This window comes from Schistocerca nitens, chromosome 7 (genome assembly GCF_023898315.1).
Source record: "Schistocerca nitens isolate TAMUIC-IGC-003100 chromosome 7, iqSchNite1.1, whole genome shotgun sequence".
NCBI classification, from domain to species: domain Eukaryota; kingdom Metazoa; phylum Arthropoda; class Insecta; order Orthoptera; family Acrididae; genus Schistocerca; species Schistocerca nitens.
The window spans coordinates 441,795,496-441,939,674 of NC_064620.1; positions in this window are offsets into that span (position 1 = coordinate 441,795,496).

The following is a 144,179-nucleotide window of genomic DNA, read 5'->3' on the forward strand; positions in this document are numbered from 1 at the left end:
TCGAGTATGTTAGTAATTTACTTCATTTTTCAAACGCTGGTATCGATCAGAAAGTTCTTGCAATCTGACAGCGTCAAAAAATTCAAATGGCTCTGAGCACTATGGGACTTAACTTCTGCGGTCGTCAGTCCCCTAGAAGTTAGAACTATTTAAACCGAACTAACCTAAAGACAGCAGACAAAACCATGCCCGAGGCAGGATTCGAACCTGCGACCGTAGCGGTCTCGCGGTTCCAGACTGTAGCGCCTAGAACCGCTCGGCCACCCCTACCGGCCTGACAGTGTCATTAATATCATTAAATGCAATCGTTTTCAGTCTTTTGAAGAAGGGCCTATTGTGTTTCTGAGGGAATAATATTGGACCGACAAGGGGCCCCTTCTCTAAATGTTGCTACTGCCTATGCAGTGCTTCACAAAACAGTGTCTCATAATTTTATAGTATTTTAAGGAGCTCAGAGCGGAATTGTATAACAGAAGAATGTGTTATTGAATACAGTAATACCGCACAAGACACATGGTCCGTTTTTATATGGAAGTTATAAACTGCCTACAAACGTTGCCAATTTGTAGTTGGCAGCTATAACATGTCAGCTGACGTTACTGTAGCAACAAAAACCTATGCAGGAACAAAAGCTTACATCTACGACACACGTTAATCTTGCTGTTACTGGAAGAAATGAAAAGTTGATCTTGCTGCCGGCCAGAGTGGCCGAGCGGTACTAGGCGCTACAATCTGGAACCGCGCGACCGCTACGGCGCAGGTTCGAATCCTGCCCGGGCATGGATGTGTGTGATGTCCTTAGTTTAGTTAGGTTTAAGTAGTTCTATGTTCTAGGAGACTGATGACCTCAGCAGTTAAGTCCCATAGTGCTCAGAGCCATTTGAATTTTGAATTTGCTGTTGAATACGTATGACTGGCTGGATGTCTTGGTGAACGGTAATGCTATCAATGTACCTCACACACCTGAATACATCTACTTTCAGTTCATTGTTAGCTACAGAGGTAGTCGACACTGCAGGATGCACATTGATGGAAATGAATTTTGGCATCGCATCTTTGCCAAAGAAAATAGACTCGTTAGGTTTCCTGATGAAGTAATTCCAGCAGGGATGGCAAAACAACAAATAGAGTATCTTTTGAAAAACATCAGAACCTATTGCTAAGAGAAATCGGAAGACATTCCCTGTCCTAAAGTACAACCTGAACCTGAACCATGATCCCAGTTCACTGACAATGAGGATTCTGAGGAGGAACCTGGCCAGCCACATGTTCCAGAACCAAAGGGGATGAGGAGAAAATCTTGTTCGCGAACGAACTTGAACCCCTTCAGATGCAATTGTTTTAGAAGCAGGAAGTCCAATCCTCAGGCCCCTGTAAAATATGAGCGCTCGGTAATCTATTTTTGGGCCTTTTGTGAATTTAAAATTTCAGATGGACTTGGGCCCATTAAATGTTTCAGAATCAAGATTTACTGTAAAATATATCATACCTCATCGAAAAAATCAATACATTGCAAAAAAAAAAAATCGAAAAAACTGTATAGTGTACTCAAATTTTTTTGAAATACACTACTGGAAAATGAAAAAAGAACACATTGATGCAAGTGAATAAGACCTGACTTGCACGGGACACTATGAGAGGGCAGTGCATGCGATGATCAAACGCGCCACAATGCGGGCACACCAGGAACTGCTTTCTCGGCCGTGGAATGTCGCACAAGCTGCTCAGCGGTTAATCACCGCCAGAGCCAGTGGCAGCCAGTTTGCCGTGGTATGCGGGGCTCTTTTGTGCCTTCAACGTTCTCAGCATGCCGCGACGGCGAGTACGTAACTAACGGAGTTTTAGCCAGGTCGTATAGTGGGTCTGCGGGAGGCCGGATGGGCATACCACAAAACTGCGCAACACGTGGGGCGATAGGTCTCCGCGGTGCATCGATGTTGTCGCCAGTGGCCAACAGAAGGTGCACGTGCCCGTCGACCTGGGTCCGGAGAGCGGCGACGAACAGATGCACGCCGAGACCGTCGCATCTTACGAAGTGCCATACATAACCGCAACGTCACTTCACAACAAACTAGGGACTCTGTTGCTTCGGGGGTATCATCGAGAACCATTCGCAACTGTTTCCGTGAAGAAGGGTTACGATCCCGCGTGCCGTTAGGGCGTCTTCAGCTCGCGCCCCAACATCGCTCAGCCCGAGTCCAGTGGTGTCACGATTGGCATTTATGGAATGACGAATGGAGACGTGTCGTCTTCAGTGATAGTCTCTTCTGCCTTGGTGCCAATGACGGTCGAACTAGTGTGTGTGGCGTCGTGCAGGGGAGCGCCAAAATTTGGAGTGTGTACGACACAAGCGCACGGGACCAATACCCGGAATTATGGTGTGGGGAGCCATATCCTACAATGGCTGTTCTCTATTGGTGATAGTAGAGGGAATATTGAACAGTGAACGGCACACTGAGACCATTATTCAACCTGTCTTGCTACCGCTCATGCACCAAAAAGGCGACATGATTTTACAACAGGACAATGCACGTCCACATGTCTCCCGTGCCACCCAACGTGCTCTTCATGGTGTACGCCAACTACCGTGGCCAGCACGATCCCCAGATCTGTCCCCCAGTGAGCATGTTTGGGACCGGATGAAACGTCATCTTGCGTGGTCTGCACGACCGGCACGGGATCTGGCTCACATGAGGCACCAGGTTAACACTGCATGGGAGGCCGTTCCTCAAGACTACATTCGACACTTCTACGATCGTCTTCATGGGAGAATTGCAGCCTGCAGTGCTGCGAAAGAAGGGAATACACAGTACTAGCGCTGACGTTGCGCACGCTCTGTTGATTTTACTGACGTGGGATATAGCTCTGTCTTTGTGATCGTGTGTTGCATACGTCCCCAAGAGTGCGTCAATAAAATTTCCCTCTGCTGGGTCGACGAATTCATGGCGTTCTTTATTTTCCAGGAGTGCATGTCAGATTAAAAAATGACAATAGATTGTAACTAAAAACACATGTTTTCATCACCAATATTGAACCTTAAATTTAGAGATAGAAATCTATTTTTTTATCAGAATTGTATTGTTGAGAAATTAATGTTGAGAGTAGAAGACTTTTTTTTTTAGTCTTCAGTCTTTTAATTGGTTTGATGCGGCCCGCCACGAATACCTCTCATGTCCCAACCACTTCGTCTCAGTGTGGCACTTTCAACCTACGTCCTAATTATTTGCTGCATGTATTCCAATTTCTGTACCCTGATGTCGTAACAGATGTCCTATCATCCTGTCCCTTCTCCTTGTCTGTGTTTTCCACATATTCCTTTCCTCTCCGATTCTGCGCAGAACCTCCTCATTCCTTACCTTATCAGTCCACCTAATTTTCAACATTCGTCTGAAGCACCACATCCCAAACCCTTCGATTCTTTGCTGTTCCCCTTTTCCCACAGTCCATGTTTGACTCACATACAATGCTGTGCTCCAGACGTACATTCTCAGAATTTTGTTCCTCAAATTAAGGCCTATATTTGATACTAGTAGACTTCTCTTGACCAGGAATGCACTTTTTTCCACTCCTAATCTGCTTTGGAAGTCCTTCTTACTCCGTCCGGTATTGGTTATTTTGCTGCCTAGGTAGTAGAAATCCTTAACGTTACGCCGTCTGGCGACACCACAGTGGTGTCGTGGGCGAAGTAGTCGTGAACGGTCAGCGACACCACAGTGGTGCCGTGTGCATAGTATCGCGCAGTGGCCGGCGACAACACAGTAGTATCATTTCCATTCTCTTGGTGCTTTATTTAGATAACAGTAAGTTACACACGTCAACAAGTTTTTTGCTTTTGTAAGTACTTGTACCCTTTCATCATAGCAGACGAAAGAAACAAGAGGATTATTTACGATGAATGGCGGATGTCTTGTCTCCATTGCGGACGACTTGGCTGATTGGGAAGAAGACATTGGATATAAAAAAATGAAAGTTAAGCAGAATCGCAGGATGATAGTAAAATACGTCCAAGAAGACAGTGCACAGTTGTCAGAGGCCGGCCAGAATGGCCGAGCGGTTCTAGGCGGTTCAGTTTGGAACCGCGCGACCGCTACGGTCGCAGGTTCGAATCCTGCCTCGGGCATGGATGTGTGTGATGTCCTTAGGTTAGTTAGGTTTAAGTAGTTCTAAGTTCTAGGGGACTGATGACTTCCGATGTTAAGTCCCATAGTGCTCAGAGCCATTTGAACAGTTGTCAGAGTTTGATTTACTGAGCACAAATAATAAATTTGAAGGATCCCCGGGTCCAAACATATTTCCCAAAGATACACAGAGCGTCGAAGATATCGTAGACTTATATATTGGGAACGATCTATTTGAATATATTAGCACCGAAACCAACAAGTGCTACAGTCAAATTTGCAATAGAAGGAAACTGGATTAAAAGGCCACATTTGTCGACGTTACGGGACCCGACCTCAGAAAATCATTTGGGCTTGATATCCTTATTGAAACTGTAAAAAAAAAAAAAAAAAAAAAAAAAAGGATCTATGATTATTGGTCAACGAAGCCGTTCATAGACACACCGATACTTTGCAAAACGATTTCCCACAACCGATTCAGAGCAATATCATAACTTTTAACTTCTACATTATTCAGACAACAACAATAAACCGGATTATGCCGACCAGCTTATCAAAGTGCAATTCGTAATTGACTATTTTATCAAAAAGTTTAAAGAAACGTTCAATCCAAGTCAAAACATCTCAGTTGATGAAGGAATGATACCGTGGTGTGGACGCTTAAATTTTAAAGTTTAAAATCCGTCGAAAATTACGAAATACGACATACCCATTCGGGTGCTGTGTGATTCGAGTACGGGATACATTTCCTCATTCAAGGTATATTCCGGCGCTGGACAGCCTTTAGCAAAAACAGTGATGGAACTACTGACACCTTGTGATGGAAAGTGGCATCACCTCTGCATGGATGATTATTATAACAGTGTAGAACTTGCAGAGTAGTTACTTGAAAAGAAAATTCGAATTTGTGGAACTATACGGCAGAATAGAGGACTTCCGGAAAATTAAAGCGCGCCAAAGTCAATGTGTTTGAAGCTTGTCATCAACGGAAAGGTGGCAAACGGCTAGCGGCAAGCTAAGGGAGCCGCGCGGGATTAGCCGAGCGGTCTTAGGCGCTGCAGTCATGGACTGTGCGGCTGGTCCCGGCGGAGGTTCGAGTCCTCCCTCGGGCATTGGTGTGTGTGTGTATGTTTATGCTTAGGATAATTTAGGTTAAGTAGTGTGTAAGCTTAGGGACTGATGACCTTAGCAGTTAAGTCCCATAAGATTTCACACACATTTGAACATTTTGTACAAGCCAAGCAATCCGATCTAGCGCTGCCGGCGCGAAGCGAATAAATCTGAAGTTGCAGATGGCAAAGTGTTAAGTTCATCTACCTAATGACCATCAATCCTGATGTTAAGTTTCTCGCTGTTGTCATTTATGCTACTTCTCATTACTTTCGTCTTTCTTCGATTTACTCTAACCCATATTCCTTTCAGCAGATCATATAACTCTTTTTCATTTTGACTCAGGATAGCAATGTCATCAGCTAATCATATTATTGATATCCTTTCACGTTGAATTTTAATTCCACTCCTGAGCCTTTCTATTATTTCCATAATTGCTTCTTCGCTATACAGATTGGACAGTAGGAGCGAAACACTACATCGCTGTCTTACACCCTTTTTAATCCAATCGCTTCGTTCTTGATCGTCCACTCTTATTATTCCGTTCAAAAATGGTTCAAATGGCTCTACGCATTATGTGACTTAACATCTGAGGTCATCAGTCCCCTAGACCTAGAACTACTTAAACCTAACTAACGTAAGGACATCACACACATCCATGCCGAAGGCAGAATTCGAATCTGCGACCGTAGCAGCAGCGCGGTTCCGGACCTATGCGCCTAGAACCGCTCGATCACAGCGGCCGCCTATTATTCCGTATTGGCTCTTGTATTATGGATATCGTATATTACCCGTCTCTAAGCATAGTTTACCCCTGTTTTTCTCAGAATTTCGAATATATTCGTTTTACATTGTCGAACTTTTTTTTCCAGGTCGTCAAATTCTATGAACGTGCCTCAATTTTTCTTTAGTCTTGCTTCCGTTATGAAACGCAACGTCAAAACTGCCTCTCTTGCACCTCTACCTTTCCTAAGGCCAAACTGATTGTCATCTAACAAACCCAGAATTTTCTTTTGTGTAACAATGATATAGAAGAATTGAAAAGAAAGCCGAAAAGAAATGAAAAAAGTATAAGTTACTGTGGTGTGCGTACTGTAAGACCTTCGGTACACACACCATCAGATTATTTGACCTGTCGTTCTAACGAAGTAGGCGAGTGTCAGCAGTATGTCTCGTAGTCTAATCGTGGCGTGTTTATCTACTGCCGTTAGGTCAGACGATAGAAATGCCACTTGCACGCTTAGAGTAGCAGATTGACGGTGACCTACTTTAAACAGAACTGGATTAATTTTCACACACATTTATTAAAATAATAAAAATCGTAGACATTACGTAACTTGATTCTGGATGCTGTTTGCAATTGACAATCTGAAGTTCTTTTGGTCTTGGTACGTTAATCTTATTCTCACATATCTCTGATACTTGACAAAGTGTCTATACATTTATCTTCATGGTTATGTACAGGAATATGATAATCTTATTAGGCGCAGATTGAAACTTAACTATATACTGGTACAGACTAATGCAGACTGGTAGAGACTAATGCAGACTAATGCAGACTTATGCAGACTGACTAATAGGAGTTTTTTTTTTCTTTATTGATTTTCAATTCCCCCCGAAGGGGGCGGGCTGGCAGCAGCTTACTACGCTGCTCTACAGCCTACAGACTTTTTTTAAATAAAGGAAGAAGAAAGAAACAAGGTAAAACAGGCGATAAAATGGTGATTTAAAGTGTGAAATGGCGTAAAAATGCGGAAAGTTAAAACAGATAGCAAAAGGGGTTGGCAATGTAGATAAAATACACAGGAATCAGAAAAGGAACATAGTAGACACACAATTAAAAAACACGGCGACAGTCTGGTTTCTGTTCACAAGAGATAAAAGGCACACCCAGCGACAGTATGATGGCCGTTCGCAACAAGTCCCAAAAAACACAACACGGAACACTCACTGTAAAACACGCACTGTAGAACACTCACTGGAGAACACTGCACGAAAGTGGCAGCACAAAGATGACACTCCCGAGCCAAAGGCAGATTGGGGGGGGGGGGGGGGGGACCTGCAGGAGGGGGAAAAACAAGGAGGGAGGAGAGGAAAAAAACCAAAAGGGGGGGGGGGAACCAAGGAGGGAGAAGACTAATAAAGGGGGAGAAGGGGGAGAGGGAATGAGAGGAGGGAAATGTAAGAGGATGCGGGGGAGAGAAGGGGGCAAAGAGAGGGGAGGTGGGGAAGAAAGAGGATGGAAGGGGGGGAGAGGGAGCCCGGGAAGAGGACAGAGGAAAGGAGGGGGAGTGAGGATCAGAGTTGATAGGAGGGATAAATGGATGGAGAGAGGGCATCATCCGGGAGGGAAGCCACCTTGGGAAAGGAGATGTAGGGTGTAGAGATGGAGGGTAGGGGGGACACAACGGTGAAGACGTGGCAGGGGGCGGGGATCGGAGAGGAGAGGAGCAACCAGGGGGTGAGGGGGTTCAAGACGACGGGAGGTGTAGAGGATGCGGATATGTTCGAGGAATAGGAGCAGATGGGGGAAAGGAATGAGATCATATAGGATCCGCATGGGGGACGGGAGGCGTATACGGAAGGCGAGGCGGAGTGCATGACGCTCAAGGATCTGGAGGGACTTATAGAATTTGGGGGGCGCAGATATCCAGGCAGGACTGGCATAACAGAGGATGGGACGGATTAAGGATTTGTAGGTGTGGAGGATGGTAGAGGGGTGCAACCCCCATGTCCGGCCGGAGAGGAGTTTGAGAAGTCGGAGGCGGTTGTGGGCTTTGGATTGGATGGAGCGGAGATGAGGGATCCAGGTGAGGTGACGGTCAATGGTGAGGCCAAGGTAGGTGAGGGTGGGGGTGAGGCGGACAGGACGGGCACAGACAGTAAGGGAGAAATCCAGGAGCCGGAAGGAGCGGGTGGAACGACCTACGATGATTGCCTGGGTCTTGGAAGGGTTGAGTTTCAGGAGCCACTGGTTACACCATGCAGTAAAAAGGTCAAGGTGATTCTGGAGAAGGCGTTGGGACCGTTGGAGGGTAGGAGCGAGGGCGAGGAATGCGGTGTCATCAGCATATTGCAAGAGGTGTACTGGAGGGGGGGGTTACTAATAGGAGGTCTGTACACTCGTTATAATACCTCGAGCGTTCAGGTATCACTGCGCGAGTGTGATCCACGAGGAGAAAAGGTTCTACGTTAGGAGGAATCTCATTGGCTGCGTTACATATTAATACACGGATCGGCGGAAACAGAATTTGGTCCGTCTTTATGGCAGCGCCATCTCGTAGAGCGGAGACGGACGAGCGCTGCGCCTGGGCTGTTGTGGTTAGCGGGGCGCGCTCTAGTGGGGAAGTTGTGTACGCGCTGGCTACGCGGAACTATGTACACAACAGTTACAATAGCTAAAAACCCATAATTTTCGAAAACAGGCCCCTTCTCGCTTTCAGTCTCACAATTACCACCTGGCTGATACACTGGTATTTCCGTCACATTGTTATGAGCCACCAATGGCGGTGGTCCAGATATTGGGTACGGTGAGCGCGCCACGTCATTCGCAATAAGTCGGTAGCGGACTATAGCAACAGAGCGCGAGACGTCGCAGGCAGCCAGTCGGCGAGGGGTCGCCATTGACGGTCGGGCCCGGCGCGGAGCGGCCATTAATGCCATTCAATTAGGCGGAAGCCGGGGCACGGTGTGCAGCGGCGCGCCGTCCTGCTGCCGCTGCCGGTCGCCGGCTGATTGCCTCGACCCCGACCCGGGCGCCGGCGCCGGCGCTGCCTGGCCTGGCATGGCGGGCTGCGACCTGCCGGCGCGCCTAACGAGCTGCGACGCGGGGGCGGCCCTTTTCAATTCCGTCTCAATGAAAACGGCGCCGGGTCGTTACGGCGAACGGCGTCTTGTCGCCGGCTACCTGTAACTTCCTCCACTTGTTATGGAGCCCTGTTTAGAGGCACGGGAGCTGGCGCTGCTGAATTCAAAGTATTGTGCGCGAAACAACGCAGAAATACGTGTAAATATTTCTGTCTCTTCTGCATCTCTTTATGTACAGGGTGGTCCATTGATAGTGGCCGGGCCAAATATCTCACGAAATAAGCATCAAACGAAGAAACTACAAAGAGCGAAACTTGCCTAGTTTGAAGGGGGAAACCAGATGGTGCTATGGTTGGCCCGCTAGATGGCGCTGCCATATGTCAAACGGATATCAACTGCGTTTTTTTAAGGGGGGGTAGGACGTCAAACGGGCCGACTTTGAGCGGGAGAGTCACCACAGAACATTTTAATTTCCACTGTCTATAATTTTACAACTAAATTCATAAAACTTTGTCAGCACGACCAGGAAGGATTCAGGATTCACATTAGTAGAAGCGGAAGTTCAAAAAAATAACAAAATAATTTTTTTACATGTGAAATTTCATCATTTTTTCACTTACTATTGTCTGCATTTGTTGCTATAGGTACACTTTTCTTCATAAGTAAGAGAGACTGTTCGATGAATTTTGCACAGCATACAAACTGTGGTGTCACCGCCAGACACCACACTTGCTAAGTGGTAGCCTTTAAATCGGCCGCGGTCCGTTAGTATACGTCGGACCCGCGTGTCGCCACTATCAGTGATTGCAGACCGAGCGCTGCCACACGGCAGGTCTAGAGAGACTTCCTAGCACTCGCCCCAGTTGTACAGCCGACTTTGCTAGCGATGGTTCACTGACAAATTACGCTCTCATTTGCCGAGACGATAGTTAGCATAGCCTTCAGCTACGTCATTTGATACGACCTAGCAAGGCTCCATTACCAGTTACTATTGATGCTGTAAAACATGTACCGTCAAGAGCGATGTTCACCAATTATGGATTAAAGTTAAGTATTCCAGAAGCTACGTACGTTTTTTGCTAGTCTCAATTCCTTGTCCTGTTCCAGACCTCACGCCAGCCTGCGTGAGCTTAAACGCGTGCCTTTCGGCTTCCTCCTAGTGGGTTGGCTGTCTTGCCAATCGACAACACGAACCATACTTACAGGTGTCTCAAACTCTAGAATCTATTTAATTTATGAAAAAATGAATGAGCTGTTACGTTTTAAACTTTATGTTTAGAAAAAAATCAAATTTTGTAGTTAATTATCTCAATTTTTACCACAGTTTTTAGTAGATTTGGAAAATTCTAGAGTTTCATACACCTGAAAAAATGGTTTGTATGGTGTGCAAAATTTATCAAAGAATCTCTCTTACTTATGAAGAAAACTGTACCTATAGCAACAAATGCAGCCAACAGTAAGTGAAGAAATGATAAAATTTCATATCTAAAAAATATTTATTTTGTTATGTTTTTGCACTTCCACTGCTATGAGTGTTAATCCTGAATCCTTCCTGGTCATGCTGACAAAGTTTTATGAATTTATTTGTAAAAGTATAGACAGTAGAAAATGAAATGTCCTGTGGTGCCTCTCCTGCTCCAAGTCGGCCCGTTTGACGCCCTACCCCCGTTAAATAGCAACCCCCATTTTTTATTACGTATTCATGTAGTACGTAAAGAAATATGAATGTTATAGTTGGACCACTTTTTTCGCTTTGTGATAGATGGAGCTGTAATAGGCACAAACGTATAAGTACGTGGTATCACGTAACATTCGGCCAGTGCGGAGGGTATTTGCTTCGTGATACATTACCCGTGTTAAAATGGGCCGTTTACCAATTGTGGAAAAGGTCGACATCGTGTTGATGTATGGCTATTGTGAGCAAAATGCTCAACGGGCGTGTGCTATCTATGCTGCTCGGTATCCTGGACGACATCATCCAAGTGTCCGAACCGTTCGCCGGATAGTTACGTTATTTCAGGAAACAGGATGTGTTCAGCCACATGTCAAACGTCAACCACGACCTGCAACAAATGATGATGCCCAAGTAGGTGTTTTAGCTGCTGTCGCCGCTAATCCGCACATCAGTAGCAGACAAATTGCGCGAAAATCGGGAATCTCAAAAACGTCGGTGTTTAGAATGCTACATCAACATCGATTGCACCGGTACCATGTTTCTATGCACCAGGAATTGCATGGCAACGACTTTGAACGTCGTGTACAGTTCGGCCACTGGGCACGAGAGAAATCACGGGACGATTACAGATTTTTTGCACGCGTTCTATTTAGCGGCGAAGCGTCATTCACCAACTACGGTAACGTAAACCGGCATAATATGCACTATTGGGCAACGGAAAATCCACGATGCCTGCGACAAGTAGAACATCAGCGACCTTGGCAGGTTAATGTATGGTGCGGCATTATGGGAGGAAGGATAATTGGCCCCCATTTTATCGATGGCAGTCTAAATGGTGCAACGTGTGCTGATTTCCTACGTAATGTTCTACCGATGTTACTACAAGATGATTCACTGCATGACAGAATGGCGATGTACTTGCAACATGATGGATGTCCGGCACATAGCTCGCGTGTGGTTGAAGCGGTATTGAACAGCATATTTCATGACAGGTGGATTGGTCGTCGAAGCATAGTACCATGGCCCGCACATTCACCGTATCTGACGTCCCCGGATTTTTTTCTATGGGGAAAGTTGAACGACATTTACTATCGTGATCCACCGACAACGCCTGACAACATGCGTCAGCGCATTGTCAATGCATGTGCGAACATTACGGAAGGCTAACTACTCGCTGTTGAGAGGATTGTTGTTACACGTATTGCCAAATGCATTGAGGTTTACGGACATCATTTTGAGCATTTATTGCATTAACGTGGTATTTACAGGTAATCACGCTGTAACAGCATGCGTTCTCAGAAATGATAAGTGCACAAAGGTACTTGTATCACATTGGAACAACCGAAATAAAGTGTTCAAACGTACCTACGTTCTGTATTTTAATTTAAAAAACCTACCTGTTAGTAACTGTTCGTCTAAAATTGTGAGCCATATGTTTCTGACTATTACAGTATCGACTATCACAAAGCAAACAAGTGGTCCAACTAAAACATTCATATTTGTTTACGTACTACACGAATATGTAATAAAAAATGGGGGTTCCTATTTTAAAAAAAAACGCAGTTGACATCCGTTTGACCTATGGCACCGCAATCTGGCGGGCCAACCATAGCGCCATCTGGTTTCCGCCTTCAAGCTAGACAAGTTTCGTACTTGTAGTTTTTTTCGTTAGGCGCTTATTTCGTGAGATATTTGGCCTGGTCACGATCAATGGACCACCGTGTATATCTGCGTTAGCCCAAGTGGTGTAACTCCGCTATGATAGTATCGGTATGCATGGGACAGTTTGCCTACCTAATCTGTTAAAAAACTCCGCTCATAAAAACGAGGTATTCCGGTGCTCATAGCTCGAGTTCTTTTGCTGTTAAAAAGATAGGATCAAGTGTAGATGCTCCAGTATTTAATTTTCTATGACCTGGAAAAAGCCTTTGATTCAACACCTAGATCGGCCGTGTGCAAGATGTGGACGTCGTGAACACTATGTGCAAATGGTTCAAGCTCTTAACGATAGTACGTCTGAGCGCGTTCTTCACGCCAACTGTGCATCGCATTCGTTTTCAATCACTCAGCGTTTGAAAGAAAGCTGTGTGCTTGCTCCAACACTCTTTGCACTGTGCATGGCTGCCGTGCTATATGGATCATCTGATAACAGCCAAGGCATGGAGATTAAACTTTGTTTCGATGGAGGTCTCTTCAATCTGGCAAGAGTTCGTTCACAAAGACGCACAAAAGTCACCCGTGCGACAGAACCTCACTATGGCGATGACACGGCATCTCCTGCTCCAACAACGGCAGAGTTACAACAGTGAGCCAAGTGCTTAAACCTGCATGCGATCGCTTTGGTCTTATCATCAAAGTGGAAAAAACAAAGACACTCACACGACCTGCCTCGGTAATAACTCTCCCTGAGTTCGAGATCTCCATCCTTGACACAGCACTGGTGCAGGTTCAGCACTTTTCATATCTTGGAAGCAGCTTGTCTAAACGATATACTTGCGAACAAGATGTTGAGAAAGGAATTGTGGATGCCAAAGCAGCATTTGGACGATTAATACACAGAGTCTTCACGAATAAATGCCTAAAGCTGCACACCAGGCTCATGGTGTCTAGAGCTGTTGTCCTTTCCACGCTCCTGCAGGACTGTGAAACTTCGACATACTGTCGCCTTGCTGCAGGAAACTTGGGCGCTTCCACTAGTCACAAATGAGATACGTCTTGAACATTAAGCCGGAGGACCATGCGATCCACACTGCTGTTCTCGAGAAAGCTAAACAGCACTGAGCGACCCCTATCGCTCATCGCATGGGTGATACGAGGCTTCCCCGCCAAATCATTTATGGTGAGCTCTGCACTGCGCCTCTCAAGGAGTTTAAGGACCATCTAAAACGCACCACGCTAACGACTTGCATAAACGTACAAACATGGAAAGAATGTGCTGTGGACCGCTGACTTTGGAGGGAAACAGCATTCATCGCTATCAACTTATTTGAAGGAGAACACCATAGACATGTAGAGGCCAAGCGACAAGCAAGAAAGCTCCGTCAATTACACCCCCGCCACCTTCGAGCCACTCAGTACGATTCTTGTGGACGTCGGTTTTATGTGAGGATTGGCCTGTTCAGTCATCGGAAACATATCCACGAGTTGAGTTGAAACGCTCGTTCTCTGCAGGAAGGAGCTGTGGGTACTCGGAATCGAGTTGCAGCCGACGTCGACGGCGGTAGGTTCAAGCGTTTTAGATACCCCTTGGTTCATTCTTAATTTGTGTGCTCAACAGAAAGGTCATGTGTCACAAACCTGTAGTAAGGGATCAAAGTATGAAAGCAAATACGTCGGTTCTTTTTGCATTTTATTTGGTGTATGTCGAGCTTGAGTTACTTATAGAGGCATCATTAGTTCATGGGTGTTTCCTCGGTAAATCCCAAAGAAGAGTTTCTCCAGAATATTTTCGCAGTCACCAGCTGACCAAAGCTGAGCCTAAGGTTGCAAGACATATATTCACAGAAAATGGTTGAAATTTATACGACATATTTCTAAGATCCCGATCTCGGACAGCCATGAAACATTTTGCGATATCGTGGTCCTTTTCCAAGATACAGAGTTTCAAACATACCCCACTTCCACACGTAAAATCCAGTAATATGAGGCGAAATCTAAATAATACATAACCGCAGAAAATTGCTCAAATTTTAATGGTATCTTCTCCAGGCATTTATGTAGAGGAGCTATCGGGCCGTTTTAAAAAATCTTTCTCCGTTTGAGAGAAACACCCCAAAAACTTGCTATTTGAGTACCAAAACCCAACCGCTGATTCCGAGATGGCTATGCACAACAAATGACTGTAATTTTTACCATGTATTCCTAAGACCGTAATGTCAAACACCATCCAAAATTTTCTTCATAGTCTTACCCGTTTACGAGACAGACAGATTGAAAGTTACTCCTCTAGTATACATAAAATACGCACGTAAAATCCAGTGTGAGTCGAAAACATAGTTTATAAAGCGACTTAACATTCAGAAATATGCTGTAAAGTGTCTTCGTTATCAACTGGGAACCTCATGTTGTTGTACTGAAGCACATACTTTTTTTTGGGCTTAAAATAGGGTTGAGGTATAAAATAAATTTCGTCTTATTTCGGTTTCACACGAATAAACTCTCTAAATTTTGCTAACCAATACATTTCTTTTTATATGAATTACTCGTACATGCCCTGCTGCAGCAAGGAAAAGAAGACAAAAAAAAACGGAAAAATGTTCTAATCGGGGCACAAAAAATGCGAATATGTTCCTGTTTATTTAAAAGAATCTGACTGAGAAATGGGGTTCCAGCTGCCTCATTCTACCCTTCTCAGCAGATTTCAAAATTTTTCGAGAAATTTTGGCATGAGGACATATTCGCGGTTTTTTTATAATGGAGAGAGATGAGACGGAGGAGGAATAAATACAGGAAGATACTGGACAGTGGTAGTTTTATGGAAAGAGCGAAGGAGACAATGGCAGTGTGAGAGAAAGAGAGGGAGAAACTGGCAGTGGAACACAGTTCACAGTGACAGAACAGTGCTAGGGAAAGAGTGAAGGAGACATTGCCAGGGGGGAGGGTGCGGGGGGAGCAATAAGCGGCTCAAGGCGATGGACAAGCGGGTGTGTTTGAGTTAAGTTAGAGCAGCTTGTGGGAGTTTGATGTTAGTTGCATGGCAAAAAAAGCACGAATATGTTCACATGCCAATATTTTTGGGAAATTTTTTAAATGAGCTGTGGAAGGTAGAATGAAACAGCTCGTACCCCAATTTTCAGTCAGAATATTTTAAATGAACAGAAAATATTTACATTTTTTGTTCTCCGATAGGAGCATTTTTCTGCTGGTGTTTAGCAGATTCGTAATCATATTCCTCAAGTAACATTATGCTAACATAACAAATACTGTAATTCCTAACTGGTATAACAACCACGATGGCTGCAGCACAAGTTTCTACTACAAGTAAAGACATTTGTCTGTTGATAGGTGTCGGCCGGGGTGGCAGAGCGGTTATAGGCGCTACAGTCGGGAACCGCGAGACCGCAACGGTCGCAGGTGCAAATTCTGCCTCGGGCATGGATGTGTGTGATGTCCTTAGGGTAATTAGGTTTAAGTAGTTCTAAGTTCTAGGGGACTGATGATCTTTGAAGTTAAGTCCCACAGTGCTCAGAGCCATTTGAAATTTGATGGTAGGTGAAGTACTTGCACTTGGGTATTATACCCATGTGCCTATTATTGTTTTGACGTTCCTCAATTTTTTGTCGTTGTCCGATTTTTTTCTAACATTTCAGAGCAAGCACGAAGAAAAGCATATGAATATTTCTGGAAAGTAGGATCTTTCACTGCCCAAAAAGACTTGTTGAACTCTCTTGTAAAACAGAATACGTCACAACGTCACATCGACCAACAAACGGCACTAAAAATTGAAAGTGAACCGTACAACTATCGTCTTCCGAGTGAGCATTGAAGACGGAAGTGAAACAGTATTTAAAAAATGCTTCTTGGAAACATTCAAAATCTCCGATGGCAGAATGACCCCCAGGTGAAGATAAATGAGGCAAAAACAAAAAAAAAATTTTAGAAAACTAAACGGTAATTGTAATTGAACACATAGCTTCTTTCCAATCTCATCAGTGGCATGATACTAGAACCACCTACCCAACCACGAAAATGCTTACCACAAGAGTTCAATGTTATATTGTTATATTTGTTGGAATTCAAGGAAAAGGGCCAGTTTCTGAAGAAATTTATCGTATTGTTATTGGTCAGTTTTTTTCCAAAACAGCCCCACAGCCTAATTAATAACCCATTATTCAAATTAGACTGCCAAGTCAGTTCCAATTGCAAACGACGCATAAAAGTACGCGTGTAACTGAAACAAACGTCAATGATTGTGAAGTATTTCTTCATTTCATTGATATATGGTGATGGACGCCATGTGTAATTTTTCTGTGAGCTGAGTATGGTTACTGACTGTGAAAACGGAAGGGGATGGTAAAACTGTTTTTTGCTGAAAGACAAAGTCCCACACAGGTGTACATTGGGCAACGGATGCTGTTTGTAACAGAGCTGGGGACCCCGGTGGCTGTCACAGCGGGGAACAGGAGGCCAAACTTAGCAAACTGTAAACTCGCATTGTGGGAAACAGAGAAAAGAACGCCTTATAAATAATGATACAGATCTGCAAGGGAATGGGAAGTTGAGACGCTTCAGAGCGACAGAAATCTGCTGGACTCAAAGCAGGTCAGCAGTAATTGAAAAGTAAATCTTGTAAGAAAGCCCAGGATTGGTTTACCGAAACAATTTTGATAGCATGAGTGCCCACATGCAGCCACTATCATTTTCCAGAACGTGAAATGAACGTAATAGTAAAGGAGAATTTTTTTCTGTCCCATTGTAAGAGAGAAATGTATTTTGCTAGTTAATTAACGCTAATATTTTTATGAATTTTTGATTGGACAGGACTCTTAAGACCACAGCGACTGACTAACGAAGATCTGTTGCTGCCAGAGACATCAAAATTTTTTGAAGAAGAAGATATGCACACTTTATCTTAGAGTTCCAGGGAGGGAACACTCGGTCTGCGTCTGCACTTCCGGCAGGCAACACTTTGGCTGATTGACGTTTTGAGATGCTGTCTCAGCGCCCATCACAGATTCTGGGGCTGAACGTGTAACTTTCAGCTACCTCTGCAGCCATTCTCCGCATCTGAGATTTAGAATGATGGTAACTGTGACCAGCATAAGCGCACCTCATGACGAAGTAGACACAAATTTATTTCGAGTTAGGGTCTTGCTTTTATGGAGTAACACACGCACTCAGCTAGTGAACTCAGCATGCACTTGGGCAAAGGAACTGGTGATCAAATGTCCTTTCTCGGTCTGTATTTTAATCTGTTAACTAATTCAGGATTCACTGGCAACATGAGTTTACATAGCTAACTTACGTCATTATTATCATTTCCTTTCAAAATCCACCCGCTTTTACCAAGGTATCATCACGTATGTTCACTAATCCATTTGAACCACTATGCACTTAATAATTCCTTGTATTAGCTACTCAATGTTGGGAGTCACGTCCATGCCTTTCAGCTATCAGCAGGTTATTATTGTGACCTTTTTTTCCATTCTCTGGATAGATGAAACCCTACTCAGTACACTACCGTTCGTTAATTTCAATACACCCAATAAATGATATCTAGTTCTCTGTAGATAAGGTTTAATACCGTGGGTACGGTTGTGGGAGCAAAAGAATAGTTCAAAAGTTGTATATATGTCATGATTTTTGTGGGTGGACATCGAGATACAATAGTATGTAACAAACAATTTTGTGTACATGAACGTTATGTTCCTATCTGATATGTTTGTTTACTTATTTGCCGGCGGACGCCGCATTTGGTGCACCTGTGTCGTTCCTTGTTGTGATGTGACGTCCGCAGCGAACGACAAGCATTGCCACAATACATAATATGTGGTTCCTGCACTTCAGTTCCTTCGTGACATTGAAGTGAGCACATCGCTAATATGGCTCCACGAGTGGAGATATCCATAGGAAAACATGCTGCAATTGTAGTACTTCGGCAAGCAGGTTTATCGGTTCGCCAAATTGCGAAACAGTGTAGTGTGTCTCTAGGGCGAGTGCAATGCACCCTTCACCGCCAGAAGACAACAGGTAGCAATAAGGACATACTACTACCAGGACGACCTCGTAAAACAACTAAAAGTGATGATAAATATATCAGAATTACTAGTAAGAGAAATAGATTCAAAACAGCGCCCCAATTTCGTGCACAAGTGGTCGAAACGAAAACGACAACAATATCTGTTGAAACAGTAAAAAGGAGACTGACTGAAGCCGGCTTGAAAGGATGTGTTACAGCAAGAAAACCCCTTCTAAGGCCCATAAATAAACAGAAGAGACTTCAATGGGCTACAAAACATTGTAATTGGACATCGGAAGAGTGGAAGAGGGTGTTATTTACTGATGAATAGAAATTAGACATTTTTGTAACCATAAGGAGAATATTTGTTCGCCGATTTGTAGGGGAAAGGGTAGCCCATCAGTGTGTTGTACCTACAGTTAAACACGGTGGAGGTTCTATTATGGTTTGGGGATGTTTTGCCGGTGATAAAGTTGGCGACACTGTGATAATAGAAGGATGTATTGATCGGAAGCAGTACCACGGCATACTTCAGTATCATGCAATACGAAGTGGCTTGCGCTTAATAGGGAAAGGGTTCACCTTACAACGGGATAATTACTCAAAACATCGGTCGGCATACTGTACGAACTACATTGCATCAAACGAAAAACAGAAAGTACTGAATGATATGGCATGGCCATCCCAAAGCCCCGATTGTAATCCCATTGAAATGGTCTGGCATGAAGTGGACAGACGTACAAGGAAAGTTAATATATCCACGAAGGAACATCTCTGGAACATTGTTAAGGATGTGTGGAATCATATAGGTTCACAATACCTACAAAAACTCATTGACCGCATGTCTCGAGTGTGTGAGGTAGTCATTAAATCCAAAGGAGGATACTTTGATGAAAGTAAAATATAATGATTGTGATTGTATTATATATGTGGAAGTTAATATAATTATATTTTGTGAGAAATAACGTTTGAGTTGTGTAGCAAATCTGAAATAGCAGGCTGTATTGAAATCAATGAGCGATAGTATATGTGTATATGAGATATGGCACCTATATTTCGTGTTTGACTGGGTTCAAATGGTTCAAATGGCTCTGAGCACTATGGGACTTAACAGCGATGGTCATCAGTTCCCTCGAACTTAGAACTACTTAAACCTAACTAACCTAAGGACATCACACAACACCCAGTCATCACGAGGCAGAGAAAATCCCTGGCTCCGCCGGGAATCGAACCCGGGAACCTGGGCGCGGGAAGCGAGAACGCTACCGCACGACCACGAGCTGCGTACGTTTGACTGGGCCAACCCTGTTTAGTTCAGATGTCTCATATAATTATCCATTGCGCAAGTTTTGATTATTATTCACATGACGTGATGCGGAGTTATCTCTTCATGATGATGGCGTTCAGTATTACCAGAGTATGCTGAAATTTCACCCGTAACCTCATAGCTTTTCGAGTTCAACTTGTATTTCCGTTCTTCTCGCAAGGACACCTGTGTACAAAGTGATAATTTTGTTAAGAAACTCAAGCGTTCACCAGATGAACAGGAGAACGTACAGCCCTAACAGGATCTCGAATTGCATCTAGGGAAAGGTGCAAATGCTGAAGAGTCAATGACGATGGGCACAGAAACGTCAGTTTCTGATAGCTTTTGCCCAAAAAGATCAAAGAATGACGCCCTCTGAAAAATATGTTGCACTGCACATTGAAACCTGAAAGGGATGGATGGGGAAACTGAAAATACGCATAACATTAATGAAACTATTTTCGAGCGAAAAGAATAACATTGTCATCATGAGACAATAGCCCATCCAAAGCGGCCATTCCTATCTCCCAGACGGCTGTGCTTTTGCATCAAGAGTAAACTGTAACAAGACATAACAGATATTTTCTCACAGTAATTGCTACAATGCTATTTGATATTCAAGGAAAACCTAATCCTTTTCATATCAGTTTATTGACAAACAACCGCTTCTTCACTTTTGAAAACCTATCGAAGTCAGTAATAAAAAGGGAAATTGAAGCGGAACATCACATTGATTTTTTGCACCATCTCATCAGTCTTCCACTTCTCTTCGTCATGAACATTTGTTCTGCCTCCACGAACCTCCCTATGATTTAAACTCACTCGTGCTGGTCATAACATCTTCGTTGATTCGCGAAAATATTTCGATAGGCGTTATTCCTTCCGCGAGTGGGAAGCGTGTCGCAGCACTTGTCTCGCATTTGGGGGGATTTCGTACCGACATCTTTCATGCAGCTGGACACTACAAAGTGAGTTTACTTAGCGTTGTGTTTCTGCGATGCTCTCTGTAGTTAGGAGATTCCCCTGTGCCACACACTGCTGCGAATCCCCAAAAAACAATAAACACAGCTCATATGTCACAGTACACCTATTTTCTGAACATATCTCGTATAAGTATCTACAGGGTGGAAAAAATTAAACCTGTCAAGAAAATATTTACAACAATGTTTTCTGGTGTTAAAGCCCTTTTCCGATAGTTACGGTTTTTATTTCGCACAGTTTTGTTGCAGGTTGCACCAAAACACTTCCAGTATTAAACTCTTGCACAAACCATTCTGCACACGTTTCCCATGATCTTCGTATAGTACTCGACCATGAACATGCGCTGTTTTATCGTCAGCATCATTTTCTGGTACATTCAACTGGTCACTAAACACGTCGGCTCCTCCCACTTACTCAAACGCACTACACAGTGGATTACTCGGGACAGAACATGCGGCATATGCGCATGTGCCGACATGTGATAGCAGCTCACGTGGTGCATCGAAATCACGGCTTTAACCATTTACCATGATGGATGGTTCTCCGTTCCTTAATAAGGGTCATTTCCGCATCAGTCTTACAGATGTTTTCCAGCCCAGTTTCATTTTACCGACCCTGCAGAAGTAACACTCATAAGTGGCTTGACATGGGACCATCATGTAAAGTCTGTATTATGAAAGAAAATGCAGTGCATTGGTGAAGGAAACTGCAGACAAGACACTAGTGCCACTCATTCTTCAGTTTTGTTCCAGTGTGCGGAGTAGATGTTATGTAGGCACAACAGACACTGAACGAATTCAGAGAAGGTTGTTCTGCTATGAGCGGTCGGTATCAACCTTACAGACTCTAAGAGAGATGTAGGGTGAATTTAAACCGGAATCTCTCTCATTAAACCCTGGTAGGCAGATTTAGAGGACCAGCATTCGAAGCAGAGTGTGCGACTATTATGCTTCTACGATCGTATATCTAGCACAGGACACTGACAATAAGGTAAGAGAGATAAAGGCATGTACAGATATAGTGATTTTTCCTCGCTCAGTTCTCGAACGAAGTAGGGTAGAAAGTTGACGGTATCAGTCTGCTGTAACAACCGGCAAGTACTGTACAGCGGCTTGTGGAATACTCACGAGCCTCTTAAAGTCCAAGTAGTGTAACATTATTTTTGTTTTGAGAAATTTAACTTTTTACTAGGTTCTTACAAGAAATTCGACAGCACATTTTTATTACTTTTTCGTCACATATGTTATCACGGAGCTATATTCAAACTAATACTAACAACTTTAATAAATCTTACCCAGTTTTGTAGACATGCTACAAGCCTCCAAATGAGGTTACACGCCTTGTGATACAGATGGTTCCGGATTTTATCTACTATAAAAATATAAATTGCTGTAAAAAGCAGCGTATTTACACAATTTTGCATATTTTTAGTTACTCATCAGCAAGTGCATCATTTCCATTCAATGGCCCCATGTCTTCATTGTTATCATAAGAAAGTAGGGGCTGAAGGTAATACCGATGAAGGGGTAGGCTGAAGGGCGAAAGGTGTTTCATGCTTTATAACATCCTGTTGTCCCGTGCACAACTTCCCCAGAGGAATGACAGATAAAGTGGGCATCCCTTTCTAGATCCTGACTTGACGTAGTAGATGTGATATTCCGTGTCTGTTGAAAGAGATTCCTTGAAAAAGATTGTAAATGATCTATTGTTTAATATCGAATACACAGCATGGTAAACCGGTTAATGTTGGTGATTTTAACTACTGCTAGTAGTGCTAAAAATAAATAAATTATTATTATTATTGTAATAATGAATGTTGGTCTATTATATAGTTTTTCTAAAGATATTGTTATGAGATGGTGCAAAAAATCAAGGAAGCTTTCGTGAAGACCACGACTGTCAGTGATGAAATTTCTGAGATGTTCCACAACTTTCTTACACGTGGCACTCATAGAAACGCTGATAAACCGGAAACTGTGCGCAAGATGGATCTCAAAACAGAAAAACGGGGACGAAAGCGCCCGCGAGTATCTTGAGCGACAGGAAAGGGAAGGTGAGGATTTTCTGAGCTTTAGTGTCGCTGGATATGAAAACTTGGTGTTTCATTACGTGTTTGAGATCAAGAAAGTCGTAAAAGTGACCTCACACCAATTCCTCATCTGTCCATTGTTTCGGTCAAAACAATCATGGCCTTTATGCTTCGAGATCGAAAAGGCGCCATTTGGTCGAATTTCGACCTCAGGAGGAGCCCATCAACGAACAAGTATGTTATGAGACCCTAAAAAAAACTCAAAAGGGCGTCAAAATAAAAGGAGGGGAATGATGACTAGGGGCGTCAGCTTGTTGCGCCACAAAGCCAGTCCTCAGACAGCCATAGCCACCTAGGCGCTCTTGTACTCGAGTGAACGGTATGTTTTGCGCCAGCCCCCATATTCTCCAGGCCGGGCGTCTTTAGAGTATCGTCTTTTAACCTCCCTGAGAGAACGCATGAGTGGAATTAAATTTTCAACCGTTGAGCAGGTACAGAAAGAGGTTCTGAAGTGGGGGAAGTAGACGGCGGGAGAGTTCTATGAGTAGAGTCTGAAGAAGCTTGTGCCACAGTTCACCAAATACATTGAATCGTATGGAGATTATCTGGAAAAATAGTCAGTAAAAATATAAAAATATTCCTGTTATTTCTTTCAAGAACACTTTCTCTAAAAAACAGAAATAAATATTTAGTAGAGGTAGGTGCGTAAATGTGGAAACCCAGTTTATTTTGTTGTATAAAAGAAATGTTTACTTTCCTTTGAGCTTCAAAAATTAGCCAAAGCTAATTCATAATGTTTTAGCAATGAATGTAATATTATGAACCAGAAAAACTAAATATATTAAAAATTATAAAACATATTCTGCTTGCACAACAACTCATTAATTTTTCAAGAAGTGCGGGTAATGTGGAAACGCCTTAAAATTGTGGGAAACTGACTACTTCAAACAAAAACTATTAAAAATGTTAGAAACTGTTTTATTTTATGTAAAATTTAAATCACACAAAAATATTTTTAAACGCAAGTTTAATAGAAAAAGGCTTCATAAGCAAAGTTCACTTGCAAAAATCGCATATGTAAATATCTCCTTCATTTCCGGCACACAAAGAGTGACTCCATTCCTCACACACTACACACGTCTTTGGAAAATGCGCCTCCACAAAAAATAAAAATGGCACCTCCTTCAGTAGGTTTTTCTTCCCCAACTGGGAGATCCAAATCTGACTTGCCTGAAGAGACAGTTGGTGCATTGGGCTCTTCATCTGAATCCTCAGATAACGTTTTTTGTAAGGTTTTCTAGGAGGAGCTTCAAGTTTTGTCTTGCTTATGGCAGGTGCCGTAAGTAGCTTCTGTTTACCTTCAGTAAGGAGTCTTCAAGGCCTGTTTTATAAGGCAAAGATTTCAAAACAGCTGATGAACCTCTTTTGGAAACCTTCCTCTTTAAAGGAGGCTTTGGCATGATATCTTGTGGTGACACACACGTGTTTGATGAGGTATTTGACAACGATGTTGACCATCTGCTTTCTCTTTGGCCATCTTCAGCCGGGCTGCCGGTTGCGACATGTCTGAATGCGTTCTGAGTGTCTTTTTGTCTGCGGTCATTACTTCCACATGGAGATGCTGGATTCTCATAAGTTTGTCTCAGACTTATGGCCTCATCTAAAGCTGATGTAGCAGCTAGAAAGTAGATTTCTGCAAAAACAGTACTGTCACATGGGAAAATTCCAGTCTCCAAAAATCCTTTTTCAGCAATAGAGCCAGTCTGGCACTTTAGGTACACTTTCCCAAACAACTCAGATATGTCATATGGATCTAAGAGCCGGCTGCTGTGCCTCAGCCATTGGCGAATATACTCAGCGAATAGGTTTTTGGAGTGCCCATAAAGGTCTTATCAAGTGGCTGAGTTTTATGAGAGGTGTGAGGCGAGATGCTCATGATTGTAACATGGTTCTCCCTTGCACGTTCTATAACTTGAAGGTTTCTGGAATGGCTGTTATGCCCATCACGAATTAACAACACAGGAGATTCTTTTGGTGTATGTGCCTTAGAAATGAAGTGGTCAAACCATTCAGAGAAGAGCTCAGTTTGAATACAGCCTGAAGGATGGCATTTACCAACTGTTCCAGGTGGTGCTCCTTTCTATAGAGTACCAGTCCAGTTCTTCCTGGGGAAGGTCTTCATTGATGGTACGAAAGTACCGCCAGCACTCGTACAGCATATGACAGCTACCAGGGATCCTCGCTCTGCAGATGTGAGGGCACCTACTTGACGTTTACCTACCAGTCCAATTACATGTGGTATTCTGCTCTGGACGACAGAGAGCCCAGTCTCGTCCATTGTACACACGATCAGCGCTATAGGAGTGTTTACTGTACTCAGCTTCCAGAATGTCAAAAAACTTGTCTACAGCTTGTTTGTTGAACCCGTTTGCTCTCGAGAATGAGGTCCCCATAGGTTTGTTGATTGTGTGTTTATTTCCGTGTCGCCTAAGAAAAAGGTCAAACCAAGCTCTACCTGCAGTATTTGAAGTAAAAGGATGATTAATATTATTTCTTTCCGCTAGCTGATATGCCATTCTCTTGACATCTAATCTGCTAAGGCCGTAGAAGCGATTATCCATTTCAATGAGATACTGTACCAACTGTTTCTCAAAAGCATCAGGTAATACAGGCTTACGTCGAATTCTCAAAGAAACACATTCTTCAGGTGACATACGACTATGCACAAACCTTTGCAGTGTCGTCTGAGGTACAATGAAAGCTTTTACTGCTCTTCTTAACCCCATCTGCTTTTCCCTTAAGGCTATTATAGCCTTAATCATGTTTTCAGCATCCCACTTTTTCACAATAGCTCTTGGTTTCCGATCAGTTAGCTTTCGTGGTATCTACATACAGACGCAAAACGTATTAGAAGTAATGTACTTCATGTTGGTATTATGGAAACGTTTCCACAATGCCATCGTATGTATGCATCCACATTACCTACACAATGGCTATTTTAAACTTCGGTAGATTACATTAAGCAACTATCTATTTAAGGTTGACAAAGGACTGCTAAAACCTTCCATGCACCTCCCTTTATAAGCTATCAGACGTAAAGAAAGATAACTACAAAGTATGTAGATAAATATAACACCAAAACTTACCTCGAAAAAGATTTACAAAATGCGCGAACGTAAATTCCATCACTGTAACGGCGTCTGTTGCTCAACTGACTGATAACCCTCTATCACGACAAATAGGAACTACTGCAACAATTTCTGGCTGCCTCGCTAGAGTGCAACACTCTGCAGGCCAGATACTAGACGTTTCCACATTAGCCACAAGCTTCCACATTTACACCCCTACCTCTACACTTTCTTTCGGAACATACCATCTATATTGTGATATTCTCAGTGAGTACATTGGTAAACTTGTAATAACACAGGCGCCTCCTCGTCTTTGTTCCACGCGTCGCCTTGCATTTGTCCTCATTCAGTATTTACTGCCACTCTTTACACTAAGTATTAAATTTCGTAAAGCCTGTCATCAATTTCATGTGATCGTATAACAGTGATGTAATTCCTTACAGGACCTAATTGTCATTTAACACTCTTGTAACGATCCTGATACTGTCAGATAAACTGTTGATAACTTTAGGTAACATGGTTTGAATAACTTATTTTTAGGAAAACAACAATGACGGATGCCATCAATAGTGCCCTTTTTCCTTCACAATACTTAATAGAATGGTGAAATGGCCTCTAACTCCTGACAAAAAAACTAAGGGTGTTGAGGATTTTAAAGCAAACTACAACAAAAAATCATTAGGATTCGAAAATTGTTGATAACCCTTTTCAAACAATAGTATCAAAGAACTCTGAATTGTCATCTAAACAATTGTTCCATAAAATAGTTTATATGGGGACATTGTCTAGCAGAATCAATAGCCTGTTTAGAAATACTGACGTTCCAATTGCTGTTTTGACCGCAAACATGGTTTTCAATAAATATAGGCATGCTACTGGGAATGCTAATAAACATTACTATGGCTCTGGTGTATAAAAATTGGCTCGCAATGATTGCGATAAGGTCCATGTTGGGCAGATTGGGTACAACTACAAAACACGTTTCAAAGAGCACATTTTAGGTGTTTTACGTAACAAGTCAGTTTTCGGACAAAACTTCAGGAACGATAATCATTCAGAAACTGATATTCTGCAGACTGCTCCTAACGGTTTGTTGTTGAGCACTGCGGAAGTGTTAGAAAAATCTTTGTTTACTACAGGAATAATCCTAGAGGTGTTCTAAATGGAAAATTAGACTTCTGTGAGAACGCTTCTTTCGATATTTTTGAATGTGTTATTCAAGAAAGGGTAGCTGCTTTGTCGTCTCATTGATTATCACACCGCTATTAACTCCATTGCAATTTATTCCATAGAAATTCCTGTACTGCAGTTATTTTACAACTTTTGATTGTTGTTCATGTAATAGCAAACTTTTACCACTCTCATTGACCTTTACTTTTTTTTTATACTTTAATGGAGTTCTTACTTTCAACTATATAGTAATTTTTTTTACGTACCTTTAATACAGATTTCTGCAACTCTCAGTGATCTTAATTGACTATTTTTTTCATGTACCCTTACAGTTTTTTAAGCAATGAAGTTTTCTGTTTGTATTTGATTTCAAATATGTTATACAACACGATACATCCTGCCAACTTTTATTGTATTTTTATTATTGCCTCTAGGATACACAGATTTCTATGTAAGGTTTTAATAATACGATCAATAACATGATTTAAAAATATATTTTATAATAGTCCCTCATACCTCTGATTCTTCAGTGCTTTCATATATTATTTATTATGGTATTACATTTTTAGGCATTGCTTTCACTATTATTAATTTTTCGCACTATAATGTCATCATTATAATAACTGACCTTCTGACTTCTTTTACTAACATTCAACGAATATCCTGGGACTGGTGGCAACATATCAACACACTGCCGCGAATATAGTCTGCGGCACCTTACTGACTCTTCCTGGCCACTGCATGTCAACAACCACATAGCAATGAACAGCGTCCTCTCTGTATATCTTTGACTACCAGCAGCCATCTTGACGACTACATCTTCATAAAAACAGATTCACTCAATGCCACAACGCGGCGATAGGTTATCATGTAGCCTGTATTTGTCTCTTTTAATTTATAATTGTTTCAGCATAGACGATTATTAGCAGCGACCTGGAATAGTTTTTCTGTTCGTTTATTTAAACATATCTTACGTAAGTCATTGTCCATTGACTCAGGCTGACGTCGTACAACATAAGTGCTAGTTTGCCACTCTATTTAAGCCATAGCAGATTGTCCATAAGCAGTAAAGTTTGTGGTTTCAGGCAACTGTTCCGTGAACTGCGGGCGACAGCCATAGGGTAAATGCTTCGTTACTTTTACAGTTGTTTATTTTTCATTTTTCGGACCCATAAGTATTTTCTCATCATCATCATCATCATTTAAGACTGATTATGCCTTTCAGCGTTCAGTCTGGAGCATAGTCCCCCCTTATAAAATTCCTCCATGATCCCCTATTCAGTGCTAACATTGGTGCCTCTTCTGATGTTAAGCCTATTAGTTCAAAATCATTCTTAACCGAATCCAGGTACCTTCTCCTTGGTCTACCCCGACTCCTCCTACCCTCTACTGCTGAACCCATAAGTCTCTTGGGTAACCTTGCTTCTCCCATGCGTGTAACATGACCCCACCATCTACGCCTGTTCGCCCTGACTGCTACATCTATAGAGTTCATTCCCAGTTTTTCTTTGATTTCCTCATTGTGCACACCCTCCTGCCATTGTTCCCATCTACTAGTACCTGCAATCATCCTAGCTACTTTAATATCCGTAACCTCAACCTTATTGATAAGGTAACCTGAATCCACCCAGCTTTCGCTCCCATACAACAAAGTTGGTCGAAAGATTGAACGGTGCACAGATAACTTAGTCTTGGTACTGACTTCCTTCTTGCAGAAGAGAGTAGATTGTAGCTGAGCGCTCACTGCATTAGCTTTGCTACACCTCGCTTCCAGTTCTTTCACTATGTTGCTATCCTGTGAGAATATGCATCCTAAGTACTTGAAACTGTCCACCTGTTCTAACTTTGTTCCCCCTACTTGGCACTCAATCCGTTTGTATCTCTTTCCCACTGACATTACTTTTGTTTTGGAGATGCTAATCTTCATACCATAGTCCTTACATTTCTCATCTAGCTCTGAAATACTACCTGAAGATGGCCTTGTAAGCCGAAAACCGGTTAGCAATAAAAATAATATTGTAGAACAAAAGCAAACTGGTGCTTTTCATTTATTACTACTCTGCAAACTTTCAATAGAATCTGCCATCACAACTAAGTCATCCGCATATGCGAGACCGCTTATTTTGTGTTCACCTATCTTAATCTCACCCAGCCAGTCTATTGTTTTCAACATATGATCCATAAATAATATGAACAACAGTGGAGACAGGTTGCAGCCTTGTCTTACCCCTGAAACTACTCTGAACCATGGACTCAATTTACCGTCAACTCTAACTGCTGCCTGACTATCTATGTAAAGACCTTTAATTGCTTGCAAAAGTTTGCCTCCTATTCCATAATCACGTAGAACAGACAATAACTTCCTCCTAGGAACCCAGTCATATGCCTTTTCTAGATCTATAAAACATAGATACAATTCCCTGTTCCACTCGTAACACTTCTCCATTATTTGCCGTAAGCTAAAGATCTGGTCCTGACAACCTCTAAGAGGCCTAAACCCACACTTATTTTCATCCAATTTGTCCTCAACTAATACTCGCACTTTCCTTTCAACAATACCTGAGGAGATTTTACCCACAACGCTGATCAAAGAGATACCTCTGTAGTTGTTACAATCTTTTCTGTTTCCATGTTTAAAGATTGGTGTGATTACTGCTTTCGTCCAGTCTGATGGAACCTGTCCCGATTCCCACGCCATTTCAATTATCCTGTGTAGCCATTTAAGACCTGACATTCCACTGTATTTGATGAGCTCCGACTCAATTTCATCCACCCCAGCCGCTTTATTGCACTGCAATCTATTGACCATTTTCTCCACTTCCTCACGTGTGATCCTATTTCCATCATCATTCCTGTCCCATTGTACATCGAAATCTGAAACATTACTGATCGTATTTTCACCTACATTGAGCAACTCTTCAAAATATTCCCTCCATCTGCCCAAGGCATCAACAGGATTCACCAGCAGTTTTCCTGACCTATCCTAAATACTTGTCATTTCCTTCTTACCTCCCTTTCGAAGACTGCTAATTACACTCCAGAATGGTTTTCCAGCAGCTTGACCCAAGGTCTCCAACCTGTTTCCAAAGTCTTCCCAAGATATCTTCTTGGATGCTGTAATTATCTGTTTGGCTTTGTTTCTTTCTTCAACATAACTTTCTCTGTCTACCTGAGTTCTAGTATGTAGCCATTTTTGATATGCCTTCTTTTTCCTTTTACAGGCTGCCTTGACTGTGTCGTTCCACCAAGCTGTTTGCTTCATCCTACCTTTAACACTACTGTTCCAAGACATTCTTTGGCCACTTCTAGTACTGTATCCCTGTACCTTGTCCATTCCTTTTCCAGTGACTGCAATTGACTACATTCAACTAACGGGTACCTTTCTGAGATCCTGAAGTTTCTCCACTCTTATCCTCCTACACATGGACCTGACCTCATGCACTTTCGGCCTCACAATACCAATTTCACTGCAGATTAAATAGTGATCAGTGTCATCAAAGAATCCCCTGGATACACGTGTGTCCCTCACAGCCTTCCTGAATTCCTGATCTGTTATTACATAGTCAATGACAGATCTGGTTCCCTGCCTTCCCAAGTATACCGGTGAATGTTCTTATGTTTAAAAAAGGAATTTGTGATTACTAGTAACCACAAATTCCTTAGCCCATACTGGCACAGAAATCCAAGAGTTGTTTCCCGTTCCTGTTGGCCTCCATATCCTCTCCAAATTTACCCATAACCTTTTCATACCCTTCTGTTCGATTTCCAATCCTGGCATTGAAATCACCCATGACTGTTCTTGTCCTTTACTCTAACAACTACATCACTGAGTGCGTCATAAAAACTATCCGTCTTATCTTGATCTGTCCCTTCACAATGCGAATATACTGACACAATCCTAATTTTCTTGCTAGACACTGTCAAATCTATCCACATCAGTCGTTCGTTTACATACCTTATTGCAACTACGCTGGGTTCTATTTCTTTCCTGATGAAAAGCCCTACACCCCATTGTGCTATTCCTGCTTTGACTCCTGACAGGTAGACCTTGTATTCTCCCACTTCCTCTTCTTTCTCGCCCCTTACCCGAATGTCACTAACAGCTAAAACGTCCAACCCCATCTTACTTGCAGCCTCTGCCAGCTCTACCTTCTTACCAGAGTAGCCCCCATTGATATTAATAGCTCCCCATCTCGTTACCATTCGTTTGCCGAATCGTATCTTAGGAGTCCCTGGTTTGTCAATTAGAGGTGGGACTCCGTCACCTCCAAAGGTCCGAGGCATTTTGCTCTGATTGTTGCCAGCATCATATTTATAGTACCAGGGAAGCAGGTTGCTAGCCTTACTTGCCCCGGGTCCCATTGAGTTTTACCCCTAACGGTTGAGGGACTAACCGGTGGATTTGGTAGTCTTTGCCGTCTGAGCACAAAGGTGGCCATGACTCGGAATATGTCCGAGATGCCCAGCCTTATTCCAAAGTAACTGGTATCCTGACTGTCAGGACCACTTACTTGGCCACTCATACGTTGCCCGCGGTTCATGAACTAGGACATGATACCAGGAACCCACACCATGAACCATTTATTTTCTGACTCCCTTATTTAACTTGGCACTGTTTATATCTCTACAGTGCGTTAGATCTGAAGATCTGCAGTATTTACTGTTTTATCAATTGATAAAACGTTTTTGTATATTTAAAAGATTTACGCCCTATTACGCTTTCTTGGTACACGCTCGATGTTACTTTCCCTTCTGTGGGACGTTGATCGTATAGTGCAACGTACTGGATCCTTTTACTCAAATAATCCGTCAGTCAATCAAAAATCTGTGAAGGTACTCCCTATAATCGCACGTTGATTAGCGGTCGAGTAATTTAATAACCTTTCGATGCATAGGCTATTCCATAAACATTTGGGCGAACTGTCGAACATCTGTAACTTGGTGCCACGGTATATCGGTGCAGTATCTTCAGTTTGTATGGACTGTAAAACAATTAGGAGATTCTGCATCTAAATTTCACAGCATCAAGTTACAAATTTCAAATAGCTCGTCCGAAATTTTACCAAACGAGAGTAGGATTTTTGGAATAATGTTGAATATCTCTGAGGAGGCTAGGAACACAGATGGCCGTAGCAAGAGGTGATTCATTACAAATTCATGACTGTTTCTCTGTTGCTCCTGAGCTATTAAATTAATAGTCTACAACAATGGTCCCATACGAATGTAGTTATATTCATGTATATTCCAAGCTACCTGTTACGGGTGATCTTTAGAATAGCCTCATACGTCCTCGAAAACATTACATTAAAGAAAATAATGTCCTACATATTTGTCTTGTTAAATCCCTATCGAGTAATCTTACGTACGGACGGCCATAAGGAGCTACTGTCTACCTGTAAAATATGCTGTCTGAGTATACCTACGTATAGCCTCTGCGTAACAGCCGGCACGAAACTAGAGGGATCTGGTGAAAAACATGATAGTTACAATAAAATTCATGCACCGGTGAGCCGAAAAGTTGTATCCAGCTGTTTAACAATGTCCGAAACGGCGGAGACCGAGATAATGACATGCAAACTGTTAGTAAAATTCAATATACACAGAAAGAAACAAAATGAATTTGTTTCACTCGAGTTCAGCACTGCTCCTTACATAATATAATAGAACTTATACAAGTTTATAGCCGTCAGGCATAACGCAAGTGCATAAGAATAGGAATTACGAACTCCACAGGCGCTACATGAATCTATAAAACGTGCGTTAATGACCTCAGTGAACAACAAGCAGCTATTATCCATCACCGGCAGTCCTGACGTGCATACCACATGGAAAGATGACGCAGTTTTAAAAATTTCCCGGGACATCAAACTATGTACACAAGACAATTTAAACATTCGAAAACTCTCATAAGACACCAAAACAGATAAAACAAACACAATACACATAGATAATTCCAGGCTCAAATAGAGAATACTTAATACAGCTTTGTTGTAACTGCCGTAGTACACACACGAGAAAAAGTTTTGCATCACCACGGTTCCCAGAACTCCTGAAGACAGACGTTGACTGTGGATATTGTATCACAGCCACAGTCCCTTTGAATGTTCAGAGACATCACTAAAGCCGCCCAAAGATGTAAACAACCATGCATGAGCAGCGCCTATTAGACGGATGGGGTCCGACAGCCGATCAGTTACTGTCATTCCACGAGGAAGGAGGTACATTGCTCGTGTTGTCTGTAGAACAATCATACCTAGACGGTCTATACCGCGGTTCGATCACGTCTGCATTCTTACTTTCTGCAAGGAAGGGCTCTCAACAAAGGAAGCAAAGCGGTGTTGTTCGGACATGGAGGAGATACAGAGAGACACGAACTATCGATGACATGCCTCTCTCAGGCCGCCCAAGGGCTACTACAGTAGTGGATGACCGCTACCTACGGAGGAACCCTGACATCAACGCCACTATGTTGAATAATACCTTTCGTGTAGCCACAGGACGTCGTGTTACGACTCAAAATGTGCGCGATACGCTGCATGATGCGCAACTTCACTCCCGATGCCCATGGCTAGGTCCATCTTTGCAACCACGACACCATGCAGCGTGGTGCAGATGAGCCCAACAACATGCCGATTGTACCGCTCAGGTTTGGCATCACGTTCTCTTCACTGATGAGTGTCGCATACACCTTCAACCAGACAATCGTCGGAGACGTGTTTGGAGGCAACCCGGTCAGGCTGAAAGCCTTAGACGTACTGTCCAGCGAGTGCAGCAAAGTGGAGGTTCCCTGCTGTTTTGGGGTGGCATTACGTAAGGCCGACTTACGCCGCTGGTGGTGACAGAAGGCGCCGTAACGGCTGTACGATACGTGAATGCCGTCCTCCGACCGATAGTGCAACCATATCGGCAGCATATTGGCGAGACATCCGTCTCATGGACGACAATTCGCGCCCACATCGTGCACATCTTGTGAATGACTTCCTTCAGGATAACATCATTCGACTGGAGTGGACAGCATGTTCGCCAAACATGGACCCTATCGAAGATGCCTGGGCTAGACTGAAAAGGGATGTTTATGGATGACTTGATCCACCAGCCACTCTGAGGGATCCACGCCAAATCGCCGTTGAGGAGTGGAACAATCTGGACTAACAGTGTCTTGATGAAGTTGTGGATAGTATGCCACGAAGAGTACGGGCTTGCATCAATGCAAGAGGACGTGCTACTTGGTATTAGAGGTATCGGTGTGTACAGCAATATGGACCACCACATCTGAAGGTCTCGCTGTATGGTTGGTAAACATGCAATATGTGGTTTTCATGAGCAATATAAAGGGCGTAAATGATGTCAATGTCTCTATTCCAGTTTTCTGTATAGTTCCCGGAACTCTCGGAACAGAGGTCATGCAAAACTTTTTTGATGTGTGTATTTTTAATAAGTCCGAATAAAAAAAAATATAAATTCAAAATCTTGATGATAATAAAAAGGAAATAGAGAGCCAACTTCAAAAACTGTAGTAAAAAAGTTGCTAAATTTTGATTCAATAATATACAACAGATACCTGTAGTAATTAGTCCCGACACAAAAACACACAATAGCGCATAACCGAGTGTGCACGTCTATGGGTACTTACAAAGATTTTTGCCTCATTCTATATGTGACCTCCACCAAATGGTGCATAGTGGTTTGCGAAGTACAGACGAACCTCTTAAAGCTAAAAGTAACTTATTCTTGTTTCGAGAGAGTAAATTGTTTACGAGGATTGGACTACAAAATTCAACAGTACAATGTTATTAATATTTTTTTATCACGTATGTTTCTCTTACCTCAGATTGCGAACGCAAAATAATTACATGGGCATGAGATGCTGTTATAGACACCAGTATCAGCAAGAGAAATGTGGATGAACATTTGCAGGGAAATTGGACCAATATTTCACGTAAATTTCCCAGTTATGTTATAATAATTTTAGGCGGAGATTTCAACTTGCTAGCTACAAAGTGGGTGACTCAAGATATTACAGCTTGTAGTAGGGACAGAGAATAGTGCGAATTTGTTCTAAGTGCCTTATCCGAAAATTACCTTGAACAATCAGGGAACCGATTCGTGAAGGTAATATTCTGGACCTGCCAGATGGACCTGCTAGAGGCAAACACACCAAAACCTTACGACTAAGTTAGCTTACAACAGGGAATCATTGTTCATAGTACCGTTACAGCATCAATGAATACGCCTGTAAGTATAAGTGCAAAGGGAAGTGGAAAGACCTTCCTCTTCAGCAACAGCAAAGAAAAACAGATTTCAGATTACCTGACTGGTTAACATGAAAATTTCATCTCCAACACTGACAATGGTGATTATCAATGGACAAAGTCCAAGAGCATTCTAAAATACTGTTTAAAGAGGTATGTGCCGAGCAAATTTGTGAGGGATGGAAAAGACCCACCGTGGTTCCATGACAGTGTCATTAAGCTGCTACGAAAGTAAAGAGAACCTTACTGCTAATTTGAACGTGGGCATAGCCTCACGGACAAACAAAAATCAAACGAAGCCAAAATTAGTGCAAGAAACACGAGACGTGAAGCATTCAACGAATTCGAAAATAAAATTCTATCCAACGAAGACATTCTTAGGAAGTAATTGTCTTATGTCAAATCAGGAAACTAATCCAAGCCATCTGCTCAGACACTCTGTGATAATAAAGGAATTGTAATGGAGGGTGAGATAACAGAGAAGGCCGAAATACTAAATGTCTTTTTTCTCAAACTGTTTCTTGAAGGCAGATCGCACGATCGACAACATGGCAAATATCGAAACAAGTTACTATGGAATAGAAAAATAAATGAAATGGGTCAACAAAGAAAGTGCCACTGGGCCTGACTCGATAGCAACTCGATTCTACATAGAGGATGGGAAAGTATTAGCATTTTCTAGCAGAAGTGTACAATTGGCAAGCATTCATAATGACTGGAAAAAAGCGCAGGTCATTTTCGTTTTCAAGAAGGCACACAGTGTTACAAGCCTATATATCTGACATCGGTCTGTTGCAGAATTGTATGTTGTGATCGTATGCTATGACATTTCTGGAGACCAAAAATCTCTTGCGTAGGAATCCATATGGGTTCCGATAACAACGATCGTATGAAAGCCAGCTCGTTCCGTTCGTTCAAGCAATGCAGCCGTACACGTAGGTGTAGTGTTGATTTCCTTCCTGAACGCGTTCGAAACAGTTTCGCACTGACGCCTAATAAACAAAATACGAACGTACGGAACATCAGACAAACTGATTGATGTTAAGAGTTTCAACGGAACAGAACACAGCACGTCTTTCTCAAAGGAGAGAAATCTTCAGACGAAAAGTAACGCTGGGTGCACGTAAAGGAAATGTAGCAGGACTAACACTTTTAAATGATCCAGTAGATAACGTTGGACTTTCCATGAGGCTTTTGACGGCTGATGCTGTTATATAGATCGAAGTCACAAGGCCATAAAATCGTAGAGAAATGCAGGAGGACCTGCAGGGGGTTGACTTTTGGTGCACGGCGTGACAATGGACCCTCAATATAAACAAGTGCGAATTATTGCGTATACGTAGAAGAATGGCCCATTATCGTATGATTACACGATTGTAGGATAATAACTAGAAGAAGTTACTTCTGTACAGAGCGCTTTAAAGTGGAACGAGCACATAAAATAAATCACGAGTCAAGAAGATGCCAGACTGTGATTCATTGAAAGAATCTCTGAAAATTTTAGCCATCAATTAAGGAGGAAGCTTACAAAATACTTCTTCGACCAATATTTGAATATTGCTCGTCAGTCTGGGAGGGCATTGATCCTAAGACAAGATATTCACATCAGTTACAATTTACATTTTCCACACGTAGACTAAAATCAGTTAAAAAACTTGAGTTGTAACATAGACATTATATAAATAGTCATTTTCATGTATCAGGCAGTTCGAACCCCCAAACAGTATAATCAACATTCATCATTATACAGTATTTCTGGTGGTAGTGACCCCTAGCTAGGGTGTTCGTCTCATGCGCAAGTATAAATCGTGTATTATCCTGTCTTTATTCCTAACAATGGAAACTACATGGTGCTTTTAATGGCATACGGTGCTGTAAAACTGTTTTAACTGAAGAGTAAAACACACATTACCGGTAATTATTGATGCGTAACCTCTTAATCGTTTCACACCTATTTTATACGAACTGACTTTGTCACGGGTGCATATATCTAACTCGTAGACAAATAAATTTGCTGGCCGCGGTGGTCTCGCGGTTCTAGGCGCTCAGTCCGGAACCGCGCGACTGCTACGGTCGCAGGTTCGAATCCTGCCTCGGGCATGGATGTGTATGATGTCCTTAGGTTAGTTAGGTTTAAGTAGTTCTAAGTTCTAGGGGACTGATGACCACAGATGTTAAGTCCCATAGTGCTCAGAGCCATTTGAACTATTTGAACCAATAAATTTGGTAACAGGTTTATCATTCAATTCATCTTTCATTAATCCAACTTCGTTTTTAATCACAAGCGCAATGTTATACATTGGGTCGCACTCTGCCACTTTGTAAGCAAGTACGACTGACAATTTATTTTACCTAACACTGTATGAAAGACTGAGACAATTTTGATTGGCAGTATATGATCGTCACTGGACGTACTTGTTAGTGCCACCCTATAACTGGTCAGTCTTCGCTATCACACCTCAGTGTGAGTCATCCAGCACTACATATTTAGCACAGGTATAAGCAATTTTACTTTTAAGACATCTGACTTATTATATTTTCACAAGGATGTCTAAGTTCTAAATGGGTCGCTTATATGTACTCGTGAATTTCGTAAAAGTAATAATAGTATTTTAAAGTAATTAGAGTTAGTTACCTTTGTACGTAAATACCGTTAACGGATATTATCTTCCTAACAGCACTTTCACTGAACTAATGAAGTTTCTTTACCTGTGGTAAGCAACTTAAACGGTTTTCAAACTTAGTGTGCTGCGCGAACTATATATCGCAGGCTATTATCGAAAATCTGATGAGACTAAGCCCACTCAAAGTTAACATAAGAAACATTTATTTTGTAAATAAGAACCGCCTTTTCTTGCTGCGCTGTATTTTATTCCCCCTAGATGCTTTTTTTTTAAGGCAACTTTTGTGGGATCTGGAATGATACAGTTTTATTTTTATATGTGTTATTTGTAGATGATGAAACAGTTCACATCTCGTTTTTATGTAATCAAACGATTATTTACAGTTTTTCGTGTTTTTGGTTAGCGTCTACGTTTCTTCTCATCTGGTCACATGCTTGAAGTCGCACTAGGACTTCTTTTACGAAACATAAACACTTTTTCGTGTCCCTAACTTTTTGCTTCACAATTTTTGCATTGTTTGTTGTTGGGAACTATTAGACTTCTGTCACTAGTTGTAGATATTTGATCTAAAACTGATTGAAAGACGTAAATATTGTTAGTGCACTGTGTATCTCATCATGTTTTGTTTCTTTACGAACATCTTGCCAACTTAACGAAGTATGTGCTGAAAGCTTAAGTCTATTCATTTCTGTTATGTTCATACGTGTGTGTGCGCGCGCGCGTGTGTGTGTGTGTGTGTGTGTGTGTGTGTGTGTGTGTGTGTGTGTGTGCGTGTGCGTGTGTGTGCGCGCGCGCACGCGTGAGGGGTTGGGAGTGGTTATTCAGTGCGAGTTGCAGAATGTTGAATATGAAAGCAATAGCTGTCAGAGACACGTTGCAAGTTTCAGTGTTCAGCTGATATGACTTTTGATTTAAATGTTTTGTGGGCATTTTCATGGGCAGATGAGTGGAAAGAGGTTGCGTGATATTATTATTATTATTATTACGATAATAATCCTTTGCTGAAGTGTTACTCTATTATGTTATCTACTAGTGTAAACAATGAATTGTATGGCATGTGTACCTGATCACTCAACAGGGTTTTATTTTCTGCTTTGGTTTTCGGTATGTGGTAATTTTCCTGCAGGGTCAGTAGTTGGAGTGGTTTTTATTGTTGATTCTAATTGTTTTCATGTCTTTCTCTAGTCGTTCGTTTGTCGTTGTATTCTCTCGCTTGTTATGCAAATGTGGAATGGTTTGCCCGTAGTTCTAGGCTCTCGTCTCTCGTCGATATGAAGTCAGTATCAGCAGAAAAATGGAATTACATAAACCTTTTATTTATGAGATTTCTATCCAGTGAAAATTACGGTTTTTTGTACCGTAACATTTATCACAACCTGATTTTCCCTGCTTTTGGCTTTGCCAAATGTAGTTAGTTTATAATATCTATAATCCAGTCACAATATACATACATTTGGTTCTCAAGTAGTTCCCTTTAAAAATTGTATTTATTTCTCTTTTTAAACTAAACAGTTATAACGTAGATAAAACTCTTTGCGTTAAATTTTTTGCACTATAGTGTATACGTTTTTCTTAACTCGAAAGTTCTTCACATCATTATTTCGAAATAAACTTCAGTCGTGGGTAGTTTATTTCAATTTTAAGTCAGGAATTCAATTTTATTATAAGTACCTTAACTTTATTTTATTTCTTTCAATCCAGTACAGCCTAGTCCCCACTGACGAATAGAAATTAATAAAAGTTACAAACGAAACACCTAGGGGCCACTACCCGTTTGGTACGTACAATTAAATAGTTTGAACAGAATTAAAGCCTCTTCAGTAGTTGACGATACCTGACCTACTAACGACACTTATCAGAAATGATCACTCACACTTTTATTCAGAAGTAACGGACTGGGTTTACGGGTGCCTGCAATAATGGTCCCTTAAAAGACGCGACCTCTCTTTAACTGTGCCGGGGAAAATCTGCACGAACCCACGGACAAATTTCCACTCTAACAAAAAGATAAATTTCCAGTTTCAAACGCTTGTGTCTGTCACATTAAGTACCATGCACTAGACGCATTACCTTTCTCTAGGTCCTAAAAAGATAGCAACACCTCAATACTTAGAGTGTGCCACACAATAACAAAGTTAATCAGTGAGTACGCCACAAGAAGCGCAAGTCATACTCCATGGTTCAGTACAGATCCCAGTAGCCGGCCGAAGTGGCCGTGCGGTTAAAGGCGCTGCAGTCTGGAACCGCAAGACCGCTACGGTCGCAGGTTCGAATCCTGCCTCGGGCATGGATGTTTGTGATGTCCTTAGGTTAGTTAGGTTTAACTAGTTCTAAGTTCTAGGGGACTAATGACCTCAGCAGTTGAGTCCCATAGTGCTCAGAGCCATTTGAACCATTTGAACAGATCCCAGTCTGCTATAATCAATCAAATCATTAACGATTGTTCCATAGAGCCCAGTAACATTCTCCTATACCAATAAGTCCAGTGTCAGAATTGCGATTAGGTTGTAAAAGGCGATTGGTGACAATTTTTCATTGGGTGCATCCGTCTGCAAACAGTTGCTCATTTTGGCACAAATGACACCTGCCGCCTGAGTTCAGAGGTCATTCTCGGCTCTTACAGGGGTTTGGCTGCTTTACTGGAGACTGGTATCTTTGCTCGTGGGGTCAGAAGCAGAGCGTTTTGTAACATCCTCTGATCAACCATGACTGCCCACCATAAGAGAGGATCGTCGTTTTGTGCACTAAGCACATCATAGCCACTTCACGTCAGCGCTTGCCTTCCAAGAGCAAGTAAAGGAATCCCTGCAACATTCCCTGGCATTCCGAGCCATTAGTCAGGGATTAGCTGCAGTCGGGCTAGACAATTACCGTTCCATGCGCAGGCTGCCGTTAACACCGGAACGCGAACGGCTGCGTTCGGAGTGGTGCCGTATTGCGAAGCACGGTCTGCTGATGAATGCCGTCGCATTGTGTTCAGCGATAAACCGCGGCTATGCGCTTCCCCGGGTGACTATCAACAGCGAATGTGGGTCCGACCTGGGAAGAGGTGCGATTCTTTCATGTTTTGGCGTCACGACGTGGCGAGCCATCGGGTTTAGCTTCAAGTCACGGCTGCTAGTAATTGAGGGGACTCTGAGGACATAACGATACGTCAAGGACATCCTGCGTTCACCTGTGCTGTATCTCATGCAACGTTACCGGTGGCAATGTTCGTCCACACATGGCACGTGTCCGTATGAAATGATGACGTGATGTTGAGGAACTCCATTGACCTGCAAGGTCCCCAAATCTGTCATCGACAAGCTCGTACGTCAGTTTCGTCCCAGTGCCAGCATGTACTATAGTCGTATTACGCATCACTTACAGCAGTGATGGGACAGCTTGCCTTAAGGGAGGATGCGAGTAGTTTTGTCACGCCGTTGCAACCGAATCAGTACGTGCGTTCAGGCCAGTCGGACAGTAGCGACATACTGATAAGTGGAGTCACACTGCCAAGTTGTTTGTGAACTTACATGGATTTTTTAATCATTGAAATAACATAACCAGAAGTTTCATTTAATTTAATTCTCCCATCTTTTTGAGATTCACATTTTTTTGTCAGGCTGTGTGTTTCGCTTTACACCTCCTCCTAGGATCAAGTTAGCTATGTCTGAGTTCTGTACCAGATGTCCCTCATGTCCCTTCTGGTGAAAGTCTCCCACAGACTCCGTTCCTCACCTGAACAGGATATCTTCATTTCATACTTGATCTGTCCAATTAATGTTTCACAATCTTCCGTACCACCAAATGTCATATGCTTCCAGTTTCTTCTTCTCTCGATTTCCGCCGATTCATGTTACACTGCTTTACAGTGTTGTGTTCTAGAAGTTTACTTCCAGGACTTCCTCGACAGCACACAAATATCTTTTACTAGCAGAGATAATTTATTGAAGACAGCGTTGTTCATCTCTGGTAATTTACTTCCGATACCTATCCTGATTCGGTCATCCAGAAAATCTTACTTTATCCACAGAAGAATTTCATCAAGATTTAGATAGTGAAATACTGCACCAGTTAGGTATTTTTTCATACTTAGCACGGGGCGGGGAGAGATAGTATTCTCTCTTTCAAGTTAACATATTTACGTAAATGTTTTGTGCGAGCTTTGCATGTGTGTTGTTCTGCCTCTTTGACAGTTCAGTCGTCTTTTAGAGATTATACTGAACCAGGAAAATAAGACAAAATAAATTTTGAGATAGGTTTATGTGCAAATTTTACAAAATAGTGTTTTTTCTTCCTATTTGGAGGTAATGTGGCACTTCATGACGCAGACATTTGCAAACTGTCATTCACAATGAAACTTCCTGGCAGATTAAAACTGTGTGCCCGACCGAGACTCGAACTCGGGACCTTTGCCCTTCGCGGGCAAGTGCTCTGCCATATTTTTTTTTTAAACTAATGAACCGCTGCAGGAGCAGGACGACGGGTAGGGCAGGGGTCGACACCCAAAGCCTGGCCATCCTGCCGCCACGCCCAAGCAACGTCTTCGAGTTCGAGGATCGAAGGATCAGGAAGAGGATGTAGTGGGTTTGTCGATGTTGTTTTATTTATTTATTTCTTTAAGTTTTAGAACATTTTTTTAATTTTCATTTTGTATTGTATTTATAGATTTATTTTTGTTTCATTACAAAGAAAGGTCCTACAACTGCCGTAGCCGAGCGTCCGAGTCGTCTTCTCGTCTGTTGGGAGGGGTTCCCCCTATTCCGTCCGTAGAGGATCAATATGCTCCAGGACTATTCTTCATTTTCAGCGTCTCATACCCGGAACGCCCCAGTGAGCAGGAGGATCCGCAAATAGTGAACCTAAATAATTTGCCAAACAAGTTCTGTACTTCTGGTGGCTGCTGAAAGCTGCATGTGTCGTCATCAATAGGGACCAAAAGTCGAGTGCGCCTTTGGGAGCATCGCAAAATATGTAGTAAACGGCCATGCCTTTTAGCCAGTTAACGGCGTTCGTTCTGGTTGATGGAAAGTATACGCCGTCGGGGCGCAATACATCATGAGGGGAGATAGACTCCGGCAATCGCCGCAAGAGTAATGCCAGCATGCGCTGCGTCAGTAACCAGCACTCGCTGGTCGCGGCACACGTCAGACGGTGTGCATCCGAGTCAGCGACTGAGCATGTCGGACACAAGGGGTCGTCCGTCAGATGTATGGAATGTAGCCTCTGACGAGTAGCGTACTTCCCATTCACAGTCACGTACCACAATGAACGCACCGTCGTAGGTAGAAAAGGGGTGTGTACCGCTCGCCACACCGTGTTCCAGGCAACTTCAGGATATCTGTCGGCGACCGTATTTACGGGTTGCTGCTGTTGATAGAGGCGATAATAGTCTTTTGTGCTGGGCTTCCGTGTCGTCGGAAGTTCTGACCGTAAGTAGCTGAAGTCAATCAAGAACTCTCTGATGTGGGTGAGTGCCGGTGAATTGTGTCCTACAGAAACCGGGGGATGCAGAGAGTGTGGTGCCACTTCCGCTATCAGGGTGCATGTCAGAGTGGCGTGGGCAGAGGTCCACGTGCGACGCATAGTGTTGAGATAAAGCGATCGCGCACGGTTATATACATGAATTAAACCGATACCGCCCGCCCGCTGCGGCAGTGTCAGGGTGGCGTATCGGACTTTAAAAAACAGACCCGTGCTTACGAAATGTCCATATGCTGCTTGAAATCTGTCGGCCATCGTAGCCGTCAAAGGAAGGATATGCGCAAAATAGTTCAGTTTTGAGACAAGATAGGTGTTGACATAACGTGTTCTGAGGAGCATATCCAAGCGACGCAGTTTGTTGTCCTGCAGCAGAGCACGTGTCTGGTGTAGGAGCCGGCGGTACGTAGCCGCCGCCGTGCGGCGGACATTGCTATAGAACTGCACTCCTAAACACTTGAGTACGGGCACCTTGTCAAAGGGCACCACCGTTGTGTGGGAAAGCCCCCCCCCCCCCCCCCCTCCGACATCCATGTATTTTGTCTTCTTCACGTTGATGCTCCCAGCGACCGCCCCGTACTGGCGTAGATACTGTAGCGCCATATTCATTTCATCCTCTGATCTGGCCAGGAACACCACGTCATCGGCGAATGCACCACAACGAAAGGTCACGTCCCGCAAGGAGATACCAGTTAATCGCTGCCGTAGACCATGTAAAGCTGGTTCAAGCGCTGCAGCAAATAATATACCCGACAGGGGGCACCCTTGTCGCACTGACCGTCCAACAGCAATGTGACCAGACTGATAACCGTTGACCATCATGCGGGAGCGCGCTCCGTGGACCAGTCGAAGGACCACCTATGCAGACTCCGGAGAGAGGCCCACTTGTTGCAAAACTGCGCGTAAGAAGTCGTGGTTGACGCGGTCGAATGCGTGGTGAAAATCTACGGCGACAAGGGCGCCTCGTATTTTGCAGGCCGCCGTCAAAGCAATTACGTCTTGGTATGCTTCTAACGCCGTATGGATGTTGCTGACACCACCTAAACATGTCTGATCGGTGTGGATGGCTTTCCCGATAGCGGTGTGGAGACGCGCGAAGAGGATACGGGCGAAGATCTTGTAGTCGTTGTTGAGGAGTGTGAGTGGGCGAAAGTCCTGCCACCTGCAACCACCATTCGGTTTCGGTACTGGGATCAAGATGCCATCTGTGAATTCTGTGGGGACAGTGAAGTCAGGGCGGATCAGGTCTTGAAACATTTGGAGCCACTTGTCGCCCATAAGGTCGTAAAAAGTGCGGTAGAATTCCAGGGGTAAACCGTCCGGTCCAGGCGACTTGTTCGGTGCTCCACGTGCCAAGGCCGATGTTAGCTCGTCGAGTGTAATGGGCAACAGCAGACTGTCATTGGGTGCCACGTCCCGATGGGCGGGAAAATCGTGCAACAGCTCGTCATAATCACGTACATTTCGCGGATCTTCCATGTACAAGGTCCCATTGTGTCTGGCGAAAGTGTGCGCGATGTCCGTTTGTGTCACTGCGCGGCCGCCCTCCTCCGTGTTTACCGCCGTAATGAGCTGACGCTTGCGGTGGCGCCTCTCGCGCACATTGTGATACACTGACGCCGTTTCGTTGGGGATACAGTCTTGCACTCGCGCACGGATGCGGACACCTTCTAGCTGCTCTGTCCTGATGCGAAGTGAACGAGCTTTGATGCGTTGTACGGAAATCTGACGTTCGGGAGACGGCGGTTGCGTCGCCAGCTCACGTAACGCTGTATAGTAAAATTCCGATGTTGCCCTTTGCCAGTTCGATCTGTCACGTCCGTAGGCCATCAAGGTCTTTCGGAGTGCAGGTTTGACACATTCCAGCCACCACAGCAACGTGGAAGCATACGTGGGCAGGCGCCTCATACATCGACGCCACGTGTCAGTGACGGCTCGCCGACACGCTTCCTCGCGAAGGAGGGAGACGTTCAGCGTCCACGGGCCCCTGCTGCGTCTTGTGAGTTGTCTGGGTAAGGTGACAGTGCAGATGTACGCGAGATGGTCCGTGAAGGCCGTCGGCCAGAGTTCTGCATCACGGGTTGCTGTGCGGAGGGCACGCGAGACGTATATCCGGTCCAGACGGCTGGCAGAATGGCTGGTAAAGTGCGTATATACACTCTGGGTCCCATGATGTAAGAGCCATGTGTCATGGAGCGCGAGGTAACGTATCAATGCTTGTAGAGGCGGGCATGGGACGTAATGCGGTATCTGGTCCTCGGGCCGCAGAACACTGTTAAAATCGCCGCCCACTATATAATGGTCCATATTTCCTTGCAAAAGTGGGGCTACCTCCTCCGAATAGAAGACATGCCTGTCACCACGGTGCGAATTACCGGAGGGAGCGTAGACGTTAATGAGGCGGACTGCACCAACTGTGCCGGCCGCGGTGGTCTCGCGGTTCTAGGCGCGCAGTCCGGAACCGTGCGACTGCTACGGTCGCAGGTTCGAATCCTACCTCGGGCATGGATGTGTGTGATGTCCTTAGGTTATGTTTAAGTAGTTCTAAGTTCTAGGGGACTAATGACCACAGCAGTTGAGTCCCATAGTGCTCAGAGCCATTTGAACCATTTTTTTGCACCAAGTGTGAGTGCGATGCCTCGCCCGTTCGGTAAGTACGTCACGTCCGTCGCGTCTATGCCATCTCGGAGGAGGATGGCCGTTCCTCCTGCGCCATCACCTAAGGGTAGGCTGTAGGTGGTGTAGCCATATAGGTCTAAACGTAGCTCGGGACGGACCTCCTGGAGAAGGGCAATGCCCAAGTCTGCCGCTCTGATCATGTCGTGTAACATGCGGGTCTTGACAGTGGAGTGGACACCATTTACATTGACTGTTCCCACACGGTATGACTGATATATATCAAGTGGCGGAGGCAGTGTGCCGGTGCAAGCCCACAGTGATCTCACACACCACACAGCCATCCATCTGCATGCTGTGCATTACTGTGCCGTATGAGTCCCTGACTGGCAGAGCCCTCCGGGCTCAATGTCAGCCATGGGCTCTGGTGGAGATATCGATGTTTGCTGTGCATCATCTGCCTCCATATCGTCAGCCCAATCACCAAGAGACGATTGTGATGTAATTGGTGGCTGGTCGCTTTCACAGGAGCCCACATTCTGGGAGTCAGCGCAATGTGCCTCGTTTTCTGGGCCACCAAATTTAGGAGAGTGTTCCTTGTCTTCAGGCACCTTCTGGTGAATGATGCCACTGGAGTCCGTTGCAATTGTGGACGAGTCAACGAAGTCGACGTCTTCCGCGGGCTTCACATCCCTGTCCTGTTCTTCAACTGACAATCGCCTCTTCTTGTGTCGCTTGGGTGATTTTTGCATTCGGGTCCGAGGTTCGACATCCACTGGAGGGCGGGGCTCGACACAGTCTCGGTCGCTAGGAATCCCTGTGTCCGATCCCGACAGTGACGGTGGCTGAGTGCCTACGACGCTGCGGTGGGCAGAGGCTGTAGGAGCCTCTGCACCGTTGGGCTGCGGCGTCGTCGACGGCGCTGACTCTCCAACGGAGCTGGCAGCGGCTTCAGGCGGTAGCAGGTTTTGATCATCCATCACATCATGTCGTGCCGCCTCCACATATGTTAGCGGGAGAGAGGTCATAGTGGATCGTTGGAGAAGTTCATTGTGGGGCACCTGAACGAGGCGTCGCTGCAGACACTCAGTTCTAACATGGCCCTCCTGGCCGCAGCCCGAGCAGGTCCTCGGTTGTCCATCATATATAACAATTGCGCGGCAGCCACCAAAGAAAATATATGATGGAACGTGCTTCTAAAGATCTATGCGCACTTGTCGTACCCCGTTAAGGACAGGGTACGTTGCGAATGTGTTCTATTTCTCCTCTGTGTGGCTCAGAACTGTGCCGTATGGCGGCAGCGCATCAACGACTAGTTTGGCAGGAACTTCGAACGGTAGTTCAAAGATGCGCACGGTACGCACCCCAGACCAGCATGGTCGACTCCTACCACGCTCACATTACCGTCTGCGTGACAGAAGCGAAAGCCGTTTGCAGATCGTTGGAGTAATCTGTCGCAGGCCGCTTCGTCAATCAGTTTGAGGTACACTGTGCTGGTTACAATAGACATATGAATGCCTATCCGTTCTTGTGGTTCTATGTGCGTGATGTCTCGTAGAAACCGTCCAATTTCATGGGCCTTCGGTCTCGTGTACTATACGTTGAACGTTAGTTTGATTGTAGCTTTTCGATATGAGAACGCCATGGCGGGTCGGTACAGGTACTATAAGGCAATACAACGACGCGATCGCGCGCTAGCGTGTAAACAACAACACCTGCGGAGCACTGCCCGGCGCGCCGAACCCGTCCACACGGTATCACGGCTGAAAGCCGACTGTGCCATCTGAGATAACGAAGCACGACTCACGCCCGCTCCTCACAGCTTTACTTCTGCCAGTATCTCGTCTCCTACCTTCCAAACTTTACAGAAGCTTTCCTGCGAAACTTGCAGAACTAGCACTCCTGAAAGAAAGGATACTGCGGAAACATGGCTTAGCCGCAGCCTGGGTGATGTTTCCAGGAGAGCTTCTGTAAAGTTTGGGAAGTAGGAGGCGAGATACCGGCAGAAGTAAAGCTGTGAGGACCGGGCGTGAGTCGTGCTTCGGTAGCTCAGATGGCAGAGCACTTGCCCACGAAAGACAAAGGTCCCGAGTTCGAGTCTCGGTCGGGCACACAGTTTTACTCTGCCAGGAAGTTTCATATCAGCGCACACTCCGCTGGAGAGTGAAAATCTCATTCTGTCATTTACAATGTTTCTCTGAAAAGTCGAAGTATTGTAGAAACATATTACGATAGTAAGGCTTGACAACGTAACATCATATCAACTTGCTATAAAAAGAAAGCACAGGGCAATAATAGGCATAAAGTAATGAGCAGGGCCAATTCACAGATATGTTGCACTTGCATTACACATTTAGTCAGCAGGAACTTCACAATTCCATACTTTATTATCTTTACCTTCAGCACTGATAAGTTCTCTTTGTAAAGCTAAAATTTCTTCTTGATACAGTAGTCAAACAAAAATAATATTTCGTCATATGCAACTCAGGTAACTCTATCACAATTATTTTTAGAAACAATACAAACTTTACTAAGGGAAGAAATTTATCAAATGCTGAAACTTTTAAAATCCTTAAAAAAAGACTGGATTTACGAATGACTCTGATTCTCAGATACAGGCTCGACATTAACCCACTTAAACAGACTGAAAACGTCGCTAATGACGTAGCCATTTAGTCCCTGTCTTAACTGAAAACAACCCTAATTAACGTTAGATGGAATCTGTAATATCACACAATCATAACATTAACCATGACAAGACAAAAGTTGTGAGACGTACAGCTGATGTGACACAGTATTAAATCCTAAAATAAATTAATAATCTACTATATGAAACAACGTAGTTCAGCTCAAAACTACTCTAGGGGAATTCGTTGTTTGCCAAATAACCTGCTCGGCTACAACCATTCAGTGTCAGCCATTAACACGTTCCCTGTTACACGACGATCAAGGAGGCATTAGTTAAACTGAAACGACATACTAGCAATTCACTTGGAAGACCTTGCACATTGTAAGCACTATGTCTAAACACCTGCAGCCGTCCACTGCATATTACACAGAGGACAATAAAGTTAAGTACAAATCACAGGTGGCAAGTCAAACCTATACGACCAACCATATTCAAAATATGAAATTTTCCAACATTCGCTACCCTGAACGCAGCTCTATCACAGTACACACCAAACGGAAAACGGAACCCAGTCATAATACAGTACCTTACAAATCATTGCTGTTGAACACACAACGTTTCTCCATATTACTCATAGAGCCGCGACAAGTGATCTCTCTTCATAGAGATAGACTTCTTGGAGCCCCACCGGCTAACAGCGTCCACTCGCGGCTTTCATAAACCGCCCTTCCTCTTCGCAAGCCATAATCTTGCTTTCTGTGAGAGCCACTGCCTTGACCAACGCACCAATATCAGGGCTCAACGTACCGACTTTTTCCCAGCAGAGGGCGCGGTACGGACTTCCTTCAAACGATCGGCCAAGCGATAGAGTCAAAAATGTTCGGACAACCGACACATATTCAGCCCTTTTAACCGTATAACATGGAAGATTATGAGATTCCGACCAACGGCATCTACGAGCATGAGAAGCCCTCAACGTACATGTCCCTAATGATTAGCGATTGATGGAAATAAAAGGAAATATCTAAAACTATACCTAGACAAACTTACTGCTGCACAGTGGTATTGTCAAGAAATGTCTGGATCATCATAAGCCAAACAAACATGAGGGTACAGGAAACGTAAATGGCAACAAATATTCTGATCTGCTCATATTTTATTTCATTTTTGTTAACCAGATTTACTTGGGAAAGGCGGACCAACTTTTGCTGCCACGAAGTTGGATCCTACACCAATAGGGTTACCGGAATTAAAATCTGCGAAATCTCTTAAAGCTCCACGATCCTGGAGAAAAACCTGCTGGTTATCTTATCCGCTGCCTCAATAATAACCTCAGAATTCTTCATCATAATCATATTATCCAACTTACGACTTCAGCTGCCGACCTCTACTGTACTGTTTAAACACCTGGACACGAGGTCTAAGCGTTTGACTCAGAGCCCATTTCCAACAGTCAGTCATTGTGACCTTCTCCTGTAACGAATCATAAAAGGGGGCATTTACCATTAATCCGGGGAACAGCTGGGGTAGTCTTGCTACAGAAATCTTAAAAACTTGACACTTTCTCTAGTCTCTACAACCATATTCTTCTAAATAAATTTGTCCCGTATTCTCTAGCAGGTACTTAAAATTCCCAAATGTTCTCCACCCAGCGAGATGGGAAAATATTCAAAAATATAGGTCATTAGCTGTACTGGCATGACAATTTTAGCGTTTTGATTGTACTGAGCCGTACAATAAACTACTGCATGCCTTAATAGGTATGACTTGACCGTTTCCCCTCTCTGTAACCTTTCTTTGATAGCTTTTATGTGTGGGTCCTGTTCCCGATACTGCTGGATCCCCTGCAACAAAGTTGGAAATTTGTGATGTATAAGGTTTATGGGCTGTGGTTTTATTCCTGTCTAGGAATATTAGAGTCTTTCCCTCTAAGTTTATCACACGAACAAATGGCGTGATCACAAAATGGAGGCTTCACTACTAGATTAATGTTCACTCAACTTAACCTGCTGGGTCCGGTGGACAACGAGGTTGTGGACCTCGCAGCTGCAGCTCCTCAATCCTGAAATGCCTGCATGCCGCCAGCGGTTCCAGTATGTTCTGCCAGACCTCTCTGCTGTTCCGTCCAAACCGAACTACCGACACATCCTACTTAAACTATCAGATACCTGATTTCCACTGCCACCGATATTAAAAACCTTGTATTTAAAGGCCAAAATCTTGTAGCCTACAGGGCTATTCTATTACTTTTCTGCTGTCGCCCTAAAACCCACTTCAGTGCTCGGTTTTCTGTTTCCAACCTAAACCATCTCTGTTCCAAGGAACAATGGAATTTCTCTAGGCCAAACAATTCTGTGGACTAAAGACTTTCAAGACGCATTTCAGAAACTCAAAAATGCTTTGCTTCGTGACAGATGTTTAATCCATGTTGACCCTACCGAGAAGGTAGTTTTGCAAGTCTATGCTTCTTCCTGTTGAATCGGTGCTGTGATTTCCCACAGAATTGGTGCACAAGACAGACCTATTGATTTTGCCTCAAAATTGTGAACTTAAACTCAGTGCAGTTATTCTCAAATAGAAAAAGAGGCTCTCGCTATTGTGTATGGTGTGACAAAATTCCATCACTATTAGTATGGTCGCAAGTTTTTTTCAGTGACAGTTCAGAAGCCTTTGCAGTACTTGTTTCAACCGTCAACACCGGTTCCTATACGCACGGCTCAAAAATTCCAGCGTTGCGCTTTGTTGCTTTCCCAGTCTGAGTATGAAACCTACGGCAAAGCATGGCAATGCGGACGCCCTATCTCGTTCTTCCGATTCGCAGAGACCGTGTTTTTAATGCATCTGCCGCATCTTGTTGCCAAATCGAAGAGCAGGACTCTGATTGCTGGAATATTTTCCCTAGCACTAGAGAAGAATTGCATAGGCCGCGGAAGCAGATCTCAAGATTTTGTTGGATTACGTTCGTACGTCTTGGCCTCGTTTATTGAACAGTATCCAGAACTCAGTTGTGCGCTGATATGTTGCACGTCGGCATCACCTTTCAGTTCAACAGGGTGAGATTCTACACTGAAGCGCCAAACAAACTGGCATATCCATGCGTGATGCGTGGTACTTACTGGAATTGAGGAAAACTTGGAAGGGACGACTCACCAATATATCTTTCTTTTCACTCAACATATAAACTGTGTTTTACAGATAATCGAAGCATTTAACCGTAAAATTTTCTTTAACAAAATGAATAAATTTGCAAAATTCTTTTGATCTTAAATCTTAACTTAAATAAGCTTTTAATCTTTGCAAAAGTAATCTGACCGCTGTATTGCAAAACAGCAAACAATATGACAATTATTACAAGACGGATGGACGTCCAGCCCTCCCGTCATCGGGTGAAACAGATGATCTCTCTTCTGTTACATTGCCAGATGCTAAGTATGTTTTGTTTGCAGATTATACAAACATTGTAATAAGTAGCAAGTCAGGTATAGATTTAGAAATAGCTGCTAATCAAATTTTCACTGACGTTAGTAAGTGGTTTAAAGCTAATTCACTGTCATTAAACTTTGAGAAGACCCACTATATGCAGTTCAGAACCTGTAAGAGGCAGATCGAGACGTTGAGAGTGTTCAGTTTCTGGGATTACAACTCGATAATAAATTCAGTTGGGAAGGGCATACCACAGACTGCTTAAGCGCCTAAAAAGTGTGTATTTGCCGTGAGAATGATGTCAGATGTAGGAGATACAGATATAAGAAAACTTGCATTCTATTATGTCATATGGGATAATATTCTGGGGCAACTCATCAAACCGAGTAAAAGCTTTTCGGTTGCCAAAACGTATGATAAGAATCATTTGGGGGTGTAAATTTAAGAACATCTTATAGAAACCTGTGCAAGGAACTTTGTATTCTAACCACTGCTTCTCAGTATATTTATTCCTTAATCAAATTTGTTGCAAGTAGTACATCTCTGTTTCCAACCAGTAGCGCACTATATAGTATCAATACTAGGAATAAGAACAATCTACATAAAGACCTAAAATCACTTACCTTGGATCAAAAAGGGGTCCAATATACAGCAACACACATTTTCAATAAATTGCCAGCAACCATTAAAAACTTGGTTTCAGATAAAGCACGGTTTAAAGAGTTTTAAAGGCTTTTTGAAAGTAATATTATCTTGGAACTCTTCCATTTGGTCCGTGTTTGCATAGAAAAACAGTATTATCAGAAATTGAGTACGCCTTGATGCAAAACACCATGTTATTCGTTTATTTCTTTATTATCCAAAACTAGTTTCGGCGACAACTAACTATACAAGAAAATTACCACACACAAAAGGCTATAGTCGAAGGGAAAAATGTAATAAATGAAAACACAACACTCTGTAACAACATACTCTTTACCGCTCTGAGAGAACTGCCAAGGACACACAACAGAAAGCACACACACGCAAAAGAACCACTTCCCCATCACACACAGAGGCATAAATAATGAACAGAAGTCGTCGTAATCCGGGCAATAGTTTTTCACAGCCTTTCTCGCCACATGCGACACGCCTCTCGCGACACACGTGAACAGCAAGATGGCGTAATATTCTGGATCAGAAACAAAGTGCAAAAGTTTGGTTTTTCTGTGTATAAAAGCAGCCACATACCATCCAACGAACGTGAGTACACGAATACCTAAGTAACAGTTCAGTACACACCAAATAATTGGTTTCCACAACACTACCACAACTCAAAGTATATACTGCTGACATACGAAGTTCACCTTTTAGTATTTGTTTACCAACAGCCTCTCACATGGTTGCAGATGACATGATGTTCGCTAACTAGAAAGACGGCAACAAAAAAAAGAGCACAGAAAATATGTCGCAAAAAGCGCCAATAATTGCTTAGAACATGCTGTAACATACAATAAATAAGGTAGTATGAAAGTATTAGTAGAAAACTATATTTCAAAAGACGAATTGTAAAAATGTAATAATGTTTTACTGTGTTTGTGCAACCATGCCATTTTCCGCATGTTTTAGATTAAAAAAAACCACTGATGATGGTGATATTTGTCGCCGAAACTAGTTTGGGTTAATAAAGAAATGAATGAATAACAAGGTGTTTTGCATCAAGGCTGACTCAATTTCTGATATTACTGCTTTTTGACAGGCAACTTCTGCTCTATAGATGAATATCTTAACGGACTGTTAAGCCAGCTTAAGTAAAAACATATGTTAGATTTCGGTTTTGACAACACTTGGTCACAACAGTCAAGACTGGGTGTTTCATGCGTGATAAATTTATTAATAGTGCATAACATTGTTTCATTCTGACAGTGTGTTAATTCTGTAAATATTAACTGTTCCAGTTTACTGCACTGTATTAACCTATTTCGACTACCCCTGACAAATGATCAGGAAAGTAAGCATTATATTAAAATGTTTTATGTTTTTACGTTCTACTTTATTACATTTCTCACACCCTCGAGAATCATATCATATTTTGGGTCTATGGAACGAAAACTAAATCTAATCTGATCTAATCTATCTTCAACCTGTTGCTTCCGTGGGACGATTTCCTCGAAGCTCGCGGCGTTTTTGCCTGATCGGCATACCGATTCTGGACTGTGCGGACTTTGAGCGGAAACTTTTTGATCGTCGTTTATAAATTTAGATAACTGACACGAATATGTGATTCAACTGAAGTTTACATTTACATGATAAGATTCTTATTTTTACTCAGCTACTGCCATCTTCTTAGTGTTCACTTGTTCAGGAAATCAGTTCTAAGAAAGCCACATTTTCTTCTACACAAAGTCTGTGGAGCTCACATTACGCGCACCATTACGAAGAAGGACAAACAACAGACCGAACCATTAATTTCTTCTGTGACAAACATTGCAGTGGAAAGATTTCTTCTACACTTGTGTGAGACTTCAGTAGCGGCTAACGTGCCATGGAACTTGCTGAAATATAGAACTTTTTAAGGCATTTTGCTGGTATTAGGCCGGCAGGTGTGGCCGAGCGGTTCTAGGCGTTACAGTCTGGAACCGCGCGACCGCTACGGTCGCAGGTTCGAATCCTGCCTCGGGCATGGATCTGTGTGATGTCCTTAGGTTAGTTAGGTTTAAGTAGTTCTAAGTTCTAGGGGACTGATGACCTCAGAAGTTAAGTCTTATAGTGCTCAGAGCCATTTGAGCCATTTTGAGCTGGTATTACAACAGACATTTGTGACAACCGTTTTTGTCTTTCCGTCGTCGAGACTACTGAAATCTATAGCAGAACTTTCTCAGCCTGCAAAATTGTACTGAGAGACAGTAGAACTTTCACATTACACAGCTTAGAAATGTGTTCCATTGTGTACTGCAATACCAAGATGTAATATGATTGCAGCGATAGGCCACGGATTGTGTTCAAACTCATTTACAGATCCCAAGTCCGTCTTTTTATGTGAGTGACACACGAAAGGAATTTTTCCGTAGAACTCGTCCCATTATAATATTATGAAAAGAGAAAGCAGTTGTAGCAGCGGTAAATATCTCAACTGCTTGTGAATTTCTTCGAGTTTTCATATAAGGAATAAGTAGTTCATTTTTCACAAAGAACTATCCTGACTGTGTCAAAAATGTAACGATTTTTTCTACGTTAATATTGGAGTTTTAATTGGAGTTTTTTCATTAAAGGATTCCAAAAAGGCTAAAATATTTTTTTCAGAGGATAGAGCGCTACAATAAATTTTTAAAACCTCATAATGCGGGCCCTAGTGATTAGCAATGGTCGCTGCTTAGCATCGGTCTCAGGCCAGGCTCACAACAATGAAAATAACGTGCGACCTGACGCTGCCGTTGCTTAGCAATCGTCTGCTTCGAGAGGTGAAATAAGTCGGACGTGTGCCGGTGTTCTTCGAAAGAAATATTGTGATAAAAAAGTTCGCCACAGATTCTTGCAAACAGAAGTGAAATAAGACAGTGAAAGAAGGTTACCTATTGAAGAGAAGCAGACTTGCGAGGTAGAAGACATCAAAGAGAATGGAGGTAAGTGACCAACAGACATTCACACTCAGCCATCATCATACATCCACGCTGAAGTCCTATACTGTCGGCAAATACCTCAAAAGCTGCTACTGCTGAATGATGTGTGTCCTAATCAGAGTAAGATACAGCGTGAATACGGGAAATACAAAAAATATTTCGGAGGTCTTTTACTTTTTTTTGTGTTTTGGCGTGGGAGGCTTGTGTGAATCGTTCATCACTCTGCGTCGACAGCTATGCTCTGCAAGCCACTTTATGGTGTTTGGTGTAGAGTGCTTCAACATTCCCGTCTTTCCTTTTTATTTTCACATGTTGCGTGGGAAGGTGTCCTGTAAACAAACCATCGTAACGGCTCTAATTGCTCAGATTTCCGAGTCATTAGCACTGCGTGAGACCTCTATCTGAGCAAGTAATATGTTGTCCGACTCTCTTCGGACGTACTCTCTTGGAATTTCTACAGTCACCTTGTCACGATGAACAACGGCTCCTTGTGTCATTTGCGACTGGATTATGTGTGTTGAGCATACCCGTAACGTTCTAGCTCCTAGTCAAAGGTCCTTTGACAAAATGTATGGGGTCTAGCAGAATGTTCGATCCTTGACGTCAGCTTTGACCTTTGACGTAATGGCTGCTGGTGCGTATTTTGCATTGAATTTTTGTGTAGAATCTCATTATATCGACCGTAATCTCGTTGGTTTGTAGAGAAAGTAATTTTTTAATCTTTGCGCGGCATCTGAAATTGCATTTTTAAGTACTAGTAACATCGCGAAATACGAGCTAAGTGCGGGACTAAATTCCGCTCCCGCTTTTGAAAATGTGGAATATTCCCCACGTTCGTTTCACTATTGTGAAATTAGCTGATGAATTGAGGGAATCAAAGAATGTTATCAGTTTTTCCAGACAGTACAATGTAATTGCTGGCTGTTGCAAGTGCAGTGTTGGTGGCAACGACATGACACTTCCCACAGTTTTAAAGAAACACAAGAGTGAGTAGTTTCTGTGGTGCTGTGCAAAAGATCTTGTGTTGCGTTCCATTTGTTAAAGGGACGTGGTTTGAGAAATAAAGGCCTCCTACGAAAAATATTTTATTACTTTCTTACATTTTTGTTTAAGCTCTCCTATTTGGCTTGCTGCTCATGAGACAGAAACAGATCATAAAACTGTTATAGACTGGTATTCGTTTTGCAGAGTAGTGCGTTCGGATTTTGTTATTACACATGGCTGAAAATGACTTACGAATTCGTGGCGACCTCCATCGATAACGCTGGAATTCAGTGTGGTGTTGGCCTACCCTTAGCCTTGATGACAGCTTTCACTCTCACAGGCATACCTTCAATAAGGTGCTGGACGGTTTCTGTGGAATGGCAGCCAATTCTTCACGGAATGCTGCACTGAGGAGAGGTGTCGATATCGGTCGGTGAGGCCTGGCACGAAGTCGGCGTTCCAAAACATCCCAAAGGTGTTCCATACGAATCAGGTCCGAACTCTGTGCCGGCCAGTCCATAACTGGGATGTTACTGTCGTGTAACCACTCCGCCACAGGCCGTGCATTGTGAATAGGTGCTCGATCGAGTTGAAAGACGCAGTAGCCATCCCCGAATTTCTCTTTAACAGTGGGAAGCAAGAAGGTGCTTAAAACGTCAATGTGGGCATGTGATAGGGCCACGCAAAACAACCAGGGTTGCAAGCCGCCTCCATGAAAAACACGACCGAACCGTAACATCACCGCCTCCGAATTTTACTGTTGGCACAACACACGCTGGTAGATGACGTTCACCGGGCATTCGCCATACCCGCACCCTGTCATCGTATCGCCATATTTTGTACCGAGATTCGTCACTCCACACAACGTTTTTCCACTGTTCAATCTTCCAATGTTTACGCTCCTTACACCAAGCGATGCGTCTTTTGGCATTTAGTGGCGTGATGGGCGTGATGTGTGGCTTATGAGCAGCCGGTCGACCATGAAATCTAAGTTTTCTCGCCTCGCGCCTAACTGTTATAGTACTTGCAGTGGATGCTGATGCAGTTTTGAATTCCTGTGTGATGGTCTGGATAGATATCTGCCTACTACACATTACGACCCTCTTCATCTGTCGGTGGTCTCTGTTAGTCAACCAACGATGTCTGCTTGTACGCTTTTGTGCTGTACTCGTTCCTTCACGTTTCCACTTCACTATCACGTCCGAAACTGAAAACCTATGGATGTTTAGGAGTGTGGAAATCTCGCGTACAGACGTATGACACAAGTGACACCTAACCACCTGACCACGTTCAAAGTCCGTGAGTTCCGCAGAGCTTCCCATTCTGCTCTCTCACGATGTCTAATGACTACTGAGTTCGCTGATAAGGAGTATCTGGCAGTAGGTGGCAGCACATGGCAACTAATATAAGAAACGTATGTTTTTGGGTGTGTCCGGATACTTTTTATCACGTAGTGTAGAATGGGCAAAAAAAAATCAAAAAGAAGAGGTAAGAGGGAGCATGATGTTGTTGGATCATGGGGTGTGCACAGTCGTTTCAGGAAATCACTCTTCTGCAGACAGGATTTTGAAAGTATTCGAAGATAGGATAGCTTGTGCTATGATTCAGCTAGTAAAAAGTTATATAGTAGATGGGTCAATCGTAATGTCAGATGAGTGTGCTAGTTATAAGGGATTAGATGAAATTGGGTGGATGCAGTTGGCTGTCAGTCATTCCATGGATTTAGGGACAAAAATCAGTGGCATGTACAAATACGACTGTAGGATATTGGGGGAGGGGGGGGGGCGAAATAAAAAGTATTACTGGGCGAGGGAAAAGGAGAATTTCAGTCTTACATAGTCATCGAAGAGAGTATGTCTGGAGGAAGAATGTTCCACAAAATCGGTGCTTGTTTGATATTTTTAGAAGGTGTGTGGAGGATATATTTGCCAAAGAATGATAGTTAATGAATGGTGATGAATTTTTCGTTTTTTGTTCTAATTTTTGCAATTACTTTTGTTTCGCTAATTTGGTTTCTTGTTTGGTTTTGAAGTATTAGGATGGTCTATTTTAATAATTCATAGATAACCTTGATTTCTTGGACGTCAACCTATCGGAGATAGAAATCTGTTATTGGTAAGTACTGGTACGTACCCTGTTACCGCAATTTTCATTTCTATACTAGTTTTGTCAAACATTGGCTTGCTGCGTGATGGTTCTTGCAGTGCACTGGTGTTGGCAATTGTTTGACGTTGGTGTTAGCGAATTTGTAGATAGCGACTGAGTACATGTCGAGGAGGAGGTGGAGCGAAAAGAGCGATAGATTTTTTGAAATTATTGAAGATGTTCAGAATTGCGAGGGAGTAGTTATCTCGTGAGTCAATAGAACAGCTTAATGTCAGGATAATGCACTGATCTAGCTGGGGGTCTAGGTTAGGATGGAATGTGACGATTTGGATGCGGGATAGCAAAGCCTACGAGTTTGAGAGCTCAAAGGATTTCTGTGGTGACTCATTGCTCTGTAGCTTAACCCGAGGTCTAGGTTACGCTATAAAGCAACAATTTGGTTATTAGTTTGCGAAGCCAACGACTCGGAATGCGGGAACGACTTCTGTGGTGACGCGCTAATCGGTAGCGTAGCGTGAGGTCTGTATTAGGTCTGTATTAGGTTATAATAGAACAGTTTTCTCGTTAAAGCCAAAAAAACTACATGTGGTGAGAGACTCACCCGTAGTGTACCAAGTAATCTGTGCTAGGTGTATTGGGAAAATTTCGCTGAGGCGTCGAAGGAAACGAAGCCACCACGAATGTACGGTACCTGGTTGATCTGCATCGTACGTCGTGATATATGATGCTTCTACTTGTATTTACGGCTTCGTCGATTATTTGGACTATGTGGTTCAATTACGACTTATTAGTAATGAAAAGCAGCTGATATTATTTACGAATGAATACTGTTGACCTTGGCTGACACCTTACTGACGATTCAACATTATCAGTTTGTTGTGATGCTTGTTTGGCTTAGTTCCGAATGTGATTCGATTTACGAGGAATTATTTATTAGAAATATTTCACTGTTTCCGAGTATGAGACATGGTTATTCAGGAAGCAAATATTATTTCTGACAATCATGGGAGCCATTATCATCTGTAGCAGACTTTGGGAAAGTAGTGTAGTCTGTAAGCGCGTTTTTAGTTAATTTTTTGTCTGAGAGATTTGAATATTTCGTTTAGTAGTATGGTTTCTTTTCAATTATAGACTGTACTAACAGATACCGGTAACTACAGTTCTCGGTTATGATTCGATTTAATGCCCAACAATTCATCTGCAGTATTTGTAAATTCGTAATGACAGAAACATGAGTAAAGAAAATTTACAACGCCGCAAAGCAAATGTTACGAATATTGTAATGAGAGAAATAGTTTTGAGAACGAAACAGGAATCGAGTAGACGCTATCGTAAAAACGCACTCTACCACTATAATGACCATCAAGACATTAAATATGAAGAGGAAAGCAATGATTCTGGTGAAAATGAAAAGTACTCGAAAACACTGTTCAGTTCTGTTTGCTATGTGACGTTCTTAATTTTTTTTACTCACTGTTTCTGCCTATTACGTTGAGGAAATACACATTGATATTACGTCACATTGAACATAATACGTACAACGTTTTTCGCATGTGTTTTACGTCACTTGTCAAAGCCAACAACTCGTATCGAAGGCTGCTCCTTATCTAAGTGTACCTACCTTCGTTGAATCTTCTCAATCTCCTCTATTACTCGGACCGGAGAAATTCCCCAGACTGATCAGCAACCCTTAATAATCTGTCGAGCAGGATTTTAGTAAGCCACTTCCTTCGTGAATGAAATAGATTTCCCCAAGTCCCTTCCAGTGAATCCCAGCCTGACATCTGCTTTTAGTAGAATTAGTCTTACGTAATCATTTCACTTCAGATCGCTTCGGACAGTTATTTACAGATATTTAACCGTAGTATAATATGTTTCTAGGAACTTACCGCCAATAGCGTAATCGAACAGTAATGTATTTCTTCGGCTAGTCATACGCAATGTGTTCCAATTCGCTCAGTGTTCAGGGTCCTGCTAGTCTCTGCACTACTAATCGACTCTCCCTACCTATTTCTGCGATTCGCTCACAGTCTTCTGACGTTGGGTCCGTCCTACAGCCAACAGACTCGTGTGCGTGTAGCCTCATCGAGATTCTGACGTTATCAGCCTCCGTTTATAGAAGACTCTTTTACAATTTTTCTTTCTCCAAAAACCTCGTAATGCGTGAGCATAAAACTAGTTCCACAATTCTACAGCAGACTGTCGCCAGTGATATAGGCCCATAATTATGTGCGTCTACCCGACGACTCCTCTTGAATACGGGAATGACCCGCGCTTCTTTTCGTATCGTTTGGTACCCTCACTTGCTACAGCGACCTACAATAGGCTGGTACTTGAAGGGACGTGAGCAGTGTGTGTAGAATGTTGTACTATCTCATGCAACCGCTATGAATTTCCTCTGATGAGCGATTTCAGTTGATATCCTATTACATGATCACTTGTCTCAAAACTAGCTCTTCGGCATTTGCGCTGTGACTGAAAGGAGCAAGAGTTGTTCGGACTTTCATGGTGAGACTTTTTCGGAAAATTAGATACAGCAATGTGGCTTTGTCTTTATCGTTTTCTATTTCTGAGCCAGTATGGCAATCGCAGCGGTTGATTAGAAGATAACGATTATTTAAAGGGACTTGCGATGAACTCACACATCTTCACTGGAGTAACACTTACGGTGGTCTCAGAACGAGCATGTTGAGTTCCAGCAAACTGACAAAACGAGCGTCGGGCACTGCTTCGCTAAACCACGTGGAACTAGTCTCACCCGTCCACAGTGTAGATGCAGTAACCGAGAAAGTAGGCTGTTAAATTTTAACTCCATCTCAGATATGTGAATGTTTCTCCAAACAGTAGTAAATATACGTCCGAAGGAAATAGGACTGTTAAATGGCTCATCCATAACTCTCCAACCTACCGCTTTCATTTTCGTAGATAAATCATTCGCCACGTATACTACGCTAAAAGATCGCCTTATATCCATTGTCAGCAAAATTAATTGTTTTGAGAATCATGAGGGTTATATTTATAGTAAAGTATGTTATATATGTTTCTTTAGGCGTTAGAAGGTTAAGACATTGCACCACGCATGTCCAAACTTTGTCTTCGTCGGCTGTACTATATAATCATCCTACCTATCGTAGCATTTGTGTCCAAGTACGAGAAATAAGATGACAATTCATATTTAAAAATTTTTTTCTGTGTTCTTGAAACCACGATCTCCATTGTTCTTATTCGGACACATATCAGTGTAATATGTATATAATTAAATGTTCTTAAGTCCGATGTGCATCTAAATTGCAATATCTACGCTGAAATGTCACCGAAATTCCTCATTCTGCCGCGGCTGCACATTCAGCTCTGTTGTAACACTGATGACTATGTATAGAAAACGCAACTACCAGTTATTTTGCGAATCTCAAGTGTTTGATCGCGATCTATTTATCGCCGAATTATCATAGACTATTGTAGTAAAGAAAAATTTGGAAATTTGTGTTAAGTTCCCATGGGACCAAACTGCAGAGGTCATCGGTCCCTAGGCTTACATACAACTTAATCTAACTTAAACTAACTTACTCTAAGGACAAGATACACACCCATACCGAAGGGAGGACTAGAACCTCCGACGGGGGAAGCCGCGCGAACCGTAGCAAGACGCCTAAGACCGCTCGGCCTCACCCCGCGGCTGTAGTGAAGGAAACTGTTTGCGTTGTTGATCATAGGATACGTTCAACACTTGAGGAAGGGAACCTAAACCCAGAAAATACGCATGGATGTGGATGGTGACAGTGGCTGATTTACTCTGTAAGGCATTGCAAATATTCTTCACCATTCATATTTAAATAAAATAACAAATGATTTTAGTAAGCCCCGGGAAGGAGGTAAGATGATACAGACTTGATAGCTAGGACGAAAACTACCGATTAGGGATCCAAAAATCTACCACCTGATTAAAAGAATTTCTAGAGTTCGTTGGAGCTTCAGCCAACGGTGTGAAGCGGTAGATGGCAGAGCCGGAAACGTGGTTCTATCGTTTCGACGTTCGGATAAGGCAAAAATGTACCACTAAATGGAACATATTAAACCATTCCGGCATTTTCTTGAAGTGGCTTAAGGAAACGAATTCAATTTCAAGTGAGATCGCTGAATGACGATGTGAGTATCTGTAGACGTATGAAACTCCAACACGCTAACCAGTCCGCCAACACTTCCTGCTCTTCCTTCTCTTAGTGTCCATAACACCAAACACATGCCATTGCTCGTTAAGAAAACGGATGTGGTCTGCTTGGCATTAGATACATTTGCCACACCTGCCCTCTTTCTCTTTTGAGCTCGTTAATCTAACGGAAATGCTGTTTGTCCCCTTTTACCAGGTGATTCAAAAAGAAAAGCAAATTTAAGTTATTTATTGCACATTGCGCATTGCTCTGGATAGAGGAAGGCTCAACGATTTGAGACGGCTGCGCTGCGTGTTTGTAGCAGTATGGCGACTGCACCACCAGAGATATCATTTTGTGTGTTGGAATCTGCGCGAAGTCAGTCCACTGTTCACTTGCAACGTTCATTTAGCCGCCCATACAGCAAGAGGAACCTCTGCTCATGCAGATTTATGACTGACATAACAACAATCTTGGAAGATGGTTGCATATGCACAGGGAAGAACACTGATCGGCTACGCACGTTTGATGTAAAGGTCGAGCGTGCCCGAGATGAGTTCACACATAGTCCTTGGGAGTCCACAAGAAGGGCAGGCCAGGAACTTCAGCTTCCTCAACAGATGGTGTGGCCTGTCCTGACCAAACGACATGTGCATATTAAGTCTTATAAGTTGCAGTTACTGCAGCAATTGCGCCGCGGCGACCATAATGAAAATTACGAATTTTACATTCCATTTGTCCAGAATACGGCACAGGAAATTTTTTTCCGAGAGACTCAGCTTTTCAGACAAGTTGATGTTTCATCAATAGGAGAAAGTAAACCGCCATAGTGTAAGAATTGTGGGACCACAAAATCCTGTCCTCGTCGTCGAACACTGAAACTGAATGTGTTTTGCGCCGTTTCTGCTCGGAGAGTTTGTGAACCTTTCCTTAATGCGGAGGAAACTGTGACAGGAATGTCGGACCTAAATAGTGATGGAAAGCTGGACATTTCGTCCCCTTCACGAAGATCCCAATGTTTTTTATGCATGATGGTGTCCCGCCCCACTTTGGCCCTTGGGGTCAGCGTTATTTTAGCACCACTCTCCCACAACGCTGGATTGGAAGAGGTGAACAACAAGACCTCGTTCACTGTTTTTGGCCTCCCAGGTCTCCAGACACCACATCTTGAGATTTTTTTCTGGAGATGCATAAAAAAATGTCTTCGTCCCACGTATGGCACAATAGCTGATAAATAGATGGAGCTGTCACTTTAATAAACAAGGAATGGTTGACACATGTGTTGAATGAAGTGGACTATCGTTTCGATGTTTCTCGAGCAAAACATGGTGCTCATGTTGAATGTATGGCACCGTGTCTGTACGAACATAAGACTTTTGTCCTACCTGTATCCAGTGACATGCGTAAAGTGTCCTGCATTTTACACTTTGTAATAAGCAACTGAAATCTGTTCTTTCTTTATGAATCATCCTTTATATTCAGCTGTCAAATAAGCTTTAATCAGTACAGAGTAGGCAAAGTGTAATGTGAAAAAGGCATTAGCAGGACAAAGAACACACGCACTCGGCCTTTATTTTGTTGCACTTTTAGTATTATGATTATTATTATTTCGCTTGGGCCATACTGCATACAGCTTGGTGCAGATATAAACTCATATATGCAGAGCCGGCCAGAGTGGCCGAGCGGTTCTAAGCGCTACGGTCGCAGGTTCGAATCCTGCCTTGGGCATGGATGTGTGTGATGTCCTTAGGTTAGTTAGGTTTAAGTAGTTCTAAGTTCTAGGGGACTGATGACCATAGATGTTAAGTCCCATAGTGCTCAGTGCCATTGGAACCATCATATATGCAGAGAAAACAGAGTACAAATAGTGTGTACAGTGGCTTTAAATTATTTTACTTTTTCACATAGGTTTAATGCAAGTTGTTGTTGTGGTCTTCGGTCCTGAGACTGGATTGATGCAGCTCTCCGTGCCACTCTATCCTGTGCAAGCTTCTTCATCTCCCAGTACCTACTGCAGCCTACATCCTTCTGAATCTGTTTAGTGTATTCATCTCTTGGTCTCCCTCTACGATTTTTACCCTCCACGCTGCCCTCCAATACAAAATTGGTGATCCCTTGATGCCTCAGAACATGTCCTACCAACCGATCCCTTCTTCTAGTCAAGTTGTGCCACACACTTCTCTTCTCCCCAATCCTATTCAACACCTCCTCATAAGTTATGTGATCTACCCATCTAATCTTCAGCATTCTTCTGTAGCACCACATTTCGAAAGCTTCTATTCTCTTCTTGTCTAAACTATTTATCGTCCATGTTTCACTTCCATACATGGCTACACTCCATACAAATACTTCCAGAAACGACTTCCTGACACTTAAATCTATACTCGATGTTAGCAAATTTCTCTTCTTCAGAAACGCTTTCCTTCCCCTTGCCAGTCTATATTTTATATCCTCTCTGCTTCGACCATCATCAGTTATTTTGCTCCCCAAATAGCAAAACTCCTTTACTACTTTAAGTGTCTCATTTCTTAATCTAATTCCCTCAGCATTCGACTACATTCCATTATCCTCGTTTTGCTTTTGTTGATGTTCATCTTATATCCTCCCTTCAAGACACTATCAATTCCATTCAACTGCTCTTCCAAGTCCTTTGCTGTTTCTGACAGAATTACAATGTCATCGGCGAACGTCAAAGTTTTTATTTCTTCTCCATGGATGTTAATACCTACTCCGAATTTTTCTTTTGTTTCCTTCACTGATTGCTCAATATACAGATTGAATAACATTGGGGAGAGTCTACAACCCTGTCTCACTCCCTCCCCAACCACTGCTTCCCTTTCATGCCCCTCAACTCTTATAACTGCCAATTGGTTTCTATACAAATTGTAAATAGCCTTTCGCTCCCTGTGTTTTACCCCTGCCACCTTCAGAATTTGAAAGAGAGTATTCCAGTCAACATTGTCAAAAGCTTACTCTAAGTCTACAAATGCTAGAAACGTAGGTTTGCCTTTCCTTAATCTATTTTCTAAGATAAGTCGTAGGGTCAGTATTGCCTCACTTGTTCCAATATTTCTACGGACTCCAAACTGATCTTCCCCTAGCTCGGCTTCTACTAGTTTTTCCATTCGACTGTAAAGAATTCGCGTTAGTATTTTGCAGCCGTGACTTATTAAACTGATAGTTCGGTAATTTTCACATCTGTTGACACCTGCTTTCTTTGGGATTGGAATTATTATATTCTTCTTGAAGTCTGGTTTAATGCATATAGACAAGGGATCTTCACATTTCAACTAAAGACAGAATATAAAACAGCTTTGTTAATCCACCTCAGTCCTGAGCTTAGATTCTGTTAATGAAAATCCTGGTGGTCCATGATTTGTTCTGGGACCAAACAGGACGGAAACAACCATTTAAAAAAATAAAAAAAAAGACTCTCGTGAGTCAACTCCGTGCCCTTCACTTTGGCATGTAGCATATAGATATCATCATAAATCAACCTCATTTTTCATTATAGTAATTATATGTTTCCACGGATTATTTTTATGAATTTTATTTATAAACTGAGAACTGTAATATATGAATGCATGTACGTAAGGACCACAAAATATTATTATGTCTGAAATATGTCAGAAAACTTCCCGTTCCAGGGCCGTCAAAAATAAGTTATACATAATTATTGCAGCCCAAGTAAGTTTCAATAAATGCGGCACTACCCTTCAAAGTGACAAAAATACCTGATACTATTTTGCGATATAGTCATTAAAGCTCTGTAAACGGCCCTCGGAACGTTTTGCCAGTCGTTCAGTTCCCCGACTATAGAAATCAGCCCCTCGGTCACGGAACCGTTCCAGGGCCGCTATTTAAATTGCTTCATCGTCGCAAAATCTTTGATCACTTGGAATCATTTGCTCGACTGCCTTCACATTGTCGTCTGTGGTCGACGTCGAAGTCGATGGCCGACCTTCCCTACCAGCACCACTCACACCTGTGCGGCTTTGCTGAAACCGTCGGCACCACTTCACTGTGGTTGGACACACCATTTCATTTGGCCCACAGTCCACCAGAATTCAAGGTTAATCTGTGGGCAAATTAGAATTTTCCCACTAGAATCGTACTGTCCCTTTAATTCAACTTTGGAGTTCGTTGCCAGTTGCTACCCCGTTTCACTCTATCCTGTGAGGCACCTGTTATCTGTACCACAGTGAACTGTCTGCAGCACACCCAGAGCACGTACTGTCCTTTGGCAATGCATCACTCTTCTTGCACAATGATTTTAGTGTGGGGTGATATGTGCCTTTCATAATTCCTTTTGCTATTACTTATGGAATTGCAATAAAGTTCATTTTATCTCTGCAACAAAAACATATTTTGAATTTAGTGCACTGCACAAGTGTGAAACACTTAGAGCCGAGCAACGCACATATTCAGTTGCTGTCAGACGGTCCATAAGTAAAAATTATTAATATACCGTAATATTACACGCAACTGAGGAAGACAGGACTATAAAAGTTGAAGACTTTTATGGCTTTTATTCAACATTCATATTTAGGTGACACAGTTCTCGTGCTTTCGTCTGCGTAGGAACGCATCCGATTTTGTGACTGGTAACGACTTCGTAGCCGAGGGCGAATTATTTAGTCCCACCTCTCTGCTTTGGTGGGTTAGTATTTCAATCTATGCGTGTTAATTTATTTTATGAGACACAGTTCATGCTTTTACGTCTGTGTCTATTGTAGGATTTCGTAGCTCGCGTCGATATTCGTTTTTTGGTCTGTGTAGTGTAGTATTCCACCATGTTTAGTAAGGATAGGGACTGTGATTGCTGTGTGCGGATGCGATCTGAGTTGGTGACACTTCGCTCTCAGCTACAGGCTGTGTTGGCTTCGATTACACAGATTGAGGCTGCCGTGGATGGGCGTCACTGTTGTGGACCGGCCGTGGGGATCCAACGGACGTCGAGCACGACTAACGAGTCTTCCAAGTCCTCACCGGTGGCCAGCACAGTAACTACTTGCACTGAGGTTGAGGCCTCACCCATTGTCGAGTGAGAGGTCAGGTCGGGGCGTGGCAGGCTGCAAATGTGAGACCTCCGCGGTTAGTCCGACAGACAGATTCCAGGTGCTATCTGCCGCTGGCAGTGTCTCTCAGACAGATGCAGTCGCTTGTCCTGTTTCAGAGAAAACTTCTCAGCCAGCAGGATCCGGGCAACCACAGAGGGTGGGAGTATTGGTAGTTGGAAGCTCCAATGTTAGGCGCGTTGGACATCGCTGCCAAGAGGGCGAAGAAAGCCACTGTACGCTCTGTGTGCATACCTGGTGCAGTCCTTCCAGACATGGAACGGGTCATTCCGGACGCCATGAAGAGCACAGGGTGCAGCCAAATTCAAGTGGCTAAAAGAAAACACTGATGCTCAAATCCTTATAGGCACTGAAAGCCGGTTAAGGCCGGATATAAGCTCAGCCAACATTTTTGCGAAGGACCTATCGGTGTTCAGAAAGGATAGGCTAAATCAGTGGGCTGTGGCGTGTCTGTTGCTGTTAGAAGCAGTTAATCTTATACCTAAATAGAAGTAGATAGTTCGTGTGGGTAAATACGGGTAGCTAACATTCGCGGCAACCGGAATCAAATAACGACTGGATCCTTTTACCGACCTCCCAAGTCTGATGACACACATAATTATCGTTGGTGGTGACTTCAATTTACCCTCGATATGTTGGTGAAAATATATGTTTCAATCTGGAGGTACGCATAAAACATCTTCCGAAACTGGGCTAAATGCATGCTCTGAAAATTATTTAGAGCAGTTAGTTGATGAGTCCACTCGAATAGTAAATGATTGTGAAATCACACTTGCCCTCTTAGCAACAAATAGTCTTCAGTTAATAAACGAATACAGGGATTAGTGAACACAGGGTTGTCGTAATCCCAAATCCACTAAAAATAAACGAAAAATGTATCTATTCAAAACAGCAAAGAACGTTTGCTTGACGCCTTCCTGAGAGACAATTTCCACTCGTTTTTAATTAAATTGTAATTGTAGACCACATGTCGCTTGAATTCAAAAAAATAGTATTGACAGTAGTTGAGAGACTTACACCGAATAAATTAACAAACGACGGGACTCATCCCCCATGGTATATAAAACAGATAAGAATACTGTTGCATAATTAACGAAAAGAGCTTGCCAAATTTTTAAATGCCTGCAGAACCCCCAGGATTCGCTTTTTTTCAGAATCTCGAAATTTAGAGCGGACTTCGATGCGAGATGCTTATAATAGTGTCCACAACGAAACTGTTTATCGAAATCTGGCGGAAAATCGAAAGAGTTTCTGCTCGTATAAAGTATGCTAGCGGCAAGACACAATCAGTGCATTCTCTGCGCGATAGCAGTCGAAATACTATCGACATTTACAGTGATGCTATGCTAAACAAAGACTTCCAAAATTCCTTCAACCAAGAAGTCGAAGTAAATATTCCTCGAATCAAGAACAGCTAACAACATGAGTACCTTAGTAGTAACATCCTCTGAGTAGTGAAGCAACTTAAATCACTTATTAAAAGTAAGTTTTCTGATACAGATAGTACACCAGTTAGGTTCCTTTCAGAGTATGCTGATGCAATAGATCCATATACAAGTGCTCGCTCGACGAAAGATCCGCACCCAAAGGCTTGAGAATTGCACAGGTCTCACCAGTATTCAAGAAAGCCGATAGGAGTAATCCACTAAAGTACAGGTCAATATCATTAACGTCAATATGCACCAGGATTTTGGAACGCATATTGTATTCGAACATTATGAGTTACCTCAAAAAGAACGTTCTATTAAAACATAGTCAACACTGATTGAGAAAACTTCTTTCTTGTGGAACACCAGTAACTCTGTACTCTCACGAAGTGTTGAGTGCTGTCGGCAAAGAATTTCAAATTGATTCCGTGTTTGTAGATTTTCAGAAGGCCTTTTACATCGTACTTCACAACCTGCTTATAATGAAATGGCGTACTTATAGAATAACGTCTCACTGATGCGACTAGATTCGTGATTTAGTGTCAGAGAGGTCAAAGTTCACAGTAATTAACGGAAAGTCATCGAGTGAAACAGAAGTGACATTTGGTGTTCCCCGAGGTAGTGTTATAGGCTCTCTGCTGTTCCTTATCTACATAAACGATTTGCGAGACAGTCTAGCAGCCGTCTTAAGTTGTCTGCAGATGATACTGTCACTTATCGTGTAGAAATGTCTCAGAAGATCATAACCAATTGCAAATTTGTTTAGTGAATTTATCTGAATGGTGCAAAAATTGGCAATTGACCCTAAATAATGAAAAGTGTGAGATCAACTACATGAGGGCTAACAGGAATCCATTAAACTTCGGTTACACGTTAAATTAATCAATTATAAAGGCCGCAATTTCAACTAAATACCTAGAAATTACAGTTACGAACAGCTTAATATGGAAAGAACACACAGACGATGTTGTGGGGAAGGCGAAGAAAGACTGGTTTCTATTGACGGAATACTTAGCTCATCTAACATATCTACTAAAGAGACTGTGTACACTACGATTGTCCGTCCTCCTCTGGAGTACTGCTGCGCGTTGTGGAATCCTTACTTCTTAGGATTAACGGAGTGCATCGAAAAAGTTCAAAGACGGGCAGCACGTTTTGTATTATCGAGAAATATGGAGAGAGTGTCACAGACATAATACTAGATACGGGGTGGACATCAATAAATCACAGGCATTTCTCATTGCGGCATGATGTACTCACGAAATTTCAAACATCAACGTTCTACTCCGAATGCGAAAATATTTTGTTGACGCCGACCTACAAAGGGAGGGACGATCATCATAAAAAAATTACGGAAGTCAGAGCTCGCACGGAATGATACAGATGTTCTACTTTTCCGCATGCTGTTCGACGGTGGAATAACAGAATTATTGAGAAGATGGTTCAGTTAACCCTCTACCAAGCACTTAAGTGTGATTTGCATAGTAGAAATATACACTCCTGGAAATGGAAAAAAGAACACATTGACACCGGTGTGTCAGACCCACCATACTTGCTCCGGACACTGCGAGAGGGCTGTACAAGCAATGATCACACGCACGGCACAGCGGACACACCAGGAACCGCGGTGTTGGCCGTCGAATGGCGCTAGCTGCGCAGCATTTGTGCACCGCCGCCGTCAGTGTCAGCCAGTTTGCCGTGGCATACGGAGCTCCATCGCAGTCTTTAACACTGGTAGCATGCCGCGACAGCGTGGACGTGAACCGTATGTGCAGTTGACGGACTTTGAGCGAGGGCGTATAGTGGGCATGCGGGAGGCCGGGTGGACGTACCGCCGAATTGCTCAACACGTGGGGCGTGAGGTCTCCACAGTACATCGATGTTGTCGCCAGTGGTCGGCGGAAGGTGCACGTGCCCGTCGACCTGGGACCGGACCGCAGCGACGCACGGATGCACGCCAAGACCGTAGGATCCTACGCAGCGCCGTAGGGGACCGCACCTCCACTTCCCAGCAAATTAGGGACACTGTTGCTCCTGGGGTATCGGCGAGGACCATTCGCAACCGTCTCCATGAAGCTGGGCTACGGTCCCGCACACCGTTAGGCCGTCTTCCGCTCACGCCCCAACATCGTGCAGCCCGCCTCCAGTGGTGTCGCGACAGGCGTGAATGGAGGGACGAATGGAGACGTGTCGTCTTCAGCGATGAGAGTCGCTTCTGCCTTGGTGCCAATGATGGTCGTATGCGTGTTTGGCGCCGTGCAGGTGAGCGCCACAATCAGGACTGCATACGACCGAGGCACACAGGGCCAACACCCGGCATCATGGTGTGGGGAGCGATCTCCTACACTGGCCGTACAGCACTGGTGATCGTCGAGGGGACATTGAATAGTGCACGGTACATCCAAACCGTCATCGAACCCATCGTTCTACCATTCCTAGACCGGCAAGGGAACTTGCTGTTCCAACGGGACAATGCACGTCCGCATGTATCCCGTGCCACCCAACGTGCTCTAGAAGGTGTAAGTCAACTACCCTGGCCAGCAAGATCTCCGGATCTGTCCCCCATTGAGCATGTTTGGGACTGGATGAAGCGTCGTCTCACTCGGTCTGCACGTCCAGCACGAACGCTGGTCCAACTGAGGCGCCAGGTGGAAATGGCATGGCAAGCCGTTCCACAGGACTACATCCAGCATCTCTACGATCGTCTCCATGGGAGAATAGCAGCCTGCATTGCTGCGAAAGGTGGATATACACTGTACTAGTGCCGACATCGTGCATGCTCTGTTGCCTGTGTCTATGTGCCTGTGGTTCTGTCAGTGTGATCATGTGATGTATCTGACCCCAGGAATGTGTCAATAACGTTTCCCCTTCCTGGGACAATGAATTCACGGTGTTCTTATTTCAATTTCCAGGAGTGTAGATGTAAATGTAGAGATCAGATAGATCCATTGCATGAAACATACTAGCTGTTGATGTTGGGACAGTCTTTGGTGTTTGCTAATTGGGAATGCATCAACTTTGTCATCATTTCCGCATCTTCTTTTTCGCTCTCTCCTACGCTTGTATTCTCTGCTGGGAATGCGAAAATATGGATCGTTGCCGAATATAGACTCAGCGCTACACCAATAAAATTTATCGCTGTAATATTTTGGGGAAATAAATAATACGTTCTTCTATAGCGTTCCATATATTGGCTTTTAATGTACGTTCTTACTACATTATAGCTCAAAATTAATTAACACATTCTAAAATTACTCCAAATTCTCATATTTCCTTAATCAGATGTTGAATCATACCGGGATCTTGCAGAAACAAAATCAAGCGATAAAGAAGAAGCACAAGGCGCAAAGTTCAGGCTACTGTCAAGGACAGTAAGTTTTCCTGAGAAGAAAAAAATAAAATTGTTTGTCCTAACAGACATATTCCGTGACGACTGAGGAAAATATTAGAGAACCCGTATGATATGATGAAACATTTGCACTTATTGGAATGAGAAACTTCAATTTCACAAGGTTTGCAGTAAAGACTTTTCCTGTGTTTCGAAGTAAAAATAGGAAATCGGCAAATTGCATACATCTCCTTATTCTATCTTCTAGTAGTCGCAGACACTATTATCCTTGATACCTACATAATGTTAGTGTGCAGGATGAACTAAGATTGATGCGAATTCGTACCAAGGTCGTTATCAGCTTTCTGCTCGTATGACATTTTCGATGCCAGGGGAAATGTCTAATTACTGGCTGAATCGCAGTGTCGCATTTGTTTTACGGCTAGTTTCCGCACCCACAACTTGAAATCGGGGGATGGTAGATTGACGTTGGTTATCCAGCCACATCAATTAGCATTGTTATCCAGCTGTTCGACTTCGTTTTTGTAAGCCAATCGTTCATGAGCTGGGGCCAACAGAAAAGAGATTCCTTTACCTCTTCACCTATATTGCAGTGATTCTCGTAAAATTTACAGTATTTGAACATTCGATTTACGGTTCCATTTTAGAATTTAATTACATTGTAATATGCTTTTTGAATCCGACACCACAGCAGATTCTGGACCCAGGAATGAACACCAAATATGAGAACCCCGTGAATCGCTATCTCTTCCGTAGTAAAAATTGAACAATATAGGGGTCGGACGAATTGACTGGAATATATCACCTTCGGGATAGGAATGACACATTCTAGTAGTCAAGTCTCTTGACATCGAAAGCTATCAGTACAAACTTGAATAACGTGCGTCAATAAAGTTTAATGTAAATAGTGAAACATGAACTTACTGCTCCAAACAATTTTTCATAAAACTGTAATAGTGGATGAGGTGGTTTTCCAGCTGACATCGGAATGGAGTTTCAAATCGATCTTTGCAGGTAACTATCTGAGTTCAACGATGCTGTACAACGAGTCTGACTTTTCCACTAGTAGAGGGCAAAGGCGCCTCATTTCCGATGTAGACCTTACGTGCAGAAGACTGTCATTTTCGTAGGAAGGTCATTAATTTGCTATTGGGCTGCTGCCTCTCTTGGTAAACAAATATTTTCCCAAGAACAGACGCCAAAAATACAGCGAAGATTAAAGAGGTTTCACTTGTAAGGCATACGTCAAAGTCGATTGCATTCCTCACAGTCAAACCGTAAGCATGCAAATTGTTCTACGTCATGTTTGTGACGTCGCTGTTTAGCAGTGTTGTGACTAATGAGCGGACAAAGAGAATGATTGGGTCTGCGCGCCGCTATGTTCCAGCTGCATGTCTCATCCTGCTAATGATGTTTTCTGTTTTCTTGATTGCAAGAGATACGTTATCTGCTCGTGTTATGCGCTTGTCACGTATCGTTAGTCACCAGCGGGAAGGGGAAACTTTCTAATAAATGCTTGAATTAGTAGATCGTACACTTCTGCAGCTGAAGAGAACTACAGAAGGTGTCTCAGACAAACTATTAGGTCATTGGCACTCAACCAGCAGGTTTATGCGTAAATGTCTCTGTTTAGTGTTAGGACAAGAGAGCTGATCTTGATGTGTAGAAAAAAAGGCGCAAATCGTTTGCATACTGGAGAGTTTCAACCTCTGATGTAATGATGTTGTCTCTATCTCGTGTGTGTATTAAAAGCAGAAGAGAGCTGAGAGTTGAGCATTGAGACAGACCTATTGAGGTTCTGTGAGTACTTTGTTCTGGAATGTTACACACATAGCATTATGCTTTAGAAAAGTTAGAGCTCCAAACACAAAATCTTTTGCCTGTTGCTGAATGCACGAAATAGTTCAGAGTGCTGAATAGAAAGACTGTCTAGTATACCTTTACCCTTTGTAAAAACAAGCAGGGCTCTGAAAGTAAATTGTCGGATTCCAAGCACCACCGTAAACGAGGCCTAATAAAGTTTTCAAGTGCTCTTCTGGCACACGGTGAAAACGGGATGTGCATGAAGGACTTTGAATATCCAGGCAGTGCTTTAGGTTAGGGTGATGGAAGCATTATTTGAATTGTTCTGTGAGGAAACTGACTGTAATCGTCAATGCACGATTTGGCAGGACAAACAGCACAGGAGAGTGAATATAATCCATTCCAAGGATTGAGTTCGTCGGGGACTTCAAGAGGCATGACGTGTGGTCCTTGTGTAGAAAAAATGGGGGGTACGTACAACTGGAGGGCCTTTCGTTACACAACACTGTTCCAAACGGAAGTTACATCACGATACAGACACAAATTTGAATACGGCTAACAGTCACATCAGTGACTGAATGGACAGTTCATAATTTTGTAAAAAGAAAGTGGGGCAATAGGGAGATTAAAGCCCGGATCTCCCTCATGATAGTCCAACACCGTGACCACATGACCACAACGCCACGGTCATTCAAAGTCGCTCTTCAGCGTGGGCCGTTCACTGTTTCTGTTTTGCTTTTTTCTCACAGTTCAAGAGACGTTCTTTCTGTTTTCATGCTTGATCTGTGTTCAGTTTGTGACAGGATATCCACTGGGCCATCTTACCACTAAATCTGATGGGGTGCGATGGGGAGTTTCCCTTGTCAGTAATAGTCATATATTTGACTACTAGGAGATTGCGGAACTGCAGGTTAAGAAAAAGACTAGTTGTCAAGCATAGCTTCTGACAAGCTGTCATCCATTTCTCCCAGGTCTGGGTTCGAGTTAGGGTTTCTGACCTTTCTTATTGTACTTCAGACATCAGACACCTTGATACTTCTGTCCATCTACAATACGCTGTCCAATTAAGATGTTTTTCTATTTTTGAAACCTATTAGATTTTGTAAGTACCACCTTCCAGTAGCGCATGTAAACATCCGAAAATGAGATCTTAATTCTGCTAAAGTGCTAGTCGACGCTCGGCTGACACTGGTGAGCATACCGTATTCCACCATACGGCGGAGTTTCTAACCTGTAACAAATTGGAACGACACGTCGCTTTTAGAAATAGAAGTGTGTCACATTTAATACTTTGAAGAACATGTAGTAAGATACGTGCACGGATCGGGTTCCGGTAGGCATATTTCATCAACCGTTTTCTACATTCCTTTCTTGAAACAGTGCCAGTTGATGTTCCAATGATTGTTAGGAAAGATTTCCACGTCTCTTGTTACCGAACTGGCATTACCTGATCCTAATTTTTCATGGAATATCGACGGAGTAGAAATATTGGAAGTTGGTGGAGAGCGTAACATGAGGTCCACAACACAGTCGTGTTTGTGAGGAACAGACAGCAGCATAAGAGAACCGTCGTTGAGTACTATGATGACACTATTTCGTTAAATTAGCTAAGCTTTGCCCTAGGTCTTCTGTATACGAATTTCTCCAACTAGCGCTATGAACATTGAAATCCCCAAACAGCACCAGAGGTGGTTCAAGTTGGAGCAACAGCCTGTTCCATTCCGATTCACGGGTCGCGCTTATCGGGGAGCAATATCCCACCAAGAGCGGGGATCATAGCGGACGTAATTTAATTCGGGCTACCGTTATCTCCGCTCCTGCCGTACAGGAGTTGACGTGTACTTCCGAAAAATTAACTTCTTTCCCCAGCAGGACAGCAATACCACCCTTACAGTCTGGTCTGCCCGATCTGATAATGATGAAACTGTATACAGTTGATATGCGTCTCTAGTTTGAGTCACTTTCGGAAATGATAGCTCCCAATATTTCTTGAAGATGAAGTTCTGTTAATAGATTATCTTTGTTGTATACGGCTGACCGAACGTTCCACTGAAGGAACGTGGAAACACCGATAGCAAATAATGCTTACAAAATCCATTTCTGAAGTCTCCCATTTTCAACTCTGCATTGGTGAAGGACTGCATCTCAGTTGTTAATATGAGACTGGAGATATTATCTGCTAGTTGACTGCAGCTGCCATTCGTCGTGAACGTGCTGAAACTACTAGTGTGATGTCCCCGGTGTCCCTGTCTTATGACTAGGCAAGACGGATTCCCAGTTCGCCCAGGATATAGGAGGCAGAAGGATAGCGTGTGAACCTCCACTGTCTCACATCACGCTTCATGTGATGTAACACAATAACAGTTAGAAACCATCTGCGTATCCGCATTGGTCGACATTCTACTTCACCATAGTCTCATTGAACGTGGAGAACTGATCGAAGTTTATAACGGGTTATTTTCTATATGTTTGGAAAAAAATCGCGTAGTGTTGCAGATTGTAAAGTGTCAAGAGACTTATCGAGCAAACTGAAGGAGGATAAAATCCTTGTCGAGAGACAGTCCACACAAAATCACCAGCTCTGGTCGTGTCTGCAGTCGACGTTCGAGGCTTCGTCATTGCTGGCTTAACATATAAGCTCTGAATCAGGCATGTTGTGATTGTGTTCTGTCTGCACAGGTGCTACGGAGCATCTTGTGCTGTCTGTGTCTTCCCTGCAGGAAGACAAAACCGAAGCCAACACCTTATGTGGAGTTCTCAAGTAAAAAAGAGTGGAAGAAAGCCCGTGATTCCGGAATAATGGACCTGAACCAGGTAAGCGACTTCAGGACGTATCAAAAACGTCACATTGTGGTTAACGAGCAGGTAGATGCAACTCGATACCGTCATTACCATAATACCATGCTGCATATCACTGTATGAACTTCTGGCATTAGCAAAAGTGTTTTTAACTACTCGTGATTAAAAACAAGCCGTCATGAAGGATGGAGATAATGACTTCCAGCCGCACAGGGCGTTGCAGCAGTGCAATGGTGAGAGTCGAAAATTTATGCTAGTCCGGGAGTCGAACCCAATCGCTCCACTTCTCTATAGCTGTTGCCTTAACCGAGTTGGTCATCCACACACGGTTTTCCGTCTGTTCTGTCTGACACGTCCGAGTGAAAAGACACGACTCATATCTATAATATCTGGCCGCTGTGACCGAGTGGTTTTAGGTGATTCACTTCACAACCGCGCTGCTGCTACAGTCGCAGGTTCGAACCCTGCCTCGGACATGGTTGTGTGTGAAGTCCTTAGGTTAGTTAGGTTTACGTAGTTCTACGTCTAGGGGACTGATGGCCTCAGATGTTAAGTCCCATAGTGCTTAGACCCATTTGAACCATATCTATAATGCAAGCGGGAATTTGAAAATTTGGTTCGGCTGGAAAGCGTACCTGAATGGTCGAGGCGGTTGAGGCAACTGTTACAGAGAAGCGGAGCTCATGGGTTGGAGCCCCTGTCCAGTACAAATCTTCAACCCTCGCCGTCTCATTGCCGCAGCTCCCTCTGTGACTGGATGCTGTTATTTCCTTCCTATTTCTTTCCTATATCACCTCCTTTCGATTCCTTTCACACCAATTTTTCATGCCTACGTCCCAGCTGCTTCATCTCGAATAGTGTCTGTTTCGTCAGACATGTCTAGCAGAACAGGCACCACTCATACATATAATTCTATGGGCGCGAGGGCTCTTTGATGTGAAAGTTTCAATGTGGGTGCACAGTGAAAATCCCAACTCCTACATGTATCACAAATCGGCGACTAGGGGTTTGTGGGTGGGTATCGTTGCTGTGCGGCGAGCGGTAAGTTGGGAATTTGCGCCTGACGGAAAGAATTTCTGATGACAGAGGCAGGAGAGCGGAGAACCGAGTTCGAGTCCCAGTCCGGCAAACACTCTCAACTCCCACAGTTGCATTGCCACAATACTCTGTGTGTGACTGGATGTCATTATATCCTTCGTGCCTCTTTCCCTTCACGTTTCCTTTAGATTCATTTCATCTCAGTAATTTATGCAGTTGTACAGGTCCTTCTATTCAATCTCACACTGAACAAAGACTTCACTGGGGACAAATATCAATTCTATGGGGCAAGAATATGTCGAATATCACTTAGTTTGTGGAAAGAATCACTGTTGGGATAAGAACCACCGTGAGATGGACGGTGACAGGGTGTTAGAAGAGAGTTGCAGAGAAAGGGGGAGGATAAAATGGACAAAGGGGCATGATGAGGAAATGGGTGAAAAATAGAAGAGCAGGAAGTGGAAAGGTAGAGGGGTAGGAGGACACGGATAGAGAAAGGAAAGATGAGAAAATGGACAGAGATAGGAGCCCTGCTGATATGAAGAGTGATAGGGGAGGAGGAAATGAACAGGTAGAGGTGGGGGGAGGAGATGTACAGACAAAGGAGGGGTGAAGAGATGATAGATTGCAGAAGTTGAGGAAGACATGGAATGAGAGAGGGAGGAGGAGGAAATAGAATTAGAAGGCGAAGAAGGAGATGGAGGAAGGGTGAAGACATAGAGGGGTGACTAGCAGGTGGACTGAGAGAGACAGAGAGAGAGAGACAGAGAGAGAGGAGGACAATTGGATAGAGAGGGGAAAGGAGCAGATGGATGGGGAGGGTTGTAGGAGTAGATGAAAAGAGAGAGGGGCAGGAGGACATGGGCCGAGTGTTAGGGGTACACAGCGCCCAACGAATAATGTGTACAATAAGGCGAGGTAGCAACGAACTTACATCGTAGAAACGAGAAGAATGCATCTTGCGGTTCCGTGTGCTTCGTAACAAGTAGTGAAATTCTTCCTCTCGAAACAGTTGTCGAGAGTAATTCCGACTAACTTAATAATAAAAGCCTAGGTGACCAGTTGAAACAAGTGTGATTCCTTAAATAGATTCATTGTTTACACGGTTTATATCAAAAAGTATAAGAGCTAATACTAGCATACCCGAACTGTATGGGATAAATGGAAAAAACTGTTGCTGTACTTCATTCGAGCGAACCAGGTGTTGTGCACTCTTTACGTACATAGTCTGATCAACATAATGCGTGGACCAAACAACATTCTATTACTGGTGTACATCATCGAAAACTTAAACATTACTCTATTTAGGTAAACAGATCCTGAAACGAAGCCGTCATTATAGGATAGGAAACTGTAACCAGAAGTACGAAATTTTGTTTCTCTTCTCACAATGTTGAATCTTTTAATGGACAACTCGAGCGTCGGGTTAATTACCCTCTGTCTCAGATTGAGACAGATCTGCTAGGCGACCCTGAAATCTCCAGACGGCGTTGCCTGCAGCAGCGGTTGTTTTGAAGTTACTCAAGCATGGAAACAAACAGGAAACCTTGTACACCGTAGGCTCTTTTCTGGCCACGCGTATCACTCAACGAGGCACCAATCTCCAACCTAGAAGTCCGAACCAGCGAAATATATAATTTATAGGCTTATTACCATGATGACTGTCTTACCTTTATCTACGACGGGCGTTCTGTGTTAACAGAATTCCTCATAAGAATTGTAAATACTGTGAATATGACATCAAGCAATAATGACAAAAATAACAATGTCTGTATTGCCATGCTCTATCTAAAGGCGAGAGACACTTTATTTCGTTTCAAAAAGGAGACTGTTTCAGGCAATACGTATCCGCATATCGACTCTATGATTTGTCTATAATGAGATCGTCAACTCGTCAAGACATCCTCCCTGAAGGAGACGCAAGAAGATTAAAAGTTCAGATTATAGCCTTAGAGACTACCGTTGGTGCGTGGAGGAACACCGATAATTGGAAATTGAAATTCTATGGAAATCGAAATTATCAAGGAATGGTGCCCTCTGGGGCAGATCTATTGGCTAATCGTCCGTGGGATATGATTAGAAAGCTCCTTGCGTTCGTGAATAGGGGTTATTTGATTGAAAGCGTTATCGCTTACGAATACTCACAGTTGTTACTCCTGATAACACGGCCACATTGTTCGATGGACAAATACAGACGTCGTTGCAAGGCAGAAGAGGTGCTGCAACTATAGAAATGCTGGAACAATTACCAATGAAAGAAACTGAAAAGCAGTTAGATCTCTGTGCACGTATGTATACTGTTGAAATTAGTAAACAAAAAAATCATCATAATAGCCATTTACAGATCTGGTCACAGATATTGCATTATGATTTTAGAACATAATTCTGTTGACTACTTTCATTCTTCTTGACGGGCTAATCTTTTATACCAATACCTTTACCACACACTGTTTGAGCAATAATCTGATTCATATATTATAACCTCTGCAAGTACACACAATTTTTCGTTTCAAGTGCCATTCCGTTGAGTCATCATGTCTCACACACTTTAAACGCTGTGCTTATGGATTGCTTACGCTATTTAAAATCTATCCAAGTATTATAAATCAAATGTCTAGAGTATTTCTATACATGCCATCCTATCTGAGTCAGTAATGGTAGAACACATCTCCCACAGTTTATGGAGTATGGTCGCTTCAAGGACAGGAGGGAGCCCGAATATCCATCTATCTTTGAAATCTTTGATTTGTCCCAACCGACTCCAGATCCTGCTATTCGCATCAAGAATGAAGAGAATAAATCTGAAGAACTGCGGAAGGACAGCAGTACAGAGGTAAGCTAACATCAGTATTACCACGTAGAGCAAGCAGGAAGAGACGGCAAGACATGCCGAGAGGATAAAAAGTCCAATTACATCTCTTATTTTATGCAATGCAGAACCATCCAGCCTCCCAGATAACTATATTTTTACTTTTAGGACTAAGCAAGGAACGCACTTTATTGCAATCCCTTAACACTAACTATCACTGGTTACAAAATCCCAAAGTAAATTTAAGGTGGAATGTGGAAAGTAAGATTCCGTTGTAAAATTACCTGGGATTCGGAATATACCACTCGTTTGCACACAAGTTATAAACGCACTTTAACTGTCTTCCATTATTTCCAATGGTCGTTCGACATGCTATCTCATGTGTACAGTACACAATGTACGACCATACGGAGTGTCAGTTTGAATACGTTTGCGTAAAACTAAGCACTGCTCTAAACTTCAGTGGGAATATACTGTAAGAAATAAAGAAGACGAAAGCAGACTTCAATTTCTGTGCAGTAGTTTGGGGAAAACGTGAACGATGTATAGGGACGAAACGTAGATTACACTTCCAGATTTTGTGAATTTTGTCACGGCCGTACGCAGAAGAAGATTTAGAAACCTGAAGAATCTATACATACAATAAGATTGTAAATATCTGACGTCTGTAAGTAGGGGATATTTAAGAAAACTTAATATGAGGGGCCTTTATGCCAGCAACAGAAGCCAAAACAGTTATTTTTAGAAGTTTTGTCTATTTGTCCGTATCTTTGTACGCGTATCACACAAAAACTACTGTACGAAACTGGAAGCAGTTTTCACAGATAGGTCTCACTTAAAATAACGTACACGTTTCATATTGATACGCTGCCTACAAGACAGGTTTTCTATACACACAGGGAATTTCACTGGCTGGGACAATACCGAAAAAGGGGAATCCATAGGAGTGTTATTCTTTTAACTTCTGTTATCCACAGTTACTCTGCCAGAGAGCTTTTGTCTAATGGTTCCTTCGGTAGAGGAAGTCATTCGTTTCATTTATTGAGATGTATCCCAAATAACGCGTCACGAAAATTCTTGGCTTTGTGAACGAGCAATACCGACACCTAAAAACGATCAAGTGGCTTCAATAAATCAAATATTTTTGGAAAAAAATGATGAGATCGAGGTGGTATGTTGGTCCAGAAATACTGTTCTGGACCAAAGTGATGCTACCGTTCATCTGATGGAATTTCTAGGCTTCGTTTCTGCATCCAGAGTTCCCATGCATAGCATCGCTCTTCCTATTACGCTGCTGCTTCGGAACATAACACCTGCGAAGCTAGGTAATGGAACTCGCCTTAAAGTGGAGTCACTTCACGGTTTCCTGTGAGCATATACCTCGCCATGACCGTCACCAAGCTGCAACGACAGAAACTTCGAACAGTCGGAGTCTATCTTAGCATAAACTATTTCTCCCACGGACAGGTCTCGTAGCTTGCTCCCGGGACACTAGCTCGGATTATTTGTTTATAATGGCTGCTACGTGCAAAACACTAAATGTTGTATGTAAAGAAATTCTTAAATTTTCGTAATTTCTTTAAATACAATGCTATGCCGTTCCCCTACCCAAGTTTATTGGTACTTCATGTATGTACTTCACATATCTGTGCTTACAGACACATCAGTTCCTCACCGTTGTGCAGTTTTGACAGCTTCATCTTCAGTTTTTTATATCCGTTTTTCTCGCCGATAATAAGCAACAATTTATTTTAAACTTCCTGTGGTTTCGAGATCCATGCGCACAGATTCGTGTGCTAAAGCTAGTAGTTGATAAGAAATAAAGTAACCGGAACAGAGCATACGAATATATAACAGAGAGGTTTAGGGTATGGGGACTCTTAAATAAACTTGGTTGCCGTAGAGTCTCCTTGTGTAGTCCTCCAGAATTGGCATTCCAGATTGATTGAGCAGCACTACGGAGCATTGCACGTATATTCACGTGACGATGGGAAGGGTGAGCTGAGGGAAATTCGGTGGAAAGAGTATTACACATGTAGGTTTTCGTAAGCAAATTCTCTTGTTTGCAATTGCCTGGGTATTTTGCTATGTAGTTGCTGTACGTTCACTCGTGCTGTACTGTCGCAAGTACTGAACAAAGAAGCACCACAAACGTTACATACGAAACGGACCACAGACAATGCAATATGTTTTTTCCAGTCATAACTCTATTGACTTGTTCCATCTTCCTTCACGCGTTAATCATTTTCTGTCTTCCTTTGTACTACACACTACATGGGCAATATTCTGCCCCATATGTGCTTACCTTCTCACATCTTCACATTTTTTCCTTTTTAAGTCGATTCGGGATTTTCTCTGCCTCGTGATGACTGGGTGTTGTGTGATGTCCTTAGGTTAGTTAGGTTTAAATAGTTCTAAGTTCTATGGGACTGATGACCATAGATGTTAAGTCCCATAGTGCTCAGAGCCATTTAAGTCGATTCATTATTCCTGGCTGCCTTGGCAAAAGGTGTGTCAACCTAATCTTTATTCCATGAAGTGTGTTGCATAAAAACATTCTTTCGGCTTTTCATTCGTGTGCCTCTCAATTAGTATCACTTTTTAACAGAAGTCTATGGCACTGCATTTCACATTATGTAAGAGGCACAATTATGGCCTACTTAATTGATACACAGCCTTTTGAACAAAGCTAAGTCAGTTGTCTAAAGTTTTCTATCTGTTAGACGTACGCCATCCTAGCTGAATAATTGACGGTAAACCATCCACAGGGCAACGTTGCTGGGCGCATCAAGAAGAGAAATGCGGCCGAAGAATTACCACCGTCAGATGTCCACAATCGAAAACTGACTGCAAAGCGTCGCCATCGCCGCAACAGACGTGAGCGGAAACTGCAGGAGTGCTCCGCTGAGGTAAGTCAGTGTCATTACTGCCACGAAGAGCACGCTTGACGAAACTGCCACACGGGGTGAGAGCGAAGGAAGAGCAACTAGTTCTCCAACTGTACGCATTTCAGATTCAGTAACTCTGCGATATCATGTCTGTAGAGAATTTTTGTACTCCAGACATGCCTCCACAACTCTAAATTCAGTCGTCTCTCATGTGTATAATAAGAACAATTTAAGGGATTCACGTTATTACAGTCAAATAATACATTGGTTACATGACTATGAGAAAAAGTTTGACTCATGCAGATTTTTACTGCTGTGGAATACTAAGGTCCGTTATAAAATAGCCTTGGTTTGGGAATATAACACTTGAGTGACACAAAGCTTCAAACAACTTGATATTCAAAAATTATAGACCTGCTTACGTACGAGTCACAACTGACTAACGACTACTTCGGGTTGGAGACACCTCTATCTATCACTACTGCAAATTTGAGGGAAGAGTGTAAGATTAGAAAATGACTTCCAGTTTCGATAAAGTCATTATCGATGTAGCGCGTGTTAGAAGTGTGGAATGATGGGGAATGAAACTGTTTGACACATTTTAGACGCAAAATATGACGATAACTCTTTTAAGCTATCTATGGACTCACGCAGAACCTCAGTTCGACTGGCCGACGTTAATCAAACAGAGCGCATACTTATTTCGACTACTGCGCCTAAACCAATTCACCACTTCACTTGGTTGCAGTTTCTTGTGAAAATACCATTTTTGTTCAGCTTGTCTCTTAGAGAGACGTAAAACGTCGCCCAAGCTTCAGACTGCGCGAGAGCTGAACTTCTCAGCAAAGGGTGAGTTTAAGTACCTGTGGTTGCAAAGGTATTATATATTTAGCTGTTTGTTAGGAAGGAAAGAGGAAGTTAGCTAGACCGAAGTAACATAATCTCGTCTAGTTAGTCCCAAAATAAACAGAAATACTAGCACGAAGATATATCACATAAAAGCAAAAAGCTGCAATTTACGAAAATATACTTATAATCGATATTACCCCAAACTATTAGCGGAACTGCACACTTGAATAGGGTACACAGGTACTCCAAAACTGCCAGCTGTGAACATGTTATGAGGTAGTAGGGAACAGGTAAACAGGTCGGAAACAGTTACAACAGCCCAACGATTTATACCTATAAGGAAGTAACGTCTTATCTAAAGTAGACAGCAGAAACGGAATGACTGTCATAACACATCAGAACGCTTGGTAGCGAGTATATTGGTTCGTTACGTCGTAATAATTGGGAAAGATGAATCTGATCTCTCTAACATTCCAACCGTATTAATGACAACCTCTGTCATTGTCACAAAGGACACAACGAGAACAACTTAAAGAAACAGATCTGACACATGAAGAGCATCAGATCTACTTTCGTGCGATCCTTTCTGGTGTATTAAAATCCTATCAACAATACCTCGCGTGTTGAGGTAAGCGCAACTTTGAAACTAGATAATTTATTTAGACGACTTGTGTGAGTTAGTAGTAACAGTTATCGGTAGAGCATACACGATATGAATGGCACAAGTCTAGAAGGAGCGTTATTGTCTCACTGGAGCGAATGAGGGCTGGCCCAGGAGTCCTAACCGGTTGTCATCCCATCTGTATGTCTAGTTCATCCCCGATTAGCATCAGTACCGAAGTTTTAGCACCTACAAATAAGAAAGAAGAACAATATGCGTAGGGTCAAAGGGCTGAAGTAGAAATGGTGTGACTTGATCAAAAATTACTGCACTAGTAACGTTAGAGATCATAAAAGCTCTGATAGTACAACAGAACACCGTGAAACAAGTGCATATGTTGCACTGACTGACTTTTCCGTAGGTTCTTGGTAGAGTATTTTATACATCATGAATGAAACACAAACAACACAGGTGTAATATTGTACAGTAAATTGTAGGATATAACACCAGTGTCGTGCGTGTTTCATTCATAATGTAAGTGCAAATGTATTATTTGTCAGTTAATACTCCCCCTCTACAGATTAATATATTATAAGGGCAAAAGTCATAAAAATAGTTAATAACTCCACAGGATTTATTTTTAATTGAACGTAACACTGCACTTTGGCACAAGGTTCAGCTTAGCAGTATAAAAGTAAACTTGCGGTTTCGTTAGTAGTCTCCCTCCGTCAGCTCACGACTTCGTTTCCATATAAGATCATATGTTTGGAATTAAAGTCTATAAAAATGTTTGCCCCTAGCACGTGTGAAACATAGGTGTTGTATCCCACATGACGATAAACAGTTGGCTACAGACTTAAACACGAGTGCGCAAGTACAGGAAAGTGTTAAGTTCGTTAATATCTTAAATTACGTTACAGTGGAATTAAAATATCAATACCTTTGCAAATATTGTGTAATCAGTTTGAGGTGAATGTGTTAGTACCACAGTGACTGCCGAACGTAGTCAGATATAAAGAAAAGAACTACAGAAATAATCATGTATGCACCGAATATCTTGACTGAATATGTGATGAGCCCGGAACTGCTAGTAAGCACACTTGAATTAAAAAGGTGGAGATTCTAATGTCTATCCGAAATCTTTGCAGACTTCCCATAACTGGGTTAGTGAACTCCGCGGCTGCTCACCACACACAGCGTCACCGGTGCCCACGAGTGGCTGCCGTAGTTGCCGCAGGATTCTCCGTCATCTCACCTACATCAAAGCGTGCTCTCCCTCAGAGCGCAGAATCAAAGTGCCTCCCTCAACTGATGTGTCCGCTAGCGAGTCTCAGGTGGAAGTATGTGTGGTGTCACCGCCAGACACCACACTTGCTAGGTGGTAGCCTTTAAATCGGCCGCGGTCCGTTAGTATACGTCGGACCCGCGTGTCGCCACTATCAGTGATTGCAGACCGAGCGCCGCCACACGGCAGGTCTAGAGAGACTTCTTAGCACTCGCCCCAGTTGTACAGCCGACTTCGCTAGCGATGGTTCAATGACAAATTACGCTCTCATTTGCCGAGACGATAGTTAGCATAGCCTTCAGCTACGTCATTTGCTACAACCTAGCAAGGCGCCATTACCAGTCACTATTGATGCTGTAAAACATGTACCGTTAAGAGCGACGTTCACCAATTATGGATTAAAGTTAAGTATTCCAGCAGCTACGTACGTTTTTGGCTATTCTCAGTTCCGTGTCCTGTTCCAGACCTCGCGCCAGCCGCCGTGAGCTTAAACGCGTGCCTTTTCGGCTTCCTCCTAGTGGATTGGCTGTCTTGCCAATCCACAACAGTATGTTCTAGAGCGCTCCCAGTAAGAAGAAGGAAGTTTCTTATCTTTTTGTGTATGCATGATTTTGACCACCTATGACGGTGATTCTTCGCAATAACAACCAATGATTCTTTCTAACGGTGCAGAAGTCTCCCTTCTATACTCAGTTTTAATATAATTAACCTGCTGTGAGAGTCATTATGCTGGAGCTCAGAAACAGGCTACTTCTGACTCCCACCGTCTGTACCGTTTCCCAGTTCAGCCAACCAGGCCTCCTCCAAGTACACCCGCAAGCGAGTTCTGATGTGCCATTCCAGACTTTACCTGTATAATCCTACGGTAACCGCTCTTCTGTTTCTTAGAAGAGTCAGCAACAGTTCACTCAGCCTCGCACGAACCTCACGGCTGTGGGTGCCGTGCTCTCAGGTACAAAAGATCCAGATGGTCTCTCCTCCCACTTCACTTCAGAGATTTCATCTTTGGAGTTCCCAGAACGTGGGCTTCCGCAGGACGCAGGGCGTTGTGACACCAAACACTCTGTAGCTGCTAGCTCGCTACACGTCTCCTTGCTGTCCCTGGACACGCCAAGTTAAATCTGTACACGTTATCTTTCCATCGTTTACCACGAAAATATGGAGGCGCCTATCCCGCGGAGCTTAGCCCGCATGTAACATACTGAACCCAGCTTTTACTTGGCTACTCCTTCCCCTCTTGTAGGGGCGATGCCTGTCCTCTGAAGAGAGCTGCGGCACTGTTAATAGCCTGACACCAACCCACACTACACTATTCAGCTAGCCTCTGTTCAACATGTAACCAGTAGGGTTCCCAGCTATACATTGAAAAAGTCCTCCAGATTAAGGGAATAATATGGAAATTTAATGGTTACATTTGACAATTCTACATTTATCTATGATGGTATTCGAACTCTTATTTCTAGCTGGCAGTTTCGTAAACTGTCTTCGTTTATCAATTTAATGGAGGTTCAATATGCCACGCGGTAGTCTTTAGAAAAACGTCCGCATGATACCTTGTTTCCAATTACGTGTATACTTTATTTACTATATATTCGGGGTACATGTGAATCTGCCTTACTGGTGTAATTAGAAAGCAAAAAATGTTCAGAGATGTTGCAACAAAACAGACCACGGATAAAGTATCATGTTTTTAGATTTACCAGTCTCATGGCTGGTTTCATTCTTCTTTATGAGTTATTCTTTTTATATCAAAGCGTACATTATGCACTGTTTCGGGAATGAATTGCTTCTGCATTCCTATCTTTGCACATTCTTTCAGCTTTTCCTTTCAAGTACCTGGTTAACTATTCATGGATTCCTTACAAGTAATCGTGTCAACCTACCGCTAATGCTCGCCTTTTCATTCTTGTACCCCCTCAGTTCTCCATTTTGGTTAACATCTTAGATTTAACTGACATCTACAACACCGTGTAACACTTTTTTACGGCCTACACTTGAGAACTTCTTGTCTGATATATATTATTTGTTTAAGTATTCTAGGTGTTTAAACTGTTACGTATTATAGGTGTATCCAATCCTACCCGAGTAAGTAATGATAAAATCAAACCACCCACAGGTTCACGTTATTGGGCGCTTCAAGGTAAATAAGGTAGCAGAAGAAAACCCGTCGTTTAAGGCTCAAGATAGTGACCTGACGACCCAAAGCGAAATTTGCTCCAAGGAACGGGACAGGATACTGGTCGTTGCGCCGCAACAGAGCCCCGCTGAGGTAAGTCAATATCTTTACCATCAAGAAGAGTAACCAGAAAGATATGGGCTGGTAGGGTGAGAGCGAAGCAAGACCAGTTACATCTCAGATTGTGCACTTTGCAGAATGAGCCGATTATCAAGATGATGTTTACGTACCTCCATAAATGTAAAATGCATCCGACCCTCAATTTTAAATTAAGGACTAAGAAAGTGATTCAGGTCATTGCAATAAAGTAATACTAACGTTCGTTGGTTAGAAGACCCTGAAGCAGATACTAGATCGAAAGTTAAAGTTTTTGTTAGGGAATGCAAGGTTCCTACGCCAAATTTTCCCAGATCCGAAATGTTTTGCTCGTGTGACGCACGCCCAGCTTAAAAAGGTTTCAGATAAACCAATTGCAGAACTCCATCCTGGCAACTCCCAGCAAGCGGAAGGCTACTGCTAGTCGGAGACACATCCCTCTATCAGTAGTGTAGGTACATGGCAATACTGGGAGACTAGCGGGTGAATTTCAGTTTTGGGAAAAGTCGTTACTGACGTATCCCAACTTCCTGTTGTTGCTGTTTTCTGGGCAATACCATCTTCGTTCGACTTGCCTCTAAGAGAGACGCACAGTTTCTCCGAAGCATCCGATCTCGACAGAATTCACCTCTCACTGTTCACTAGTTGCAAGTGATTTTAACTACCTGTTACTTGACTGAGATTGTATCCATAACCATTTTCTTCCAAGAACAATGGAAGTTTCGTAGATGCTGATCTGTAATGGAAACATGTACTGCAGAACGATAGGGTCGTCTGCACAGTGACACACCAAACAGTGATATTTGTGCGAAGTAGTATCACTATCAAAGAAAAAACTGCTACGCACTTAAAGATGTATGTGAGATTATGAAAACTAGTTACCAGAACTGAAAACTTGAGAAGGATTTGCGTATCTGAGTGGATACTAAGTGGAAACTGGAAATAATGGCCCAATGTAAACCCCTAATGAACACGTTATGAAGCAGCAGATGACGAATAATGCACTCAGAAACAATTACAACACTCCAAAGACTGGTGCCTAGGAGAAGGTGACATCCCATCCAATATAGACGACTGAGATGCAGTGAGTACTACATCTATTCAGTACGCTTGGCATCAAGCACTATGGTTTCATTTCTTCAAACAAGCAATATAAATCTGACCTCATTAACATTCCAACTATATTAGTATGTTATCCAGCTATCGAGACGAAGACATTCTTCGTCTTTTCCGGCCGGGGTGGCCGAGCGGTTCGAGGCGTTAAGAGTCGCAGGTTCGAATCCTGCCTCTTGCATGGATGTGTGTGATGTCCTTAGGTTAGTTAGGTTTAAGTAGTTCTAAGTTCTAGCTCAGAGCCATTTGAACCATTTGAATCATTCTTCGTCTTTCCTCCAACACCGCTCACCCACTGAAAGCACCTGCTGTACTTCCGTGGTGTCCGTTTTGTTCTATAACGACTACGTCAATGATTCTTCTAATGTTGACACAAACATTCGTAATCTTGTAAGTAGGTTCGCAATCCAGACGACATGTTTGAGCTGATGCTAAGAGCTATTGATAGAGCCGACACGAAATCAGTGGCAGATTTTATGACGAAGAGTTACTACTGTTATTGGGATGAATCAGAGGTCGCATAGGTGTCTCGATATTGTTTCTACTAGCGATACTGCGAGGACCAAGCTGGAATTCATCTCACTTGCACGTCCAAATCAGTCTCCATCACCATTAACACCAATGTTTTTGCATAAAGAAACGAACATGATATTAAGACATAAGAGGGCTGTAAAGAAAGTAAGTTACGATTGATCGCGAAATGAAAATCACAGTGAAAATCAGAAATGTTTCATTTGTAACCTTTCAGCTACTTCTCTACGTAGTCGCCGTTCTGACTCAGACATTCGTCGTAGCGTTGTACCAACTTTCCAATACCCTCATCATAGAAGGCAGCCGCCAGTGCTTTCCGCCAATTCTCTACTCTGGCCTAAAGCTCGTTGTCCGTGCCAAAATGTTGTCTTCATAGCCAGCGGTTCGTTTGAGCAGAGATGAAACTCAGTGGGAGACAATTACGGGCTGTATTGTGGGTAACCAAACATTTCCAATTGAAACGATGCAGGAACATTTTCATTGCCCCTGCAGAATGAGGCTGAGAACTGTCTTGAAGAAGGAACCGCACGACAGTTATGTAATGTTGGTTGCATAGCTTCAGGGAAAAATTCTCACGAGGCCCTCGTACTTGGCGGGAGACACTATTTTCTATAACATCTTTACGCGCTCACTAAGAGCTCAGGAATGAAAAGAGCAACATAATTCTACCTAGAGTCATACTAGAGACGCTGCCCAACACATCTTTGCAAAGCTTTATCGGATTTTCATAGTCGTTTCCATTTCGCGACCGATCTTAACTTACTTTCTGGACTGCCCTCGTAGTTACTGAATACCAGTCTATAATGTGGAAACACTTTATTTTCTACAAACAGAAGTATGCTGTTTTCGAGGTTAAACTGTTTCAGTTACGGCTGGATCAATAGTATGTATTTTATTCTGTTCCGGGCTGAGCAATTAGTTTGGGACAAACCTTATAACTAATGAGTCGATGTGTTAAAACGTTTACTTTGACACTGCTGCCGCTGATTGATACGAAGTTCACTTCTGGATGGAGTCCAACAAAGCATTATGTGCTGCAAAGATTCACTTCTGCCCATACAAGTAACACAGGCGAACCACAATCACCCAAACCACACATCAATTTCCGAAAATTTAAAGAGTGTTGCCAATATTTTCACCAAAACGTCTCTAATGCTATTACACTAAAAAAGAAAAGAAAAGCAGGACACCCTAGGAATAAATTATATGAATGGGTCGTCGGAAATCAGTCGATGTGATGTATACTTACGGACAAATTAATAATTGCAATTTCAGAAACGCTGAATAATTGATTAAAGAGAAAGAGCTTCACAAGTTCAGAAAGTCAATAACTCGTTGATCAGCATCTGTCCCTTATGCAAGCAGGTATCCATTAGTAAAGTTGTTGGATGTTCTTCTGGGACAAAATTCTACCTAATCTGCACGTTAGATCGTCAAAATACGAAGCAAGTAGGTTGGCCCTGCCCATAATGCTTCAAATGATCTCAAATTGGGAGAGATCAGTCGACGTTTCTGGCGAAGGTTGGGTCTATCAAACACGGGCACAGGCAGAAGAAACTCTAGCCGTGTGCAAGCAGGGATTGTCTTGCATTATTTCCCTGGTAACTTCCTCCCCTGTACAAGGGCCCTAGGCGCAGTAGTGAGACTCTACCTTCATTCATTTGGAGAAGCGGAAATATGTCTTTATTTCCTCTAGTTACAATATCCGCGGAAGGGTATAGTACTTGAGATATCTTTAGTGTCTCTGGTACGAGTCTCCGAGTATCCTCTGCAAAAGTCCATTCATAGCAGCTTCCTGTCTCGTGAAAGCGGTCAGGGTGATTTCCAACTGCTTACGAGCAACTCATCCTGATCCCATACCTTTGAACTGAATTCAAAATGGAGCTACAATGTGGCATGTGCAATTTATACAGAACAGCATGCGAAACTTTCAACTCGTCTTGCTAATTCTCTTTTAATTGCTGGAATTGAAGCAACTACCACTGAGTAAAGTGATTTCTGGTAGGACACGAGAAAAACAGTTATCACTTGTAGCTACTTGTTACGTTGACCCGCGAACCTTTGTTGTTTCGAGGCTATGATCACTAGCAATCTCCTAAAACAATTTCTAAGAAATTATAAAATTACGATAAAGGTAGACAACGCTCTCGAAAGGGGGAAACTATATGTAAATAGATACGATACTTACACTAGACACTGAACACCTTTACCCATGACATCTGTCGATTTCCCCTGCGTGTTCTGGAGTATTTCCCTCTTGCTTCCTTTTTCTAGAAAGGCTCGAGAATGCAATGGAAATCAGAGAATTTGACATAACTGTTTCGTTACCTAACCAGCTTGTCCGGGCTCTTCTCTCTGGGCTTGAGTTTTTCCCTCTCTCACCTGTTTTCCGGGCCCATATACGTCTACTTCCGTGGTGTCTGCCCCGCCCATACCTTCGGCTCGATTTGGCACAGGACCCCAAGGACTCAGTCCCTCCTGAGGCCCTCCGCCGCCACTTTCTTTCAATCTTTGCCGCGTTTTAATGCTCTGACGTTGTCTATGCTGACGGTTCGATGGTTGCTGGTCGTGTCGGCTAAGCTCTTACTCTAGGGGATCATTATGAACAACACTCATTGCCGGCTGGCTGCAGTGTTTTCACTGGCGAGCTGGACGCCATCTCTCGCGCCCTAGAGTATATCCGCTCCTGCTCAGGTGATTCCCTTATCTGTAGTGACTCCCTGAGCGGTTTATGAGCTATCGACCATTGTTTCTCTTGCTCTCGTCTGGTGATGACTATCGAGGAGTCCCTCCATACTCCGCATTGGCCACACCTTGGTGACGCACGGTCATCTCTTGTGCCGTGAGGATCCACCTCGCTGCCGCTGTGGATCAGTATTGACAGTGATCCACATCTTGTTGGCCTGTCTGTTTATAACTGCACTCAGGCAGACGTTTGCGCTGCCTGATACGCTCCCTGCACTTTTATTGGATGACGCTGCAATGGCAGACCTAGTTTTGAGTTTTATTCGTGCAGGGGATTTTATCGCTCGATCTAAGGGTTTTGCGTCCTTTTTTGTGTTGAGTCTGGCCTTTGGCCTACAGTTTTAGACTGTGGTTTTTAGTGTGTTTCTAGGTGGTTGGCTTTTCCTTTTTTTGTTTCCGTGGTCGGCCAATAACTGTATGTGTTTATGTGCTTTTATTTCCTTGTTTTTGGTCTTTGTGTTCTTGTTCTGTGTCGTACTTTGTTACCTCTTTTACTTGTGTTTACGCCTTGTAAGTTTCTATAGTCGTGGAATAAGTGACCGATGACCTTTGTAGTCTGGTCCCTTCGACCCCAACAAACCAACCAACCTACCTAACCAGCTTCACTGCTTTCATGCGTCATAAAACTCGGCGTTTAGCACCGTTATGGTATCAGGTAGGTGGATGGTGATTATGCGATGGGGGAAACCAAGTGAGCTGAGCTGTCACATGCGTCGCCGATTTTCGCCAGTACATAGTATTCCAATTGTGGCGCATTTGGGAATTATATAGGGCCGCAGATAAGGTTTTCTGTGCTGTTTTCTCTTCAATCTCAAACGATTTGGGGAACGTTAAGATAGCCACTACGTGATTCAGCGCAACTCTGACGTCGCATAATAATTTTCACTACACCCATATGTTAAAAGCAGCAGATTCATAGATGAATCCCGGAGGGCCAGATTGCTCTCAGACGTCTGCTGAAAAGTCGCTCCAGTAATGGTAGAGCAACGGCATGACATGTTGGGAAGAACGAACTCGCAGCCGCATGGACTTCAAATACCAGCGAACTGCAGAGGACGGTCTTATCGGACACTCTAGTGTAATTTTGGAACTTGAGAGAAAATTTTACGAAGAGCCTATGTGCCAACGTGTGTTCATTATAGTGAAGAGACTGGTCATTCTACATATAAAAAGCACATTATGGAGTAGCAGACGGCTTGGAATACATTAAAGGATTTCGACAAGGACACCTAATATTGTGGGTAATATAAAACCCTAAATTATAGTAAATATCTTGTTCGCTGACAGTACTTAATTTAAAGGACATGCAGAGAGAAAGCGTGTCGAATGTTAGAAGTCTAATGAAGCTATTGACTGTGGAGCCGCAGGAACAACTCCTTCTCTACTTATGGTCAGGTAGCTACTTCGGCCAGAATATTCCACGAAACAATCTTTTCGGTGTGAGGCTATGTCCATGTAGTCTTTATTAGTCTTCCAGTAAGAACAGCATCAATACGGCCGTAACCTCTTTCTAAGGCAGGACCAGGCAACATTTAAAAAAATCCGATCGTAGTGTTGTTGTTGTTCGGCTTAAGACTCGTGCGATTCAGGTCGCCAAATAAGTCAATCCTGCATGAGTTTTCGCTTCTCCCTAAATACTGGAACCCACGTTCATTTCAATCTGCTCAAGCCTTCTCCATCTGTAAAATTTTTATTCCTCTCCCAGTCCACTCGCCACTGACTCTCTCACATTGTGCTATTAACAAACTAACGATCGTTTCATGCCGCATGATCCGCACTACAAACTGAAACCAGTTTTTAGCCAAATAGTGTTATAAAAGATATTTTTCTCCGTTTGAATTAGTTCCTCCTCGCATGTTAAACACTCTACGTAATTCATCTTCAGCATTCTCCAGGAGTAGAATATTTCAAAATCTAATATTTTCTTGTTTATGAGCTATCTGTCGTCAAAGTTTCACTCATGTCCAATGCTGCACCGATAACCAGAATACCCTGAGATAAGACGTTCTAATACTGGAATATATATTCTTGGTTTTATTTCTTTCTTAATATTGGCATTCTGACTTTTACATCGGCTCTAATTTGGCAATCATCTTTAATTTTTTTCCCAATTAGCAAAGCTCTATTTACTACTTTCGCCTCGATGAGTGGCTGCGCGGTTTAGGCGCCATGTCACGGATTGCGCAGCCCTTCCCACTAGAGGTTCGAGTCCTCCCTCGGGCACGTGTGTGTGTGTTGTTCTTAGCACAAGTTAGTTTAAGTAGTGTGTAAGTCTACGGACCGATGACCTCAGTAGTTTGGTCCCTTATAAATCCACACCTTACTACATTCAGTGACATTTGGTAATATATTTCCCCTGCGACTATTGATTTAATTGCAGTGTACTTTACTACCCTGATTTGACTTTTGTTCATGTTCATCTGATAATCTCTTTTCAAGACGTTACCTATTTCGTTCACTGATAGTCCGAGTAAACTGCCGTCTGACAGAACTGCAATGTCATCGACTGATCTTTAAGTTTTATTTTTTCTCTCTGAACTTATATCCCAGTTTCTAGCTACTGTACTCTTTCTGTACTACTTGCTGAATGTACTCTTTGCACAGGGAACATATTGTAAGAGTACATCCCTCAACTACTTTTTGCCTGTAAGGTCCTTAAACTCTTATAATCGCATTTTGGTCTTTGTACCAGTTGTGGATAACTTCTCGCTGCCTGTGTTTTATCTCTGTTACCTTCAGAAATCTGTATTTTATCCCAGTTACCTTCAGAAATTCAGATGCTGTAAACTTACGTTTCCGTGCTTCAGTATACCTTCTAAGTCCTAGAGTCAAAATGCCTCACTCGTCCATACGTTTCCGCAGGACCTAAACTCTCCCGAGGTTCTCCGCTGGCAGTACATTTAGTAATTTGTGCTAGGTTTTTCGTAAACATTCTGTCAACATCACATTTGTATGAATTTCGACTCTTGGGGAATGAGATTATCCCATACTTTTTAAAGTCTGACAGTGTTTCTCCTTGAGGCAATGTTCTCTACTCCACGTACCTTTTTTCGACTTCTGTCTTTCACTGCTCTGTTAAATTCTTTCTCTTAATCGTATATCCCATCCAATCATTGTTGGATTGCTCTTTCCACAACATTATGTTCAAATTTGTTCCTTTGCTCTCGCTTTGAGACTACTATCCTTTGCTTCGTACTGGCCTGCCATCTGAGGTCTGATGTTCATGCATCTTAATCTCTTTCCTCTAAGGGTTTCTTTAATTCTTCCATACGTGGCACGTATCTTTCCCGTTGTTACGCATGCTAGTGTAATTTCACATTCCTTCTGCGTCAAGTATGCTTTCCGTTTCCAACTTTAAGACAAATTTATTTTTAGATTTGTGTACGAACGTTAGACGGCTTCATTTACTGTTTTCAATTTTTTTTTCTTTCCTCAACTTAACTCAATATCTTGTGAGTTAACCGGGAATTCTACTGGGAATTCTCTTTTTGTGCTTTTGATCCTTTACTGCCCTCTCTATTTCATATAGCCAAGCTACCCATTAGTCTTCTAATCCAGTGCTTTCCTCTTCCTCAGTCAATCATTTCCTGATATTCCCAGTGAAACACTCGACAACCAGTGCTTTTGTAACTTATCTATAGCTCGTTTTCCTTATTTCCTGCCAGACTGCAGCTTATTCCATTTCAATAAGCCGCAAATGCGCAGCAAATTATGGGCAGAGTCCATAATTGCTCCTGGAAACATTGACCAGCTTAGAATCTAGTTCTCAAATCTCTGTCTTGTCAATAAAAATCCTGTCTGAAACCGTTTGATTTTTTGAAGTTTCTAACAGGTATGCAGCCACTTTACATTATTTTTAAACCAACTTAAAATGATCACTGAATACTAGCCTACCACCACAATTACAATTTCATCCCCTTTTACGCAGTGAATAATCTCTTTTATTTTCTCATACACACTTTCATAGCACTAAGGATATGGGACTGAGTTTTGTGTTCCTTTCGCTGCGATAATACGTTCTCTATGCTGTTGAGCACCATCCAGTTCTTTTATTCGCAGTTAGACCAACTCCTAAGAAATTCCCCCTCTCTTTCAGCTGTTCACTGTACCTATACAGAAATGTTATCTTCATTAACGTAAAGTACCAGTGTAGCTACTCACTGGGACCGCTACCCCTGGAACTACTGAAAATCGTGCGAACCCTCTATAGGAATATTAGACCGCCCTAACAAAAGTCATCCTTTCAGTGAGTTGTTATTTAATCTATGCTATCGTCATCTGTAAAGCTAGAAACGAAAGTCACGTCAATGTGGTAAGGTCATACATAACATACAGAATCATGAAAAGTAGTTCATACAAAAAATGGTTCAAATGGCTCTGAGTCCTATGGGACTTAACATCTGAGGTCATCAGTCCCCTAGAACTTAGTACTACTTAAACCTAACTAACCTAAGGACATCACACACATCCATGTCCGAGGCAGGATTCGAACCTACGACCGTAGCAGTCGCGTTTTTTCAGACTGAAGGGCCTCGAACCGCGATCATTGTGCCTTACCAATATAAAAACAGGGACAGAGAGTTTTAAAGAAATATCGAAAGTGGATTCAGAAGGATATGAGAGACAATACGAAAAAATTACATTAAAATATGTAGCAAATTCATAAAGATCTCTGAGAGAGGAAATGGTAGATCACCAAACCAACTCTAATGACAAAATTAGATGAATTTCGGCATTGAAGACACCAAGTGTCATTACACAGAGGTGAGCGTAAGTCAGCCAAATTGTAAGCTGCCCTCTCGTCAGTACTCTTCCGAAATGTAGTGTGCAGTAAATAATCCGTCCGTCAGGAAGCACTCAGTTACGGACCCACATGAGTACTTTGACTCACCTCACTGTGCAGTGGCAGGTGGCGTGTGGTCTACTGCCACGTCACTAATTTCACTACATCAAATTCCCACATACCCTAATACTAAGCATAATATGATCGTCATCTGTTTATGTTTAAAGTTAAGATGGTTGTCCTGAGAGGACTGGGATCGTTGTGGACCAAATGTGTAGCACTCTTAACTCAGGGAATAAGAGCAATTCTGTAACATTTGTGAACCTCCAAAGCACATAACCCTTATATCTGATACAGTTTCCTTCGTATGCTGGTGTACAAACGATTCAGGTAACTCTCAGTGAGAAGACTCTCATTTAAACAATAGCATCAGGAGAGAGAATTCCATAACACTGTCCATAGCCATATCCAAACCATTTAAAACGGAGTTCTAGTTTCAGTATAATTAATAACTTACCAGGGATCAGTGAAACTTTTTCTTTACAGCCCTACTGCCAATATGAGATCCTCAACGCTATCTTGTAGAAATTAAGACGCCTTTTTTTTTTTTTTAAACCATTTACTAAGTTCATAAACTTCGAAGTTTTTACTTCGTAATAATAGATCTGCATCTTATTTGTCAGTTGACATCCATTGACAATACTGTTCACATATAGATTTTTTATTACTCCTTTTGAATCACTCGCAAAATAACAGTGCTCCATAACGACTCCTATTTCACCACAATTTCTGAATTTAATAATGTAAGTTCTAGGTGAATAATGTTGTTTGTAGTATAACAATGCAGCTAAATCTATCATTTTTGCCTAGGTGGACGGTACAAAGATTGATCGACGCCGTGAAGAGTTGGATGCTGTCAAAGTGGAACAAATCAGTAAACAGTTAGAAGAGGGTGCAGCCGACAGTGTCGTGGATGCTACGAAGATGGATAGAAAGTGTGAAGATGTGGAGGAGAGAGCAGCTCAGAATCTTGTTGGCGCTGCCAAGACAGAAGGAGCCCGGAAAGAGCTGGATGAGGGTGCAGCAGACAGCCTGATTAATGAAGACAGGATGGACGAAGAACATCATGAATATGTGGATAAGGGAGTATCTGAGAGGCTTGTCGATGTTTTGAAGAAGGACCAAGCCCGTGAAGGCTTGGAAGAGGGTGCTGCTGATCGTCTTACAGAAGATGAAAGGATGGATCATGCCGATGAAAATGTGGAGGACGGAGCAGTTGAGATTTTGTTTGATACCGCGAAGATGGACCAAGCCCCTGAAGGATTGGAAGAGAGTGGCGCTTACAGTCCCATAGAATATGACAGAATGGACCAAGTCCACGACGATGGGGAGGAGCGAGGAGCTGAGGGGCTAATGAGTGCTGTGAAGATGCATGGAGCCCCTGAAGAATTAGAGGAGGGGGCACCTGACAGTCTAATGGATGCTGCCGATATGGAGCAAGGTCTTGAAGAGGTAGAATTGGAGGCAGCTGAGAGTCTCAGCAGTCATCCTACGGGTGACACTGCCAACCAATGAAAAAATAGTTTCTGCGTTTCTCAAGTTCTTATTTTCCATTTTTGTTCTCTTTGCGTTGGTGTTTTCGTTTATGTTCTATGTTTTCGTTTTCTGTTGTGTTTCCATTAATTTTGTTTGTGTTTCTTAATTTTTCAATTTTCATTTACAAACTTTGGAATATTTTAAACAAAAAAAAATAAATTTCCCGTATTTCACCAAATGTTTTCTCGTTTCCTTAGTGTGCAACTGCAACAATAACGTTTGTCGAATGGGCAGTACTTTTGATTTTCAGTTTGTTCTATAACTGACAGTGTTTCCTGTCTTTACAAGCAACCAACAACACACACTACAAAATCCAAAGAGCAGACTGAGGTATTTGGGAAGCTCATTTCAGCGGCATTGAGAAATCCGTCTGTGATACATAGACAAGCGCAGTCATCACTAAGTGATACATTCACCTCTAGATTGCACACTTCACGTAGTGCCGAAGGACCAAGTCTGAAGTAGTTGTTAGAGGTTTCTATAATAAGCCACAATATCGTTGTATCCTAATAACTCTAATTGTTCTGGATGGTATCATGGCGTGGACAATTGTCCACCCTTGTGAACAATATGTGTGAGGGGTAATTAATGATCATAAGAGGTATAGAAGAGCGTTCGGTTAAAGACGATGATAAGAGTATTGTGAAGATAGCTATAATCTGTCCTCTTCTATGTAGCTTATTTCTTTATAGTAGAAGCGTACATCCTTATATCTGAGAGTTGACAGATTTACAACATATTGTTTGTGTCTCTCCCTTCCTCTCCACTGAGCATATTTTTATTATTTTTAAGAATATTGTCATGAAGTTATAAAATATGTTAATAGAAGTCAAGCTGCCTTGGAGAGGATTTGTTCGCCATTATTTTCCGATATGAGTAGCATATATGATTCTGCGCGAATAATACGGGGGCTATTCGGAAAGCTAGGAACTATATATAGTTCGCGAAATGGAAACCACAGTGAAAATCAAAACGGTTTTATTTGTCACAGTTAGCTGCAATTCCCAGCTACTAATCTCCATAGTCGCTGATCCGACTTAGACGTTTGTCGTAGCGTTGTACCAGCTTTCCAATACACTCGTTATAGAAGGCAGCCGCCAGTGCTTTCCCCCAATTCTCTACGCTGGCCTACAGCTCGTTGTCTGTGCCAAAATGTTGTCTTCATAGACAGCGGTTCTTCTGTGCAGAGATGAAACTCAGAAGGAGACAATTGCCCGCCGTATTGTGGGTAATCAAACGTTTCCAATTGAAAACGATGCAGGAGCATCTTCATTGCCCCCGCAGAATACGACTGAAAATTGTCTTGAAGAAAGCGCACGACAGTTATGTAATGTTGGTTGCATAGCTTCAGGCGAAGTTTCTCACCAGGCCCTCGTATTTGGCGTGAGACGATATTGTTCTAGGTATCTTTATAGGCTCCCTGTGTGCTCAGAACGAAAAAGAACGACGTAGCGCGATCGATGGGCATAATAGAGACATTGCCCAATACACCTGTGCAAAACTTCATCAACAGTGGTTTCCATTTGGCGACCGAACGTTCATTTCCGAATATCCCTAGTACATAAACATTATGTTGCGGTGATTCAGTTTTCCTTTCTTTGCATCTCGGTAAAATCCCTAGAGAGGAAAATAGAGTGGGAGTGGTGCTGGAATTAATCTTGCATTGGGATAACCGGTATTTACAGGTCCACATTCGAGCACCTATCCTCCTCTGAGGAGGTTCTTATCTGAATAACACAGTAACATGACCTGCCCTAACGTTACAACATATAGCAAATCAGTGTAATGTTAATGAAGTGCACTGGATATGGGATGGAAGTGTGACCAATAACTAACTGGCGGAGTTTGTATCTGGGTCGTAACACATCCACTCTCAAGATCTTAGAAGTTAATTGGGGCGTCATACGCCTAGCAGCCGTTGTCGCCGAGCATAACGCAGACTGAACATTCACAAACGGTACGTACAGTGAGCACGCCTGCGTACTGGTTGCAGAAGTTCCGCCAGTGTCCGTAACAACAAAAGGAATGAGTGCTGGTCGGTATTTCAGTCTGACAGAATGCACACCAGTACACAGGCCAAAGACTGACGAACTTCATTGTATATTCACTTGTGACTAAGTTCGAACATAGTAGAGAAATGGTATATATGTTATTCACAACGAAATCGATCTTGTATCGACTGCAGCCCAAACAGAAGTATTCTTATTAAATTCGCAATAACACAAGCCTGATCTGAAAGCTATTTCAGAACGGTGTAAGCCCATTGTCTGTGTACTCATACCCATGTGGCATTTGGAAGAGAATGGCATATATTACTCAACATTTAATAATTCTTTCTTCCGATAAAATTCAGACTCAAATAGTCTCAATTTACACTGGCGTACACGTGCTGCCTAAGATGAAAGTCATTCATCAACGATTAGAGGTTACTGTTTAGGCAGCCCTGGCCACAAGGCAAACAGTAACAAATAGGTTACTGACCGTGAAATCATTCTTCGTTGCAAGAACGTTCACACGATAATATTTTTATAGAGCATATACGAACGCGGGCAAATTAATCATGAAACGGCATAGAAAGGGTGATAGCTTGTTGTTGTCGGTGAGGCCTTAAACGGTGACCCATGGAAAGCAAAGACTGATAAGGTACAAAAAAAATAAAAAAATAAAAAATAAATAAAAATTTATCTGACCATCTTAACAAAATTCCTGCAAAAATAAGAACGGTGCACCTGTAACCAAATAAAGATGACATCAGCTTAAGGCTTGGACGAATGTTCGTGCTTACTGATGACTCAAAGCCTGAACAAAGGAGTTCCCATCAGTCTACGCTCTCTCTACTTATTTTACCAGAAATTTAAAAATTTGTGCGTCTTGCAACTCTTCCCTCTCTTAACAGACCTGAAAGAAAACGGATTAATAGGTTTCGTTACACAATAACTTGTTCTTATACCGTAAACTGCGACATGAACGAGACGCTCTGACGGAGCGATCGTTCACTTACAAGACAAAGACACAATGTCTATCATGGCGGACACACAGAGGCAGAATCCACCTTATGCTCTTTGGAGGGGCAAAATAAATCACTTCAGCGGCCAACTATGGCTCAACACCTTTCAGTATCTCTCATATCCCAGACACACGTGTTTTCGTTGAAGTTTTCCCAGGAATTTAGGTTGGTAACAACACAATGCTACACACGCATTTATGGATGCCCCATGCAAGGATGCAAGTTTATGATTCACTCCATGCCATCTATACGTTAAGAAAGTGTGGACACGTAAGGGGAAAAGAGAAGGACGGGCACTGTTTAATAGCTGAACGAATTATTCCCATTTTTTGTCAAGAGGCTGTTGATGTGCTAGATAAATAAACGCATTAAAAAGAATGTAGTAGTATTATCATGCAGTTTATACCAAAAACCATAGTAATGAAACGATACCTATGGTAGAATTTCGGCATTAATGTAATATTACAATTATTATTTTATACAGACTTCGAGTGTTTAGGTTCTCTAATGTTTTGATTAAATGAATCCCCTCCGTCCTTGATCAGGGGAATTTCATGCAATGAGTGCAACCTTACTGTCACCAAGATACATAATTGAGTCAAAAGCTGATAGAGACCGATATATCGACGTACGTTCTCGGTCTGCTAGTTCTTATTTACCCTACGAGTATGCCAACTATACTAATCCCATATTCATCATTTGTATTTGCAGCTCCTCGTGTTGACCGTGTTTGCAGTTAAAATTGTAGGATGTGAGGTCCGCCAGTAATGCAAAACACCGGTGTTTTGCATAACTGGCGGACCTTTCATCCTACAAAGTACTACTCCCATCTTGCAAATTATTTAAAGTTAGAGTGGGGTTGTTTGCGTATGTTCAACCTGAAATCTATATCGGTCAAATATGCACACCATTCCTTTTTCAGAGGTTAGTAGGTAGGGATCCGACTATTACAGAAGAAGGTTATGCCCCATGCCTAAGCCACTCCCTATTTCTGTGATGTTATAATGTACCACTCCTCCAGTCTGATTACAAATACTTAACCAGGAAATAAAACGAAACAACTAATCACAATACAATATCTTACACGCCATTGAAGCGAAACATCCCTAACTATGTTTTTTCTCTCTGCTTTCCACTTGCCAGCAGAGGAGTCTCAAATAAAGGAGGAGGCTCGTTCAGTAAGTTTTTCTCAGGACGTATTTAGACTTAATAATCAGAATTTGGTGACGAAGTACATCAACATGTCCAAGTCCTATCTTTCTACGTAGTCTCTCCGTCACTTTCTATGACCATACGCCAACGTTGTGGAAGAGCATGTATTCCCTGCTGCTAAAAGCTCTTTCCCTGTAGGTGTAGCGATGTTTTCACTGTATAACTGACAGTCTCATCATCTTCAAAGTGTATTTCACAAAGAGATGGAAGTCCGAGGGTGCGAGGTCTGGACCGTAGGCTGAGGCAATGATGACCAACCCAATTAGGCGATATGTTCCGAGGTTCTCAGACTTGTTTGTGGGCGTGCATTATCTTCCTGAAGCAAGATTTCTGCTCGATTCTTGTCCGATCGAACACGCCGGAAACGGTTCTTCAGTATTCAGAGCATCGCGTATGCCTCTGAATTGATGGGTTGCCCTTTTGGCATCACATCCACGACGCCATCATAATCCCAGAAGACTGTCACCATGACTTTTCTGGCAGAGGGGGTTGTCTTGAATTTCATTTGTGGTGAATGAGGATTATGCCACTTTCCAGCCCAAAGTTGTGCACCCTGCTTTCTTACCCCGTAACGTTCCGTAACAGAAAGGCCTCTCCGCCCGTCTCAAAACGCTTTAACAATAGTCTTTCTTTGAAAGTGTGGTCCGCTGTGACCATTCGTGGCATGCGTCGTGAGCAGCTCTTAGGATATCTGAGAGTCTCTATCATTGCAGACGCACTTTAGGTACCGACCGACAAGTTAGAGCCAATTGTCGAGTTGTGATGTGCCGGTCGGCATGAATAATGGCATCCGCACCATTCAGCTTGTCTGGAGAAATGGCTGTGACAGAGCGACCCGAGCTTTAATGATCGTGGAGCTCTGTTTCTGCGTTTTCTGAGGCTGTAACTTCCTTTATCCATCACCCAACAGTGCTCTTATCAGCTGCAGCATCGCCATGCACTGCACACAAACATTTATGGAATCACGTTTTCTTTTGCTGCACACAAGAATTCAGTAACAGCACGATGCTTGTAACGTTATTCGTATGTAGACGCCATTTTGACGCTGCACTACAGCTGTGCCATCTACCAGAACGGTTCGAAACTTCACCTGCGCACAGAACAAACATCAAATGTGAAGCAACAACAACGACGGTTGTCTATGTATATTATTGGCTTTTTTTAAAAAAAATGTGGGGCATTACTTAGTGAACGACCCTAGTATTCTTTTACCTAAGTTTACTGTGTTATTTATTACACCATGTAAAGGTAATCACAATGTTGGTGTAATTATGAGGATTTCAGTGTCTAACGTATCTGTATCATTTATCGACCGAGCGAGGTGGCGCAGTGGTTAGACACTGGACTCGCATCCGCGAGGACGACGGTTCAATCCCGCGTCCGGCCATCCTGATTTAGGTTTTCCGTGATTTCCCTAAATCGCTCCAGGCAAATGCCGGGATGGTTCCTTTCAAAGGGCACGGCCGACTTCCTTCACCATTCTTCCCTAACCCGATGAGACCGATGACCTCGCTGTCTGGTCTCCTTCCCCAAAACAACCCAACCCAATTATTTATCGAAATACACACGACACTGCCAGTGATCGGATTCCCAAGTTGAGCACCGCTTCTCAGTAAGCATAGTTTGATTTTTGTACACCTTCCTATGTCTTAAACATAAGTAATTAACAAAATATGTAATGATATTGGCATCTCGTTTCCGGCCTACTTCAGGCAATGTAGTTCCTGTATAAAGATAGACTTGTCATCACCTGACGTGTTGAGATTTTTAGTAATGTTTTACCTCACCGACCACCGATCAAGGGGGTAGACAATAATTCATCACGATATTCAGTAAAAAAGTGTTATCGATGTTATCGAAAGCTAATACTATTTTTCTTTACTTTAGATAATTAGCGTATGTGTGGTAATGTGTTTAATCATCAATGTTAGTTTTTGTAACTCTTTAGCTCGTCAAACTATACTAAAAATGATACCAGCACATAACATAGTCAAAGAAAAAGTTGGTATACCTTTCACCGAATAAGCGGCAGTTCTCAACATGAATATTTCGACTATTATACTGCGTTTTTCTAGGCACATTGGACCCTCAAATTAAGTATTTCCACATACGGATTGTCTGTATTACTCCTTAAAATACATTTAGGTTATGTCTTGGAAACACTAATATTACTTACATGTTGGTCGACGATTTTAAATCGATTTCTGTACCACAGATTAAAGAAACCAAGAATTCTCTGTATTATTTATCAAAGTTCCGCAAGGTTCGCAGGAGAGCTTCTGTAAAGTTTGGAAGGTAGGAGACGAGGTACTGGCAGAAGTAAAGCTGTGAGTACCGGACGTGAGTCGTGATTCGGTAGCTCAGTTGGTAGAGCACTTGCCCGCGAAAGGCAAAGGTCCCGAGTTCGAGTCTCGGTCGGGCACACAGTTTTAATCTGCCAGGAAGTTTCATATTAATGTTTGTTTGAAAGTAAACAGCGTTATTGTCAGAACTAAATTGTCTGCGTTACTTGTCAAAACTAATCTTAGTTCGACTAAAAGCAGTATAAAAGTCAACCGAACGCATCAGGGACTCCTATGCAAGGGAATCGGAATACCTTTCAGTAGATAACATTTGTCTACTTCTGTTGATTATGCTGTCTTACATTGTCTACTGTGGCGACCACATGACATTTCGATGAAACAGCATGCTGAATACTGGTAACACACATTCATAGGTGAGAAACATGGGTTGCTGTGCTTTTAGCTACTCTTCAGATTCAACCTAACTTTATAGCGAGTTCATGACAGGTCCTGACTTTATCTTGCAGTACAAAAGTTCTACCTTCTTCTGCAGATAATGGTATCTGATGCTATCATAGAGTGGTGAAAAAATGACAGTTTGTCCCCGTACCATCGTCACTGCATAGAAAAACTGTAACAAACTGATCCTTACATCACATATTTACAGCAAAATTATTACAAACAGGTGCAACATAACGACATATGGTGTTAGGAGTGTCGTGTGGTCTCCACTATGTGATGGCTTACGTAAGCATTGTCAGCAGATTTCAAATATTTTGTACTGCAAGATAATGTAGACACCGCAGCATTAGAGTCACTACAACTTTTGGATGAATTTCATATTGAGTTGAGATATATTAAGATTAGTTTAGACACGTAATAGAGACAGTTTAAAAGCTGGAATAACATTGAATAATTCTTTAGACGAATTCCGTCTAAAAGTAACTTGGATCAGCAGCTGTGCCATATGTGTTTACGATGCTGTAAAACAATTTTTTGCTTACTTTGGTAATCAATACAGATGCTCCTTGGCTTCATCTATACGTGGTACAAAAATTGAACTAATATCATTCGATATTATCAAACTTATATAAGCAATGCCAAAATGCAGGTGATGTGTGTGCCAGAGCTACGTGAAGCTGCCCGATCTAGCTATCTCCCTCTCAGTTAAATTTTAGACACTGTTGCCCGACCTATATATGCGCAGCCCAGGAGTCAGTAGTTTTACTGCTGAAGACGATGACGAAGACTGCTGTGGTTACTCGCCAGGCCAGCCTGTCGCCTCTGCTGTATCACCCTGCCTCTGTCTGTGTAGTGTGTATTTATCCTGTTTCTGTTATTTATTATAAGGTGAAGCGGCAGGTTCACTATTTTCAGTCATATGAGAAACCATACAATTTATGAAACATGGGGTATATTAAGTGAGAACTGAAACCAGGGAGACCTTTATACAGCGGAGAGAGGAGTCAAACAGGGAAACTCCATCATTGTTATGCCTAGGTATTTATTTGACGTGACTGTGTCACACAGCACTCTACCACAACTGCACTTGAACATTACATTACTGTTTTTCCTAGTCGCTCGTGTTAAATTACGTTTTTCTACGCTTACAGAAAGATGCGATTCGTCAAACCACAGTCACTCAGCAATGACATCCTCCAGTGCACCACAACATGTCTGCGTCCTATGGAAGATTCATGTCTTATGTTCATTAGCCGTGTGGGTAACATTTCTGTGTCGTGATACAATTAATAATAAGGCAAGGAAGCAACGGAGAGAATGTTGTTATGGGTGGCCGGCGTCCTCTTTCTCGAACACGAATGCACATGTGGATTAATAAGGTTCTTTATTTACATGAACATTTACTTAACTTGTGTTGTGGTACAAGCTCATCAGTAATAGTCCTCTTGCGACAATATCGCTAATCTTCCTCTTACAAACATTAGTCTCACTGCTAGTCCCGCTATATGCACTTATCTGGTCGCCAAGTACTGTCGTAGCCTGTGACGTGAACTGAGCCCACTCTGTGAATGTACTGACAGACGCCAAACTGAGTGAGTGAGTCAGTAAGCGAGTGAGGCTCTCCGATCAGCGGCGGAAGCCTAAACACATGCTGCTGGAAGGGCGTTGGCGGTTTGTTGCTTGTCGATGTGTCTCTGGCCTCACTCGAGATAGGGGCACTTGACACTGTGCATACTTATGATACATCTTCACACTTTATCTTTGCCGATCGGTGTGCTGGCGACAGCTTAAGGCCAGCACAGATGTGGGCTAAACATCTAATTAGGATGGGAAAGGAAGAACTACTACTAGTATCATTCTCAAGATCTGTGGAAGGCAAAAGTGGCTGAGAAATACCGTAGGCGAGATGGAAGGATGAGATCAACAAGGGTATGGAGGTGAAGGACTTGTGAAAAGGTGAACTGGTCACGAAAGCCAGAAGCAGAAATGACTGGTGGAGGACTGTATAGAAAACATAAAGTACTCCAGGCCTAACTGTCAGTTAAGAAGAAGAAGGAGGGTACAAACAGTGCCTTCTAACCGTTTCTGGTCTTTCTGGAATCGAACATCCCCTACCCTGGACACTTACACATCTGTCTGCACTACACAGAACATCTCACAGTATCCTAATGCCTACCCTGGAGCTGTAGTAAGGGAGTCCGTAAGTCCCACAAAAGCCAGTTTCTGGGAACCATCCCATTCGAATTTTGGTCCTTATTTCCTTAATAAATTCAGTGAGGTGGGCTTATATACAAATTCTAGAGTAAACTTTTTTGAAGAACTTTGCCATCATTCTGAATATAGACACTCCCTTAACATCCTTGGATGGAGGAATTGCCAGAATAGCTTTAACGTTCTCTGAATCGTCTCCAGTGGGCAACCAAAAAGGCACTTAGCTGAACTCAGATAAATTCCAAAGGGTCGAGAATGCTGTCATCTTCCAAGTGTACTCCATTATTGGGATCTGATTATTTGCTTGTTTTAAATCCAATGTAGTAAGGACTTGAATACGGCTGAACCAACGAAAACAGGAATGCTAGAGAGGAAGTGGGACAGGAAGTAGACTCTATTTTCATTCAGAACCTAAAATTGCCTACATGATGGATAAACCCTTCCGATTTAGGAACCAGGAAACCTGGGGCTGCATGTGGCGAGCTGGGTGGGCCAAAAAACTCCCTGATCGGAAAGGTTTTCCACCGTAACCTTAAGCTCCTTCATGTGTGTGTGTGGGGGGGGGGGGGGAGGGGGGAGGGGGAGTGAGATGTTGATATCGCTTATGAACTGGAATGTTATCGCTGACATCTACATGATGTTCCACCAGGGAGGTAACCCCGATCTGGTGGTTTCCATGTTAGGAAAGTCCTGACAAAGGTCTCTCATTTTTCTAGCGTACTCGGTATGCGTACTGCACATCACCTATGGTGGATTTCACCATTCCCTCCGAACTACCACTCATCTCATTCCCGCACTAAATTTTTCAACGCTGCTGTCAAGCCAATCTACCCATGCTGACCAAAGGTAATTAATTATTGCCTTCTGGAGAAATTTGAAGGAAAAATTGTTATCTAACGGGCCATATATTAATCCGACTTTCTTATCATATCTGCACCTAGAATTCAAGGTATTGTTAAATTCTATGTAGCTTCGACCTTAGTTCTCCTGGAAAAGTCATTAATGTTAACTTTCACGGAAATGACTCCCTTCATCCCCAATGAGTGTGTTATTAACGGCTGTGTAGCTGCTTTTCTCCGTTTTAAACACACCCCATACACAAATATTCTGGTTTTCCTTAAACCTATATTAATTAGCCGCACTGAGGCTACTAGCTGAATCCAGAAGGGTACATACTGGTCCGTTCTTGATATAGCAACTAGCGAAAGGCAATCCCTTCCTAGCCCTACTGTTTACGCCCCAAGCCCTTACTACCGTTCCTTTCACTAATTCTACACCTTTCGGTTAGTCATAGCTGTTTCTGACCTTTTGTCCTTTGCCAGAAATTCCTACTAATATGACCCTCCTTCCACAATTAAAGTATTTAGTTGAACTTTCTTCCCTCTCTCCAGAGGCCTCAGGAAAATATCTTTATAGCGACCTTGAAGCAAATTCATTTCGAACTTTTTAGAACACTGCCCATGAAAAAACAGCGATAGATGAAACTATACTAAAATTATTTCTATTAAAGCAGTCTTTGTCGCATATGATTTATATAGTTCACGCAGTGACCAGTTTAGATTTCTTATAGGATCATCATCCGGCCATTTTATTCTGCGAAAAAGAGTAATACAGTTTCTCAGAGCTCAAAGGACTTGATTAGAGCCTTACGAATAAAATAATATAGAAGTATGGATGACATCTGGTTGGTGGCAGCAGGAGGCGTTGGCATGGAGCACTCCACTCTGGAGATGCGTTAAGAACACTGTTGAATAAAGCACTCTTGCTAGTACTTTAATAGAGAGAGCTACACTCAGCGCCTCCAACATGACGTCAATAACAGGGAATGGTAGTGAGGCATGACAACTTTCCGCTGAATACATTTCCGAAAATATATAATTATCAGACGTTTGGTTATAGAATGAACAACTAAGAATGCTGTAAATAGTATTTAAAAGATGTCCACTGTAAAAAGTTCAAAAGCAGAGAATTAATAGGTATCTGACGATATTGGCTCATTTAGAAGTAAGCTGCCCTCTGGAGGGACTTATGGTGGACGTAAGCGTAGTAAAGATTGTTGATAGGTGGCCAACAGCTGATCGAGAAAACCAAGCAGCCTCGATATGTTCCCCCATCAGTCAAAGATGCTGCGTAATCCAGTTTGAAGGGACGCAAATAGGTGACCAAGAAAACGACATAGCAATCTAGAAGTAACATCGGTCATAGATATTGCAAAGTTACATGAAGCTACATTTTTATGTGCGCCTATTATGAGTATGTCCATGCACAATTAAGTCCTTGTTATAGTATATAGTTAAGATTGAATATATGTGATAATACTGTTTAAAATCGCGAGCCATTATTTATAAGTAAACTAGAAGCGTAAACCGTTATAATTTCGAGTACAAATTAAAAGTGCAGCAAACTTTGTGCAGATGTGTTATCCATATGTACTTCAAGGATTCAAATGACCTTAGCTCATACATTAATCTTGGTACAGAAAAAATGACCAAGTTAATGACAATGATGTAACAGTGTAGATGAAATGCTGTGTGCAACCATTAGGTTATGTATTTGAGCTACATACAAAACAAAATATTTTCGAGAAATTCAAAGGATGTAACGTAAGCGTTGTCACAAACATAATGTATTTTAATTATCGAGGTATTTTAAATAATAAATAGCACAAGAAGTGAGAAAATGAACCATAATTGTAATATATACGTACACAGTACTCTGAAAGCGCACTTAGGTGTGGCGTAGAATAATGTTTGTTTACTTATAACCCACAAATAAGTTAAAAAGAGGCGAATTTTCGGCAAGCCCGACTTTGTACAATGTGCACGTAAATAATAAACAGAAGTTTTTGTCTTGAAAAAACTGTTGGCTCACCTGCAAAAATCTGGGAAAGATGTATGTGGAAAGTTTTCAGGAAAAGAAGGTAAAATATAAAGCAAAAGCATTATCGATTAAAACATGTAACAGATAAACAACAAGTGATAATTTATTCTCATCTATACAGGAAAAAACTAATTGACATCATATGAGAGGAAAAGCAGGAAATTTTAGAGTAATCTAACTGCTCATTAAGAAGGGGCAATTCCTCCTTTTAGTGATGTATTTAGATTTCAAGTTCCTTTAAGGTTTAAAAAAAATATGTTTAGGGACAGTGTGAAGAACTTTCAGGTTATTGGAAATAGTTCCCTCAGAATGATTCTTCTGAATAAAGTGCTACTGTCTGACTCAGAAGTTAGTTGATAATATCTAGATTGAAAACTCCTGTCAGACTTATGTAATGCCTGTCAAAAGTATTAGACACTATTTTATAAAAACTGGAGTCGAAATACTTATTACCAAAGTCGTCAATATTAGGTTTTTAACTTACTCTACACACGATTATTCGTTGGAAAAGCTATGGTCTGTTCTGTATTTTCAAACAGATTATAGATCTTATCAGGACCATTGTCTAGGCAGACAATTTTAGAAAACGTAATGGCCTCCATTAGTGTGCGTAAAGAACATGAGTAGGCAACTGTTGCTCTAATAGTAGTATAGGAGAACAAAAATATATACGCTAATTTGCAGTGAGGTATGTTTTACAGTGCAAGACTGGAGTAAATGTAATCTGTAAGGGAATTACCAATAACGTACAGGTTTCTTAAAATTAGATTAAACAGAGGCGTAAGAAGCACCAATAAAGAAGGGAACTTCGTTTGTATTATCACGAAGTAGGAAAGAAAGTTCCACGAATATGATATTCGAATTGGCATGGCAGTTATTAAACTAAAGACTTTTTCGTTGCGGGAGGATCTTCCCATGAAATTTCAATCACCAACTTCCTTCTTCGAAACGGAAAAAAAATTTGTTGGCGTCCGCTACATAGGAAGAAATGATGATCATAATAAAGTCAGAGAAATCAGAGAGCCTAACTGATGATTTAAGTGTTGGTTTTTCTCCAGCGCTGTTTGAGAATGGAACGGTAGAGTAATAGCTTGAAGGTGACTCGATAATCCCTCTGCCAGGCATTTAATCGTGAATTGCAGAGTAATCACGAAGATTTAGATGTACATAATCTCAGAGCTTTCAAACAACATTTGATTAGGTTTCTTTGACAATGTAACTGCTTATTGCTGTTCCGTGTAGTTTGTAGATTGGTGTAATTGATTTACTGCCATAATTCATCTATCCTCGTAATATTTTGAGTTTCACCGTTATCTTTTCGATACAGTTTCCAATTATTATCTTACTGTGTATAGACAGGTACTGTAATACGGCAACGACTTCGTCGAGTGTGTAGTGCTGTGCTGCAGTGTGCAAATTCAATTGCTTATGGGAAGTGTATTGGCACATGACTAAAAAAATTTAGTTCATGGTTTAATGGCAATTAGTAAGCGGATCATACGTTTTCGAGTCTCACTGGTTTGTTGCCGCCTAAGACGACTTCCAATTCGGCACTAAACTCTTTCTGTCACACAAGGCGTTGCATCTTACGTCCTCAGTTACTTTTTCTTTTTTTCCCAGTTTCTGTCTTCCCCTTCAGTTTTTTCCTCTACAGCTCTCTTTAGTACCATTGAAGTTATTGCCTAGTATTATAGCCAATGCCCTATAATCCTTTCCGTTCTTCTAGTCAATGTATTCGAGCCGTTCGTTTCCTTGCCTGCTTTGTGGAGAACCTCTTCATTTTAAATCTTACGCATCATCTTAATTGACAACTATGCTCTGAAGCGTTTGCGATTATCTTTCTTATTTTCCAGTTATTCCACATTCCGCCATGTATTATTTTGCTTTCCAGATAGGAGAACTCCTTCACTTGATTCAGGGACTCTCCCTACAAAGTATTTTATAAGTGCAGGTAACAGTCCTCAGATGGTATACTCAGTGGAGTTAACTGCGCCTTAAAAGTAATCGGTCAATTTCTTTGTAAGAGAGTCAAAATAATTTCTCCTCTGTAAATGTATGAGAGACAATGTTAAGCGACTGTGGATTTGCTTTGTTATAGTACTCCAGCAGATTTCGTTTCAGAGACCTACAAAAATCCGCATCTCCTGCTCATATACATGCTGCATATGCATGGGATCTTATACCCCAGGCTGGGGTAGTCCGAGATCGTCGTCTACATTATTAAGTAGCTATCGTGCTTTTTTAGGAGAACAGAAAATGGTGTTAATGTGGTACCACCTTCCAAACAGACCATTTTATTTGGGTAATTAGAGAAACGTGGTAGCTGCTCATTTGCCAGGTTCATCTTTTGTTTTATCCAGTTATACCCCGTCGAAGTTGTGTGTAGTGCTATCCGAAACTCTCGTTCTGTATAGATTTTCTTACAGACTACTGTCGTCAGGTCTTCTAGTTCTTTGATGACAGAAGCGTGTTGAAGATGATGCGATCTGTGGAAGAGTGAGTTCATAGTACTCCACTCCTCTGCAGTCGGTGATGGGAACTATAAGTACGTAAATACAGGAATCGGAAAGGAGAAATGCTAAGGCTCAGTCTAGTCACATTGGAAATCAATTAAGTGCAATGGAAACAGGAGAGGGATTTCTGGTCAGACGAGTATAGGGTAATATCAACAGCTGCAGAAAATGGTATCACCTGAATAACATTCGATATGAATACGAAAATACGGCAGAGAGTGGGTTACTGTGAACAGTTCAGTTACAGGGTTGTACTGCAAGCAGACACCGGCAACAACAGTTCAGGTTTACATGCCGACGTCACAACGGGAAGATGACGAGATAGAGTAAATATAAGAGAATGCTGAATGGGCGATTCAGGACGTAAACGGAGAAGAAAATCTAATAATCATGGAGGACTGCAATACGTTTGTAGAGGAAGGAGTGAAAGAAGTGGTTAGGGGAGAATATGAACTTGGTGCTAGGAATGAAAGAGAAGACAGACTAACTCAGTTCTGCAATAAATTTCAGCTAGTAATAGCGAATATTCCATTCAAGTATCACGGGAGGAGGAGGCGTGTTCGGAAAAGGTCGGAAGATACAGAAATATCATAGTTAGGTTACATCATGGTTCGGCAGAGATTCAGAAGTCAGATGTTGGATTATAAGGCTTACTCGGGAGCAGATATGAACTCAGATCACAATTTAGTAGTGCCTAAGAGTAGCTGAAGCTTAAGAGATTGGTCAGGAAGAATCAATGCGTTAAAGAAGTGGGATACGGAAGTACTAAGGAATGAGGATAAACGCTTGAAGTTCTCTGAGGCTATAGATACTGCGATAAAGAGTAGCTCAGTAAACTTTTCAGTCGAAGAGAAATGGACGTATCTAAAAAGGGCAATCACAGAAGTTGGAGAAAAAAAAACATAAGCACAGAGAACGTAACTGCAAAGAAACCATGGGTAACACAAGAAATACTTCAGCTGATCGATGAAAGAAGGAAGTACAAAAATGTCACGTAGGAATGAAATAAATGGGAAGAGCAGAGCAGCTAAGGCGAAATGACTGCATGAAACATGTGAAGAAATCGGATAAGAAATGATAGTCGGACGGACTGATTCAGCATATAGAAAAGTCTAAACAATCTTTGGGGAAATTAAAAGCAAGGGTGGTAACGTTAAGAGTGCACCGGGAATTTTACGATTAAAAGCAGATGAGAGAGCGGGCAGGTTGAAGGCCTCTATGAGCCGGAGGACTTATTTGATGTTTTGAGGGGAGAAGAAATAGGAGTCGACAGGGAAGAGATAGGAGATCCAGTACTACAATGAGAATTTAAAAGTGTTCTGGATGACTTAAGATCAAATAAGGTAGAAGGGGTAGCTAACACCCCATCGGAATTTCGAAAATCATTGGGCGATGTAGAAATAAAACTACTAGTCACGTTGATGTGTTGTATGTATGATGTTGTATGTACGATGACATACTGTCAGACTATCGGTATAACACGATCCACACTATTCCGACGACAATAAGAGCCGACAAGCGCGAAAATTATCGCACAATCGCCTTAAAAATTCATGCATCCAAACTGCTAACAAGAATAATACACAGAAGAATGAAAAAGAAAATTGTGTATGTGTCAGATGATGATCAGTTTGGCTTTAGGAAAGTTAAAGGCAGTCTTCATGTTGCGGTTGATAATGGAAGCAAAGCTAAAGAAAAATCAAGGCACGTTTGTAGGTTTCGTTGACCTAGAGAAATCGATTGACATTGTAAAATGGTGAAAGATTTTCGAAATTCTGAGGAAAATGCGGGTAAACTATAGGGAAAGGTGGGTGATACACAGTATGTACAATAACGAAGAGGGTAAAATAAGACTCTAAGGCCGTGAACTAAATGGTCATATTCGAATAGGTGTATTACAAGGATGTAGTCTCTCGCATCTACTGTTCAGCCTGTACATCGAAGAAGCAATGATGGAAACTAGAGAAAGATTCAAGAGCAGGAATAAAATCGGGATGAAAGAATATCAGTGACAAGATTCACTGATGACACTGCTATCCTCAGTGAAAGTGATTATGAATTACGCTTACAGAAGCTGTTGAATGAAATGAACAGCATAATGAGCCCAGAATAGGCTTGAGAATATAAAGAAGAAAGACGAAAATAGTGAGAAGTAGCAAAAATGAGAAGAGCCTGAAACTTAACAACAGAGTTGGGGATCACAAAGTGGATGAAGTTAAAGAATTCTGCTACCTAGGGAACAAAATAAGCCATGATTGACGGAGAAAGGAGGACGTATAAAGCATACTAGCACTAGAGAAAGGAGCTTTCCTGTGTAAGAGAAGTATATTAGTATCAATGGTATACCTTAATTTGAGGAAGAAATTTCTGAGAATGTACGTTAGGGAGCACAGAATTGTATGGCAGTGAAACATGAACTGTAGGAAAACCAAGATAGGAAGGAATCGGTGCATTTGAGATGTTGTTCTGGACAAGAATGGTGAAGGTAAGAAATGGGGAGGTTCTCCATAGAACTGGGAAGGAAAGTAATATTTTATATGGAAAATGCTGGTTAGAAGAAGGGACAGCTTGACAAGAGACGTTTTAAGACATTAGGGAATAACCTCTCTGGCAGTAGAGGGAGCTGTATAGGACAAAAACTGTAGTGGAGGAGATAGACTGGAATATATCCAGCAAATAATTGAGGACATAGGTTGCAAATTTGTGCTATGTACAGAAAAGGTTGCCACAGGTGAGGAAATCGTGGCTGGCCGTATCAAACCAGTCAGAAGGCTAACGACTCGCATGCTATTAAGACACTCTCCACTTCATCCACTTCGAACTGTGTCATGAAGATGATTTTGAAACATTATTGAGTTCTCGTGTTCAAAAAGTTTTGTCTCATGCGGCAATCGATGCAACCTTGAAAATTAAGAAAACATTTGCTTGAAGTTTTCAGTGTACAGTACGTAATGGCCATAGCAGGTGATATGTGACTGGTTAATCCACACCTCGTTTCAAAGTACATCCCTCCGATGTCTGAGCGCGGCCGAAGGGGTTGGTAGTCTCCAAGTCGAACGTCTGGCCAGTAATTTCCAAGTACGCCTGCAGCAGCACTTTGGTAAAACGACAACTAACGCGAAGCGGATAAAGATTACCAAATCATTCAGCCTTTTTTCGCTGTCGTGTTGCTCAACTATATGGATTTGCGAATATGATACCCACAACTATCAAAGGAAGAGCAAAATACCTCTTTAATGTACGTAGAAGGTAGGTACACTGAATCCTGTTCTTTATAACCTTTTAGAAGCCCGTAAACCCTGAGCAGAATTGGTGCTCGTAGTCTTAGTCTCATAATGGATTAGTGTGCTAGGTGTGATTTTATGAGAAGCACCTCGGTCTCACTGTTTATCTTATGGGTGGAATACATGTTGATCTTCTGATATACACTCCTGGAAATGGAAAAAAGAACACATTGACACCGGTGTGTCAGACCCACCATAGTTGCTCCGGACACTGCGAGAGGGCTGTACAAGCAATGATCACACGCACGGCACAGCGGACACACCAGGAACCGCGGTGTTGGCCGTCGAATGGCGCTAGCTGCGCAACATTTGTGCACCGCCGCCGTCAGTGTCAGCCAGTTTGCCGTGGCATACGGAGCTCCATCGCAGTCTTTAACACTGGTAGCATGCCGCGACAGCGTGGACGTGAACCGTATATGCAGTTGACGGACTTTGAGCGAGGGCGTATAGTGGGCATGCGGGAGGCCGGGTGGACGTACCGCCGAATTGCTCAACACGTGGGGCGTGAGGTCTCCACAGTACATCGATGTTGTCGCCAGTGGTCGGCGGAAGGTGCACGTGCCCGTCGACCTGGGACCGGACCGCAGCGACGCACGGATGCACGCCAAGACCGTAGGATCCTACGCAGTGCCGTAGGGGACCGCACCGCCACTTCCCAGCAAATTAGGGACACTGTTTCTCCTGGGGTATCGGCGAGGACCATTCGCAACCGTCTCCATGAAGCTGGGCTACGGTCCCGCACACCGTTAGGCCGTCTTCCGCTCACGCCCCAACATCGTGCAGCCCGCCTCCTGTGGTGTCGCGACAGGCGTGAATGGAGGGACGAATGGAGACGTGTCGTCTTCAGCGATGAGAGTCGCTTCTGCCTTGGTGCCAATGATGGTCGTATGCGTGTTTGGCGCCGTGCAGGTGAGCGCCACAATCAGGACTGCATACGACCGAGGCACACAGGGCCAACACCCGGCATCATGGTGTGGGGAGCGATCTCCTACACTGGCCGTACACCACTGGTGATCGTCGAGGGGACACTGAATAGTGCACGGTACATCCAAACCGTCATCGAACCCATCGTTCTACCATTCCTAGACCGGCAAGGGAACTTGCTGTTCCAACAGGACAATGCACGTCCGCATGTATCCCGTGCCACCCAACGTGCTCTAGAAGGTGTAAGCCAACTACCCTGGCCAGCAAGATCTCCGGATCTGTCCCCCATTGAGCATGTTTGGGACTGGATGAAGCGTCGTCTCACGCGGTCTGCACGTCCAGCACGAACGCTGGTCCAACTGAGGCGCCAGGTGGAAATGGCATGGCAAGCCGTTCCACAGGACTACATCCAGCATCTGTACGATCGTCTCCATGGGAGAATAGCAGCCTGCATTGCTGCGAAAGGTGGATATACACTGTACTAGTGCCGACATTGTGCATGCTCTGTTGCCTGTGTCTATGTGCCTGTGGTTCTGTCAGTGTGATCATGTGATGTATCTGACCCCAGGAATGTGTCAATAAAGTTTCCCCTTCCTGGGACAATGAATTCACGGTGTTCTTATTTCAATTTCCAGGAGTGTATATATTCTACCAGACACACCATTTCATCGATGTAATCCTGGCGTCGTAGGACAACCGCCGCTTAAATTTCGTCGAGATCATCTCTTAGTTCGCTAGTTGATTTCCTATCCTTCTTAGAAGCTTTCGATTCAATTTGTTTGCCTAGCATAAGAACTTGATACATTTCGCAGCCTACTACTCGTAATTCAGCTGGTTTAGGCGGAAGTTGTGCAGCTCTCTGCACCGTAGTGCTAATTACATCCGTGACCGATGTAGATTACCGGTGGGGATGAAATTGTCTCTTCCTCAGAATTGAAACCATGTCATCAGGAAGAACCTTCAAGCGTCATGTATATCTTTATTGGCTTACCTCTACCTTCGATTCAAAATCATCTCTAATGTGGTAGGATAAAGGTCCTGATTTCCCTAAAGACAGGAAGCTATCGTGAATCCGAGTAACTTAGTAACCACCGCACTTAAATTTTTGGCGTCTCAAGTAACAAGCTCTTCACATTGATTCTGATAAACGATGTTTTAAACAACGTACGAGTTGTGGAATCTAAAACTCTCTTTGACCAAACTGTAAACTGTCCTGAGCACGATTATATACTGACAGCTTTCCATTGTGAAATGAGATACGAAAATAAAGTTTTAACCAAAGGAAAACTACAACTTTTGTATTAAAACCCGCAGAGTTAAGATCTAATAGACCCAGAAGAAAGTTAAGTTTCCATAGAATATTTTTTTAAATTACGAGTATGTTTATACCTACTTGGATAGACGTGTGGTTAAATTCCTTAGCAAACGTGTTACAAAGAATGTAGAACGTTAGAGGAATCGTTTTTGCACGCAAATATATTGTGTTTGGCAATAATAAATACGAACGTATTGAGGTACGTAAAGTTTTCATGTACATTTTAAACGATTTAGTGTTTGGAATCTTTCGCAGAAACTTTGGTACATTGTCCTAGGTCGTCCTACACCACATTGAATGCCATCTGATGTCGGGCTCTGTATAGGAGGCTATGAAAGTGCAGTTTCGTTGTCACCGCCACAAATGAGGTCTCTGCAGTACGTGAATTGATTGCAATAGTCTCGGACATACAAAAAAATTCTACAGGATTGACTACATACACTGTCAGCAATGTTACAGTATAGTGATTTGCCAGTGATGCACTAAATCAACTTACCGCTACGATATGTTGTAACAATTTAGTGATCGATGAATCCTAAAGGCCGGCCGCGGTGGTCTCGCGGTTCTAGGCGCGCAGTCCGGAACCGTGGGACTGCTACGGTCGCAGGTTCGAATCCTGCCACGGGCATGGATGTGTGTGATGTCCTTAGGTTAGTTAGGTTTAAGTAGTTCTAAGTTCTAGGGGACTGATAACCACAGCAGTTGAGTCCCATAGTGCTCAGACCCATTTGAACCATTTTTTTGAATCCTAAAGTATGCTGTTGGAAGCAACAACGAGACAACCTTGTCAAATTTGCTGAAGGCTTGTGTTCACTCTCACATATAGAGGTCAATCATGGATCGAGAGGCTCCAATATGTGTTTTTCAATGTCTGTCTGTTACCAAAAGCCACAGACCACGTAGGTCTAAACCAGAGGCTAAGACGGCTCTGCGATGGTATGGGATGCGAATTTCTCGACCTCCGCTATCGGGTGCTGAATTGTAGGGTTCCCCTTAACAGGTCAGGCATACACTACACGCAGGAAGCGGCTACTAGGGTAGCGGAGTACCTTTGCCATTCTTTCAGGAGTCCTACTTCTGCAAGGTTCGAAGAGGAGCTTCTGTAAAGTTTGGAAGGTAGGAGACGAGATACTGGCAGAAGTAAAGCTGTGAGGACCCGGCGTGAGTCCTGCTTCGGTAGCTCAGATGGTAGAGCAGTTCCCCGCGAAATGCAAAGGTACCGAGTTCGAGTCTCGGTCGGGCACACAAAGATTCAGGAAGGTGCTGTATAACTAAGATGATAACTTACGATTGCACGAGAGAAACGTATGTCCAGAAACATTTATGGAAATCACCATCAGATCACTTATCAAGAAATGTCGGTAATATGCAATAAGCATAACATGAATGATTTCTATACAAAGATACAGATGCCTATTTCAATCTGAAAGTACACAGCAAACCGAAATGTCTTAGCACTAGCTATTAGGTAGCTACACACGTTACATGTTCAGAATATAGTTCATCGGTGGAATATGTGTTCACAAGAAGAAATCTTTTCAGATAGTTTGTCAAAATTAATCCAATTACAGCTCATTGGTTAATCCATGCGACTTAAAATTTCGCATACGGTGATTCACACTTCTTCGAGACCGAGATTGAAGATTAATAAATTTGAACAAGTAAATCGATCTTTTCTACATATAAAGTTATGTGCACGTCCTTACTCCGCGAGCCACCGCATGGTGCATGGCGGAGGTTACACGTACCACTTCTAGTCATTTTCTTTCCTATTCCAGTCGTAAATAGAGCCAGGGAGAAACGGTAGTCTAAAATCCCTCGTATTGGCCCCAATTTCTCGCATATTATGTTCGTGGTTCTACGTGAAATGTACACTGGCCGCACGAGAATCGTTCTGCTGTCGGGCTCAGATGTCGGTTTTCTAAATTTCCGCAGTAGTACGTGACGGAAAGTGTGTCGCCGTCCCTGCGGGGACTCCCATTTGAGTTAATAAAGCACCTCAGCATACTGATCGGAACTGTCAGTAAAAAATCTAGCAGCCCGCCTGTGAACTGCTTCGATGTCTTCCTTCACCACGATCCATTGAGGATCCCAAACACTCGAACAGTACTCAAGGATCGGTCGCGCTATCATTCTTTACGCAGTCACCTTTATAGATGAGTTACACTTCCCCAAAATACTGCTAATAGGGCGAAGTCGAGTATTTACCTTGCCTACTACCAACCTGACGAAATCATTCTGTTTCATATCTATTTGCAACGTTAGGTCTAGATACTTAATTGATGTGAGTGTCACGCAGTTCACTACTTATACTGTATTCGAACGCTATATGACTATTTCTCCTATTCATCTGCAATACTTACATTTTTCTACATTTAGATTAAGCTATCTTTCCTCACACTAACTAGAAATCATCTTGCATACTCCTAAAAGCACTCTGACAATACCATTACGTAAATCACTGCTCACCCAGCCAATTAGATCATTTAATGTGTTAGAGAATAAGAGTAGTCCTATCACACTTCCATGGGGGGGGGGGGGGGGGAGGACACTTCTGTTTCTGAGGAACATTCGCCATTGGCGACAAAGTGATGGGTTCTGTGTGTGTGTGTGCGTGTGTGTGTGTGTGTGTGTGTGTGTGTAGAATGTAGCTAAGATAATTGGAAATTTCGAAAAGAGTGCTTGTGCGATACGTTATAGAATAAAAATAGGTATCCAATTAACTTACCGATTTGTTTTTTAATGGTGTCTGCAGTGATAAGTAATGTCGGCAGTGATAAGTAGTGTTGTGGAACAGGTGTAGCCTTGTCAGGGTCACAATTCTAACCTCGTCGCCAGGAGACTGCAGTTTTTCTAGTGAGGATCATGATGAAATTCATCAAAGCTCGCCAAACAACCACTCTCATTTATTAGTATTGATAACGTTACAACATGCTCCAGGCCCACGTCAAGCGGGCAATACGGGTATCTAAATGACATTCCTTGGTGGTGGTGCCTTCTCAGGATCCCGGCCACAGCTGTAAATAGCGTAGCTTCGTCAGAGCGGTGTATGCTTTCGGGCCAGGCATCGGATGGAGGCTGACGCTATCCGTGCAGGTTACGTAACCTCATGGCTTTATGGCGGCCGGCAATGTCACTGACAGGTGAATGCAGTTTCGTCTGGGGGAGATCTCCGGCCCTCGAAGTGTGACTGGTGGTGACCGGGAACAGCAGTGGCTTGTAGAGTTCCAGTTATGCCCTAGGGCATGAGCCCTAGCTAAATGCAGAACCGTAGGGCAAGCATTTTCGTTGAATGATACCGACTGGCGCTGATGGCTGCACCAGCGAATGGTGATAGAGCGACGATGCTTGTCCGGACCCAACAGCAGTTGCTTAGTCCACAGCGGTCGCTGACTCGATGCCGTCTGTGGCTGGGAGGAGGCTATTTTTTTCAAGCCTGGACCCAGCGCGCTTTTGTATGGGCCTGTCAGGTACTCCGTCGGTGAGAACACTGGAGTGACGTCCTGGATTTCGGTTTCAGTGCATGTTGTGAAACGCATGGTGTACCGATGTGCTTGGGCCTCATGGTGTAATGTTGCATCGTCAGTTTACAGCAGTCGGCGGCGGTTATGTAATCATCAGATGGTGACCAACAACTGATGCATAGCAGTGTTAACCAGTGTTAGCCAATGTAACTGCAGACGCAGAGCGCAGTGGGTGAGCTAGCAGTAGCTGCAGTTTCTGCTTGTTACAGGGGATGAAGTTTAGTTTCTAGTTTCCGTGCTACTGCGAGTAAGTGAATTGTATCAGTGTATAGTCCTGCGTTTAGTATGAAACAACTTATTCACAGCTTACACGTTAACTGCAGTGCATTTGCATTCAGTGAGATGTCGTAAGGGGTGTAGTAAAAGCCAGAAGTATCGTAATAGCAGAACTGGGCTTGCTCCAGGCTACTTCCTGGGTTAGTGTTATATTACTTATAGTACACGTCAAAAACCGATTTAGAGGGATATGGCGCCAAATGGGCTGACTTGGAGCAGGGGAGGCACCACAGGAATTTTAATTTCAGCTGTCTATATTTTTACAAATAAAATTATAAGGAAGTATTCAGGATTCACACTCACAGCAGTGGAAGTTCAAAACACAAAATTTTTCTTACGTGTGAAATTTCATCGTTTTTCCACATACTATTGGCTGCATTTGTTGCTGTAGGTACACTTCTCTTCATAAGTAGGAGAGATTCTTTGATGAATTTTGCACAGCATAGAAACCATAGTTACAGAAGAATGAAACTTTAGAATTTTCCAAATCTATTACAGACTATGGTAAAAATTTAGATAATTAACTATAAAATTTTAGTTTTTTCTAAACATGAAGTTTAAAAGGAAACAGCGCATTAATCTTTTCATGATGAAATTTCACATGAGAAAATGTTTATTTTGTCATGTTTCTGAACTTCCATTACTCTGAGTGTGATTCCTGAACCCTTCCTGGTCATGCTGACAAGCTTTTATGAATTTATGTGTAAAAGTATATACAGTGGAAATTAAAATTTCCTGTGGTGCCTCTCCACTTCAAGTCGGCCCGTTTGATGTCCTACCCCCTTGAAAACCGATAGGTACTGCTCCTGTTACGTACAGTATAGAGGAAGTTGGCCCATGTTTATAAACAGCTGGATGCTTCCTTGACCACAGTGACAGACTTAGGTCTGCTGTCTTGTGCTGCAGTGGCGTTGAGGCAGCTGAAACAATTGATCTGGCTTGTTTGAAGCCTATTGTGTCACCCGTCACAACGGATGTCACTGCGCCTTTCGACAGGAGTCTCGTAGTCGGTCTAAACCTACTTGACAATGAATGGCGAGCAGTAGCTGTTTCATGAATCTCTATGCCTACGATGAATTGGGGCTCTCGCCGCACTCTTCATAACAGGTGTGAGATATTTCCCACTGCTGAAAGTATGTGTAAGCCAACTTGGGATGACTCGCCTGTTGGACTGGGGCTGTGTTCCTGGGAGCTTCGAACAAGGACGTCCGAACAATTGCAGAATGTGGGAGTGTTTGTCACTGGAAGATCCATCATTAGGTGATCGATGGAGTCCAGTGTGAAAATTGCGATTAGGTTGGAAAAGGCGATCGGTGACAATTTTTCATTGGGTGCATCCGTCTGCAGATAGTTGCTCATTTTGGCACAAATGACATCTGCCGCCTGAGTTCAGTGGTCATCCTCGGTTCTGACAGGGGTTTGGTTGCTTTACTGGAGACTGGTATCTTTGCTCGTGGGGTCAGAAGCAGAGCGTTTTGTAGCATCGCTTCCAGAAGTGATCGTGATCCTCTGATCAACCATGACTGCCAGGATCGTCGTTTTGTGCACTAAGCACACCATAGCCACTTCACATCAGCGCTTGCCTTCCAAGAGCAAGTAAAGGAATCCCTACAACATTCCCTGGCATTCCGAGCCATTAGTCAGGGATTAGCTGCAGTCGGGCTAGACAATTATCGTTCCATGCGCAGGCTGCCGTTAACACCAGAACGCGAACGGCTGCGTTCGGAGTGGTGCCGTACTGCGAAGCACGGTCTGCATTGTGTTCAGCGATAAACCGCGGCTATGCGCTTCCGCGGGTGACTATCAACAGCGTATGTGGGTGAGGTGCGAAGAGGTGCGATTCTTTCATGTTTTGGCGTCACGACGTGGCGAGCCATCGGGTTTAGCTTCAAGTCACTGCTGCTAGTAATTGACGGGACTCTGAGGACATAACGATACGTCAAGGACATCCTGCGTTCACCTGTGCTGTATCTCATGCAATGTTCCCGGTGGCAATGTTCGTCCACACATGGCACGTGTCCGTATGAAATGATGACGTGATGTTGAGGAACTCCATTGACCTGCAAGGTCCCCAAATCTGTCATCGACAAGCTCGTACGTCAGTTTCGTCCCAGTGCCAGCATGTAGTATAGTCGTATTACGCATCACTTACAGCAGTGATGGGACAGCTTGCCTTAGGGGAGGATGCGAGTAGTTTTGTCACGCCGTTGCAACCGAGTCAGTGCGTGCGTTCAGGCTAGACGGACAGTAGCGACATACTGATAAGTCGGGTCACACTGCCAAGTTGTTTGTGAACTTACATGGATTTTTTAATCATTGAAATAACATAACCAGAAGTTTCATTTAATTTAATTCTCCCATCTTTTTGAGATTCAGATTTTTTTGTCAGGCTGTGTGTTTCACTTTACACCTCCTTCTAGGATCGAGTTATCTATGTCTGAGTTCTATACCAGATGTCCCTCATGTCCGTTCTGGTGAAAGTCTCCCACAGACTCCGTTCCTCTCCTGAACAGGATATCTTCATTTCATACTTGATCTGTCCAATTAATGTTTCACAATCTTCCGTAGCACCAAATGTCATATGCTTCCAGTTTCTTCTTCTCTCGATTTCCGCCGATTCATGTTACACTGCTTTACAGTGTTGTGTTCTAGAAGTGTACTTCCAGGACTTCCTCGACAGCACACAAATATCTTTTACCAGCAGAGATAATTTATTGAAGAAAGCATTGTTCATCTCTGGTAATTTACTTCCGATACCTATCCTGATTCGGCCATCCAGAAAATCTTACTTTATCCACAGAAGAATTTTATCAAGATTTAAATAATGAAATACTGCACCAGTTAGGTATTTTTTCATACTTAGAACGGGGCGTTTACAGATAGTATTCTCTCTGTCAAGTTAACATATTTACGTAAGTGTTTTGTGCGAGCTTTGCATGTGTGTTGTTCCGCCTCTTTGGCAGTTCAGTCGTGTTTTAGAGATTGTACTGATCCCGGAAAATAAGACAAAATAAATTTTTGAGATAGGTTTATGTGCCAATGTTACAAAATAGTGTTTTTTCTTCCTATTTGGATGTAATGTGGCACTTCATGACGCAGACATTTGCAAACAGTCATTCACAATGAAACTTCCAGGCAGATTAAAACTGTGTGCCCGACCGAGACTCGAACGCGACCTTTGCCCTTCGCGGTCAAGTGCTCTCTCATCTGAGCTACCGAAGGACGACTCACGCCCGCTCCTCACAGCTTTACTTCTGCCAGTATCTCGTCTCCTACCTTCCAAACTTTACACAAGCTCTCCTGCGAACCTTGCAGAACTAGCACTCCTGAAAGAAAGGATACTGCGGAAACATGGCTTAGCCACAGCCTGGGGGATGTTTCCAGGAGAGCTTCTGTAAAGTTTGGAAAGTAGGAGACGATATACTGGCAGAAGTACAGCTGTGAGGAGCGTGCGTGAGTCGTGCTTCGGTAGCTCGGATGACAGAGCACTTGCCCACGAAAGGCAAAGGTCCCGAGTTCGAGTCCCGGTCGGGCACAGAGTTTTAATCTGCCAGTTAGTTTCATATCAGCGCACACTCGACTGCAGAGTGAAAATCTCATTCTGTCATTCGCAATGTTTCTCTGAAAAATCGAAGTACTGTAGAAACATATTACGACAGTAAGGCTTGACAACGTAACATCATATTAACTTGCCATAAAAAGAAAACACAGGGCAATAATAGGCATCAAGTAATGAGCAGGGCCAATTCACAGACATGTTGCACTTACATTACACATTTAGTCAGCAGGAACTTCACAATTCCATACTTTACCTTCAGCATTGATAAGTACTCTTTTTAAAGCTAAAATTTCTTCTTGATACAGTATTCAAACAAAAATAATATTTCGTCATATGGAACTCAGGTAACTTTATCACAATTATTTTTAGAAACAATACAAACTTTACTAAGAGAAGAAATTTATCAAATACTGAAACTTTTTAAATCCTTAAAAAAAAGACTGGCTTTACGAATGGCTCTGATTCTCAGATACAGGCTCAACATTAACCCACTTAAACAGACTGAAAACGTCGCTAATGATGTAGCCATTTAGTCCCTGTCTTAACTGAAACAACCCTAATTAACGTCAAATGGACTCTGTAATATCACACAATCATAACATTAACCATGACAAGACAAAAGTTGTGAGACGTACAGCTGATGTGACACAGTATTAAATCCTAAAATAAATTAATAATCTACTATATGAAACAACGTAGTTCAGCTCAAAACTACTCTAGGGGAATTCATTGTTTGCCAAATAACCTGCTCGGCTACAACCATTCAGTGCCAGCCAATAACACGTTCAGGTTACAGGACGATCAAGAAGCCATTAGTTAAACTGAAACGACATACTAGCAATTCACTTAGAGGACCTTGCACATTGTAAGCAATATGTCTAAACAACTGCAGCCGTCCACTGCATATTACACAGGGGACAATGAAGTTAAGTACAAATCACAGGTGGCAAGTCAAACCTATACGACCAACCATATTCAAAATATGAAATTTTCCAACATTCGCTACCCTGAACGCAGCTCTATCACAGTACACACCAAACGGAAGACGGAACCCAGTCATAACATAGTGCCTTACAAATCATTGCTGTTGAACACACAACGTTTCTCTATATTACTCATAGAGCCGCGACAAGTGATCTCTCTTCATAGAGATAGACTTCTTGGAGCCCCACCGGCTAACAGCGTCCACTCGCGGCTTTCATAAACCGCCCTCTCCTCTTCGCAAGCCACAATCTTGCTTTCTGTGAGAGCCACTGCCTTGACCAACGCACCAATATCAGGGCTCAACGTACCGACTTTTTCCCAGCAGAGGGCGCGGTACGGACTTCCTTCAAACGATCGGCCAAGCGATAGAGTCAAAAATGTTCGGACAACCGACTCATATTCAGCCTTTTTAACCGTATAACATGGAAGATTATGAGATTCCGACCAACGGCATCTACGAGCATGTGAAGCCCTCAACGTACATGTCCCTAATGATTAGCGATTGTTGGAAGTAAAAGGAAATATCTAAAACTATACCTAGACAAACTTACTGCTGCACAGTGGTATTGTCAAGAAATGTCTGGATCATCATAAGTCAAACAAACATGAGGGTACAGGAAACGTAAATGGCAACAAATATTATGATCTGCTCATATTTTATTTCATTTTTGTTAACCAGATTTACTTGGGAAAGGCGGACCAACTGTTGCTGCCACGAAGTTGGATCCTACACCAACAGGGTTACCGGAATTAAAATCTGCGAAATGTCTTAAAGCTCCACGATCCTGGAGAAAAACCTGCTGGTTATCTTATCCGCTGCCTCAATAATAGCCTCAGAATTCTTCATCATAATCATATTATCCAACTTAGGACTTTAGCTGCCGACCTCTACTGTACTGTTTAAACACCTGGACACGAGTTCTAAGCGTTTGACTTTGAGCCCATTTCCAACAGTCAGTCATTGTGACCTTCTCCTGTAACGAATCATAAAAGGGGGCATTTACCATTAATCCGGGGAACAGCTGAGGTAGTCTTGCTGCAGAAATCTCAAAAACTTGACACTTTCTCTAGTCTGTACAACCATATTCTTCTAAATAAATTTGTCCCGTATTCTCTAGCAGGTACTTAAAATTCCCAAATGGTCTCCACCCACCGAGATGAGAAAATATTCAAAAATATAGGTCATTAGCTGTACTGGCATGACAATTTTAGCGTTTTGATTGTACTGAGCCGTACAATAAACTACTGCATGCCTTAATAGGTATGACTTGACCGTTTCCCCTCTCTGTAATCTTTCTTTGATAGCTTTTATGTATGGGTCCTGTTCCCGATACTGCTGGATCCCCTGCAACAAAGTTGGAAATTTGTGATGTGTAAGGTTTATGGGCTGTGGTTTTATTCCTGTCTAGGAATATTAGAGTCTTTCCCTCTAAGTTTATCACACGAACAAATGACGTGATCACAAAATGGAGGCTTCACTACTAGATTAATGTTCACTCAACTTAACCTGCTGGGTCCGGTGGACAACGAGGTTGTGGACCTCGCAGCTGCAGCTCCTCAATCCTGAAACGCCTGCATGCCGCCAGCGGTTCCGGTACGTTCTGCCAGACCTCTCTGCTGTTCCGTCCAAACCGAACTACCGACACATCCTACTTAAACTATCAGATACCTGATTTCCACTGCCACCGATATTAAAAACCTTGTATTTAAAGGCCAAAATCTTGTAGCCTACAGGGCTATTCTATTACTTTTCTGCTGTCGCCCTAAAACCCACTTCAGTGCTCGGTTTTCTGTTTCCAACCTAAACCATCTCTGTTCCAAGGAACAATGGAATTTCTCTAGACCAAACAATGCTGTGGACTAAAGACTTCCAAGACGCATTTCAGAAACTCAAAAATGCTTTGTTTCGTGACAGATGTTTAATCCATGTTGACCCTACCAAGAAGGTAGTTTTGCAAGTCTATGCTTCTTCCTGTGGAATCGGTGCTGTGCTTTCCCACAGAGTTGGTGCACAAGACAGACCTATTGCTCTTGCCTCAAAATTGTGAACTTAAACTCAGTGCAGTTATTCTCAAATAGAAAAAAAAAGACCGAGCGAGGTGGCGCAGTGGTTAGCACACTGGACTTGCATTCGGGAGGACGACGGTTCAATCCCGTCTCCGGCCATCCGGATTTAGGTTTTCCGTGATTTCCCTAAATCGTTTCAGGCAAATGCCGGGATGGTTCCTTTGAAAGGGCACGGCCGATTTCCTTCCCACTCCTTCCCTAACCCGAGCTTGCGCTCCGTCTCTAATGACCTCGTTGTCGACGGGACGTTAAACACTAACCACCACCACCATCAAATAGAAAAAGAGGCTCTCGCTATTGTGTATGGTGTGACAAAATTCCATCACTATTAGTATGGTCGCAAGTTTTTTTCAGTGACAGTTCAGAAGCCTTTGCAGTACTTGTTTCAACCGTCAACACCGGTTCCTATACGCACGGCTCAAAAATTGCAACGTTGGACTTTGTTGCTTTCCCAGTATGAGTATGAAACTGTATACAGACCAACGGCGAAGCATGGCAATGCGGACGCCCTATCTCGTTCTTCCGATTCGCAGAGACCGTGATTTTAATGCATCTGCCGCATCTTGTTGCCAAATCGAAGAGCAGGATTCTGAATTGCTGGAATATTTTCCATAGCACTAGAGAAGAATTGCATAGGCCGCGGAAGCAGATCTCACAATTTTGTTGGATTACGTTCGTACGTCTTGGCCTCGTTCATTGAACAGTGTCCAGAACTCAGTTGGGCGCTGATATTTTGCGCGTCGGCATCACCTTTCAGTTCAACAGGGTGAGATTTTACACTGAAGCGCCAAACAAACTGGTATATCAATACGTGATACGTGGTACTTACTGGAATTAAGGAAAATGTGGAAGGAAGGACCCAATAACATAACTTTCTTTTCGCAGAACCTTTTTATTTAACAATATATAAACTGTTTTACAGATAATCGAAGCATTTAACCATAAAATTTTCTTTAACAAAATGAACAAATTTGCTAAATTCTTTTGATCTTAAATAAGCTTTTGATCTTTGCAAAAGTAATCTGAACAGCTGTATTGCAAAACAGCAAACAATATGACAATGATTACAAGACGGATGGACGTCCAGCCCGCCCGTCATCGGGTGAAACAGATGGCCTCTCTTCTGTTACATTGCCAGATGCACAGTATGTTTTGTTTGCAGACGATACAAACATTGTAGTAAGTAGCAAGTCAAGTACAGATTTAGAAATAGCTGCTTATCAAATTTTATATAAATTTATATATAAATAAGTCGTTTAAAGCTAATTCACTGTCATTAAACTTTGAGAAGACCCACTGTATGCAGTTCAGAACCTGTAAGAGATTTCCTTTCAGCATGAGTATAACATAAGAAGACATGCAGATCGAAGACGTTGAGAGTGTTCAGTTTCTGGGATTACAACTCGATAATAAATTCAGTTACGAAGGGTGCTTAAGCACCTAAAAAGTCTGTATTTGCCGTGAGAATAATGTCAGATGTAGGAGATACAGATCTAAAAAAACTTGCATACTTTGCTTACTTTCATTCTGTTATGTCACATAGGATCATATTCTGGGGCAACTCATCAAATCGAGTAAACGGTTTTAGGTTGCCAAAGCGACTGATAAGAATCATTTGCAGTGTAAATTTAAGAACATCTTATAGAAACCTGTGCAAGGAAATTTGTATTCTAGCCACTGCTTCTCAGTATATTTATTCCTTTATCGAATTTGTTGCAAGTAATACACCTCTATTTCCAACCAGTAGCTCAATATATAGTATCAATACTAGGAATAAGTACATAAAGACCTAAAATCACTTACCTTGGATCAAAAAGGGGTCCACTATACAGGAACACACATTTTCAATAAATTGCCAGAAACCATTAAAAACTTGGTTTCAGATAAAGCAAGGTTTAAAGAGTTTGAAAGGCTTTTTGACAGTAATATTATCTTCGAACTCTTCCATTAGGTCCTTGTTTGCATAGAAAAACGGTAATATCAGAAATTGAGTCCGCCTTGATGCAAAACACCTTGTTATTCGTTTATTTCTTTATTATCCCAAACTAGATTCGGCGACAAATATCACCACCATCAGTAGTTTCTTTAATCTAAAACATGCAGAAAAGGGCATTGTTGTACAATCACAGTAAAACATTACTACAGTTTTACAATTAGTTTTTTGAAATATAGTTTTCTATTAATGCTATCATACTACCTTTTTTATTGTATGTCACAGCGTGTTTTAAGCAATTATTGGCGCTGTTTGCGACATATTTTCTGTACTCTTTTTTTGTTGCCGTCTTTTTACTTAGCGAACATCATGTCGTTTGCATCCATGTGAGCGGCTGTTAGTAAACAAATACCAAAAGGTGAACTTCGTATGTCAGTAGTATATACTTCGAGTTGTGGTAGTGTTGTGGAAACCAGTTATTTGGTGTGTAGTGAGCTGTTGCTTAGCTATTCGTGTACTCACGTTCGTTGGATGGTATGTGACTGCTTTTATACAAGAACTGAATGTCAGCTTATACAAACTACGCCTAGAATTAGCAAACCATATCTCCAGCTCCTCAGTACTGTATGATACAGTAGAAAGAATAAATCACCACTCACAGTCAATAATGCAAAAGAAATGGCAGGAACAAGAACAGAAATTAAATAAACTCAGCAGTTTTTCTTCATGAGTAGTGATTTATTCTTTCTATCGTATCATACAGTACTGAGGAGCTGGAGATATGGTTTGCTAATTCTAGGAGTAATTTGTATAAGCTGACATTCAGTTCTTGTATAATAGCAGTCACATACCATCCAACGAACGTGAGTACACGAAGAGCTACGCAACAGCTCACTACACACCAAATAACTGGTTTCCACAACACTACCACAACCCGACGTATGTACTGCTGACGTACGAAGTCCACCTTTTAGTATTTGTTTACTAACAGCCTCTCACATGGTTGCAGACGACGTGATGTTCGCTAAGTAAAAAGACGGCAACAAAAAAAAAAGAACACAGAAAATATGTCGCAAACAGCGCCAATAGTTGCTTAAAACATGCTGTAACATACAATAAATAAGGTAGTATGAAAGTATTAATATTGTAAAAATGTAATAGTGATTTACTGTGTTTGTACAACCATGCCATTTTCTGCATGTTTTAGATTAAAAAACCCCACTGATGATGGTGATATTTGTCGCCGAAACTAGTTTGGGATAGTAAAAAAAATGAACGAATAACAAGGTGTTTCGCATCAAGGCGGACTCAATTTCTGATATTACTGCTTTTTGACAGGCAACTTCTTCTACTCTATAGATGAATATCTTAACAGGGACTGTTAAGCCAGCTTAAGTAAAAATATCTGTTCGATTTCAGTTTTGACAACACTTGGTCACAACAGTCAAAATTAGGTGTTTTGTGTATGATAAATGTATTAATAGTGCATAACATTGTTTCATTCTGACAGAGTGTTAATTCTGTAAATATTAGCTGTTCCAGTTTACTGCACTGTATTAACCTATTTCGACTACTCCTGACAAATGATCAGGGTAGTAAGCATTATATTCAAATGTTTAATGTTTTTACGTTATACTTTCTGACATGTCTCACACCCAAGAGAATCTTCTCATTTTTTGCGTCTATGGAACGAAAACTGAATCTAATCTGATCTAATCTGTCTTCAACCTGTTGCTTCCGTGGGACGATTTCCTCGAAGCTCGCGGCATTTTTGCCTGATCGGCATACCAATTCCGGTCTGTGCGGACTTTGAGCGGAAACTTTTTGATCGTCGCTTATAAAATTAGATAACTGACACGGATATGTGATTCAACTGAAGTTTACATTTTACATGATAGCAATCATATTTTCTTAGCTACTGCCATCTTCCTAGTGTTCACTTGTTCAGGTAATCAGTTCTAAGAAAGCCACATTTTCTTCAACACAAAGTCTATGGAGTTCACATTACGCGCACCATTAGGAAGAAGGAAAAAACAACAGACTGAACCATTAATTTCTTCTGTGACAAATATTGCAGTGGACAGATTTCTTCTACACTTGTGAGAGACTTCAGTAGCGGCTAACATGCCATGGAACTTGCTGAAAGATAGAGCTTTTTAAGGGCTTTTGCTGGTATTAGGCGGGCAGTTGTAGCCGAGCGGTTCTAGGCGCTACAGTCTAGAACTGTGCGACCGCTACGGTCACAGATTCGAATCCTGCCTCGGGCATGGATCTGTGTGATGTCCCTAGGTTAGTTAGGTTTAAGTAGTTCTAAGTTCTTGTGGACTGATGACCTCAGAAGTTAAGTCCCATAGTGCCAATTGAGCCATTTTTAGCTGGTATTACAACAGACATTTGTGACAACCGTTTTTGTCTTTCCGTCGTCGAGACTACTGACATCTATAGCAGAACTTTCTCAGCCTGCAAAATTGAACTGAGAGACAGTAGAAGTTTCACATTACACAGCTTAGAAATGTGTTCCATTGTGTACTGCAATACCAAGATGTAATATGATTGCAGCGATAGGCCACGGATTGTGTTCAAACTCATTTACAGATCCCAAGTCTGTCTTATTATGTGAGTGACACACGAAAGGAATTTTTCCGTAGAACTCGTCCCATTATAATATTATGAAAAGAGAAAGCAGTTGTAGCAGCGGTAAATATCTCAACTGCTTGTGAATTTCTTCGAGTTTTCATATAAGGAATAAGTAGTTCATTTTTCACATAGAACTATCCTGACTGTGTCAAAAATGTAACAATTTTTTCTACGTTAATAATGGAGTTTTAACTGGAGTTTTTTTCATTAAAGGATTCCAAAAAGGCTAAAGTATTTTTTCAGAGGATAGAGCGCTACAATAAATTTTTAAAAACTTAATAATGCGGGCCCTAGTGATTAGCAATGGTCGCTGCTTAGCATCGGTCTCAGGCCAGGCTCTCAACAATGAAAATAACGTGCGACCTGACGCTGCCGTTGCTTAGCAATCGTCTGCTTCGAGAGGTGAAGTAAGTCGGACGTGTGCCGGTGTTCTTCGTAAGGAATATTGTGATAAAAAAGTTCGCCGCAGATTCTTTGCAAACAGAAGTGAAATAAGACAGTGAAAGAAGGTTACCTATTGAAGAGAAGCAGACTTGCGAGGTAGAAGACATCAAAGCGAATGGAGGTAAGTGACTAACAGACATTCACACTCAGCGATCATCATACATCCACGCTGAAGTCCTATACTGTAGGCACAATTTCAAAAGCTGCTACTGCTGAATGCTGCGTGTCCTAATCAGAGTAAGTTTCAGCGTGAATACGGCAAATACAAAAAATATTTCGGAGGTCTTTTACTTTTTTTGTTTTTTGGCGTGGGAGGCTTCTGTGAATCGTGCATCACTCTGCGTCGACTGCTATGCTCTGCAAGCCACTTTATGGTGTTTGGTGTAGAGTGCTTCAACATTCCCGTCATTCCTTTTTATTTTCACATGTTGCGTGGGAAGGTGTCCTGTAAACAAACCATCGTAACGGCTCTAATTGCTCAGATTTCCGAGTCATTAGCACTGCGTGAGACCTCTATCGGAGCAAGTAATATGTTGTCCGACTCTCTTCGGACGTACTCTCTTGGAATTTCTACAGTCAACTTATCACGATGAACAACGGCTCCTTGTGTCATTTGCGACTGGATTATGTGTGTTGAGCATACCCGTAACGTTCTAGCCCCTAGTCAAAGGTCCTTTGACAAAATGTATGGGGTCTAGAAGAATGTTCGATCCTTGACGTCGGCTTTGACCTTTGACGTAATGGCTGCTGGTGCGTATTTTGCATTGAATTTTTGTGTAGAATTTCATTCTATCGACCGTAATCTCGTTGGTTTGTAGAGAAAGTAATTTGTTAATCTTTGCGCGGCATCTGAAATTGCATTTTAAGTACTAGTAACATCGCGAAATACGAGCCAAGTGCGGGACTAAATTCTGCTCCCGCTTTTGAAAATGTGGAATATTCCCCACGTTCGTTTCACTATTGTGAAATTAGCTGATGAATTGAGGGAATCAAAGAATGTTATCAGTTTTTCCAGACAGTACAATGTAATTGCTGGCTGTTGCAAGTGCAGTGTTTGTGGCAACGACATGACACTTCCCACAGTTTTAAAGAAACACAAGAGTGAGTAGTTTCTGTGGTGCTGTGCAAAAGATCTTGTGTTGCGTTCCATTTGTTAAAGGGACGTGGTTTGAGAAATCAAGGCCTCCTATGAAAAGTATTTTATTACTTTCTTACATTTTTTGAAGCTCTCCTATTTGGCTTGCTACTCATGAGACAGAAACAGAGCATAAAACTGTTATACACTGGTATTCGTTTTGCAGGGTAGTGCGTTCGGATTTTGTTATTACACATGGCTGAAAATGACTTACCAATTCGTGGCGACCTCCATCGATAACGCTGGAATTCAGTGTGGTGTTGGCCTACCCTTAGCCTTGATGACAGCTTTCACTCTCACAGGCATACCTTCAAAAAGGTGCTGGACGGTTTCTGTGGAATGGCAGCCAATTCTTCACGGAATGCTGCACTGAGGAGAGGTGTCGATATCGGTCGGTGAGGCCTGGCACGAAGTCGGCGTTCCAAAATATCCCAAAGGTGTTCCATACGAATCAGGTCCGAACTCTGTGCCGGCCAGTCCATAACTGGGATGTTACTGTCGTGTAACCACTCCGCCACAGGCCGTGCATTGTGAACAGGTGCTCGATCGAGTTGAAAGACGCAGTCGCCATCCCCGAATTTCTCTTTAACAGTGGGAAGCAAGAAGGTGCTTAAAACGTCAATGTGGGCATGTGCTGTGATAGGGCCACGCAAAACAACAAGGGTTGCAACCGCCTCCATGAAAAACACGACCGAACCGCAACACCACCGCCTCCGAATTTTACTGTTAGCACTACACAAGCTGGTAGATGACGTTCACCGGGCATTCGCCATACCCGCACCCTGTCATCGGATCGCCATATTTTGCACCGAGATTCGTCACTCCACACAACGTTTTTCCACTGTTCAATCTTCCAATGTTTACGCTCCTTACACCAAGCGATGCGTCTTTTGGCATTTAGTGGCGTGATGGGCGTGATGTGTGGCTTATGAGGAGCCGGTCGACCATGAAATCTAAGTTTTCTCGCCTCGCGCCTAACTGTTATAGTACTTGCAGTGGATACTGATGCAGTTTTGAATTCCTGTGTGATGGTCTGGATAGATATCTGCCTACTACACATTACGACCCTCTTCATCTGTCGGTGGTCTCTGTCAGTCAACCAACGATGTCTGCTTGTACGCTTTTGTGCTGTACTCGTCCCTTCACGTTTCCACTTCACTATCACGTCCGAAACTGTAGACCTATGGATGTTTAGGAGTGTGGAAATCTCGCGTACAGACGTATGACACAAGTGACACCTAATCACCTGACCACGTTCAAAGTCCGTGAGTTCCGCGGAGCTTCCCATTCTGCTCTCTCACGATGTCTAATGACTACTGAGTTCGCTGATAAGGAGTATCTGGCAGTAGGTGGCAGCACATGGCAACTAATATAAGAAACGTATGTTTTTGGGTGTGTCCGGATACTTTTTATCACGTAGTGTAGAAGGGGCAAAAAAAAAAAAAATCAAAAAGAAGAGGTAAGAGGGAGCATGATGTTGTTGGATCATGGGGTGTGCACAGTCGTTTCAGGAAATCACTCTTCTGCAGACAGGATTTTGAAAGTATTCGAAGATAGGACAGCTTGTGCTATGATTCAGCTAGTAAAAAGTTACATAGTAGATGGGTTAATCGTAATGTCAGCTGGGTGTGCTAGTTATAAAGGATTAGATGAAATTGGGTGGATGCAGTTGGCTGTCAATCATTCCATGGATTTAGGGATAAAAATCAGGGGCATGTACAAATACGACTGTAGGATATTGGGGGGGGGCGGCAATTAAAAAGTATTACTGGGCGAGGGAAAAGGAGAATTTCAGTCTTACATAGTCATCGAAGAGAGTATGTCTGGAAGAAGAATGTTCCACAAAATCGGTGCTTGTTTGATATTTTTTAGAAGGTGTGTGGAGGATATATTTGCCAAAGAATGATAGTTAATGAATGGTGATGAATTTTTCGTTTTTTGTTCTAATTTTAGCAATTACTTTTGTTTCGCTAATTTGGCTTCTTGTTTGGTTTTGAAGTATTTGGATGGTCTATTTTAATAATTCATAGATAACCTTGATTTCTTGGACGTCAACCTATCGGAGATAGAAATCTGTTATTGGTAAGTACTGGTACGTACCCTGTTACCGCAATTTTCATTTCTATACTAGTTTTGTCAAACAGTGGCTTGCTGCGTGATGGTTCTTGCAGTGCACTGGTGTTGGCAATTGTTTGACGTTGGTGTTAGCGAATTTGTAGATAGCGACTGAGTACATGTCGAGGAGGAGGTGGAGCGAAAAGAGAGATAGATTTTTTGAAATTATTGAAGAAGTTCAGAATTGCGAGAGAGTAGTTATCTCGTGAGTCAATAGAACAGCTTAATGTCAGGATAATGCACTGATCTAGCTGGGGTCTAGGTTAGGATGGAATGTGACGATTTGGATGCGGGATAGCAAAGCCTACGTGTTTGAGAGCTCAAAGGATTTCTGTGGTGACTCATTGCTCTGTAGCTTAACCCGAGGTCTAGGTTACGCTATAAAGCAACAATTTGGTTGTTAGTTTGCGAAGCCAACGACTCCGAATGCGGGAACGAATTCTGTGCTGACGCGCTAATCGGTAGCGTAGCGTGAGGTCTGTATTAGGTTATAATTGAACAGTTTTCTCGTTAAAGCCAAAAAAACTACATGTGGTGAGAGACTCACCCGTAGTGTACCAAGTAATCTGTGCTAGGTGTATTGGGAAAATTTCGCTGAGGCGTCGAAGGAAACGAAGCCACCACGAATGTACGGTGCCTGGTTGATCTGCATCGTACGTCGTGATATATGATGCTTCTACTTGTATTTACGGCTTCGTCGATTATTTGGACTATGTGGTTCAATTACGACTTATTAGTAAAGAAAAGCAGCTGATATTATCTACGAATGAGTACTGTTGACATTGGCTGACACCTTACTGACGATTTAACATTATCAGTTTGTTGTGATGCTTGTTTGGCTTAGTTCCGAATGTGATTCGATTTACGAGGAATTATTTATTAGAAATATTTCACTGTTTCCGAGTTTGAGACATGGTTATTCAGGAAGCAAATATTATTTCTGACAATCATGGGAGCAATTATCAACTGTAGCAGACTTTGGGAAAGTAGTCGAGTCTGGAAGCGCGTTTTTAGTTAATTTTTTGTCTGATAGATTTGAATATTTCGTTTAGTAGTATGGTTTCTTTTCAATTATAGGCTGTACTAACAGATACCGGTAACTATAGTTCTCGGTTATGATTCGATTTAATGCCCAACAATTCATCTGCAGTATTTGTAAATTCGTAATGACAGAAACATGAGTAAAGAAAATTTACAACGCCGCAAAGCAAATGTTACGAATATTGTAATAAGAGAAATAGTTTTGAGAACGAAACAGGAATCGAGTAGACGCTATCGTAAAAACGCACTCTACCACTATTATGACCATCAAGACATTAAATATGAAGAGGAAAGAAATGATTCTGGTGAAAATGAAAAGTACTCGAAAACACTGTTCAGTTCTGTTTGCTGTGTGACGTTGTTAATTTTTTTTACTCACTGTTTCTGCCTATTACGTCGAGGAAATCCACATTGATATGACGTCACATTGAACATAATATGTACAACGTTTTTCGCATGTGTTTTACGTCACTCGTCAAAGCCAACGACTCGTATCGAAGGCTGCTCCTTATCTAAGTGTACCTACCTTCGTTGAATCTTCTCAATCTCCTCTATTACTCGGACCTGAGAAATTCCCCAGACTGATCAGCAACCCTTAATAATCTGTCGAGCAAGATTTTAGTAAGCCACTTCCTTCGTGAATGAAATAGATTTGCCCAAGTCCCTTCCAGTGAATCCCAGCCTGACATCTGCTTTTAGTAGAATTAGTCTTACGTAATCATTTCACTTCAGATCGCTTCGGACAGTTATTTACAGATATTTAACCGTAGTATATGTTTCTAGGAGCTTACCGCCAATAGCGTAATCGAACAGGAATGTATTTCTTCGGCTAGTCATACGCAATGTGTTCCAATTCGCTCAGTGTTCAGGGTCCTGCTAGTCTCTGTACTACTAATCGACTCTCCCTACCTATTTCTGCGTTTCGCTCACAGTCTTCTGACGTTGAGTCCGTCCTACAGCCAACAGACTCGTGTGCGTGTAGCCTCATCGAGATTCTGACGTTATCAGCCTCCGTTTATAGAAGACTCTTTTACAATTTTTCTTTCTCCAAAAACCTCATAATGCGTGAGCATAAAACTAGTTCCACAATTCTACAGCAGACTGTCGCCAGTGATATAGGCCCATAATTATGTGCGTCTACCCGACGACTCCTCTTGAATACGGGAATGACCCGCGCTTCTTTTCGTATCGTTTGGTACCCTCACTTGCTACAGCGACCTACAATAGGCTGGTACTTGAAGGGCCGTGAGCAGTGTGTTTAGAATGTTGTACTATCTCATGCAACCGCTATGAATTTCCTCTGATGAGCGATTTCAGTTGATATCCTATTTCATGATCACTTGTCTCAAAACTAGCTCTTCGGCATTTGCGCTGTGACTGAAAGGAGCAAGAGTTGTTCGGACTTTCATGGTGAAACTTTTTCGGAAAATCAAATACAGCAATATGGCTTTGTCTTTATCGTTTTCTATTTCTGAGCCAGTATGGCAATCGCAGCGGTTGATTAGAAGATAACGATTATTTAAAGGGACTTGCGATGAACTCACACATCTTCACTGGAGTAACACTTACGGTGGTCTCAGAACGAGCATGTTGAGTTCCAGCAAACTGACAAAACGAGCGTCGGGTACTGCTTCGCTAAACCACGTGGAACTAGTCTCACCCGTCCACAGTGTAGATGCAGTAACCGAGAAAGTAGGCTGTTAAATTTTAACTCCATCTCAGATATGTGCATGTTTCTCCAAACAGCAGTAAATATACGTCCGAAGGAAATAGGTCTGTTAAATGGCTCATCCATAACCATCCGACATACCGCTTTCATTTTCGTAGATAAATCATTCGCCACGTATACTACACTAAAAGATCGCCTTATATCCATTGTCAGCAAAATTAATTGTTTTGAGAATCATGAGGGTTATATTTATAGTAAAGTATGTTATATATGTTTCTTTAGGCGTTAGAAGGTTAAGGCATTGCACCACGCATGTCCAAACTTTGTCTTCGTCGGCTGTACGATATAATCATCCTACCTATCGTAGCATTTGTGTCCAAGTACGAGAAATAAGATGACAATTTATATTTAAAAAATTTTTTTCTGTGTTCTTGAAACCACGATCTCCATTGTTCTTATTCGGACACATATCAGTGTAATATGTATATAATTAAATGTTCTTAAGTCCGATGTGCATCTAAATTGCAATATCTACGCTGAAATGTCACCGAAATTCCTCATTCTGCCGCGGCTGCACATTCAGCTCTGTTGTAACACTGATGACTATGTATAGAAAACGCAACTACCAGTTATTTTGCGAATCTCAAATGTTTGATCGCGATCTATTTATCGCCGAATTATCTTAGACTATTGTAGTAAAGGAAAATTTGGAAATTTGTGTTAAGTTCCCATGGGACCAAACTGCAGAGGTCATCGGTCCCTAGGTTTACATACAACTTAATCTAACTTAAACTAACTTACTCTAAGGACAAGATACACACCCATACCGAAGGGAGGACTCGAACCTCCGACGGGGGAAGCCGCGCGAACCGTAGCAAGACGCCTAAGACCGCTCGGCCTCACCCCGCGGCTGTAGTGAAGGAAACTGTTTGCGTTGTTGATCATAGGATACGTTCAACACTTGAGGGAGGGAACCTAATCCCAGAAAATACGCATGGATGTGGATGGTGACAGTGGCTGATTTACTCTGTGAGGCATTGCAAATATTCTTCACCATTCATATTTAAATAAAATAACAAATGATTTTAGTAAGCCCCGGGAAGGAGGTAAGATGATGCAGACTTGATAGCTAGGACGAAAACTACCGATTAGGGATCCAAAAATCTACCACCTGATTAAAAGAATTTCTAGAGCTGTGTTGAAGCTTCAGCCAACGGTATGAAGCGGTAGATGGCAGAGCCGGAAACGTGGTTCTGTCGTCTCGTCGACGTTCGGATAAGGCAAAAATGTACCACTAAATGGAACATATTAAACCATTCCGGCATTTTCTTGAAGTGGCTTGAGGAAACGAATTCAATTTCAAGTGAGATCGCTGAATAACGATGTGAGTATCTGTAGACGTATGAAACTCCAACATGCTAACCAGTCCGCCAACACTTCCTGCTCTTCCTTCTCTTCGTGTCCATAACACCAAACACATGCCATTGCTCGTTAAGAAAACGGATGTGGTCTGCTTGGCATTAGATACATTTGCCATACCTGCCCTCTTTCTCTTTTGAGCTCGTTAATCTAACGGAAATGCTGTTTGTCCCCTTTTACCAGGTGATTCAAAAAGAAAAGCAAATTTAAGTTATTTATTGCACATTGCGCAATGCTCTGGATAGAGGAAGGCTCAACGATTTGAGACGGCTGCGCTGCGTGTTTGTAGCAATATGGCGACTGTACCACCAGAGATATCATTTTGTGTGTTGGAATCTGCGCGAAGTCAGTCCACTGTTCACTTGCAACGTTCATTTAGTCGCCCATACAGCAAGAGGAACCTCTGCTGATAAAGATTTATGACTGACATAACAACAATCTTGGAATGTGGTTGCATATGCACAGGGAAGAACACTGATCGGCTACGCAAGTTTGATGTGAAGGTCGAGCGTGCCCGAGATGAGTTCACAAGACGGGCAGGCCAGGAACTTCAGCTTCCTCAACAGATGGTGTGGCGTGTCCTGACGAAACGACATGTGTATATTAAGCCTTATAAGTTGCAGTTACTGCAGCAATTGCGCCGCGGCGACCATAATGAAAATTACGAATTTTACATTCCATTTGTCCAGAATACGGCACAGGAATTTTTTTTCCGAGCGACTCAACTTTTCAGACAAGTTGATGTTTCATCAATAGGAGAAAGTAAACCGCCATAGTGTAAGAATTGTGGGACCACAAAATCCTGTCCTCGTCGTCGAACACTGAAACTGAATGTGTTTTGCGCCGTTTCTGCTCGGAGAGTTTGTGAAACTTTCCTTAATGCGGAGGAAACTGTGACAGGAATGTCGGACCTAAAACGTGATGGAAAGCTGGACATTTCGTCCCCTTCACGAAGATCCCAATGCCTTTTATGCATGATGGTGTCCCGCCCCACTTTGTCCCTTGGGGTCAGCGTTATTTTAGCACCACTCTCCCACAACGCTGGATTGGAAGAGGTGAACAACAAGACCTCGTTCACTGTTTTTGGCCTCCCAGGTCATCAGACACCACATCTTGAGATTTTTTTCTGGAGGTGCATAAAAAAACGCCTTCGTCCCACGTATGGCACAATAGCTGATAAATAGATGGAGCTGTCACTTTAATAAACAAGGAGTGGTTGACATATGTGTTGAATGAAGTGGACTATCGTTTCGATGTTTCTCGAGCAAAACATGGTGCTCATGTTGATTGTATGGCACCGTGTCTGCATTTTACAAAAAATGGTTCAAATGGCTCTGAGCACTATGGGACTCAACTGCTGTGGTCATCAGTCCCCTAGAACTTAGAACTACTTAAACCTAACTAACCTAAGGACATCACACACAGCCATGCCCGAGGCAGGATTCGAACCTGCGACCGTAGCAGTCGCACGGTT